Below are 144179 nucleotides of genomic sequence, written 5' to 3'. Positions count from 1 at the left end.
CCTTCTCTTCCCTTCCTAAGTCGATGCCTGGGAGAATTAAAATATTCTGGGTCCGTGTTTTTTTCCCTCTGATCTATTTGCAATCAGATTGAGGAAGGCAGAGAGTCATTATTAAGAATTAGAAGAACCATTTTCAGAGTTGCTGCCTTAACTTTTGTGATTTAAAATTAAAGTAAGGTAACTCCTGAGTCGCTCCATCTCCCTCTATCTCCTAATGAAGCTGACAGTGCCGACTTCACTTTCTGCTAATTTTCCTCGGAATTGAAAGACCTGGGGAAAAAAGACGTGGGGACTCTGTTGTAGCCAGCAGCCACGTGTTTGGGTAGGGGGGAGGTTTAAAAGATAAATAAAGGGGGAGGAGAGTTAAGCAGCCCACACACACCAAAAGCACAGTCTTCTAAAAACATTTGACTTTGTGAGTTGTGCCAGGAGTGAAATCACTCGCCAGGTAGAAGAGCTTTTCACGAATGGTTTGCTTTTTCGCAACAGGGGATATGCAGACGATGTCACATGCAGAGTCACGAGGCTGAATCCCAGAGTCCCCAAGAAGCCATATTTTGCACGGCATCTTCAGGGAGTTAGTGTGGAAGGGGTAAATGGTATCCACCACATCCAAGATGTCAGTGCTACGTTTCCACTTGGAGAATCCCACCCTGAGAATGAAGCCATTGGGGTTTGCAGGAAGAAAGAGATGAGGTAAGGAGATCCCAAGATCCCCAAACAATAAGGCAGCCTTACAGAATAAGAAAAATCAGGATTTCTGCAGCTCTACAAATAATGGAAACTATTTTCTTTGGTGATGCCTGTGGTTTGAACAGATGCTAGAAACCTAAAAATAATAGACATCCTGCTACAAAGAGACTAATTCTTCTTCTTCTTCTTTTTAAGAGACTCATTCTTTAAGGCTGAGCTCAACGGTCTGCTCCTTTGTAAAGGCTCACCCTATGTGACAATGACTTCTGTCTTTGTGTCACCACTGAAGGAGACAGTTAAGTCACCGGCTCAATCTCGTGAAGCTCTCAAACATTCTATCAGTTATTAGTGTATGTGTCTTTTGTTCCTGGAGAGCAGGGTTGTGCCCAGTTGTTTACGTACAACCTGATTCAGTGACTCTCCCAGTGCTTGGGAGATGTGAACGCCCAGATGACTGCTAGATTGACAATGATACCGATGTTCGGAATTATGTATTAGCTCATATTTATTAAGCTCACATGATGCACTAACACCTGTGCTAAAGGATCCACATACTCTAACTTCATGACATCTGCACATATTGCGGAGCTTTGTATATGGACCAGGCTGTCCATATCTTATTTCATTTCTTTTCTTTCTTCCAAAAATAAGTACCTGGGAAGAAGGTGCTCTGAACTTTTGTCTGCAGATGTGAAAACTGAGGCTTAGAGAGATGAAGGCAGGGGCTTGGGTTACGGTAGTTAGAGGTCGTAACATCAGACGCCAGACTTACTGAGGTTCCACTCTAAGCCTCATATGACGGACTAACTGAACTGACTGATCAATCGGTAAGGGACTACACCCGAGGTATCAGATCACTGGCACTCAAATCTCAGGTTTTCCCTACGTGAGTGTGCACCATGAAAAAAACCATTAACCTCTCAAACCTCCGCTTCCTACCTGCAAAGTGAGAGTCGTAACAGGACGTATCTCGGGGGTAAGAGTGGGAAATAGTGAGAAATATGTAAGAACCTGTCCATAGACACTGTTCAGTAATCGTCCCCTACTATCCCTGCATTCACGACCATTATCACCAGCACTCACAATGTTTCTACGTTGCTCCCTCATTCCGTCATTATATTATCGTGTGTGTGTATCACAGCTTTATGGAGGTCTAATTTATACACCATAAAATTCACCCAATCTAAGTGTACGGTTTGATGAGTTTTAGTCTATGGACACAGCTGTGCAGCCACTACCACAGTTCACTGCTAGAAAATTTCCATCAGCCAAAAAAGGTCCCTCGTGCCCGTTGTACCGTCTATCCTGAACCCGCTTCCAGCCCCAGGCAATCACTGACCTCTTTTCTGTCTTTATAGTTTTGCCTTTTCTAGAAATTTCTATATTTTTTTTTCTCTCTCTCAAACTCTGGTCCATCCTTATTAAACACCCAACTTGTCTGTTAAACATGCAAATCCCCAGGCTCCACCGCAGACTCACTCAACAGGCATCGAGTTGGACCAGGCCATCCTTGTAATTAACAAGCTCCACGGGGGGCTTCCTGACATGGGAAAATGGGAGAAGCTCATCTGCAAATTCCAGGCTTGCAAGGTTGCCCCTGGCAGGATGGAGTCGGATCCTGGCTCACGGAGCCCACACAGCTGAGCAGAGCTGGGAGGGGGTGCTCGTTCTCCCTGGGGGGCTCAGCTCGGGTGATGATTTCCATTACTGCTCTTCTGGAACCCGTCCCTCAGAGGAGGCAGCCTGCCATCCCCTTCCTCGGGGGGTGTTCCCACTGGACCCTGAGGACAGACTTTCCTTGGCTCTCATGAATTCTTTCTCCCTGGAGAAAAAACAACCCCATCACACAAAAGGCTGATCTCTCCTTGAGCCATCCCAGGAGACCAGAGCCTCAAGTCAGAGATGCTCCTGCAGGATTTGCAAACCATCATCTTAGATCACCGTCTTCACAGAGCCCACTGAGGAGGCAGTAAGTCTTCGCTGAATAAAGTGACAATTTCAGACTCCAAAGTGGAGCCTAAGGAATCCCAAAGGACAATACTGTGTGTCAGGGAGGCCTCTGTGATCAGGCTCCAATCAGGACTGGGACACTCCCCTCTCCAAGGACTTGGTGATTTCTCTAGCCATCATGTCCCTACACTGTCTGCAGTCTGGAAGGGCACAAGCCGTGGGTCAGGTTTCATCTGGACCAGGGATGCAATTCAAATGCCTCCAGGGGTGAGGCCTGTAAAGGAGAGTTGCCAGAAGGAGAGGGCTGTGGTGGCTGGCAGAGTGCATGAGTCACGGAAAAGAGACGACTGCTGCCCATTCGTCATCCCCCAGGAAGGGTGCAGTCCCAATGTTACTATAACTTCTAATTCCTTAAGATACGCTGCAACTCAGATTTGCATATGCTTACTTTATAATTGACAATTAAATTGTTTTAAAGTATACAGCATACAAAATACCTGCGGGCTGTATCCAGCACTTGGGCCATTCAGCCTACCACATATGAACTTCTGGCTGTTTTTATAAAACCTTTGTAGCTAGGAAATGTGTCCCAATGCAAGGACACACGAGACGGCTTCATAGTGACCTGCTATTAAGGCCCAGCTCTGCCATTACTATTTGCATCAACCAATCACAACCTCTTCATCTACGTCAATATCTTCACCTGAAAGGTGGGGATAGGAATACCTACTTATTGTTGGTTTTTGCGAAAACTAAATGAAGGGATCACCTTCAAGCATCCAAGCAAGGTAAAGCCACAACCCAGTGCTATAAATATCCAAAAATGATTTCCTTCACTAGAGCATCCTGGTGTAGCCAACCTCTTGCCACCCACCCGCAAAGACCTCCTAGAAGCTGTCTGGTAAACAGTTCTCACTAATTCCTCAATATCCAGGAAGGAGCAAGACAGTGGGCAGTCTTAACTTTTCCGTCTTTTGATGTGGAAAACGTAGTAAGAGTGTCTTTGAGGAAACAAATGAAAACAAAAAAAGCAAAAACATGAGTATGAGAATTTATGAGGGAAATAAACTGAAAAATGAGCATAAATCTGATTATATCTCCACATGAGAAAAAGATGCATCTTAGATCATGAAGGAATGAGCATGGGCCATTTCACAAAACCTAGAAGTCCATACAGAGCACTATTTCTGACAAAGAAGGCACTCTCCTTTGGGTGAACATCTTCCCCGCAGCTACAACCTCAGGCTACAGGAAAAAAGCAGACACAACTCTCAATACTCAGCACCCAACCTGTGGCTCAGTGTACAGTCTCCTCCATGGTGGGAAAGGAGTCAAGAAAACAACTGCATGTTTTGAAAGCAACAGACCTGGATAGATCTATCCAAACGAGAGACAGAAGAAAAGTTTTCAAAGTAAATCCAGGAGGAGAGGAATAAGAGAACAGCTAAATAAATAAATGTAAAAAAAAAAAAAGGGGGGGGGGAATGACCTCAACCTGGAAAAATATCTAACAGAACAGGAAAAAAAAAAGGATTTACAGAAATGTTCAAGTATTAGACCAACTTAACTAGAACATATTTACAAAAATAACTCAAAGACAAGATGAAATGACAAAAATATAAATGAGAGATATCACATGTAAGGAAAAAAAATGAAGAACAGTAAGAAACTGATATGATAATATCCTGAAAGATAATATCCTTCAGATCTGATCTAAGAGAAAGGCTTGGTATAAACTGGGTGGATGCAGATAAAAATTCCAAAAGATTCAAGCAGTCAGAAGATATTAGCAGGAGGAAAAAAAAGATTTAAAATAGAATGACTTTCCTTCTAGGAAAGAACTCAACAAATGGAACAGAAAAAAAAACAAAAGTTTTCAAAGATATAATACAAGAAAAATTTTCTGAAATGGTAAAAATAAAACTAAGTCCATACAATTAAGGGAAAGAACATCTTAGAAGAAAATGTGATACCAAATGATCTACAGGAGGCATATTTTATTTACACTGTTAAACATTAAAAAAGTTTAAAAGGACTTTTTCCCCAAGTCTTCAAAAAGTCAGAGAAAATCATCTACAAAGAGTGAAATTCTGGCTGGTGTTAGCTTTCTCCAAAATCAAATTTAATGCTAGAAAACAATTGGATTATTTTGTATACAAATACGATTCAGGAATAACCCCAGCCAAGGAGTTCATTTGTTCTAAAGGTAACACACAGTAAGTATTCATTTAAAAAGCAAACAAACAAACAAACAAAATCCTTAGGGAACAACTAACTAGCTCTCACTACGTCATAGAGCACTGGCATCACCTAGAAACAAAACCAGAACATCAGGCTCCACTGCAAACCGACTGAATCATAATCTTCATTTTTAACAAGTTCCTCACATGGTTCACATGCATTTTAATGTTTGACAGCACTTGCGAGAGGAGTTAAAACAAAGAATGCAGGAATGAAGAAACTGGTCGAAAAACTAGAAACATTGTCTCTATCTCAATACAGTAAGAATAATTGGCCATTGTGAAAATTACAGTTACAGAATAAAATGTAAATGTCATTATCCTTGGCATCGTCAAAATTAGTATGAGTAGAATTAAAAATTTTGGAAGTGGTGGAGAGGTGAGGTCGGGAGAAATCTGTGTGAAGAGCTTCATCTTTTATAGCAGAGAGCCAAATGACATCATCTAAAAAGCAAAAGTCGTTTAAAACATAGTCATGACTCCAATTTCTTAATGCTTTTGTAACATTTTTGTCTTTACATTGGAGGAGACTTTTAGGAAATTATATCTCTTGCAATGAAAAAAAAACATTTATTTCAATCTCAGTATACCATTTAATTCATGTTAGCATACTTTTCCATTTTAGCTCCAAGTACTATGATATGTGATTCTTTTAATAAAAAAAAAGCATGTTAGGTTAATGTGTTTCTCTATTCATAAATTTGTGTTTATGAACAAAAGGATAGTTAGTATGATATTTATTTATTTTTCTTTTTTGTTTGTTTTTTGGGGAGTCTTTTTTGGGGGGTAATTAGGTTTATTTATTTTTTAATGGAGGTACCAGGGATTGAACCCAGGACCTCATGCATGCTAGGCACACTCTACCACTGAGCTATCCCTTCCCTCTCTAGCATGATATTTAGTACCATATTAATGATGGTCCTTTAGGATGATAATATATGGGATGATTTGCAAATTTCTCTCTATATATTTTGTTCAGCATTTTTAAAATGAGTATGCATTTATTTTATAAAAACAACAAAGTTATAAGTAATCTTAAGGGTAAAAGTCCTATTTCTATTACAGGAAGCTGTGTCCTTGTTCAAAATTCTCTTTTCTGAGGCTTCCAGATGATGACACTTTGTCTCTAGTCTCCTAAAATCTCACTGAACTGCAGCACTGAAGAGGCAGGAAGCAGACTGGTCTTCCTCATCGATGTATATCCCTCGTGTTTAATATACAAGATGGCACAGTCTCTCAATTCATATTTGTTAAATGAATGAACAAATCCTATTTGCTTCACAAAGGCTTCCTGATAAACGAGGTCTCCTTTTAAACATCTGACCACGGTTCAGCTGGCTGACTTGAATTTTAAGTAACTGAAGGGCAGAAAAATCTGGTGACCTTTTCTCAGCAAGAATCGGAATGTGGCTAATTGAGCCTAATCCACACCATCTAGGTGCTCAGCAGTTGTAAATCTGATCCTTGGGTTTGTATGAACATGACTTTTTCATGTTTGAATGTGGCTTAATTAAGCAAGATGTCTTACATGAGGATTCAAATCCCCGTGTAGATTAAACGAGTCTATTTAGGATCCACTAAGACTTTGAAAGTTTTTCTCATACTGCAGCACATGGCATTACATCCCCATACCTCCGGGGAATAAGAGAAAAGTTCAGAGAGAGAGAGAGAGAGAGAAAGATGGAGAATCACTGAATATGAGAGCTTTGTGGGACCTCAGAGACCATGAAGAACACCTCTTATTTTACCCATGAGATCGACTCACTGTCAAATTAAAAACAGGCCATGCAGAAGAGAGCGCCAGACTATTTCTTCCCAGTTCTGAAGAAGACCCCATAATGGTATTGTGGGTCGGAGCTGCAGAATCGCCTGCTTTAGGTTCCAGATTTAACCAACAATGTATCACGTGGCAGCATGGGCAAGTTCATCACTCTCTTTTGGGTCATCAGTTTCCACACCATTGAAAATTAAAGAATCACATTAGGCAGGAACTCATCAAATTTTATTACTTAAGGCTTGGAATACTGATTTAACAATAAGAATATAATTCATTTTTCTTGGAAACTGGACAAAGGAAGGCTAAGATATTTGGGTTGGGTCTAGGGCAGGAACCCAGATCCCTGACCACTTGTCCCAGCCATTCCACCAACATCCCCTACAGTGCTGACATTCAGGATGACTTCTAGAGAAAGCCATTTTCCTAAAGTACCTAATTATTCACAGACAGAAAACACACGGTTACCAAAGGGGAAAGGGGGAAGGAGGGATAAATTAGGAGTTTGTGATTAATAGATAGAAATACTATACATAAAATAGATAAACAACGAGGACCTACTCTATAGCACAGGGAGCTATATTCAATGTCTTGCAGTAATCTATAATGGAGAAGAATCAGAAAAAGAACACATAAATGTACATGTCTATGTACGTATATATGTATGTGTATATAGGCATATATGTGTAACTGAATCACTTTGCTGTACACCTGAAACTAACACAACATTGCAAATCATCTCTACATCAATAAAAAAAACTACCTAATTACTATAACAAAAATAACAAGAATCACGGAGCCATGATTGACCGATGCTATTTGTTTGAAAGAACAAGGAATAGACCCTTCACCCACCACAAGTTTTGTTCTAAGGCAGGGAGGAGCCTTCACCAATAAGACGATTCTCTAGCAACTTCTGGGGGAGTGAGGCCTACTTATATTCTTTGGAAAACTGGTCAGGGCTGCTCAGGGAGATGACACCTGGAGACAAGAGCCCTGTATCATGTGTAGCTGGGATGTGCTGGCATTCTCTGATGGAGGAAAGCTGAGATGGAATGAGGGGTGAGTCAGGGACGGTGAGGTTATAACCAGAAGTGTAATAACACAGGGCCTTAGGCCCAGGGTTCCAGAGTGGGACAAAGCTGTTTTATCCGAATGACGCTGGAGCATCCTATTTAATGTCTGTACTCCTAATTTTATATGCCTCTAATACTTAGGCCTTTTCAGCAGCAGCTTTCTTATTAGTTCCCCAAAGGAATTACTTTACCTTTATTTTGCTTTTCTTTATAGTATCTATGGGAGAGCAATTGAAATGGAAAATCATTAAACTAACTAAAATTTTCATACGGTTCTTAGGGTAGAGGTTCTTGTTTTAAAATTTCTGATCCCCTTTGAGTTGGCAAATGGGAAAAAAAAAAGTGGTGAAGAATATGAAATTCTGAGGCAGTCATTTGGATCCTGGACCAGTCACACACTAGCCACACATGACCCTGGATAAATCAAACCATGACTCTCAGATATCCTGTTGCTGAAAATAAGGAAAAAAATTAAACACTAGTTTGGATGATATGTGGACTAGCATAAGAAGTCTATGAAGTAACCATGGTACACAAATAACTCAAATTTGGCAAACACTGGCTTAGTGTCTTTGAATGAATAAACCTAGGTTTGACTATCAGCTAGGTTACTTAGTTCTGGGACCTCAAGCAATTTATATAAGCCCCTCTGACTCCTTTTCCTCTAGATGATGGGTGAATAATAAAATCCACCTGGATTCAGTGTGATAATAACACGTGTAAATCTCCTGGCAGAGAGCATGGCAGTAAGAATGTTCTGCAAATAGGAGCAAGTGTTGTGTTTCTGCTTACTGAATTAATGCCTATCTTCTCCCTCTTGACTTTAAGTACTTTGGAAGCATGGCTATTGTCTGTTTGTTTCTTCCTTAAAATTATTCCAATAGGAAGTACCCAGGACACATTTGTCAAATTAATTAATTAATTAGAAGACTATGCAGGTCCTCCCTAGAACTCACCAGGAATAAATTCTCCTACTGTGGAACTGTCATATCATTTTCCCCTAACGGCTGTGGGATGCCACTGTTAAACTCTCAAGGAAAAGCCAACAGAGAGCCATTTTGAAGTCCTGAGTTACACTTTCCGGGGATGGATTGTGACAAAACATCGTAGCTGGTAACTACAGATGGTGTCTCTTTCACCATAAAGGTGTCTCATCTGTTTTCCTTGCCACTTCTTAGGCTATTTGCCACAATTAAGTACGGCAGCAGAAAGTCCCACAGGCTGGTTTATGTTGTGTTTAAAAAGTTAATTAAATTGCCAAGTTGTTAAGTTGTTAAATTTAAAGTTAAAAAAAAATCTATTAGCAAGTTTCCTCCTGATTAAAGTCAGGAGACCCATGTGTTTGATTTTCAACTTGGTCCTCTCCCGCAATAAACATTAAAAATAAAACAATTCCATTTTATGACCAAGCCCTCCACAATGCCTTTTGTGTGACGCATTGAGTGGGGGGGAAAGGCAGTTAAATTACAATTCATCTACACACAAAACTTTCAAAGAACATGTTTCTCTTGGCAGGGTGGAGTGCAGGGGGGTAGGGGGAGAGAAAGCTAACCATCTGTCCAGAGTTATTGTATGCCATCTCCTAATGTGTAATCTGATCTTGGGAGATAGTAGAAAGCAAGCTGCCCTTTCTATTCTCAGGATGCTAGAATCCCTGACGGGACTTTGGAGCGGAGGGACACTGCCCGTCAGTGGTTTTACGAAGCAGACAGGTCTGGCTTAATTCCTGGCTTTACGCACATGCTGCTAGACCACCCTGGGTTTCCACTTTCTCACTGGCTTGAAGGGGCTATGATAATATATGCGTCATGGGATGGTGGAGAAAATTAATGAAATAATAGCATATAGTAACCATTAAAAAAAAAAAAAAAACGCTCTACCAAGACAGACTATACAGTATAAGGTTTCCCTTGGGCCAAAATTCAAATGTCAACTCAGCCAACAGTGTGAACTTGAACCAGTTACTTACTCAGCTTCTCTAACTTAGGTTTCAGGTCTGTGAAGTGGGTTTGATGATAGTGTGTAAGGCAGAGGGTCAATATGAAGATTAAGCGAGGGTTCAATGAAATAAAACTTATAATATTCTTCAAAAAGTACTCAGCACAAAGTTGGCTGCTTACTAAAGGATAGCTGTTATTATTTACATCACATAGAAAATGCATTCTGATCTACATCTATCTATACTCAGATATAATATTCAACCTTATAACATTATGTAATACAATATGTGTTATATAGATATATGGATATAGAGATCTGTAAGAGCTAATTTAAAGGAAAATTATGAAGACAAATTTGAATCTTAAGAGAGACTTCAATGGAACCAGGGTCAGAATAATCAAAATCGACAAGTTGGAAGAGATCTCAGAAATCATCAATCTGACCCTAACTGCTGAATGAATCTTCCCTGCCATCCACTGACAGGCTGTCATTGGGAATGCGATGTGGAACTCTCCACCTTCTGACAGCCTGTCCTAGTGCTGGACAGCTCCAATTTTTGGCAATCTCATTCTTCTATTGATCTGAAGTCTGTCTCCCTTCCATATCGGGGTTATATGGAAGACATCTGCTCAGTCTTCTACATAATAGCTCTTGAGAGACTTGAAGGCAACAGTCATGAATCCTGAGGCATCTCTTCTCTTGGATAAAAAGCATCCATCTTTAGCGAAGACACACTCAAGACTCACTTCAAATGCCACCACCTCTTGAAAGCATCCCTTGTTCTCTCTGAGAAGAGCGAAGTGTACCCTCTTCAGAGCTCCCACACTCTCTTCACCAGCCCTCCAATGACTCTTTTATCTCCACATACTGCCATTACATGTTTACAGTCATTTTCCTCAGAAACTGATCTGTTATCTGGAGGGTTCATGGCTGGTTCATCTCTAAATGCTGGTGGTGCATGATTACACCTGAAAAATACCATGCCTCAAAAAATTAAAAACAGAATTGCCATATGATCCACTTCAAGGTGTACACCTATAAGAATTGAAAGCTGGGTTTCCAAAGAGATATCTGGACACCCATATTCACAGCAGCATATATAGGTGGGAAGAGACTCGCCTTTTGTCCATTGGCACACAGATGGATAAACAAAATGTGGTATATATGTACAATGAAATGTTACTCAACCTTAAAAGGGAAGGAAATCCCGGCACATGCTATAACATGGATAAACCTTGGTGACATTATGCTAAGGGAAATGGATCAGCCGCACAACAACAAATACTGCATGATTCTACTTCTGTTCCACCACAGCAGTCAAATTCATAGAGACAGAATACAGAATGGAGGTTGCCAAGGGCTTAGAGGAGTGGGAACTGGAGAGTTAGCGTTTCATGGGTGTAGAGCTTCAGTTTTGTAAGATGAAAAGAGTTCTGGAGATGGATGGTGGTGTTAGTTGTATAACAATACAAACATACTAGTATCACTGAACAGTACAACTTAAAATGGTTTTAATGTGATAAATTTTAGGTCATGTATTTTATGATAATTAAAAAATTTTTTAATAAAATAAAATAATTATTGCTGAATGAGTGAATATATTTTAACCGACAGTAACATCCAATAATCTTAGAGATACTTCGGCTGAGCGGCAAAAGAAGCTAATTTGATGAGGGCAAGACTGTTTCTGGTACATCTCAAAACACACCATTTACACAGCTGTTTCTTTTACATGTACCCAAGGCCTGTTTTAATGAGAGCAGAGGTGTCTTAATCTGATCAAGAGATCAGAATAAACCTCACTCTTTCTTTTTGTTCATGCCTTTTAAAAACCAAGAGATACAGAATGGCTCAACAATACCACAGGTTTGGACAGAAATGCAGCCAACTTTACCACCATAGTTACTAGAGAGTACTTTCTGTTGGACACACCTTCCCAGTGAATAGTTAGCCCCATCTGCACACTCTTGTACATTTGGAGAGAATAATTTTCAAAGGATGGTCTAGGTTTCAATCTCAATTGCCAATAATAAGTCAGTACGACCCTAGACAAGTCCTGGCATCTCTCAGTGAGTATCAGTTTCACCACCTGAAGAAAGGGGTCAGGTTTTGATCATCTGTAAGAAGGCATTAAAATTAGAATTTTTAAGAGCTTGGATTTGGTGCCAGGCAGGACTGGCTCTAGTCCAAGTGCCAACACTTGATAAAATCTAGTAAAACTTGGCTACATCAATTAGTTCCTCTGAGCCTTGTTTTTCCCTTCCTTAAAGTGGGGATAGTAATAAAAATTGCCATGGACATGATTTAAAAACCAGTGAAGTTAACAGTCAAAAACTCTTACCATGACATACAGTAAGGACTCAATTTATTTTAGCCTTTGTTTTAATTATTCCTCCTTGCTCTAACCATATCGTTCAGGAGAAGGAGAGCAATTCTGCCAATAGTTTCCTGGAGACTCAACAGGAACCACCCAAGACATGAATAACTGTCTTTGTAGGGCCAGGCTGTTCTGAAAGAGGGCCAGAGGACTGCTTCATTTATGGGACCAACTGGGTGCCACCATGGATCTTAGGACAGACAGACAGACATTCAGGGGCCAGGCTACACATGCCTAAATTACTCAACAGTCCTTCCCAAAGGCATCACAAAACACTCAGCAAACTCCCATTATTCAAACCCAGCACCGTACACCTAAATTCAAATTTCTGCACTTGTTCAAGTTGGCATCATTTTGTCTATAATTTAGAGATAACAGATTTCCCAAATGTAGGAGAACATCTCATTATTCACCTCGTTACAAAGCAAATAGTTACTTGTTGGGCCCAGGTGCACAAGGTGGATTTTCCTCTGTACCTTTATGTTATGATACCAAGGTTTGAGGACATAATTTGCTAATTTAAACACACAACTTATCTAACGTGACCTGAAGCATGGCAGCAAAGCCTCAAGGCCTTCCATTCCTTTGCATCATAGCTTTCCCTAATGTTATCTCACTAAATCTTTAGGGTTGTTTGTAATGTTAATTCCCCAGGGAAAAGTATTCTCCTCCCTAAGCCTTGTTGAGCGGAAACTGCCTTCCATTCATCCTCCACTTCACAAAACCTAGGCACGCAAAAATATCCCAAATGCCACTGAGTTTCCCTGAATCAAACGGTAGGTAACACAATCCTCCACTGTAAAGCGGGAGGCGGAAAATGCCCCATGACTGTCACAGGTGGGTGTCTCACACTCAGCTCTGCTGGCATATCTTCCATGAAGGAAGTGTTCACTCTTCATTTTTGTGAACAGTCAGCTGTGGAAACATGGATGCCTGTAAGTAGATTTCATTATGGAAATGATGCTAAAGAGGGCCACGGGCTCCAAAATCCATTAAACTGTTTTCTATTGCTTTACATATTCTTCTGTGATAAAAATAGCCTGATATTTGAATTTAAGAAGCCTCTGCCTAAAGGGTAACAGATGGATATTAAGAAGATTATAATAAAGAGGGAGATTATCAAAAAAAATGCAGTGGGGGTTGGGGGGAGGATTGTCCTTACACTTAAGGCAAATCAGTTTTGGGAGTGCCGTGTTTTCCAGACAGTGACACTCTGGCAGTAAAACTTCCCAGAACCTTGGTCACACTGAAGGGATTTGCAGCTGTGGATTGTTGGGTTTTATTTCCCAGCAGCCTTTCTCCTACTGCCTAGGGGGTACGCTTGTAACTTCCCTCTCTGAAAATGCAATTTGTGTTCCAAGGTCCACTCATCATAGCTCTCAACACAACAGATCCTCTCCTTTCTCCTTGTGTCTGTTTTCCTCCCCTCAGAAAGCAACGGGACCACCACCACATGCTGCCAGGTGCCTGCGAAACACTTGCATTTTTGCTGACTTCAGCACGCTAAGCTCTGAGCAACAATCAACCTTGATTCAAAATATGCAATCAACTCCTGCTTTTCTATCCTGAATAATCTAGAACTGCTGCTCGGAAGCTCCACCTTCCTAGCTTTTCTTTACTATAACAGCCATGCTGAAATCTATATTTTACTGCATCAATAATTAGCCATGTCTTCACCATGCTGCTTCTGATCGAAACACAAACTATAATTCCTAGTCATAACATTCATCAACCCACGAGGTGTAATTACTATATCACAAGATCCACTGTCCACCTCTATATGTTGAAGACTTTCTCTCTTCCTATATGGAGATGCTGGTTTTTATCTCATTTTCTTCTGGCGAAGGCGATTCCTCAACCAACTCCTTCAAACAGGCTTTCCTCCACTCTTGAATGGGAATTATACCTTGACTAGATGTAAAATACTTTGATCACTGTCCTTTCTTTTCTCAAAGGATATTAAGTGTGGTAGAGAGACATCAGAAACCTGTCTAACTCTCCATCCTGTCTGGAGTCTGTTCTTTTCATCAGAACTGTGTAAAAAAATTATTTTTATCTTTGAGATTTGGACATTTCACTAGGATTGACTATAAGTCTGTAAATCTGTGTGTCCTACTGGGAAGATGGGAATCCTTTTGATCTGACAATTCATGTTTTTCTTTGGTTCAGTGAGTTTTCTTCTTTTATTTCTGTGAGTAGTTTCTCCTCAGTCTGAGTCTTTTTATCCTTTAAGAATTTCTAATGTTAGCACTTTAAGACATTTGGATCTGTCTCCAAATCTCTTAATTTTTTTTATTGGGGCTTCATAGCTAGCTAGCTTGATACGTGCAACTATTATATGAGTGTAAAGTTTGGATCAAAAAACCCAGAATATTCTCAATACTCAAAAGCCATCTTCATCATCTCCCTCCAGCACTAATTCCCATTCTTTCTTCTACCAAAAGCACAATGATAGCCAACATTTTGGTTTCTAACAGCATAGGTTAATCCTGTCTGCTTTTGTGCTTTATGTTAATAAAATAATACAGCATGTACTATGTTGTGCCTGGATTCTTCCAACCACATGGTTGTGTACTATTCCTCTGCATGAATATGCTACAATTTATTTACTAATCTACCGCTGATGAGCATGTAGGTAATTTCTAATTTTACCAAAAATTTTGAAGATACTACTTCATTTTCTTTTGGCCTGTATTGGGGTAGATGATAGGTTTGGTTTCAGTCTATATATTGTTACTCGCACATAACTGCCTTTGCTATGTAGAGATTTAATTTTTTTTTCCTCCGATTATCTGCTGTTTTGATTTTGCACTAGTGTGTCTTGCTATGGATTTATCTTTGTTTATCCTACTCACTGCTCAGATGCTTTCGTCAATAACAATGGATGTTCTCAACATCACCTACTCTTCCTTACAGGTAGCCACTGTTTCCTAATTACTTCATTTACTTCTCAAACATTTCTATGAGGAAGGGATCATTTTACACAACTTACAGGTGCTTAAACTCTGGCTCAAAAGATGAAACGCCTCTGCCCAATTTGGAGAGAACCCTAATTCTAATAACTGCCATATCCTAACCATGATTTCATGCATTCTAGAGAACACAAATTCTTATGGGATACCTAATTCTACATGCTGCATTCTGCTAGTGTAGTATGCCACAAACAGCACTAAAGAACTAAAGATGTAATACCAATACAAACAAAAAAAAAAAAGAAAGAAAGAAAGAAAGAAATCCAAGAGTTTCATAGCAAGATACTTTTAGGAAATATTAGGCTAAATAAAGTTTACTCATCTTGTTTTAACTACAATACTTAAAGCCTTTACTATGTCTCTGCGCTCTAAACACCCTCAAAGGGAAGATGTGAGGAACAAACAGTATTCGGTATTTCCTAAACATAGAGCCCTTTTCAAGGTTACCATCAGTTTATTTTTACCAAACATTTTATCATGAAAATTTGCAAACAAATGGAAAAGTTGAAACAATTGTACAGTGAATACCCATGTACTCAATACTCAGGTTCAACAATTAAGACTTTGATGTCTTTGTTTTATTATCTATCTATCTAATCTACCTACCTATCTAATCAATCCATTCATCCACCCATTTGTCCTTTTTCTGATTCATCTATCCATCCATCTATTTGTCCCTTTATCCATTCACCGATGCATCCATCAATCCATCCATCCATCCATCATCGACTGACTGATCGGTCGATCGATTGATCGATCTATCTATCCGTCCATTCATCCATTTGTCCCTTTATCCATTAATCTATAAATCCATTAATCCATTTATCTATTTACTCTCTTTCCCATTCATCAATCCATCTTATATTTGGAGGAATTTGAAGTAAATTACAACACATCAATACTCTTCAAACAAATACTTCAGCATGTATATCATTAACTAGACTTCAACATATTTTATGACAATTTTTTATTGTAGTAGAAGTTACACAATGCAAAAGGCACACGTTTTAAAGATTTTAAAGACTTGTTAGACTTAAATTTGAAATTTAAATTAAGCTTTCAATTTGAATTTTTCAATATTTTGACAAATACATAGATCTGCATGACCCAAGTTCATCACCCCAGAAAATTTCTGAATTTCCCTTCCCAGTCAAGCCCTACTCCCACCCACTCATCCAGTAGAAACCATTTTTCTCATTTTTTTCACCAAGACCCCAGCAACAATCACCATTTGTGTATTTTCTTACCACACATTAGTTTTTGCCTGTTGGAAAACTAATCTGTTCCTTCACTTGTTTTGCTGTTTTGAGATTCACCCATGTTGTTGCATGCGTCTATAGTTAGCATAAAATCTTTTTTTCTATAGCATCTTGCTGAAGCAGTATGGTACATAATACACGTTAGGGGATGCTGTGCTACAGAATTAAGGGAAGAGCAGAGAACTGATCTGACAAAAACGAGTGGTGTTCTCTCCAGTACAAACAAGCAATAAGACACTTTTAACTTTGGATTTTTAAAAAATATATCTTGCCTCCTTTAAAATGTATAAGATACACAACTTTGATAACTGGGGTGGGGATGACAGAAAGGTTTATGGTTTTAACTTATGACTCTAATTTTTTTTTTACATTTTTTATTGAGTTATATTCATTTTACAATGTTGTGTCAATTTCCAGTGTAGAGCACAATTTTTCAGTCATTCATGGACATACGTATATTCATCGTCAACCCTGATTTATTTTTAATGCAAGTCACTTTAATAACCTTTCTGTAACACCTCCAAATTAGTGTCTTACTTTTCTGGACGTAACACCCAAAAGCTTGCCTACATTTCCAGATTGTATGAGAGTATAACCAGATAATGCAAGAGAAAGTAGTCTACAAACTAAAAGTACTCTATAAATGTTGGATACTATCATTAATGACAATGATTTTTCCCTCTTTGGACTCATAGGAATTTAAAGTTGCAAGAAAATGTAGAGATTGACCAGTTCATCAGTCACTTCAATTTCTAGATGAGGAATTGAGACACACAGGAAAAAAATGACTAACCAGCTAATAGAGACAAACGTGAGATCATAATCCAAGTCTCCACAAATGCCATATTTTTCTACATCCCTGCTTGTCAATTATACACTTGAATATACTTGAATGCAAGTTTGATTTAAACCTGTTAAAAGTGTCACCTAAACTTAACCTGGGTTTTTAATTATGGGGAACTGGGAAAACTTTTATCTGTTATCTATTAGGGTGACCAGCCATCCCAGTTTACCTAGGACTGTCCTGGCTTAAGCACTCAAAGTACTCTGTCTACCCCCAGGAAACACTTCAGACATAGAAAATCATATATCCAGTCACCCCAAATCTCCCCAGGGGTCAGACATCACTATATTTACATCACTATAGAAGACATCACTATATTTACCTTTCAATCACTCTTGAAAGGTGGACCATCACATTTGCAAGGGACAATCAGAAAACCACTTAAATCTGTTCCCTACTTTTCTACTGGAAGCAAATATCACATAAAAAATGCTTCATGAAGATGGTGGAGTAGTAGGACCTCGAGCTCGCCTCTCCTCACAACAACAAAACCACACTGACTGCTAAACAACCGTAGCAAACCTAGCAAAAAAGATCTTCAACTGGAAACATAAAGAGGGAACCACAGCAGGGTGGTAGGAGGGGCATGCTCCGGATATAATTGGGCCCCATAACTCCTGGGGTGGGTGACCCACAAGCTGAAGAACAATTAAGTCACAGAGGTCCTCCCACAGCAGTGAGAGCTCTGAGCCCTACATGAGGCTCCCCAGCCAAGGGTTCCTGCAAAAGGAAGAGGAGACCCCAGATCATTTGGTTTTGAAGGCCAGCAGGGCTTAACTCCAGGAGCCCCACAAGACTGGGGGAAACAGAGACTTCATTCTTTGGGAAGTGTACACGGAATCTTGCACGCACAGGTCCAAGGGCAGAGGCAGTGATTTCATAGGAACCTGGGCCAGACCTGCCTGCTGGTTTTGGAAGGTCTCCTGGGGAGGTAGGGGGTAGCTGTGTCACCTGGGGACATAAAAGCTGGTGGCAGATATTTGGGGAGTGTTCCTGTAGTGAGCTTTCTTGGAGGCTGACATCATGTTTGGGTCATTAGCATCAAGACTGAGCCCCACCCAACAGCTTGTAGGCTTAAGTTCTGGGAAGCCTCAGGCCAAATAACATACTGGGTGGGAATGCAGAGGGAAGTTTATACAAGCTTACCTCAGGAAACAAGAAAAATCTCAAATAAACAAGCTAACCTTACACCTAAAGCAGCTAGAGAAAGAAGAAACAAAACCCAAAATTAGTAGAAGGAAAGAAATTATCAATATTAAAGAGAATTAAATGAAATAAAGGCCAAAAAAACAATAGAAAAGATCAATGAAACTAAAAGCTGGCTCTTTGAAAAGATAAAAATTGATGAAACTTTAGTCAGACCATCAACAAAAAAAGGACAGGGCCCAAATTAATAAAATCAGAAATGAAAAAGGAGAAGTTACAACTGACAACACAGAGATACAAGAAATCATAAGAGGCTACTATAAGCAATTATATGCCAACAAAACAGACAACCTAGAAGAAACAGACAATTGCTTAGAAAGGTACAATTTGCCAAGACCGAATCAGGAAGAAATGAGAAATATGAGTAGATCAATAACCAGCACTGGCGTTGAGTCAGTAATTTAAAAACCCCCAACAAACAAAAGTTCAGGACCAAATGGCCTCACAGGTGAATTCTAAACATTTAGAGAAGAATTAACACCTATCCTTCTGAAACTATTCCAAAAAAACCTGCAGAAGAAGGAACACTTCTGAACTCATTCTATGAGGCCACCATCACCCTGATACCAAAATCAGATAAAGATATAACAAAAAAGGGAAATTACAGGCCAATATCACTTATGAATATAGATGCAAAAATCCTCAACAAAATACTAGCAAATCAACTCCAAAAATGCATTAAAGGGATCATACACCATGATCAAGTGGGATTTATACAAGGAATGCAAGGGTTTTACAATATCTGCAAATCAACCAATATGATACACCGCATTAACAAGCTGAAGAGTAAGAACCATATGATCATCTCAATAGATGCAGAAAAAGCTTTTGATAAAATTCAACATCCATTTATGATAAAAACCCTCCAGAAAGTGGGCATAGACGGAACATACCTCAACATAATGACGGCCATATATGACAAACCCACAGCTAACATCATACTTATTGGGGAAAAGCTGAAAGCATTTCCTCTAAGATCAGAAACAAGACAAGGATGCCCACTCTTGCCACTTTTATTCAACATAGTTTTGGAAGTCCTAGTCATAGGAATCAGAGAAAAATAAATAAATTAAAGGAATCCAAATTGGAAAAGAAGTAGAACTGTCACTATTCACAAATGACATGATACTATACATAAAAAACCCTAAAGAAGTGATCAGAAAACTACTAGGTCTCATTAATGAATTTGGTAAAGTTGCAAGATAGAAAATTAACATACAGAAATCAGTTGCATTTCCATATACTAACAATGAAATAGCAGAAAAAGAAATTAAGTAAATAATCCCATTTATCATTGCACCAAAAAGAATAAAACATTTAGGAATAAACCTATCTAAGGAGGCAAAGGATCTGTATTCCAAAAACTATAAGACACTGATGAAAGAAATTATAGACGACACAAACAGATGGAAAGATAAACCATTTTCTTAGATTGGAAGAATCAATATTGTTAAAATGGCCATACTACCCAAGGCAGTATACAGATTCAATGCAATCCCTACCAAATTACCAAAGACATTTTTCACAGAGCTGGAACAAAAAAATGTTAAAATTTGTATGGAAACACAAAAGACTCTGAATAGCCAAAATAATCTTGAAAAAGAAGAACAGAGCTGGGGGTATCATGCTCCTTGACTTCAGATTATATTACAGAGCTACAGTAATCAAAACAGTATGGTACTGGCACAAAAACAGACACAGAGATCAATGGAACAGGACAGAAATTCCAGAAATAAACCCACGCACTTACGGTCAATCAATCTATGACAAAGGAGGCAAGAATATGCAATGGAGAAAAAAACAGTCTCTTCAATAAGTGGTTCTGGGAAAACTGAACAGCTACCTGTAAAAGACTAAAATTAGAACATCCTCTAACACCATATACAAAAACAAAATTAAAATGGATTAAAGACCTAAATGTAAAACCAGATACTATAAAACTCCTAGAGAAAAACATAGGCAGACACTCTTTGACATGAATCACAGCAATATTTTTTTGAACCAGCTCCTAGAGTAATGGAATTAAAAGCAAAAATAAACAAATGGGACCTAATTAAGCTTAAAAGCTTTTGCACATCTAAGGATGCCATCAGCAAAACGAAAAGACAACCTACAGAATGGAAGAGAATATTTGCAAATGATGCAACTGACAAGGGACTAATTTCCAAAATATACATACAGCTTATACAGCTTAGTATCAAAAAAAAAAAAAAAAGCAACCCAATCAAAAAATGGGCAGAAGACCTAAATAGACATCTCTCCAAAGAAGAAATCCAGATGACCAACAAGCACATGAAAAGATGCTCAACATTGCTAAATTTTAGAGAAATACAAATCAAAACTACAATGAGATATCATCTCACACCACTCAGAATGGCCATCATTAAAAAATTCACAAATGATAAATGCTGGAGAAAAAGGAATCCTCCTACACTGCTGGTGGGAATGTAAATTGGTGCAACCACTATGAAGGGCAGTATGGAGGTTCCTTAAAAAAAACTAAAAACACACTTACCATATGATCCAGCAATCCCACTCCTGGGCATATATCAGGAGAAAAATATAATTCAAAAAGACACCTGCACCCCAATGTTCAGGGCAACACTATTTACAATAGCCAAGACATGGAAACAACCTAAATGCCCATCAACAGATGACTTAGATAAAGAAGATGTGGTATATTTATACAGTGGAACACCACTCAGCCATAAAAAAGAATAAAATAATGCCATTTGCAGCAACATAGGTGGATCTGGAGACTGTCATTCTAAGTAAGCCAGAAAGAGAAAGAAAAATACCATACAATATCGCTTATATGCAGAACCTATAAAAAATACATGAATGAACTTATTTACAAAACAGAAACCTACTCACAGACATAAAGAACAGACTTATGGTTACCAAGGGGTAATGGGGGTGGGAAGGGATAAATTAGGAGTTCAAAATTTGCACCTCTTGGGGAAATGTTAGGTATCTTGATTCTGGCAGTGGTTTCACAGGTATACACATCTATCAAACTCCATCAAATTGTACATCTGAAATATGTGTAGTTTACTGTACAGAAATTATACCACAATAAATTGTTTAAAAAAGAAAAGAAATGCTTCATGTATTGTTTGACGATTAAACTGCCCTTACATAGGGTGGGGGGATATGGTGCAATGGTTACAAGCTGAGACATTAAAGTCCTTGATTTAAATCTTACACCTCCTCCTTACTAACTGTATGACCTTGAGCAAGTCACTTTACCCCTTTCTGCCTCAAATGTCTTGCCTTTAAAACGGTGGAGAGTAACTACCGATCTTGCAAGTTATTATGTGGATAAAATGAGATCATACGTGTGAAGGACTTGGCAGGATGTAGGGCATATTGCTAGTGCCCTGTAAGGAGTAATTCCTTTTATAATTTAATGTGCAAGCCCTACAAGAAAGCTTAAAGACCACGCTGGGAGCAGCTTCCACAGGGACCCTATCCATGAACATGCCTTGTGGTTTGATGCAGTCAGGAAGTTCACTTCAACTGAATAAAAAGCAGAAGAAATAGCTAAACAGCAGGCATTCACCCTAGCTCTAAGGGTTAAACAAAGAGGCAACTGCTTTTACATCGGAATGTTTTTGTCACCCTCTTTTAATGTGAAACCTTTTCATCTGCGCTAAAGCTTCAGAAGTCAGATTTCACCGAACTCACTTTGAGACCTGTGCTAGCAGTGGGACTCTAATTACCTTTCTCAGACACAGGGATGGCTCTTGTCTTTAAAAACAGAAAAAAAGAAAGAACTCTTTTTTTTCTTTACCCTTCGTTCATTCTTCTTTTTTTTTTTTTCCCCAGATTGAAATCTTTTGTTCCTGGCACTTTCCATATGCCATCCTTTAATATTTAATCAGCCCCCACCTCATCAGAAGACTGCTGGCCTCATTAGATAATTAATGGTTGCCGGCATCGCATTTGCTTCAGTTAATACATCTGCAGCCAGCAATTAGCGCCAGAGTTTATTAGTTGCACCGGCTTCATTTTCTGGAGAAGCAATTCAGCTTTGATTGAAGCCGCTGGGATCGGCATATGTGGACAGCTTGCCCCCTGTTCCGTGGGACTCTTTTGTTTACTTTTTTTTTTTTTTTTTTTTTTTTTTGCTATAGTTTTGCAACACGGCGCATACTGGCTCGGCCACCAACAGTTGGTGGGGAAGATTTCCCTTTTATAATTTAGAAGATAATTGGGTAATTCTGTGCAGGAGAGAGCGGCTGCAGAGTGATTCTCCAACTTTGGGTGGGGCGAGGAGCAGAGAGGGAACGGCTGGCTAATTTGTTCTTCTGGAAATGTCTGTTTTTTTAAAAAAAGCCATAGATCCTAGGCTGAGGAATAGTCATTCGGGAGGAATACATGCTAGGAAATGCAATCTAATGTGTTGGGCAGCTGCCCGGAGTGAGATCTTGCTTCTCAGAGCCGGGAAGTTGCAGGGAGAAGGGTCTTCTGCTATCTTTCATCCCTAAACTTGACTTCTACACTTTGGCCTGGTTCCCACCTCAGTTTTTGTTACTGAGTGGAATTGTGTCCTTTTCGGGCATGCTTTCCTGATGACCTTGACCACGGCCGGTTTTTTCCTGGTGATTAAAATCTTGGCATGTTACCAGGGTTATTTCCCTAGTCAAACCCCCTTTCATTCCTGATGCCAGCAAATGGGGGGAGATGATCATTAAAAACAATAATGATGGGATGTCTGCATGAAATGAGGGCAATGTGTGCTAGGTACATCAGAGAAAAGAGGTAAATAAAGAAAAGAAGTAACTCAACCAATTGAGGAAAAAGGAAAGGAAAAGCAGGGAAGGAAAAAAAAAAAAAACCAGAAGCAATAAGGGTTTCCAATTTTTGTCTGTCTTTTTTCCTTTAGGTCCAAATTACTAAATTGAGACATACGCCATAAATGGAAGTCATGATGATGAGGAGGAGGGAGATAACAAACATTTATTGAGCATTTTTCAAGTGCCAGGCATCCTGCTAAATATGTTTCTGAAAAAGCGTTTTCTCACGTAATACTGAGGCCTGTCTTCCACCTTTCCCTCCATTTGAAGGATGAGAAAAGGGACTGCCACTGAATTTAAACACTTTTTCCCAAGACCACACAACTTGCAGCATCTGAACTACTGTTCACTGAGCCTTTAGCCTGCATCAGTCAACCTGCAGGCCTACATTCAGTTCATCCTCACAAGAACAGTGAAAAGCTCGTCGAGGTTAAGTTACTTAGCCAAGATCACGCAGCAGGTTACAGAGGCCGTATAATTCCCAAGCATCTTTCCACTACTACAAAGACTAACACATCTCGGGTCCCAATTAGCATTCAGGGTGAAGGGATGTGCTAAATTCTGGAATGCTCTATCTCAATACTCAAATCCTCAGGATGAGACCATGGAGTTCATATATCTTTCTTCAGGCCCAAATGATAAGACTGATTTTAACATTGATTCATCTGTTAACTGCTTTTTTTGGCTTGTTTTCAGGGTCATTTCAGTTCTCAATCTCAGGTAGAAGCCATAAGAGACAAACTGCATCCCCACTAAAAGTGCACAAGATAGATACCTTCCCTTATGGTGCTGCGTTTCTCAAATTTTAAAGCACACACAAGTAATATGGAGACCTTGTCATCATGCAGATCCTGCTTGAGAAGGGTAAGAGGAACCTGCGATTCTGAATTTCTAACCAGATTCTGGGTAGTATCAATGCTGGCAAAACAGTGGTTCTCATACCAGGAAGTACCTTAGAGTCTCCTAGAATGCTTGTGTTTCTGCATACCAATTTCTAGGGACCATTTCAATGAAACTAGCACGGGGGGGGAGGGGGCGACTCAGAATTCAGTGTATTTTAAAAGCACCCCAAGTGATTCCACCATACATTCAGAACCACTGGCTTAAAAAGAAAAATCTCAGCAAGACAAGTCAGCCGAATGTCACATAACTGACACAAACCAAGAGAGCAGAAGGAGGCAGATAAATGACAGTCCCACTCACAAGACAAGAACAAAGACCTTCTCAGGTGATAAACCACCTGATTCTGCCACTGTTCCTTAGTAAGATACACAATGGTACTGCAGAGAAACATGGCTTACCAGCTGAGCGCCATCACAAGTTTTCCAGGCAAAAATGGACGGGCTGTGAAACATCCATGGTCTCGGCGTTCTCATATGTAAAACGGAACTAACACTTGACTCACCGATGAAAGGGGTCATCAAGAGGACATGACTGCTGGTTGCCCCAGGAACCCGAGCTGGGCAGCTGAAGGCTCCTCACCCTCTCCCCTGTCCGTGGGATATACGCTCTGCCCACCATTCCCACAGTGGGAGCTTTCCAAGGATGCAGCCGAGAGAGGTGGACATGAGAATAAACCAAGTTAAGGCCGCCATATAAACTGTTAAACATTCTGGCGGGCAGGTACCGAGATCCCTTCGTCCTACGGTGACTCAAGACAAGCCTCCTAAGTAAGTTCTCTCGCTCTTGCTTATTAAAACCGCCATCTTCCAATCCGGAGTGGTCCGCCTCTTTCTCTGGTCTCTCCTTGTCCTCCGGGTACCAGGCCAGTTTGCAAACCAACACTTGGCAAGCCACCAGGAGACCACAGAAATGGGTCTTAGGAAAGAGGCACCCACAGGGAGAAGTCCTGGGTCGGCCATCGACCTCTGTGCGAGGAGGGGTGTCCTGTATGTCAGATGCTTGCTGACCGCTGTGCAATGTCGGACGCCACCAGCAAGCGCTTGTTTGTGGAACTGCATGGACGGCGCCACTGTGCACGGACAGACATCGCTGCGCACGGGCGGCGCCGCCCACAGACGGCGGCAAGGCGGACGGACGAACGTCGCTGCGTATGGACGGCGGCACGACGCACCGATGAACGTCATTGCGCACGGACGGAGGCACTGCGCACGCACGGATGGCGCTGTGCCCTGACGGCAGGTGCGGCGTGTGCAGCTGGCTGGCGTCTTCTGTGGATGGGTCGGCCAGCCGCCAACGCCCAGTGGCTGAAGCTCAAGTTTGAAAGTGGGAAGAAGAGCTGGGGTTAGAGAAGAACTGCAATGTCCGCTGCTCTGCTTGCTCCGGGGCTGTCGGAGACCTCAGCGTGCCGGCTTGCGAAGTCACAAGGGCACCAGCTGCCAAGGATTAAGGTCCAGGAGCTTGTGACGAAGACTTATTAGGTTGCTGAGGGGTGGGATCCCCGGGAAAGTGACGGAGGAGGTCATGGAGAGGATGTGACCCCCCCCCCCCAGTTGACCCACGAGCTGGACTCGGGCGTTTCGAGGTGTGTCCTTGAAATGTACACGCCACCCACTGTTCCCACAGTGGGAGCTTTTCAAGGAGGCAGCCTTGAGAGAGTAAGGTGTTGAGACCGTTTGGACAGGATATCTGGCTGTGACCCCAGTTAAGGCCTCTATATAAACTGTTAAGACTCTGGCGGGCAGGTGCTGAGATGTACTTGTCTTGCAGCCTCCCAGGACAAGCCTTGTAGGTAAGTTCCCTATTTTTACATGTAAAAAAATGCTAAGACTTTAAAAAAGAGAGAGCGGTAAGCCTTGTAAATTCCCTTGCTTATTAAACCTGCCACCTACCAATCTGGAGTGGCTGCCTCTTTCTTGGGTCTCTCCTTGTCCTCCTTGTCCTCCAGGTCCGGGGCGAATTTGCAAACCAACACCTGCCTGAGGGTGAAAGGAAGTGACCAATATGTGGATTCTCTGCAAAGGCTTTAGTGAGCTGTCGCAAAGCAAGGCAGAATTGCTAATAACCCTTTACCCTTGGGGCAGCACACACTTTTCCAAGCTGGAGAAGACTCCAAGGCGATTATTGTAATTATAATTCAGTTCTGAATACCTGTACTATGCAGTTTTGTTGAAAACAAAAGCCATGTTCCTCAGATTTTATTTTTCTTAGACACTAGGAGGATAAAAAGAGACCTCAGAATATCTTTGAATGTAGAGTTTACCAGAATGTAAATGGGATGATTTGGGGTGGCCTAGGCATGCTCTTAAAAACACGCTAATATTTCAATACACATGAGAAAAATAGTGGATTTTGGTGGTGATACAAAATGATATTGTGGCATGCACTTATTGAAATGAAGAGTGACACAGCTTTAAAACCTTGTGATGCATTCTCTGCACTATAACAAGTGATGAATACAAGTGAAGTCATAAATTGATGACAGTGGGATGTGAATAGCTGCTTGCAGTAGGAAGAACCTCCTTCTGCTCCAGCATCACAGATGGACCTGACCACGCCCTTTCTTCTTGGTTCCACTTTCCCAACGTTCAACACAAATGCCAATATTTGTCTTCATCAGATTTGCATCTTTGGCAAGATCAGGTGCTTTTACTATTTTAGGACTGGTACAGGGGAGCTGGAGGGACTGCAGTTCAATGATAAGAGGTGACTTTGGAAGGAGCTGCTCCTGGTGCCCCGTTAGTCATCCTCAGCTCTGACAAAGTCACCAAGCCTCTCCTTTTCATCCTTAGGATTAGCATTTATCCTTAGAAAATTAGCAAGTTCAAGTTCAAGAATTTCCCCTAGGCAAACAACCGTGGAAGTGTGTGCACCCTAGCTGCAAGAATGCACATTGTCATTGTTCTCACAGGAACTGTTTTATTGGGTTGAGGTAAGAGCAAATGTGTCATTAGATTGAATCGTGTGAAACTACCACTTTTGCAGGTCAAGAATGCGTGAATATTAACAATCCGGTATCTAACAGTAAGAGAGTTGTTAAGCAAATTTCGGCATATTCTGTGTGATAATACATTCTGCAGCTATCTGCAGTAAAGCTGTGGAGTACTATTTAATGACAGATATTCAAAACATAGTCTTTTTGAACAAAACTAGACAAACACAAGAAATAGGTTGGCAAACTATAAACTGTTACTTGTTTAGAATATGTTCATGCATAGAAAAAAGGGCATAACATGGTTTATCTCAAAGTCTTGTATGTTTTCTGTTTCTCATTTTCTTCATTGGCTGTGATTGCTTCTAGTTTATTTAGTTAAGATGTTTTTAAAAGTTCATTTTAAATTAATGTTTGGCCATTACATTCAATGCTTAGTTAATTCTCTCGCTCCCTCTCTCTTAGTCTGGGTATTAAGTAATACACTTGCTGCTATTATTTTCTTTCACTTTGTGAAGTTTATTATTCATGTTTCTTTTGTTAAATAGACTCAGGTTACTTTCAACACATAACCCCAGGCAGCAGTTTCCAATCCATCAGAGTTGTCATGCAAGGTAATACTGATTTTCCTTCCCTCTTCTAGACCCCATCAGTGAGAGATTTCCCCATCACCCTCAGCCTCACCTCTACACAGGTAGCTCTCTACCTTTCTGACTCCCTCATTCTCCTCTCACTCAGATTTGTATTGCTGCTCATTGAATTTCTCCATCTCAGCCACTCCTGGTGATTCAGGGGCACTAGTATTGTGACCAGCACATCAGAGTTGGCTGGAAATTTCCTGAATTTAAAATGGAAAGTCTTAGGATATCCCTCAGTCCCAGGAAAACTGGGAGGTCTGGTTGTTCTAGCATGAGTTTGAGTTAGGAGAGGTCACTGTAGACAAGAACATTAGTGACTTAGCAAAGCTTAATTAAAAAAAAAATGTTAAAAGTTAATAGAAGAGGGGAGGGTGTAGCGCAAGTGATAGAGTGCATGCTTAGCATACATGAGGTCCTGGGTTCCATCCCCAGTACCTCCTCCAAAAATAAATACACCTAATTACCCCCCCCCAAAATAATAAAAACTAAAAAGTTAATAGGGAATTCAGATAATTGGGCTAAGGCCAAGGAGGGTGGTCTCCAGCTTACAGTCTATGGAAGGTCTTTAAGAAAATTGGGAGAATGTAAGTAACATCCCAGGGCTTCTAGGAATCCAGGTACAAGTGATCATAACAGTTCAGGCTCTGATATCTGCCAGAGAACAGCTACTGATTTAACCAGAGGAACTAGACCATCTAACTCAGAGCAGACAGTGCCTCCAGCCTCTTGGCCAGGTTCTTAGGGACCTTCTAGCAGATCAATTCCAAATGGTCTCAGGCTTGTGAATGTGGTGTGAGGCTGAACTCCTAGCCTCTGGAGTGGACCCTCTGTATTTCTCAATCTTTGCGGGTTGGTTTTAGCTCTCAGCCCATATCAAGCCATTCCGTTCCTCTGTAAATTCAGGGCACCTTATTTTCTAGAGCACTAAGTAAGCACCAAAGTGAATGATGATCATGTCCTAAGTTTATGATACTTCCCTCGTTTTCCATATGCAAAAAAGTGAAAACTCTCTAATTTCTTCATCCGAGAGGCCATTAATAGAAATCTTTAAAAAGACAGTTTCTTAGCACTGGAAATATTAAGCTGTTATTATGGCAAATGAGCTTATTTTTACTCTCAAATGAAAGTATAAATAAGTAATAAGTAAATATCTGCGCTTTCAGTTCTGTAATGAATAAGGACAGAATTGGGAGCTGAAAGACTGTGTGCCCATTAGAGAGACCAGGAAATTAACATTTGTTGACATTTTCCTGTTTTTAGTTTTAATGTAAACTAGAGGCAATTAAGTTATGTTCAACACATTTCCCTTGTAAATATTTTCCGTTTCTCTATACAGTAACCAAGATGTCTTAGAACAGTGCCATATTAGCGGGTCCCAAATGAGGAGGGAAAGAAGCCTTACCTGTCCTCCGTCAGTGTGAAAATAGAAAGCCCCAATCCTTCAATAATTCAGTGTGTCTCTTCTTCTGTTTCTCATTCTATTGTGACCATGCCATTCACCATTCAGGATGCCTTCTGTGTTTTCATTTTCCGTTTGTTTGTTTGTTTTTTAACACAGTTGATCTCTAGGTAAATCTATAAATCCCCACTCAGGAGAACATGAATTATCCGATGCTTGAATGAAATGAAGACAAAAGCAAGCTTGAATATTTAAACTTACAGCAAGTATCTTCCATGATAGATCCTTTCAGACTCCAACTCATTTTTTTCTTTGATATCTACGACTGCTATAAAGTCCCAGTTTATCATATAACATTACAATTTATGGTGTAACCAGCTTGTGTACTGACTATAAACCCTTCATCAATGCCACTGTAAAGGGTTTATAGTCCATAAATAGAAGAACAAGACTGTCTTGCCTCCTTGTTTTGCCCACGACACAGCACTTCAGACATGTCAGCTTGGTTATTTGTTTTACGTGCTGGGTGAGTTACGGGAAAATAAGTGGATACATTGTTTTGCCTCTCTCAAATCCAGAGACAATTCAGGGTCACAGGGGAGATTAACAATGGGAGTGTTGGCTGGAGAGACGTAAGAGGATACATCGGTTCTTACCACATCATTAATCTATAGATGGGAAACTTTTTAAAAAAATCTCAAAATTCAAATAATTAGGAATATGCGCTTTAAAAACCAACTCACCATCTAATAATGCCACATCTTAAATTCATGGGGATATATAATCTGACAGTATTCCCTATTGTTCAGTCACCTGTTTCTTAAGCTCTTTTCTCTGTACCACCCCACTTTTAGGAAAGAGCATTGGATTTTAGTGTTTGGAAGAACTGGGTTCAAATTCTAGCCCCCAGTCCTGATTATCTGTGTGGTCTCAGGCAAGCCTCTAACTTTGATCAATGCTTTCCTCATCTGTGAAGTCGAGGTGATGATAACGCGAGGATAATTTTCATTTCCTTGGTCCTCATTATTCTGCAGGTACTCACACAGATGATGGTGGTGACATGATGATGGTAATGATTGTGGTGATGACTGTGATAAGGATGATAAGATGATGCTGATGGTGATGCTGATGACGGTGATGATGGTAACAATACGGATGTCTTGATGATGACGGGGATTATAATGATGACAGCTAACGATGATCTAGTTTCTTTATGGCCAGGTACAGTTTTAAGTGCATTGTGCATATTATCTCACTTAATCACAACAACCTTGTTTTATATATGAGAACAATGAAGTTCACAGTGGTTAAATAACTTGCTCATAGTCACATAACTTATGTAACAGGGTAGGCTTTGAACCAGCACTCTGATTCTGTGGTCCTCAGTTTTAATCACCCCACTATATCATTTTAATGGATGGTTCAAATGAATGGTGATGATTCGTATTCTGTTTTACTCTTCCACTGTCTGCATAATGAAACTGTCAATCTCTGCACAGTCTTAACATAATTCCATGAGTCCTGAGGAGGAAATTTCTTCTCATCTGAATCTGCCTTGTTGTCTGCAAAACTACAGATCCCAGGACCTCATGCCTAGAGCTGGGGCCCTCCGTGAGGTTGATGTTTTCTCTGACAACTCTTAAGAACCCCAGGGCTTTGGAGGCTGCAAATCCTTACGATGCAAAGCGCAGCTGTTCCCCTCAGAGGACCAAAACCATGATGTGCTCCTAACAGTGATGAAGATGAATCCCTACTTGGTCTCCTAGACCCCAAATCAATTCTGCTTGTGTGTCCCAATCTCCCAGTTCCTTGTGCCAACAGTTTCTTTGGCTTCCTAGGCCAGAAAAACATTCATGGGGCCACATCGAAGACAAAGCCAGCTCCCCATCATGCTGCAGAGTGCCCCATCTTTGCTGTGGTGAGCACCCAACTTGGTTGCTGGTGAGGAATCTACAATTTTGGGGGAGGGGGACTTTTAGTAATATTCCAGAATATTCCAGAACTAACTGGATTAAGATTAAAAACCCTTCCGATAAATGGAAAGGCCCAATGGAAAGTGTCCTCACTTCATGGGAAGCCAAAGGGGAGAGAAGGTCCCAACTTTAATTATGGGCACATTTGAATATCTTCATTCTGAACAAGACACAAAGAAGCTCAGGTGAGCCCTGAGGGATTTTCAGCCAAAAGCTGGCTAATCTCCAGTTAAACAGGGCCATTATCTCTTGCTCCCTGGGAGAAAGTCAAGCAGAACTGATTTGATTAACAGCAGATTAACCTCTCTAACACCGCCATCCTGGGTTTTACACCTGTCACTTGAGTATGACAATTTATATTTATTCAAAAAGCCATGAGACAGTAAATTAAACATTGCCCTAATTAGAAAAGTGTCATATGTTACAGTGGGGAAGCCACCTGATCTAATTTTCCAACCGGCCCTGTACAAAGAACGCGCTGGGGTGGCATTAGCCGAAGCCCTATAAACACTGTCGCCCTGGGAAGGAGAAAACTCTGGACTGCTGATGCTACATGTTGGTTTTTGAGAGAAGAGGCTCAGAATTCAGTGCAAGAAGCATCTGTTGTGACCCTGCGAAGTGGTTGGCAATGGGCAGTGAGCTGGGACTCAGCTGGGAAGCAGAGGGGATCCCTGTCCTTCGTGACTTCAGAATGCAGTAGGAGAGACAGGCTAGAACTCAGTCCATTTGGATTCAGTTTGGACTAAGAGTAAAGCCTCAATGTTGTAAAGATAGATAGAAGCCTTTCCCACCCTTACCCCCCCACCCCGGGTTAAGTCAGTCTCGGGGGACAGGTGACAAAGAGATTATCCTGGGAAGTCATGACATCTAAAGTGGCATCTGAAGATTATAGAACAGTTTTCCAGGCTTAAAGCGGTGAGGAGGAAATAGAACTTGCAAAAATCCTGATATGGAGGCAATCCGTGGTGTGTTTAGGGACTCATTGGTTCACGATAAGTAGCAAAATACGCATTATATGCATAGGAAAATGTGAGCATTGAGGGAGGGAAGAGTCAGGTCGTGAAAAGCTGGGATGTCATATCAAGAAACACACTTTTCAAAAATTGAGTTGCCACCTGCATACCACAAATCTAAGCACATAGCTTGATTAGTTTGCGTGTACGTGCGCGTCCATGGAAACAACACTCCCGTCAGTGTGTGGGACAGTTTCGGCTATTGATTCCCTGCTTGGTGCCAGTCAATAGCCCCCAAAGGTTACTCCTCTGATCTCTGTCACCAAATGCTGTTTGCCTGTCTTTGAACTTTGTAGGCGTGGGGTGATGCAGTGTAGACACCTTCTGTCTGCCTTCTTGTATTCGATACTGTCTCCCTGATAATACTTTCTTGTTGTGTTTGGTTCTGTTTTGATTGCTGTGTCTCATTCCCACGTTTTGAATGCATCACCCTGTATCCAGCCCAGTCTGCTGTTGATGAACATTATGATTATTAATGGTGTCAGATATTATAAACAATGCTATGATAAACATTCTTGCACATGTCTTCCAAAAGTTTTCCTTTCTATTGGGTGTATACCCAGGAGTGACATTGTTGTGTCAGGGGTATGCTATGGTGTGTGTTCAGGCTAATAAGAGCATACTTTGTCCCATTCATTCTACAGCATTTCTAGAATACCTCCTAAGAGCTGGGGGTACAGCAGTCAGGAGTACGGCACCCCACCCTCCTGACATTTGCTTTCTGATATAACCTCAATTGACTACATAAACCCCAAGTCATGGCTGGAGTAAATTGGCCATGCCAAGGCATTCAAGAGTGGAGAATAATGATGGAAATCCTTATAATTTGCCCTATGGGTATGCCTAAACTCTTAAAAGCTAAGGTGTGGAGAACTAGTGGTCTATTACTGAGCAACAGGAGAGAAGGATTTTAGGGGGAAAGAGTCTGATGGAGACATATTGCCCACCACATTGCCTCTCGTCATAATGTGTCACAGCCTTGTTCTGACCCCAGGGGGAGTGTGACACACACAGTCCCCGATGGGAGGGACCCAATGCTCTCGGGACGTGATTCCTGGAAACCAGAAGGGAAACCAGAGCGTACAGGATGGTGTGGGGAGAGCCATCTGACCCTCTGCTGGGTGCATCAGCTTCTCTAAACAGTTTTCCACTTGTTTCCAAGCTGGAATCCTCTTGGGGAGGCGGGACACTGGGCCAAGCCCAGTCCCTTACCCTGGAGGAAGAAGCTGGAAGCTGGCTTGTCCACTGGACCTAGCTTCCTGAGCACACTCAGCCAATCCTGGGATTTGAGCGCTTTGACCAGGTTTGGAAGGCTATTTCTAGAGTGAGGAACTTACCAAAGAAAAAGGAAACAAAGACGAAATCATGTCCTTGCCATTTTGAATAGGAAGACAAAACCAACACAAGTTTATTTACATGATAAACCAAATGAGAACTTCCAAGGAGATCACATAGATCTCCAGGATTAAATAGGAACTTAAGGAAACACTGCAGTCTCTTTGGCACCTCAGTCTGAGCTGTCACCAGCTGGAACCTCCACCCATCAGAAAGACAAGGGGAACCTACATTTATCCTCTGAGGACAGCAGTGAGGCATGGAGAATCTCAAAGGCTTTTTACTCTTTGATCCAATAATTCTACTTTTAGAATACATAGATATGTAGGATATTGACTGTAGTATCATTTATAATAGAAATAAACCAGGGGGAAAGTATGTATTCAAAATAGGTGAATGGTTAAATGAATTATGATATGTTCCTATGGTGGACAATTATAGACCATGAAGATTATTTTAGGAAAAATGCTTAACATACTTAACGATGAAAATTTAACTGACGAAAAAGCAATATACAGAACTGTACATATTGAGCATGATAAATCCATTTCATTCTTCATGTCATCACCAATTGGTGGCTAACAGCCTCTGGGAGCTCTGTGTGGGAAAAGATTCTGAGGTCTGGTGTGCACCCAGCAGAAATGATTAGCAAGTTCTGCGTGGGCAGGAAAGGGGAGGACATCCCACCTGTGCCAGCAATTTCCTGTGCCAGGTTTACTCAGAATAATTTAAACTATGACACACACAATGTATATTCATCCACAGGAGTATGTTAATGCAGGCAAGAGGGGAAAAAAAATAACTGAGCAAAAAAAGTAAAACTCCATTGATCAGCAGGAAAGCATGACCTGTTTACTTATGCGATAAGATGGGGAAGGCTATCTGAGGCTTCTGAGGCATCTTAATGATTCCTTGGATTAAGTCAAGTCATAGAGAGATACCAGTAGATTTCACACCCGCTGGAAGGGGGCAGCCATTCAAAGGCAGGCAGTAGCACGTTTGTTGAGGAGTTGGGCACATGGGAGCCCTTAAACATTGCTGGGAGGAATGCAAAATGACACAGCGACTTTGCAAAATGGTTTGGCCATTTCCTAAAAAGTCAAACATACATTTCTCCGATGACTCAGCAATTCCATGCGTAGGTATTTACTCTAGAGAGAAGGAAGCATGTAGCTAGCAGGTGAATGTTCTTAGCAGCATAATGTGTAATAACCCCAAACTGGAAACGACCTGAATGTCCATCAGGAGGTGCGTTGAGACACAAAATGTGGACCCTCCTTCAATGGATTATTATTCAACCATAAAAATAGATGAAGTACTAATATCGCCACAACATGGAGGGAGCTTAATAACATTTTTTTGAAGTGAAAGAGGCCGGATACAAAAGACCACATACTGTATGCTTCCATTTATCTGAAATTCTTTATAAAAGACATATCTATAGAGATAGAAAGGGAATCAGTGTTTACCTGAGGTTGAGAAACAAATGGAGATTAATTATAAAAGAGCATGAAGGATCTTGTCGCGCTGATGGACATGCTCGGAGACTGGGTTATGGTGATGGCTGCACAATTCAGTGAATTTACTGAGCATCGCTGAACTGCACAATTTAAAAAGCAGTTATTTATGATGTATAAGTTTACCTCAACAGAGTTGTTTATAAAAGTATAAGTGGAAGGAGAGAGAAGGCATGTTCTCTCGCAACAGGATATTACCAGTGACTGTTTCTTGGTGGTAAGATTATGGAAGATTATTTTCTTATTTACATTTCTTATTGTTTCCTTTGTTTTTATTTGAATATGTATTTTTTTTAATAATCAAGGGGAATACTTCAATAAAAATATATTCATAGAAAAAATATGACTGAAGCATTATGCTGTACATCAGAAATCAACACAATGTTGTAAACTGACTGTACTTCAATTAAAAAAAATATAGAAAAAAATAATAATCCGGGGAAAACTACCATCACCTGCACCCAGCTCAAGCCCCTTTCAGAATCGACAGACCTTTACGGTGGAGACCTCCTACCCTCGACTCCATTCCCACAGGGTCATACGATTAGACCAGCATGCCAAGGGATGCACTTTGTGGGCGCGCTAAGCCCAGCCCCCTGGTTGTTGAAGGCCCTATTCTTGGCAAACATACAACTCTCCTCCTCTAATCAGCAGATGAAACATTTTCCTCTTTTGAATGCTGATTTTCCAAGCTTCCAATTTCCTGGGGCCATGGCCTCCAGCTCTTACACGAAGTAAGCAGTCATGCTGTATGCTTGAGAAAAACCATGCTGCTGCTACTGTAAGGTCAAGACTGTGCACCTGTTCGAATCGTCTGGAGCCCCCGGAGAAATAGCCCTGCCAAAGATTTCTCGAACATCTCAAATTTCATGGGTTAGAATTGCTTGCAGTGCCTGGCCCAATATTTTAAAGTGTTTCTGTAGCTGAAGGGCCTTCCTTAGAAGGAGGCCATTTCTTTCTACTTGTGTCGGGAAAATGTAACACAATACACTAGATTCTCACCCTATTAGATTTCCTGGTCACTAAAAAAGAGGTATTATACATCAACGTAGGTCAAACATAGGCCATTATAACGTAGCAAATAACAACAAGTGTGAACACTGAGCTCTTACTGTGAGCCAGGTACTGTGTGAAACGTTTCATATACAGTATTTCATTTAACCCTCACTAAACCACTTCATTATTATCCATAATTCACTATAATTAATAATCTATAATAGGCTCAAGGAGAAGAAATGAGGTCAGTGAGGTGCAGAGCCAAGTTTATGTCTTAGATCTGTCTTATTCCAAAGTCTCTGTTTTTTTAAAATTATTTTATATTGATTTGTAACAGCACGTAAATTTTCTGTGTTCCTTATTATATTTTACCTTCTGTATATGCTACAGCACACTCACCACCAAGTTTAGTTTCCTTCAGTCAACATACTGTTGACCCCCTTTTACTCATCTTGCCCTCCCCCTCTAAGCCCTTGTCCCCTCTGGCAGCCACTTCTTTGTCCTCTGTATCTATGTGTTTGTTTCCACGTGGTTTGGTTTGTCCATTCATTTTGTTCGTTATTTGTTTTTATACTCCACGTATAAGTGAAATCATATGGTATTTGTCTTTCTCCATCTGACTTATTTCACTTAGCAAATCATATATCTGATATAAGTTTTTTTATATGTATATAGAAGCATAATCGGTCTACAGCGTGGTGTTAATTTCTGGTGTATAGCATTGTGTTTCAGTTATATATAAACCTTTTCGTATTATTTTTCATCATAGGTTCTTACAAGATATTGAATATAGTTCCCTGTGCTCTACGCTTAGAACCTTGTTGTTTATCTGTTTTATATAGTTTGTATCTGCAAATCCCGATTTTGTCCCTCCACCTTCGCCCTTCCACCCTGGTAACCATAGTTTGTTTTTTGTCTGTGAGTCTGTTTCTGTTTTGAAAGTAAGTTCATTTGTATCAGTTTTTTAGGTTCCATGTGTAAGTGATATCACATGGTAATTTTTCTTTCTCTTTCTGGCTTACTTTACTTAGTATGACCATCTCCAGGTCCATCTCTGTTGCTGCAATTGGCATTATTTTTTCTTTTTTATGGCTGAGTAGTACTCTACTGTGTATATATGTGTGCGTATGTATGTGTGTGTGTGTGTGTGTGTGTGTGTGTATATATATAATCTCACTTCCTTGATAAAAGGTTAATATCCAAAATATATAAAGAACTCATATAACTCAATAACAACAACAACAACAAAAAACCCCAAACAACCCAGTTTTTTAAAAATAGGCAGAGGAGTGAATAGACATTTTACCAAAGAAGACACACAGACAGACAACATAATGTGAAAAGATAACTAACATCAATAATCATCAGGGAAATGCAAATCAAAACCACAATGAGGTATCACCTAACACCTGTCAGAATGGCTGTTATCAAAAGGACAAGAAATAGCAAATGTTGGTGAGGATGTGGGGAGAAGGGAACTCCGGGACGCCGTTGGTGGGAATGTAAATTGGTGCACCCACTATGGAGAACAGTATGGAGACTCCTAAAAAAATTAGGTATAGGATTATCATATAATCCATCTATTCCACTTCTGTGTATGTATCCGAACAATTACAAAGTCATGAATACAAAAAGATATAGGCACCTCTGTGTTCAAATTCTATGCTTTTGTTTTAACACTGCAGCACCAGTGTAATTTGCAGATACTACCTTAAATTGATTTGGATTAGGTTTCTGTCAGAAGGCAATTTGGAGACTTTTGATACAAATTAATTTCTGTTATTCAATAAGAAGAATTAGTACATTTCCCGCAGATGAATTCATGTTCTCTGACACTATTTAATTGCTACACCTGTTAGATGGTTTTCCTTGATGAAAGACTGTCCTTTGTGGACAGTGTGACCGGAATGGATTGGGGCTTCTTCAGCGAAAGCAGGTCTGAAATGTGTAACGCTGAAATGGGGTTTCAGGACATGGGTGAAAATGAGGGCTCAATTTTGAGTTGTGACTATCCTGAGAACTCGCCCTTGCCTGTCTGTATATCCTGGGAAGGTGGGGGCAGACACCTGCCCTCTCCCACATTTTTTGTCATCTCTCTCCCTCTGCAGTAGCAGACAAATGGACCATGGCTGTGTGTTAGACATTAGAAGGATTTTTTTCTCTTTGAATTTCAGCTTTTCACTCTTGTGTACAGGAAGGATAAATAATGTCGGAACATAATAAAAATGCTTTCAGTCCCCTGAAGCTAGGCAAGCATTTTAATGTAGTGAGTGATGTTGCAAAACCTTCTTTATCAAGAAACATGAAGGAAAAGCTGTTCAAACACTGGCTGCATACACAGACCTGCTATGTCAGAGACACCTCCCCAGAGATGGTCAGGAAAGGGCTTGCTTGGAAGACGGTACCCTCATCCTGTCCCAGAGCTGAGGATTCAAGATGAAGGAGCACAAGGCTTTTCAAGAGCTGGGTCTCCCTCCCTCTTCAGCCTCATCGCTTGCCACTGATTTTACCTCCCAGGCAGGCTGATGGGATTTCTGGTCACCAAACACATGCTGTTGCTTCCTGTTCCTGTGCCTTCGTCCATGTGGTTCTCCTGGTCTGGAGTTCCTTTCTCCACCTCTTCATATTTATTCTCGTGCTTCAAGACTCATTTCTCATGTTCTGTCTGGATAAATCATTTTCTAAGCTCTCAGTCACCAAGTGGTGTCCCCTTTTTTTTCTGTACCCATAACCACCTTGTGCTTTCCTTTGACAAAAGCTTTATATCAATATATATCATGTCAGTGTACCTATATCTGTATCTGTATCTAAACTTTACATTTCCCTCCCTCTCCTTAAGTGGGGACAGAGGCAATCATATAAATAAGAAAAAGTCTGGAGGTTTTACTTAAAATTATACCTTACACTTACCCAAGAGAAGAATCACCTGAACCAAGAGGATGACCAAAAAATTGAAGTTGATTGAGAGTAGAAGGGTGGTTGCCAGGAGCTGGTGGTTGGGGGAAATGGGAAGATACTGGTCAAAGGGTACAACCTCTCAGTTATAAGATGAATAAGTCCTCGGGACGTAATGGACAGCATGGTGATCATAGTTAATAATAACATATTGTAGACTTGAAATTTGCCAAGAGAGTAGTCTCGAGAGTTCTTGCCCCCACCCGCCACAAACACACATGAAATGATAACTTTGTGAAATGACAGACAGGTTAGCTTGATTGTGGCAATCATTTCACTATGTATACAGATATGACATCATCATGTTATATCTCCTAACAGAAATACAGTTTTTATTTGTCAGTTGTACCTCAAAAAGCTGGAAAAAATTTTTTAAAAATTTTAATTGACATTGGTTCCAAACCAAACTGCTGAATTCTGAACCTAGAGCGACATCAGGGGACCATGTTAGAGATCTAGCTGCCAGATGCTTTCACCTATCCTGGTGACAGGAGTAACATGCCCTGAACTCCCCCAGTTGTATAGGGATCTGATCTTTCTGTCCTTTAATGTTTAAATAAAACCATGTCCATCTCCACCATCCAACATAAATTAGTAAAGTCAGTCTTCAATCTTCTCTGAATGTATCAAGGGAGTCAGAGATGGAGTATTATACTTTTTTTTAATTACTCTTGAAAGTTGCTCATCAAAGCCCCATATTTCCCATTAAATATGAAGTCTCACACCTGTAAATCATCCTACCATGGCTGTTTTTGGGAGGTGGAATGGTACAATGGAAAGAGAGTAAGTTTCGAGGTCAACATAGTGAATCCAAAGGCAGGCATTTAGGCAAGGTGTTGGCCCACCAAACCGGAGCTAGAAATTGAGAAACAAAATGTAAAATGGAGATAATGATGGTATAATTGTATGTCCCCTATAATGTGGTTATAAAGATTAAATGAATCAATATATGTGAAATGTTTCGAAGAGTGTTTGGACTTAGCAAGCACTTAGTGCGTATTATCTATTGTTACTATTAGTGCCAAGTGGGGGTTGGGTATGGGAGAACTCAAGGTGCAAAAACCATTACTAGGAAACTGGGGTTAGTGGAGCTATATTTACTATTCTAGTATTTAAAGCTTAGCCCAAAGTGCTATTGATGAAATGACTCCTGTATAATGAGAATAATAAATACTCAAAAGATAATGAGCTCAGAACATTCCTTCAAAAAAAAAAAGCCAATTGTTTACTCAATTATTGTAAATTGCTTGTGTAGTTCCTACGGATTATGAATTAAGTCTGCTTTTTCAAGCATAGTGCTGCATTTGTATGGGTACTTGTATTCTGTGTTACTTTTTTTTCTATTGTTGAAGATAATGATAGGGATATAGTACTTTGTGAGTTAAAAGTGTCCTTCTGGACCAAGTGAAGAAAACGTGTGCAAAACCCTAGCTCAGGACTTGAAACACAATAGGAACTTGATGCCTGTCATTTCTTTTCATGTGCTTCATCTATGAATCTTCCGCACCTTGACTCCCCTTGCAGTACCACCTACTGAATCAGAAACTCTGGGAGACGGCCGACAACCTGTGCTTTCACAAGTCCTCCTGGTGACCCTGGTGCATGCGCCAGTGAAAGCCTGTATTCTGGGAAGGTAATACTGGAAATTATCGAGTACTGAGCCAGAGGAGAAAACACCACTAGAGACAACAGAAATTGGAGTGACTTTTCACATTGGTAAGTCTAATCAATGATTACAGTCATCCACATCCTCAACTGGGTAGAACCAGAAGGATAAAGGAAGGTACCAGCCATGAGATGTTGTAACATGAACATGCTTAGGAAAATGATTCTGTTGTTATCTCAAATTATGAAACCAACACTACTTGCTATTTAAAAAAAAAAAAAAAAGGAAAAATTTAATAGGAAATGAAATTGTCCAAATCCTGCCACCCATGCAAAATAATTTTGAATGTTTTGTTCTGGATTCTATCCCTTCATTCTTAATTCTGTGTGTGTATAGGTGTAGGTGTGTTTACTATACATGATGAGATCAAATTTTATATTATTTCATATTCTGATTTACATGCTTGCAGCTGGGTCATCAATCTCCACATCATTTTAAATCACCTTTGAGGTGGGATTTACATACATAAAATGCACCCATCTTAAGCATACATTTCATGAGTTTTGACAAATACGTACATGCATGTTACCACCACCACAATCAATATCCAGACATTTTCATAATGGCAAAAATTCTAATTGTGACTCTTGTCTATAATTCCCCCAGCCCCACCCTGCCTTATAGGCAACTGCTAATCTACTTTTTTTTCAGTAGAGATTATGTTTGCCTTTTTAGAGTTTCTTATAAACATATTCATTTAGTTTGTAGTCTTCTATATCAGCATAATGTCTTTATATTTCTTTGTCTGTAGCCCATTCCACTTTTATAGCTGTATAGTATTCCATTGCATGGATATACCACAATTTGTTTATCCATTCATCTGTTGATGGACCATTGGGTTGTTTCTAGTTTTAGGATATTATGAGTAAAGGTGCTGTGAATGTTCACATTGAAACAATGAAATATGTTTTCGTTTCTTTTGGGTGACTAAGTGTGAAATTATGTCATACTGTAAGTTTATCTTTAGTTTTATAAGTAACCTCAACAATATTTTCCAAGTGTTATACCATTTAATATTCCCTGGGACTTCCAGTTGCTCCATATCCTTGCTAACAATTGGTTGTGTCAGTTTTATTTATTTCAGCAACTCTCATTGGTATGTAATAGCATCTTATTGTGTTTTAGTTTTTCATTTTCCTGATAACTAGTAAGAATAGTGACCATTTTTCATGTGCTTATTGGTTATTATTAGATCTTCTTTCATGAAGTGTCTGTTTAAAACTTTTGCCTATGTTTTATTGAGTTACTAATTTTATTATTTGCTAGTAAGGCATATTTATCCATCTATATTCATGTATATCTGACAAAGATGTATATATTCAAATATTTTCAATATTTGTCAATATGACAAGTATGTATATTTAAATATATTTCACATTTATTCCCTTAGTTTGTAATTTGCCTTTATATTCCCTTAGAAATATCTATTGAAGAGCAGAAGATTTTAATTTTGGTGAAGTACAATTTATCATTGTTTTTCATTTACAGTTCCTGCTTTCTGTGTCCTAAGAAATCTTGTCTACCTGAAGGCCATAAAAAATAATCCTATCTTTCTTTTAGAAAGTTTATAATGCTAGCTTTAGGTTCAGAGTATGATCCACTTTTAGTTGATTTTTATACAGTGTGGAGTTGGATCTCTTTTCATACGACTGTCCAGTTGTTCCAGTAACATTTATTGGAACTGTTAGCCTTCCCCACACTGAATTACCTCAGAACACTTGTTGAAAATCAATTGATATGCACTATATTTATGGATGCTCTGTTTGGTTCTCTTAACCTATATACTCATCCTTATGCCAATTTTCCATTCTATTTTTATTTGTATTCAGTGCCTTGATTATTGTAGCTTAATAGTAACTCTAAGTAGTGTTAAGTCCTCCAGCTCTGTTCTTCATTTTCTAAATTATGTAAGTTATTCTAGTTTCTTTGAATTTCCACTTAAATTTTATAATCAATTTGTCAGAAACAATCCCACCAGGGCTGGGGTTATGCTATTGTTGAACCTATAGATTCAAATCCCTTTAAATGTGCTGAGACTTGTTTTATGGCCCAGCATTTCTGGGGCAAGTATTGGAAAACCTTAACCTAACTCAGCTTTATTCTTAAGTCATGACCTTTCTGGGTATTCACTGAATTCCCCAGATAATCACCAAGGACTATCCTTTTTTTTCTGATGAAAGCTTGAACATATATGTTCACTACATGATCTCTGTTAATTCTGCTCACAGTTCCCTTGTTCTTTGCCCAGCCTTTGTGATTTCCCTCTGTGCATACATGGCCTTATACTCAGCAAAAACTCAAAGGGCCCCTATGTAGATTTGAAGCCTTCCTTTTCAGCATAACTCCCTTCTTCCTTTTTTTCTTTTTTAAGAAGATGAAAAGATTTTACTACATAATTCCAGCAACTTAATTTGGGGGGAAAAAAAAAAGATCAGTTTTAGAATGGACTTCTACTTCTTATATCTAAATACATTTATTTTTTATCATTTTTATAAAAATCACATTTAAGTAATACAATGTGATGTTTTGATATACATCTACATCATGAAATGATTATTATCACTATTAACAGTCAAACTCATTAACATACCCATAACCTCACATCATTTCCTTTTTGTGTGTGGTGGTGGTGGTGTGGTGTGGTATCTATCCTCTTAGCAGATTTCATGTGTCCAATATAATGTTAGTAACTAAAGTCACCATGTGTACCTTAGATCTCTAGAAGTTACTCATTCTACAGAGATGTGAATCTTGGTACCCTTTGACCAACAGCCTAACTCCCTTCTTTGCAAAACTGTTTCTCGCAGTCTCCAGGCTCATCAGCCTCTACAAATATTTGTTATCTCCGTCTCCTCAAATCATTGAGGCCACTAGAGTCTTTCTGGATTCCTTCTCCCACATGGATATACCATAATCTAGATATTCCTTCTTTGGAGAATGGAGAAAGCTAGGGCTCAACTCATATCTTACCCTTGAGTAGGATCCCAGACCTGTATAATCTGTTGTTTGCCACCTGAATATAGTTGTGATACAGATATAGGTATACAGTGATGTATACGTATCTTTTTTGTGGTTGTCATGTATTTAGTATATGTGTATGTGTGTGTGCCCTCATGGTCAAAAGTAGAAGATAGAGTTCACTTTTATCATGTAAAAAGATGTCTAGGATTGGGTAGTCCAAAACTGAGATAACATATCTTCAGTGTCATCAGGAGAAAGGTTACTTTATATTCTTTTTATGCATCCTTAGAACATGGCTACTATCCTCATGGTCACAGTATGGTTGCTCCAGCTCCAGGCACTGCAGCAACATTCCAGAAGTAAAGTCAGGGATATGGTTCATTAATTTTTTAAAAAGTATTAATCAAAGCTTTTAAGAGTTATAAATTGGAAATATTGAATATGATTTTACTTTATTTTTATACATTTAGGCAGTTTCCAATGTTTAGATAAAATGATCATCTGAGAAATTTGACTTCTGAAAATATCTTTTTACAAATAGAATTCCTACTACATTCCTCCTCCAAATAAGTGATGTTTCCATTGAAAGGATAAAGGCATCCCACCAATCTCATCAAGAAATTTAAATTGTAACTTCTGCAAGGAGACTGTAATATAATTTAAAAAATGTATTATCTTAATGCAAGAAGGTGTTCCCTAGGGTTTTGTTTAAAAAGAGAAGCCAAGGGGTTTTTATTTCTCCCCCTCGCATCTCTTTCTGCAATTTTTCTCTTTTTCCTCTCACAGTCTTCCTTTTTCCTCTCCTTCCCTCTCACCCATCCCTTTTTCTTTAATATTGTAACAGTTGTACATGCCATTTTTAGCAAGTGATATTTTTAAAACGATAGATATTAACATCATTTTAAAATTTTTAAATGTTGTTTACAATTTGATTTTGACTTTGAGTTCCATGAAAATATTAAGGCCCATAAACATGTGAAGCCTGAAATATATTTTAAAATTTCCGTTCTAAATTACAGTCTAAAATTTACATTCTAAAACGTATATTCTAAACATTTTGGTAAATGCTTATATTTTATATAAAAACAAATTCCTAAGAATGCAGCTATTATGACTGCTATGTGATTTTAATTTGGTATTGATCTATGTCATGTCAAAACTCAAAATAGATAACATTACTGATATACCACTTTAGGAGAAAGGCATGTGTGTGGACACAGTTCCTACGTGGTCTTTAAAGGCACGTATGGAAAATTTCCCCTAGGGGTTTAATGATTTTATAAATGGGTTTTTTGAAGTGTGGCTCTCCTAAATGGAAATTTTACCATTATTCTCATACCAAGAGGAAAATGTAAAGTGCTTTTTTTTTTCTTTATGATAGCATTAAATGACCCATAACAAAGGAGAAAAATCCAGGAGATAGAAATTAGTGGAAGGGTGACCAACCAACCCTGTGTGCCTAGGACTGTCCCAGGTTTAGTACTTTTAGTCCCACATTCAGGGATACCCTTTAGTCCTGGCCAAATTGGGCAAATTTATCATGGAATGTCCAAGTCTCAGGAAACCCCTGGGTCTCAGGCAAGCCAAGACAGATGGTCACTCTAATTAGAAAAAAAGAGGGCCCCAAATTAAAGGGACGTCTATAAGCCCTGGATTGGCTTATTGTAGGTTACACCTTGTGCACAGTGTTTTATGGCTTTGATCTCACTTTAGTCATCATACCTGCCTCGTGATGTGGACACGATGATCCTGCCTTCTGGGTGTGTATTCATCCTCTGCGCCACAGTGAAGGCTCAGAGACGAGGCTACTAAACCAATTAGGGTGAATCACTAAGCATCCCCAGGAGTCTGTCTTTTGCTTTTAGGAGAAGGAAGTTCTCTTGTTTGGGGCCCCTAAGGCCTGATCATGTAAGCCTGGGGCTCTATGCATCTGACTTCAACTCTTGCTAGAAGCCCTCTTAATACACAAAAGAGGAAAGTCAAGAGAGAGAGACATGCTGAACTGGGACAAGGGAAAGCACTAGAGAGTATGGAGAGAAGGGGATGAAATTAAAACCCCAGACTCATGGAGTTAGCAGCAGCCTTGGAGTTCCAGCCAGTCTCCCCAAGTGCTGTTATTGCTTCTAGCTAAATTGAGGGGGTTTTTTTTCCCTTCTTAGAGATAATTCCTCACCAATCCACTGTCTTTTTAGGGGGAAGGTGCAGGATTTGCATCCCCAGTCTCTCATTTCTCATAAGTAAAACCTAATGGTTGGGAATTGGAATATCACAAGCTGTGATATTGGGATTTGCAATAAGAAATCTATGTTTGGTTTCTGTCCGGATTCTGGTGATTCTGGCACAGAGCTCCTAAAACCCTTGGAATGTCCCAAGTGGTAAGATTTCATAATAAACCCCACCTGAAAAAATACACCTGAGTTTATGTTAATGAGGTGATATTTAGACAGTATCTAAGGATGGGTGCTGGTTGAGAGGGGAGCCAATCATGTGATTAGAGGGTTATAACTTTTGGTCTCACCCTCTGACCTCCGTCCAGGAAGGCGAGAGGGGCTAGAGGTTGATCCATTGCCAGTGGCCAATGATTCAATCAATCGTGCCTATGTATTGAAGCCTCGGTAAAAAAAATCAAAAGGTCGGAGTTCAGAGGGCTTCCAGGTTGGTGAACACGTGGAGATCTGGGGAGAATGGTGCATCCTGTCTTCATGCTTTGAACAATGCATCTCTTCCATCTGGCTGTTCCTGAGTTCTATCCTTTTGTGATAAACCAGTAATCCAGTAAGTAAAATGTTTCTCTGAGTTCTGTGAGCTGCTCTAGTAAATTAATCAAACCCAAGTTGGGGAGAATTGGAACCTCCCATCCATAGCCAGTGGGTCAGACGCGCGTGTGACAACCGGACTTGCAGTTGGCATCTAAGGTGGGGGATTCTTGGAGGACTGAGCCATTAACCTGTGGAATCAGATGTTACCTCTGGGCAGAGTCAGAATTGTTTAATTGTAGGACCCCCGGCTGGTGTTGGAGAATGGCTTGGCACTATGGGGGACAAAACCCACACATTGCAGCTGGGTGCACAGTCATTACAAGGACACACCCTCAACATGTTAATTCTGCTTAGTCTATGAAAATAATAGTCAGAATGCCTCGGGGGCCAACACTAAGGGAGGCTGCTGTTCCGGTGTTCGGAACTTCACCCCGGCCCTCCTTCCAGCTCGAGCCAAGAGGGAGAGGTGTTCTCGCCATCTTTCTTTCTGTCTGAGTGGAGTTTTGGCAGAAGTGCCTCCAATTTGTTTGTTTTTGAGATTTGCTGTCTTGCCTGAGTAAGCATTAAACAGAAGGAAACCTCTCTCTCAAGGTGAAAAATTACTTTTAAATTTTCCACTTAGGAAACCTCGTCTTGGCGCCTTCGTTGGAGAGTAACATGAAGGCTAACCTCAGGGGCCCTGCAGGAAGCCAAGACAGAAACAGGTTGGGGTTGTCTGCAGACAGACATCTCCCTCGTGTTTCCACCCCCTCTCCAACGTACCCTGTTTTTGCCTTTTTTTTTTTTTTTTTTTTTCCTTGAAGGTCTAAATGCCTTTGAAAGCCTTTGGATAAACAGATACCCACTGCGATGCCAATTTGCACGGTTCTTTCCTATTGATTTAGCTTGTAATTTATTTCTTTATTTCTGACACATTTCACTTACGTTCCCAGGTAAGGGCGAAGTGCTGAAGCTAGAAAACTGTAATTAAATAATCGGGTGGCTAGCAGGCCGAGAGAGGCTGTTGGAAGCTTGCTATTTGTGGGTCATTCGTAAGAAGGCAGAGATGGGAGTGGCAAGGGATGGGAAAGCCATATGCTTGTAGGCGTGGGCAGGCTTTAGTCTTGTAAATAATTATCAAAGCAGGTTTTCATGTTGAATTATGGCAGTTCCTTCAGAGTGCCATGAAATGGTATATTATTACCCCTTGCATGCCCGATTCCGTCGGCTGGGAGCTGGGGAGGGAAAAGGCCCACTGTGTTATCCATAGCACAGTCTTTAATGAGATGATGGGACGTGCAAACTGCACACTGTGCAATATTTTCCTCCTCGACTCAATCTATATTAAGTCGATAGCCCGCTGAAACCCAAGGTTTGGTGCATTTTTCCAATTTAGTTGCTGTCGATGTCTCTGAAAGTGCTGATTCCATCAAACCACCCCTCTCCCACACAGATTTCAATAACATGGGAAAGAGAAATTCCATTAGCTGGTGATGGCACTTTAAACAAACAGCATGGCTTCCCGCGTCATCCACTTTACCTCCGATCAGCTTGTCTTCTCCTCAGGAATTAGAATAATGTGTGAAGCCGCCTTCCCCAGGAATGCTGTGAGAGGGCATTTGTTTTACTCATCAAACAGTGGGTGGAATAATTGATTGTGGTGGCTATTTATGAAGCACAGGAACCATGCTATTAAAAAAAGAAAACCAGGGAGGGGGGTATAGCTCAGTGGTGGAGTGTGTGCTTAGCATGCACAAGGTCCGGGGTTCAATCCCCAGCACCTCCATTAAAAATTTCTTTAAATAAATAAATAAACCTAAATACCTATTACCTACCGCCCCCCTCCCCCCAAAAAAACCCAAGTAAGATTAAAAAAACAAAAAACAAAAAACAAAATACTGCAGATGAATGGATTGCTTCAGATTCTCCAAGTCAGGGGTGGGCAAACTTTCCCTGCAAAAGGCCTGATAGTAAATATTTCATGTTTTGCGGGTCTGCAGCATATCTGTTCTGTACTCTTTGTTGCTTTTGCTGTTTTACAATCCTTTAAACATGAGGGAGAAAAGCATTCTTAGCTCAAGGGCTATACCAAAAAGGGCTGTAGTTTGTTTGTCCCTGCTCCGAACAATGTCTGGTTTGAACTTGAGCCTCATGATGAATTTTCAGGGTGGTGTACAAAGCATTTGCGTGTTGTTGAGGAGTCTCAGGGTTTAGAGATGGTCAGCTCTCGGTTTCATCTTCGCTGTGACCGCTCCTAGTTGGGTCGTCGTAGACTGGTCCTTGACTTCTCTAAGCTGCATTCTTCTCATCTGAAAAAAGTGAAAAGCGCCTGCCTTAGATGACAGTTAGTTCTGAGGGCCATAACCCTGTTTTTTATTTTCGGTTCAAAACTGTGATCCTAATGCTTACAGGAGTGGCTAGCTCATAGTAAACCTGTGGTAAATGCTCTATGAATGACAGGGTTAATATTAATAAAACATTTATGTGAGAACCTTAACACACACACATGCACTACTTACGAGTTTGGGAAATACGGCCAATGATAGCAGTGAAAGGAGCAGAGGCGTCTGTGCTGGTCAGGGTTCCCCGGAGAAATAGAACCAACAGGATAGAGAAGAATATAAAGAAAGAGATTTATTCGGAGGGACGGGCTCATATAATTGTGGAGGCTGAGAAGTCCTCCAGTCTGCCACCTGCAAGCTGGAGGCCCAGGAGAGCCAGTGGTTTAGTTCCAGTCCAAACCCACAGGCCTGAGACCCAGGGGATGCTGATGGTTTAAGTCCCGGTCCAAGTCTGATGTCCTGAGATCCAAGAGAACCGATGTCTCAGGGCAGGGATGGAGGTCCGCACTCAAGGAGAGAGCGCACTGACCCTTACTCTGCCTTTTTGTTCAATCCCCGCCTTCAATGGATTGGCGAGGGCCCACCCACCTTGCTGAGGGCGATCTTCTTTACTCAGTCTACCAGTTTAAGTGCTGATCTCTTCCAGGAGCACCCTCACAGACACACCTAGAAATAACGTTTCACCAGCTAGCTGAGCATCTCTCAGACCAGTCAGGTTGACACATCACAACATTGTTCATCTCAGAGCAAAAATAGTCTATATTTGCTTCAAGAATACATAGGAAAGAAGTCATAAGAATATAACGACGGGTGAATCCTGAGGCAGATTAAATGGTCACCCCAAAGGCATTTTAATGTTGCCATTCTTGTCGGCCCAACCTGGGTTTGCAGAATGCCCTGAGCAGGGAGGAATTCCTTCATTCCTACAAAAAGATGCAGAATAGCTGGAAGTCAGAGAAGAGGAGGAAGCTGGCTGGAAGGGTCAAGGATAGGCCAAGGAAAGGGAGGAGGAACATAAACATGATGTATGATCAACATGCAGAACAGAAATAGTGAAAGGACTGTGGTTTCCGTAGTCGTTTTAGGAAGCAATATGCTTATTGCAGAGATGCTGACAATGCTTTGTATGTATCTGAAAGCACCATTTGGAAAGGCTATGTGATTTTATGACACGCACCGATGCCTTAGTAACAGTAAATCTTTTTCTTTGGGTGTGGTAGAAGGAACATGGGATTTAGAGCTCATACAATGTAAATTCAAATTTTTATCCTCTAGTTATGTGGTAAAGCAAATACGATAAAACATTCATTTTAGAATCTAGGTGGTATGCACATGAAATTCACTGTACAATTTTTTCAACTTTTTCATAAGTTTAAAATTTTTACAGTTGAATGTTAAAACATTGTAGGAATCAGTCCTTATTCTCTACTTTTAGCCATGTGTTTTGCTCTCTCTAAACCTTAATTTTGTCAACCACAAAATGAAAATCATGACATCTCTGTCACAGGGTCACTGTGAGGTGGTAGCACTCCACAGTCAAGTCCTTGTAAAGGGAAAATAACTATGCAAATGCTATTTATAAAATCTGTGCTCAGGAAAACCTGGTATTAATTCTACATTATAACAAGCAATGCACACAGGTTGCAATCATTTAAACAGTACCAGAGAGTTTATAGTAAAGACACTCTCCTGTTCCCTCCTGATTCCCATCATTTCCCTTCCTAGTGTGACCACATTCTTCACCAATGGTAGTAACACGGCAAATAGTCATCTCTCGCATCTGTAGTGATGTCTCTTTTCATTTCTAATATTATCTGTTTGTGGCATCTTTTCTTTCCCTTTCTTTTTGATCAGTTTTGAAAGACTTATGTCAGCTTTATCTGCCTTTCTAAAAGAATCAACTTTGGCGTCTCTGATTTTCTCTATGGTAATTCTTTTGTTTTCTGTTTCTCTATTTTCTGCTTTCAACTTTATTGTCTCTTCTTTTTCTAACTCCTTTGGGTTCACTCTGTTGGTTCTTTTCCAAACTTCTTAAGTTAGATGCCAAGCTCATTTATTATTTATATATATAATATATACAAATGAAACACATAGTATATAGTCATGTTATACATTTTTATATTAATAGTAAATACATACTAATATAAGTGTGTAACATACAAATATATAAAATGAATACCATATATAAATATTATAATCATATATATCACATGTATTTAAAATACATATTTGTATGTCTCTGTGTATGTATATGTAACATAGGTATATATGCTTATATATATATAAACATTCAAGGCTATATATTTCCCTCTGGATATCACTTTAGCTTCATCTTTCATCCTTTGATATCTGGTATTTTAATTATAATTCAGTTCCAAATATTTTGAAAATATCCAGTATGCTTCTGTGAACCATGTGTGATTTAGAAGTAATTAAAAATTTTTTCATCTATGTTTATTTTAATTAACTTTGGTAAAACTTTCCTAATTTAATGACATTATAGTCCAAAAAATGTGGTTTATATGATACCAATTATTTGCAGCCTGATGATGCTTGCTTTATGGCCAGTGCATAGCTACTTTTGTTGTAAATATTTCATGTGCCCGGAAAGAGGACTTTCTCTCCAGGTACTTTGTATACATCCATTAGGTCAAAAACCTCAATTAGGAATGTGAGACTCATGGTACTTACTGTCTTAGACTTTCATCTTAGCATAAGACAAAGCCACATTTAACACCTTGTTTTGTATGCAGTGGCTCTTAACAGAGAAATGGGTGAAAAACAGATGTTCAACAAACATTTACTATGATCCTTCTTCATGTGTATTTTGATGCATTGATTACTTCTGGCCTTCTCTATTAGAAGGTGAGTGTTTTGAGGTCAGGAGTGCCTGTACCACTGCGTCATCATAGACATCCAACAGTCAATGTTGGCGGAGATAAAGGATGGTGACAGACGCTTTCATTTTTTTTTTTTTCCTGAAAAGGAAAAAATATTGATTTATGAAAAAAGAGAGAGGTCGAAACTTCAGTTGACTTTATAGCTAGGAAGACAGGTTGTATTAGAATGGTCCTAAAATCCCCTTCTACTGAATTTCTTTACATAAAGAGATCAATGATGCATTCTCGGATTTGAGTTCTGAGAGAACTGCCAGGTGGTGTGGGGGTGAGGTGGGAGCCACTAGGAAGATCGCATACCCTCTGGGTGTGCCTCTCAGTTATACCAAGACGTTTTCTGGTGGCCGAGCATGGAGACATTTCAGTCTTCAAAAAATTAGCATAAAGCATTTTACTGCCTATTGATACTTAAACATCTTAAACTAATGATCAATAAATCTGATTACACAAGATTAGGGGTCTCCCAATGCTGAAAATACCATTGTTCTCTGTCCGTCTAGCTGTTGTCACAGTGGAGGATTAGTCCAGCCATTAACCCTTATCCTTCCATAATTCAAAGCTGTCTTAATGGGGATGACAAAGGGCAGAAGGAAACTTGTGCGTCCTGCAAGTATCTGCACCTCAGGGAGCTGAAATGAATACAGAATTTGGGGTGAGATCACCCTGAATCTGTCATGTTTCCTTATCTGAATTTTTAAAAATAATAATGATAATAGCTAAAGAATATGTATACATATAGCTTTACACATATCAAAGTGTTTAATCTTAATAGCTTCATGTGATTGGTATTGTCATTAACTCTAGTTGGTAAATGAAAAAAAAAATTGAATTTAAATATCATATGATTTGCCATTGAATGTAGTAGCTAATAGACTGTAGCAGTTGTCACTACGGTTTTAGTAATTCTGATGCAACTTCCTGGCTGAAGAAGTATCTGTCAGCTCTTGAATGGAGGGGGGATTACTCTGTCTACAGCACTCAGGTACCTTCTGCGGCTGAGGATGCTGTCAGTAGCATGGCTGGTGTGTTTCTTCTCCCTGTGAAACATCCAGTTTTACTCCATTTGGGAAACAACCCATTTTGTGATTGAGCTGCTGCTCTTCTTCATTTTATTTGCTGTCCTGAATCGTATGCTGGGAACTTGTATGTCTCCTCTCTCCATACAAAACAACGTACCCACAGACTCGTAGACTGGAAGGGCACTTGGGGATCATCAGACATAGTGGTCTTAAGTCGTGGCTGCCACGTACGTTACTCAGTGTAAATGCAGAGTCTGCCTGTTGTTGGAGAACATAAGGATCACTCTAGGGGAGAACCATGGGTCTATTCCAAAATCCCACTTTTAAATATGTATTCATGGATGTCTAGAGAAGGGGGAGTTCTTTTCTCAAGGTCATTTAGTTCCCTCTGGCTAATACCAGAATCAGGACTGACACCAGAGAAAAGTTGAATATATATGCTTAAAGTACGCATTCTCCCTTCAGCATTCCATTTCAATAGTGCATCCCAATGAAAAACAAATTTTAAGATGTCTAAAGATAAAAGCCACAGTAAAAGTAGTTGCTGCTAACTTTGCCTCTGAATTTATCTCTGTGATAAACGTGCAGGTCAGGGGGAAGGGAAGGAGAAAGTTTGGTCTATACAAGAGATTTTCCTAAAAGAGCCTTGAGATGACTATTGGGTGAGAAAAAGGAGTTAGAGAAAGCAAGATTCAAGAAGGAAAAGCAGGTAGCTCAGGTCAGTATAGGGACTGAGATCATTTTCATGCTTTGTGACAAGCCAGGAGGTGGATGAGTGCCCTGGTCAAGTAACAGCAACAGCAAAGTCACAGAACAAAGCTCTGTGGCTCAGGGAAGTGCTTTTCTGTGTTGACTTCTCATTGTGCAAAGCTAGACACAAACATGGCAAATAGAACAGTGCCTATTGAGTCAGAAGGAGGAAGCATGGAGGTTAGTCCAGCACCTACACTCTGCCAAGCATAGTGATGAGAGACAGGAAGGATGTGGGTGGGGGAACTCACCCCTCTGCTATTCCTCCATTCACATTGGGCGCATGTTTATTAAATGACAAGTAATTTGATAACAAGGAAGTTTAGTTGCCAAGACATTTAACGGGTACTGAAATGTCATATTGATTTGAACCTTGCTCTAAATGGCACATTATGTTGTTAGAGGAGAAAATTAAAAATCAAAACATGGGCAAGATATTTAATTAAGAACAATCTTTTGCATAAAAATGCTGCAATGAGTGTATGGCAGGCCATGTAATGTTTTTTCACTCACCCGCAAGAGCCTACTGCCAAGATACAGCCATACTTACTGGAAGCTTCTTGCCTAGTTTAAGGTTACAAGTCCAATTGTTTTCATGTCAGCGGGGGTGAGGAGTTCCAGGTACAATTCAAATCCGTGATAGAAGTTACTAGAAGTTCACAGAACAATGAACAAAAGGGACTCTGGAGTCAGAAAGAGCTGGCTTAATTTCTTACTCTAAAATCCAGGTAAATTCTTAACTTTCCCCATCTGTAAGATGGGGCCGATATTAGCTTCCTTGCAGAATTGCTTGAGTGAATGTCATTTTAAACTCTTGTCGATCACTGGTGACTATTAGTATTGTGGATAGTAGTAGTAATAATACAATATGGTGAAAAACAGCATTTGCTCTCAAGAGCCTCCTACTGCTTATTTTGTAGTCTATTTTGTGGTACAATTTAGCAGATAGGAATTTACACGTATCAAATTCCCCTTCCATGTGGGACCTTCTTAATCTCCTGTCTCGGCCCCTCCTTAGGGAGAGTCATCTGTGTTGGCAGAGAGAGGTGTTCCTCATTCTTCTCTCCTTGGAGTCTACCCTCAGGTAGACACCTGCTGTGCATGGTGGCCTTGGAGGCCACGCTGGGTGTTTCTTTCAACAAACCCATTTGGGCTGTGAAGTAGCCAGACCCCTAGAAAAGACTAAGGTCAAGCTTGAAGTTGAGATTGCTCCTGGTGTAGCTGGAAACACCACTGAGTGACAGGCTTGGACTCGGGGGTGCCATCTTGAGTGGAGAGAGGGGCCTTTATTTTGACTTCTCCCAGGGAGTGCACTTTTGCTCTATTTATATAGCAGATCTGTGTGTCTGAGAATAAATATACTTGGTGAGAGGCTGAATGAAACTGCCAAATCTCTAAATTTCCTGTGGTCCTAAGATTCTCTGGTTTCTGACCACTGAAAAATCCTGGAGAGGAGGTCCAGGACATTTGTGAGTGATGTTGCAGAACCTTCACAAAACCTTGTATTTGCGTCGATCTCTAGAAGATGTAATGAAGCCCCCACCCCCGGCCCATCATCCATCACTTGCATCGACTTCCTTGTCTTCTGTATACTTTCAGTAATAGTGCTAGCAATTGGCTTTATTTTGTGGACTCTTCCTAATGAGGAAGCCAAGCCTATAAACTGTGTCGCATAGAGACAAGAAATGCCACGAGGAGAGGAGGCTGAGTTATAGGGGTTCCCTCCCTGGCTACGTGAGTCACCTTTCTCTCCCACAATCCAGATTCTTTAAATCTCAGCAAAAGGGCAAATGACTACATAGACATGGCAGGGGAATTTGGAGATCCTGGAAAACAGTTGAAGCTGGAGCTATAAAATCTATGAATGTCAGAATACCCTTGCCTTTACCACAAAGATACATGTAACTGGATTCATCCCCTACAACATGCTCTCTCTCCAACAAGGCTCTGAAAGCCTCAGGCTATAAAAATTAACCATGAATAATAACAACAACAAGAAACGCCTGTGCCCTGAACTATTCATTATAGCATTATTTGCAGTGTCAAAAGACTGGCAGCAAACAGTCCCTAAGTTCCTCGATGAGAAACCGATTGAATTATCCATGTATATCTACACAGTGGAGTTCTACACGGCCGTAAAGAGGAATGAGAAATGCTTCATTATGTTGCCATGTAATTACCTCTAGAATATATCGTTAATGAAATTAAGACAAGGTGGAGGTAAGTGTTTGTGGCATGCTCAGGATAAGCAAATGGTTGTGAAGGGGAGTTCCATTTAGTTATATTCTAGTGAACAGATGAGGCGTAACAATTAAACTACCACGATTTTTAAAAAATTAATCAATTAGTGGATCTAGTCAAGAATCATAAATTGGTTTATCATCACAAAAAATTGGAACCAGACATCAAGTGCATAATGTAAGTATACAGTGCCATCTATGAAGTGTTCTTGACCAAAAAAAAAGTCACTGAACCCAATATGATCAAACCTCTAAATCCAAAACTTATAGGACACATGGGAGACAGAGGAACAGGTTAAAATACCCTAGAGAGATGGGGTAATCAGTCAAATCCAGACTGCAGGAAATTGTGTGTAACAAATTATCTAGTTCACTAAAAACAAAGATAGAGCGGATGGAGGGGAACCCTTCAGTTTAAAAGGGATGTTTGATGATATTAGGAATTTGTGTTAAATTTTTAGATGTGAACATGGTATGTGGTTATTTATTTAAAGGAGGTTATATTTTGGGGATTATATTAAAATATTTGTAGATGAAATGATCTGATACTTGGCATTTGCAGCAAAATAATCTACAGAATGAGGATTGGATAAGGGTTGAGAAAAACAAGACTGGCTGTGTTTTGATGACTATCAAGTTTCAGTGATAAGTCAATCAATTTTATTATACTATTTTCCTTGTGCATATATTTGCAAATTTCCATAATACACATTTTAGAAACACACTCCTATTCTTGGTCCCAAAGACCAAACACAGATCTGAGAGAGGAATACTATGGGTAGGGATTAGACGTATAGAGAGATCTATAAGTTACATCTCTCTCTATTATTATTCATAATTAATTCTATTTATTTTGTGTCTAAAATGTGCCATCAGTCTTTAAGCACTTCACCTATTTTTAACTGATCTAATCATCCCAGCAATCCTGGGAGGTAGGTACTATTGTTCCCACTTTAGAGATGAGGTCACTGAGGCATAGGAGTTAAGTAAGCTGTTCCAGGTCACACTGCTAGTAATGACTGAGTCAGGCATCCAGTGGCAGCAGCCTTGTTCCAGAATGCACACTGTCAACCACTAGTTGAAATGCTTAGATATGTGTCACAGAAATGAGAGTAGTAATTTTAGGAGCCAGAAAGGCTAACGTCTATTCTGAGCACTTATCTGTGGCGTGGGCTGTACTAAATATTTTATGTCGACTATCTTTAATTCAAGGCAATTCTATAGGAAAGTCTTATTCTTTTCACTTTGCAATGGAGGAAAACAAAACTCAAAGAGATAAGTAGCTCCCTCATCCGTGATCATTCAGATAGACCCTGGCAGAGGTAGGGTATTATATAAGTTAGCGGGTGCAGAGTCACAAAGCACCCAACACTTAAGGGCTTAACATAAGAGCCATGTTCGTTTGGCTCCTGACTGCAGGTGGCCAAGTTAGGCTGGGCTCAGTTGGGTGGTTCTTCTAGCCTTGGCTGGCATCCCTTATGGGTGTTATCAGCTGTATGTTGGCTGGTGGCTCTGATTGTGAGAGTTGGCCAGCTGTTGAGAGGAGCATTTCAGTTTTACCCCGAAGAGTCTTGTCTTCTAATGGGCTGACTTGGACTTGTTCTTATAGTGAGGCATGGGTCCAAGAGCAAGATATCACTTCTACCAAATTCTATGGCTCAAGACCCATCACAAGGCCAGCCCAGATTCAAGGAGTAGAAAAAATAGACTCTGAATCTTGACAGGAGGATCTGGTGAGTTGCATTGGGAATGGAGTAGATTAAGTGAAGGAGAGAAGATCGGGGCCATTTTTGCAATTAATCCACCACCAGCATAAACCCAGCTCTGAGTAACTTGAAAGAATCACATACCTTTCCCTCATTGGGGGTTCTACTGCCAGTTTGGATTCCTTATTACCAGCCTGGTCTGAACTTTTCTAAGTCAGAATTCTCTATCTGGCTCAATTCTGAGCACTAAGCCAGTGCATGCTTGGAGCAAGATACCAAAGGTTTGCTGCTGTGACTTGCCAGAGGATGGGATTACACCCTGGGAGGGCAGAAGACTGGATGCCATGGGAAAGAAGAGCATTAACAAAAAGCCCCAGTTACCAGGTAATGAGAGATTCTCGACCAGTAACAACAGCAATGCAGCCGTAATAGAATTTCAATGAGATAAATTCCACTTTCTGCCCAAGTTTAGCCACTCAGGGAAGAAACAATTATCTTGTGAAAATGGAGCACTCTCCCTATATTATCCCTTCATTAAAATATTCAAATGAAGGTAACAACACCGTTATAAGCTCATTTATAAAGAAAAATAACATTAATGCATTTAACGCTAATGCATTTACCTCACAGCGCTTCCCAGAGATGGTAAAATGTGAAGTTTATAAAATGTTCAGTGATGTTGAACTTGGATTGCAACCTAATGCTTGAATTGCTACATTTAACATTAAAAGCATGTTATTAATCTTCAATTTAGGTAGAATAATTTTCACTCACTGTGCAGGAAGGAAAAACCCAGTTATGATGGGATTTCATTCAGATCAAATTTGCTTTAATTGCAATTCTATTAAATTAGAAATAGACATTTTATCCTGATACGATTCTTTGATGTCTTTAGTTTTAATGCTAATAAAAGCATTATCACCACAGGTGTGAGCTGCATTATGTACAATAATTAGGGCTTAAATTAAAGATGTGTCAAGCTACCCAAAAGTAATTTGGAAAACGAATGCAAAAGAAATAAACCAGGTGAAACTTTGGGGGCAGTTTAGTTCCCCACACTTTTGCCAACATCAGTTTCTCATTATTATTATTATTATTTTTTTTTTTTTACTTAAGAATAACAATGATACTGTTAAGAAAAATGCCTTCAAGACATGGTTAAACAAAGTGCTGTAGAGCAATTGAGCGGAGCATTTTGCAGACAAAGAAAGGCATTGAAGAAGAATGTTTAATCAAATGACGAAACACAAGCAATGCCTGTTAAGTAAAGGAGAAGTCATAAATTAGTGTGTGTAGTACACTGTATTTATAAAATATGCATAGAAAAGTCTGGGAGGAAATACAACCCCATGTTAATTAGTTATTAGTCATCTTTAAGTGGGGGATTCTTTTTTATACTGTTTTGATTCTGTTCTATAATCCTTTTTTTTATAATTAACAAATATTTTGTATTAGGGGAAATCATAAGAACGAAATTTATTCAGTGTGACTGAGCTTGTCATAATTAAAGATTGCATCATGTATCTTTGTCAGATCTAAACACTGAGATGATTTCAGGCAGATAACACCCTCTGCGGGGGTGAATGAATGAATGAATGCATATATGAATACATGAGGGGTTGGAATTCATTATGTAGCTAACAGGAAGGTGGCCAGAAATTACAGCTTTGACTTTTGTTTTTCCTGTGAAGACCTCTCTCTAGAATCTCAATCTCTTTGTTTTACAGAAATATATTAAAGGAGGGATGGTCAGCTATGACCCAATTATTCTCTTCTCCAAAATGGATGAAATTTGGGGACAGAATCAGAAGATGTGAACTTAGCCTCGATGCCTCAGATAAGAGATGGCTACGTCGTTCTGTTCGCACAGAAGTAAATTAACCTAGTTACGGAGATATAGCATTAGACTGCTGGATTTCTTTTTTGCTAACCTTTGTTAAATATTTTATTTGTGTTTGTACCCACTGTGTGTCAGGGAACAGACCATATGCTGTTGGGAAGGCAGAGACAAATGGAGAAGTTTCCTGCCCTCAGGGTGACATGGAGCAGAGAATAGGGACCAATCCAAGCGCCACCAGTCACTGACTGAGTAGCAAATGACTTGCCATCCCCCAGCTCCAATATCCTCATCTCTAAAATGAGAAAAATAATAACATGCCACTGGGTTTTCTAACACTTAGACCAGATACTATAAAAATAAGCTGACACATAGTAAGCACTCAGAAAGAAGGTACCCATCCTCATGACAGAAAAAGATTTATAATGAAATACCACAAAAGGCAAAGTCAATATACTAACGTGCATTGCATCTGATTTAGGTTGCGTTTAACTGATTTTCACATCCACCTGGTTCTGTCTTCTTAGGACAAAGGGGGCCTTCTGTGTTTTTAGGAATGTAATTATCTCAAGAGCGGTTGCAATGACTTGGGATGAGGTTTGGGTGCTATTATGAGGATATGTTGCTGGGCACTCATATTTCTCATCACTGCCATGCTCATTACCCCTTCTCCTCTCTGAATCTTCAAGAGAATTCTCTCATGATTGGAGAAGGGTGTATTTGTTATCTAGTGCTGTTCAACAAGTTATTCCAAAATGTAGATGCTCAAAACAACACATGTTTATTATCTCCTAGTTTCTGTGGGTCAAGAATCAGGGCTTAGCTGAGCTGAGCCCTTGATTGAAGTCTTGCAAACTGCAACTCAGAGTGTTGGCCAAGGCCTGGGAGTCTCATCTCAAGGGCAAAGATTCACTTCCAAGTCCACTCCCATGCCGCAGGTGGCAGGATTCAGATCCCTGTGGCTGTTGGTTGTAGGTCACCTCAATTTCTTGCCACATGGGCTCTCCAGAAAGCAGCTCACAACATGATTTTTGGATTTATCAGAGTGAGGGAGAGAGACAGACACCAAGGGAGGACTCTGTCATTGAATCTTGGAAGTGATATTCCATCACTTTGTCATATTGTACTCAGTAGAAGCCAGAATTTAGGTGCAGCCCACACTCAGGAGGTCAGAGATGGGAGAGAGAGGTTTATGCAAGGACGTGGATCCTAGGAGGTAGGTACCACTGGAGGGGTCATCTTAGATAGCTGTCATCCACAATGAGGATGAAAGGATCACTCAGGTAATATTTGAGGTTGCACCTTACCTGTCCTAATTTCAGGACCACAGGAAAGGCTGGATTGGATCTTGAGGTCTAAATGGTGACTCCTGTGTTCTTCCCAGTGATTTGGAGTCTGGAGGCCAATATGCTCTGATAAACTGCAGAACAAGAGGACAGAAAGCTAGCTAGGTCATAGACGGTGACCTTAACAAGTCAGCCCACCAGCTGCGTGTCCGAGAAAGTGTGGAAAATATGAAGAGCTGATCTCTGCTCAGCATTCTCAGTGTGCACAGAAGGCTGGGACACGCGTGCGTGCACGCACACACACACACACACACACACACACACACACACACACACACACACACAATGTGCCAGCCTTTATTCTGTGTGCTTTACAACAACTCTGTGAAGTCATTACTATTATTATCACCATCCCAATCCTACCAATAAGGAAAGTGAACCCCAGGGACAATAAGTCTCGTGGCCCAAGCACATTCAGCTAATACAGTAGCTAGGCTGGGATGCCAGATGAAACCCCCTTCTGATGGCTATGGCATAACGTTTCTCTAAAGCCCAGTAACTCTACCCAGTGTCCACTGAAAGTTCTAGGCTGTGGTTCATAAACATTAGCAGAGAAGCAAAAAGTGACTGGGCAGAGACAGATGCAACCAGGAGAGGGAAGATACTGTCTGTTCCTCCCAGCTGCCACCACTCCCTGCAGTCCTTAAAATATTTAAGGAGCACATAACATTGCCTTTTCTCACCTCATAACACCTCGCACAGTGCCTTGCACACAGAAAGCTCATTATGTGACAATTCAGTGGTTTTGCTTTTTTCACCCATGTTGGCCAGAGGCTGGGGCATCGTGGGTCTCAGCAGGGCAGCCCTGATAAGCATCAGCTCTGGCACCTGACACACCTGAGTTCAAATTCTGGAATCCCTACTTAGTTTGTGTGGCTTGACTTTCCTTATCAGATCCCAAGTTTCCCATCATTAGGATGAAATGCTAGTGTCTCCTGGTGGGCTTGTCACGATGTTCCCATCATAATGTGTGCCAAGAGCCGATTAATACCAGAGCCAGGGGCTCTGTGAGAGGTAGCTGGTTTGATTCTTATCAGCCGTCATCTGGGTTTTAAATGGACTTGGCTTCTACTTTACAATCCGACTCTCCCCGTGTGATTTTCAAAAATGTCAATGTTCCCCACTTTAAAAGGTAGAACCTTTGTGTCCTGCACTGAAATGGCATAATGTTTCAATCTATTATTTAAAGTAGGTTGACAATAGCTACGTAAAATCCCCCACCCTACATCTCAGTAGCTTTGTAAATATTTTTTTTTCTCTTTCCTGTAAATCAGAAGTGAATCGGGGGCCTACCTGGGCATCTCTCCTCCAGGCAGCCGCATGGGGACCCAGGATCTTCCTGCACTGTGGCTGCATCACCCCAGGGCTCTTGGCTTCCACCCACATGGGTGGGATTAATAGGGCTCAGCGGATCATCCTGGAGGCTCTAGGATCCAGGCTTCAAAGCAACTTACACCCTCTCTGCTCGTATTCCTTTGGCCAAAACTAGACACATGGTTTTACGTAGATGCAAAACGGCTGAGGAGCACAGTTTGGGGTGTGTCTCTGGCCTCCTCCATTACAGGAAACTGGGTGGACAGAAGATGCAAAGGACTCCAAGTGAACATTACCTTAATCTTATGACATGCACAGCCACGTTTACCATTTTTTGGTTCTTATTATATGGTCTTACAACTATCATTTTAAGGGCTGCATAAATAGTCTAGGCCATGTTCTAATTTTCTTAATCATTCTCCTATCGTTGGGCAAACAATTAGGATCATGCTAATCCTCTTCCCTGGAACGTTACAACTTCATCCTTTGAACACAGATAATGGCGAAACGCCTGCTTCCGTCACAGGTGCACTGCTGCGCAGTTACAAGCCAAATACCAAAATCAGCCCGTGTAACTCTCATGCCTCCTTAAGCAAAGGAATATTCACATTCCCAGAGGCTGGCCTGACAGTTCCTACCCTGGGTTCATTGCCTCTGAATTAGAAGGGGAGAGTTAGATATGTGCCTGAGTCAAATTAGACTTGACTTGGATTATATTTTCTTCCATAGCTGCAAACCATCTCTATTATAATGTTCAGTGGCCAGTGTCAGGGAAGAACAGCCATGGTTTCGAATGATCGCATGGCTCAAAATCAGAGCGTGGTAATGCTTCCCAGCAAAACTCACCCCTTTCAGCGGTGTCGCACACACCGTAACTGCAGTCTTCGATGGCGTGGGATTGCAGAGAGCGTGCAAATAAAATGCAGATTTGCTTCCATTTCATTCCATTCCAACAGCCGTTATTCATAACAGCTTAATGTGCAGCCACTGCATTTCCCAAATGCAATGTGTGGAGGGTTTTGTGCAGTTAAAATTGGTTTTATAGGCAAGGGAAATGCCACCAGCTCTGCAAAATTGTTGCTACCCTTTCACTATCCTGGATTTAGCTCTCTAGGATGAGTATTCAGATCCTGGAATAGTTGTCGCCTCCGTTATGCAAAATCCACACTACCAGAGTCAGGATTATGCTCGGCAATTCACACACACAAACGTGCGCGCACACACACACACGAAGAGCAGCTTATATAACCCCATAAATTAAATATGAAGCCTCTTTGTGCTTTCAGAAAAATCAGAGAGAATCAAAGGCTTGGACAAATTCTTACTCTGCTTGGAGACTTTGTTGCCCTTGTAAGCCTCTGCATCTTGAGTCCTGATGTTACTCACATCCCTTTTCTATGCTGTGCAGGTTTCTGCATGCGAAGGGTTAATCACACGTGGCTTTTAACTCCACTTTAGGGCACTTTACGAAAGACCTGTCTACCGAAATCTAAGCATCATGGCGAGTATTGGGAAAGGAGGAATTGGAGGCTTTTTTTTTTTTTTTTTTTTTTTTTAAACCCAGCATAGCTCTTTGAAGGCAGTTCATTGTATGACTGCTCCGGTTTCCAGTGGTGAGACAACAGGCGTCCAACAGGGAGACAAGTGGAGTCATTGCCGAGTGGTATTGGAGACCCATTGGTCAGAACATACCTTCATATATAAAGAATCTGTATCTATATGCTGTCTTTCATATATAAAGATTATGTTCTGACCCACTGAGTTTAGCACTGATTTTCCAGGATTGTACCTGGATTTGGGTGATCCATTTTACTCATCTTCACTTTTCAGACCGATGGCCCCTGTTTACCTTCCCTCAGTTTGGCAGTTTAATTTTCAGACTTTGGGTTATGCCTGTGTATTCCTGACATTTGCCTCCATCATTCAGAAACCATTTTGGTATTCAACAATCCTTTGAACTAAAGTTTCCTGATGAAAGCACCACCTCAGATTGTTTCATGAGCAGGGAGCATGTCCAAGGACCCCAACACAGTGACATGGCATGTGGTCCTTTCTAGAGTCCACATTGGGGAATGTCAGTGGGATGGAGATGGACAAGGCACAGCATCCCCACAGTTGCCACACAGCTGGTTTTGCTGAAAGCAGCTCAGACCATAGCATAGTGGCAGCTCCCCCATCATTCTCGGAGTGGGACATTAAAGTGAGACGTGCATAATCAAGTAATTTTGATTCATTTTTGGGGAAGCGATGCCATTTAGCGAAATCCAGTAAATTGTCCCTTTCAGCACTAATAACATGTTCTGAGCTTTCCCCGCTAGACGTGGTGTAATGGTAATATAATAGGATTGCTATGGCAATTAAGTGATTGCATATTTTTGGGCAATGGAGGGCATCCACCGGGGCACAAACCATTAGTAAAATGGAAATGTTGTCACAGGATTGGTTGGGATCTGGCTCAGGAATTGGGGACACACACCACCATCCATTTTATTTTCCAAGAAATTTGGAGGTGGGTTTATAATATCACTGGGCTCCACTGTTCACACTGGGGTTGTACTGGGAAGAGTCCAATAGAGTCTTTACTTAGCAAGTGACCATCATCACCATTAAAGCCTTTAACAAATCTTTATCTGCACAGATGCTGGACAAAGTAGATTATTGGATTTGCTTTCTGCTGGCTGAAGGGCAGTTTGAAGGAGGACATTCCATACCTTGTAAACACCAGTGATTCCTTTGTTTACAGAAAAGTGTATGATTTCCGTTTCGGAAAGTTTCTAGGGATCTCCTTATCCATGCCCCCCACTCCCCACCCCTCCCCCCCCACGTACATACCAATTACCATGTAAGAGTAATAGATAAGAAGACATTATCCCCATTTCACAGACGAGGATGCTGATTTCTGATGACCAGTCCCTGTTCAGCTTAAGTCCATAGCACTGTGCATTGCTGAAGAAGGGACACCTGAGGTTGGAAACTCTGGACTGTTAGGTCCCCCTCCCCAAACCAAGCGACCTGCTGTCAGTGAATTTGTTCTTTCTTTTTCATGTTTTCAGTTGGCATTACAAGGATTGGTTAAGGTGGTTGTTAGTACATGGGTGATTGCTATACATTGTTCTGTGCTCTTTGTTATGTCTAAAACTTTGCGTAACGACAGATGACCAATAATAGAATTAATTGATTGCCAAAAGTGGAGATAACAACCTTGGAGAATCTTCTAGTCATATTGAATGTAGAACGTGAATAGTATATATTATGGAATTTAGTAAGTGCTCATTTCTGTGTTCCCATTTTTGTTGTTGTTGCTCGTATTATAACCTTTGGAGGAGTGGTAGTGAGACAGTGACTATAAGGTCTTCACCTCCTGCCTTTTACTCCTGGACCCATCGGAAAGACTAGAGCCTCGTAGGTAGGATTAAAGACCCCATTTGCTTTTGCTTGGTGGGGTCTTTGTACAGGCTGTGCCTCCTACACAGAACCCTTCTCTCCACTGTCATCCATCTCCCCAAAGCACCCCTGTTCTTCCTCCAAGACTCTCCAGCAAGTTCACAATCTGTCATAAACACAATCTATCACAGAGCTATTAACAGCGCAGGCACCATGATGCACAGAATCTCTACTCCACACGCCAGACCAAGTTGGGTCTCCTTTTAATGTTCTCGGCATGCCTTATACCTTTCTGTTTTTATTGTGGTAAAATACACATATCATAAAATTGACCATTCTAACCATTTTGAAGTGAACAATTCAGTGGCATTTAGTACATTCATAATGTTGTACAACCATCACCACCATCTAGTTCCAGAATTTTATGACCCCGAAAGGAAACCATATGCCCATTAAACAGCCACTCCCCATTCCTCCCTCCTCCATTCCCTGATAACTACTAATATGCTTTCTCTGTCTACAAGTTTGCCTAGTCTGCATATTTCCATACAGATGGAATTGTATAATATAATTGTATGTATGGCTCCTTGCACTTAGAATACTGTTCACAGGATTCTTCTGTGTTATAACATGGATTGGTACTTCTTTCCTTTCAAAGGACACCACCAAGAGAGTAAGAAGACAGTCCATAGAACTGTAGAAAATATTTGCAAATCATATGACCGATAAGGATCTAGTATCCAGAATATATAAAGAACTCTTACAACTCAACAACAAAAAGACAAGCACATGAAGAGATGCTCAATGTTATGAGTCATCAAGGAAATGCAGATCACACCTTTCTTTAAAAACCCCATCACACTTTGTACTTACTGATGTCATTCTTTGATTAAGATCTGTGTCCTCCACTGGACTGAAGTTTCCAAAAGAACTGGAACCATATCTTTGTTAATTGTTGTCATCCTAGCACAGAGTTTGGCATGAAAGGATTGGACAAGGAGAAACCAAAAAGCTTTAGGAGGTCCAAAAAAGAATAATGTCAACTTTTGCAAATTATGGAAATACTACATGGAGTTGGTGGATGTCACATTCATGTTCAAGGGAAGCAGCAGTTTTCCTCTGACCTCCTCTCCTAGATCTCCAGACTCTGAGACGTCATGATTTGGCGATTTCTGTCGTTGCTGATGGTGGTTTTGAGCTACCCTGTGCTTACTGACTGCCTACTACAAGTGAGGCATTGCGCTATCTGCCAAAGATGTGACTATGAGTTCATAAAATTTAAGTTTTACGTGGAGCTTTAGGCACAGATCTCACTCTCCCAGTTTGCGTAGGAAGGAACTAGGCTCAGAAAACCCCTTAAATTAATGATTCAAGGACCTCTGACTAGGACCAAGAACTTGTGTGTCCAGTCCATCCTTCATTTCTCGACAGCCTGTGCATTCCCTGCATGAAACGCAGGGCTCAGAGAATGGGAGATGTCAAAAGTCACTTAATGAAGAGTTGATGGTTATGAAGGAAGGAGGAAGGGAAGGGAAGAAATAAAGGAAAGAATGATTAAAGTTTGGACACTCATTGTTTCTTCAGATGGATAGAATGGTACCAATAGCTAATATTTATTGAGTCCTTGCTGTCTGCCAAGCATTGTGAGGAGCACTTCACTATCATTGTCTCACTGACTCTATACATCTCCTATAGGATGTAAGCACTATTTAAGTATTATCATTCCTGTTTTGAGGAAGAGGAAATGTAGGCACAGGGACTTGATTAACTGGCTCAGGGCCAGCCAGATGGCAGTGAATGGAACCAGGATTTGAACTCAGGGATTCCACATCCAGTGACCATGTCCCTACCATTGGCTATAGGTGCCTCCAAAGTAGAGTACAGCCCAGGGTTCCTGCCCCTGCATTCAGAGGCCTTAGACTTTGTAACACTTTGTAGAAACAAATGTTTTCTGTTCCTGCTGTCCTTGCTACAAATTTCCAGCAGCACACCAGGAAGGCAGAGGCTGCCCTGCTCCCCTCAGTCGGCTCATCGGGAAGAATTTCCTACCATCCTGATGAGTGAGAAGCAAAACGACGTGCCCGTCCATCATGAATTGCTCTGAAGGCTCCAACAGTGGACAGAGATAAGAGCCAGTAGCTGGGGAGTGTCCAAGGGGCCGCCATCCTGGAAGAGTGGACAATTTCTTGGGCTGCAGAGACCTTCGAATGAGATGCTGCCAGGAGAGCAGGAAGAACACAGGGGAAGAGAGCTGTGTCCCAAGCCCTGCTCTGTGCCTGGATCAGAGATGGTCACAGCTGAGCAGCACCACACACCAGTGCCGACCTCAAGGACCCTTGTCACTGTCCTCGCCATGTGCACGATCTTCCTTCAGATCTTTGCGTCACTGGTCCCACTTATCCCCCAGATCTTGTTTGAAATACCACATCTTCCTAGAGTTCTTCCCAAGACCTCTGATCAACAGTAATGACCCCTCTCCATAACTCAGTAGCGCATTAACCTGTGTCATGTTTTTCATAGCACTGACCATCATCTGAAAATATCTCCTTTATTCTCTTGTCACTTTGCTCAGTGGTTCATTCCTCTCTGTGTATCATCTGTAATTACTTTTCATGGTCATTGCTGGCACCTAGAACAATACTTGATATATGTTGAGAAAAGGAAGGAAGAAAGGAATGAAGGAAGGAAGAGAAGAAGGAAGGAAAGAAGGAAGAAAGGAAAAGGAAGGAAGAAGAGGAACTTGAGTGATAATCAACTTTACATTGTTTGGCGGAAGCCATTGAGGCACAGAGAGGTTAACTGGCATGCCCAAAGTCACACAGCAAGTGAATAGGAGAGTCAAGGTTTAAACTCATATCTATCTGACTCAACAGCTTCTACTTTTTCCTGTGATCTCTCACTGCCTTAATGGTTATCATTCTCACAGGGATGAAGGTTTCCTGAAATATTATTCCTACGTTCTGCATTGAAAGTGAGCCCACCATTTCTCTGGCTTCTTCCCTCCTCTGGATATTTTCTTATATCAACTTGAGCATTGTTGCCGCTGGCTTTTTCTACAAGCGTTTGACGCTAACAGAAGAGAAATGTTTCTTGTTCCAGTCCATCCCCTATCCCTCACCCAAAGCAGTCTTTGGAAAAAAGAATGGATACCTAAGGTTCTCACTCTGCACACCGCCACTGCTTCCCATATTTGTTTAACAACAGCATGTTGTTATTTTTAGGATGAACACCCAAGGAGGGAAGCCATAGGTGTTTGAAGAAAGTTACCATCTAGACAATCTCTCTCCCTTAGATGAGTTTTTGCTTTATTCTAGACACTCAAAACCCTCAAGTAAGTATTCAATGTATTCAAAACATTCAAGTAAGAAAAGCAGCGCATCTTTGATCATTTGAAAATACTCACTAAAAAGAAAAAAAAACTTAATTGAAGAAGAATCGTGAAGTCCTCTTGATCGCTATGAAAACATAGCCAATTATCAAGACAATTTCCAGATAACCCCAAAGCTTGTATAAATGTCTTTTAGCGCTGGGAGAGTAAAACTAAATATTTACTACATGCCAAACAAAATTAAGATTTATCTGGCACCAAAGGAAAAAAGAGAAAGCTACTTCTGCAAGCTGAAATCCCACCGCTACAAAGAGAAGCAGGGCCTTTTGAAAGGAAAACGTTTTAACCGTGTTTACAAGGGTCATTTCCATGTTTTTGAAACTCTGCTGTTAAATAATGCATGTTTCTCAAGTGAAAAAATAAAGCAGCTAAGTACTGTCTTCTCGAAGAAAGTCTAGGTGAAAGAGAAGACTGAACCCACTGGGGCAGTGGTGCCTTCCTTCCCGAGAGAGGATGGAGAGGAGCAGGGTGTTGGGCCGTGGGGGCTTATACAAGATCTGTAGGCTTTTTTTGGTCTCTTCAGGCAGTTGGGCTGCAGGGAGGCAGGGATAGGGCTGCAGAGCAGGTAGCGTGCTGGCTTGGGAGCGAGACACACTGTGGCCCCCACTCCCAGCTCACTCACTTTCTTCCAGGCACATTCTTTAACTCTAGCTGCCGCCTGACTAGGGATAGTTGCTTAGCTCTCAGAGCATCAGGGGAAGAACAACTTAAATAGCTTGTGTAAAGCATGGTGCCTTGTGTGTAGTACCCACTCGAGAAGGATGAACTATTGCATTAGTAGTAGTAGGGGCAGCAGGGTAAGACTAGCCAAGACAGCAGTGATCGCCAGATACCCCACGTGCCCCTCTGTGTGTCCCAGTGACCACTGCAGGCGGGTCTGGGCCATGTGACCCACTCTGGCGAACGGGTGACATGCTGAAGTTACGTGAGTCACTTCCAGTAAGAGGGCGCAGGTTTCTAAAGTGCCCTCCCCTCCTGGTGTGGAATCCAGGAAGCTGTGCTGAGATAGTGGCTTCACCAGATGGTAGCGTCTCCATGAGTTTGGTTTCTGAGGGACTATGTAGAGAGTAGTCCTCCCCCTGCCCGCCACCACTGACTACGAGGGACAGAGAGCGTGAGTGGGACATACATCTTTGTTGTTGGGCCACTGGGATTCTGGGTTAATTTGTCACCACAGCAGTTAACCTGGTGCCTAACATGATTGATTATTATTTTTCTTATCATTTCTTGATCAAAGCAGGAGGGGGCCAAAAACCCTTGGGGAAGTCGGGGGGGAGAATTCTTAAAGCTGGCTTGCATAGAGACACATTTTTATTAACAATATCTTCTGTCTATATATATTCTATGTAATATATCTTCTGTCTATATATATTCTATGTAATATATCTATAAAATATCTATATCATCTGTAGATAAATGTTTTTACCCAACTCTTAATTCTTGCTGGTGTATGGGTTTTACCAATCCTTGTGAGCGACCTTAAACAATTTCTGAAATTAGGAAGGAAGGTATGTATTTCCTCCCAATGCATTCTTGGAACTGCTGCTTTTTTGGATTTCTAAAATGCCACCTTGCCCCTGCCAGACACCCACTGTTCCCATTTCTATGAAGATAAAACACAGTCTCTTCACCTAACAATCAAGGCTGTCTGAGGCCGGCCCCTGCATTCTCATTCCTTTCTAAACACTCCGCTACAGTCATTCAGGCAACTGCTGACATCACTTGCCCATCTCTGCAAGATTCAGGAACTCTGAATGTCAACATCTCTGCTTTTATCATATCCGCATCCTGAAATGTTCCTCTGGCCTCCTTTCCAACTCTTTAAAAAATAATAGCACAACATTAAAAAACAAACAGACCTACCTAGTGTTTCTTTTCCTTGAAGGAAGAAACCTAAATGAGAAAGGGAGACTTAACTCTTTTTTTTTTAATTGTCCCAAGGATTACAAGGACTTTGCCTTTTTTTTTTAATAGCAGCTTTATTGAGATAGAATTGATCTATTTAAAGTATAACTGTAAATGTTTTTGATCTAGTTACACAGTTGTGCAAATATCAACACCACAGTCAACCTTAGAACATTTTCCTCACCGCCACCTTGCCCTAAAAACATTCACACCTATTAGCAGTCATTCCCTCCCCCGCCCCAAACCCCTAAAAATGGCTACTTTCTGTCTGTATAGATTTGCCTATTCTGGACATTTCATATAAATGGAGTCACAGTATGTGATCTTCCGTGAATGGCCTCTATCATTTAGACTAATGTGTTCAAGGATCACCTATATTGTAATGTGTCAAGACTTAATTCTTTTTGAAGACTGACTAATATTTCACTGCACAGATAAATAAACTGCAGTTTGTCCATTCATCAGATGATGGGCATATGGGTTTGTTTTCACTTTTTTATTATTTTGATTCATGCTAATATGTACACTTGTATAATTTTTTCATAGATGTACATTTTCATTTCTCTTGGGTATAAACCTAGATATGGAACTGCTGGGTTGTATGCTGAGTATGTTTTTGGTGTGTTTTTGGCTGTCGTTGTTGTTAAATTAAAGTGCAATTTATTCTCACTTCCTATGACCCATGTGCGGAGGAGAGGGAAGCACCCCTGGTGCAGACCTCACCACGCTGTCCTTGGTGATGGCAGTTGAGAGAGGAGATACTTTTATCCCAGCAGCCAGAGGGCACTCAGGAGTTCCAGGCTAGAAATGGCAAATGCACTGGAGATGTGTTCTGTTGCCACCTTCTTCTGATGCTCCTTGTGCCTTCACAGGGCCTGCATAGAGCAAGTAGGCACGCATTCTTGATAGTGGGAGAGGTGTGTCCTGCTGCTTGGGAGGCCAGTGTTCACATTTGGGGTCCAGATGGAACAAACCCCTCCCTCTGCACCCGGATAATAAGGATGATCATGAAGATACTTGGCATCATCACCATCACTTGCATAAACACCTTCTACGTAACCAGCCTGTTCAGTATGAACCCACTCAACCTTCAAAATGAACTCAGTAGACGGATATTAATTTTCCTTTTTATGTTTGAGGAGGCTCAGCAATTTAGAAGAGCATGCTGAGAGTCACCCAACTGGTATGTGAACAGAAGTCTCCTGGTTTTCGAGCCTAAGGCTTAACCACCTTACTGTGTTCTACAGCAGCCTGGGTGGAAACTCCAAATATAGCTGTGAACTGAATTAGTGTCCCATGTACGTCCCAGAGTTAGGTGAGTCCCCAGATCTGTCCCTGTTACTGAATGAAGCATGATCCTAAATATGGCTCATTTGTTAAGTCTGGGAAGGTGACAATAGTTACCGCTACGAAAATTGTTTATACATATGTTAAAGTACCTCAGTTATTTTTCAATTTATCAAATGGATGTGACCAAAATCACAAATCGCTGCTTTGCAATTGAAGATTGGAAACATGAAATAACAGAAAAAGACATTTTAAACCAAGTTTATTTTTTTCGGACTCTCTGTAACATCATTCAGATTGTGAAAATTTGATGCGTTCATTGTAGAAGATCATGTCGAAAAGAATGTAGGGAATTTGGAAAAACCAAGGAAGTAAAACCAAAAAAAGGCATCCTTAACCCTACTATCCAGAAACAACCACAGTTCCCATCTCTGTTTGTTTTAAATTCATTGAAAGTGAAATTGGGACCACAGGATAGGCATTAAAGGCCCCGATGCTGGAATCAGACAGCCCTGAACTTGATTTCCAGCTGCTGGCTGTCTGAACTTGGACCAGTTACTTAACCCCCTGAAAATTCAGGGAAGTCGCACCTACCTCTCTGGTTGAGAATTAAATGCCATGATGCATATACAGCGTTTAACGGAGTGTCTGGCACATGGCAAGGGTATGGTCTTTGGTAGCAATTATGTTTAATGACAGTGCTGTATTTTTATTTTACTGTGACCCTCTCCCCTAGATGATTCAATATATATAGATTTTTAAACGTGACTTTATTTTGGTTGCTAGTCTCCCTTATTGATATACCATGACTTATTTAGCCAGTTCCCTAATTAGGTCATGGGTACTTTTGATCTCCCATGAATTAAATCATGCTGCAACTCCGTCTTATTTTAAGACAGCTTTCGGTCGATGCCAGTGTCCTCTGACTCCCATCTTTGGCCACGTCTGGGATATCCCCATTCAGTGGATTCCAGCCCTCTGGGGAAAGACAAGCTGCTTAAGCCCCAAACACAAACCTTCCAATCAAAACAAAAGCAGCCTTTTTATTTTTTCCCCCTAAGCAGAAGCCACGGTGTTTGCTCACTCCGTAGCCCTGCTTTAGCATGGGGGTAATTTGTAGCTTGAATGATTGAGACAAACACTTGGCATGAGACGGAGAGAAGTAGCATGAGTCTGTAATTGGAATATTTTGTCTCATTTATTCTTGATAATGTGCCATATTCCACTCCATCAGCCAGAGGTGATCGCTCACAGAATGCCTTCCACCTGGAATCGGTGCTTATGGAAACCAGATGTGGTGCATTGTTAGACACTATTTTCAAGCGAGGGGGAGCCGTCTCCCTCCACCCACCCTCCTCCCTTTCTCATTCTCTCTCCATTTTTCCTACATTTTTTGTCCTCCCTGGGGTTCTAGTTACATTTATTTGGAGTCTAGGGATGCTGGCCCATTTTTACCAAGTCTCTGGGTTGTCTGTTCTGAATCCACTGCAGGTAGTGATGGGAAGTGGGTGGGCTGGGGTGGGGGCAGGGAAGGATGACACATCTACATGAGTTCAGGCGGCAGCTTCTGGTGAGGCGAGAGCAGGCACTAATCCGCCGTGTGGTCAGAAAGTTCAAATCAAGGAAAACGCTTCTCTTTTGTTGTTTTACAGAACAACATGTATGTTTAAGAAACTATGCTTTCCTCGGTCTCTGCGGGTTACAAAAGGCAGAAAAGGGACTGCATGTGTGACTTCTCCAGGCAGCTTTGTCAAAATGCAATCTGGCAACTTAGATATTTATAGGAACCGACCTAGGGGCTCGTGAAACACTCAGTCCTGTTCCCAGCTCCAAATACCCTGAAACGGAATTTTCAGGGGAGGGGTCTGGGCTCCTGATGATCCTGATGGGGCCAAATTGGGAAACACTGACAGGGAATGGTACAGCTTAACTTTTAAGTGAATCGCTTGGGGCACCTTGAGTAACTGCAGATTGCGATCCTGTAAGTCTGGATGGGGGAAGGGGAGGGGGCTGAGACTGCTTTTTCCTGTACTGGTCCATGGACCGCAGGATGCACAGCACAGTTTAACACCCGCTGCCTGTTTTTGTATTGCCCGTGACCCAAGAACAATTTAAAAATAGAGAAAAGAATAGTATTTCATTACACATGAATATTTTATGAAATTCAGATATCAATGTCCCTGAACAAAGCTTTACTGGAACACAGCCACACCCATTCTTTTTTTTTTTTTCAATACTTTATTACATTGACTCTTTTTCAGTAGCCACGCCCATTCACACAGATTGACTATGGCAGCAGAGTTGAGCTGTGAGCCAGATCCCATGGTCCAAAAAGCCTAAAATGTTTACTCTCTGGCCCTTTACAGAAAATGTTTGCCAGTCCTTGGTCTAGATCTGGAAGCAAAAAGGCAGAGGTGTCTTTAAGGAAATGCATTACTCAGTACAGCTGGGATGTGGGCGATAAGACGGGCAGTCCAGGATGTTGAGTTTGAATATCAATAATGATTCAGAAAATGAATATTACAGTAAAACAGGAGGTGAACTCTGACAAAAAAAAATCCTCCAAATGTTTCTTCTTCCCACCCTTCACCTCCTGACCTCAATTTCTGACTTCGATGACATACATTTGCATAATGGTTTTCTTTTGTTCTTTTTCTTGCCCACTAATTGAATAAGGATGGCTAAAAAAACACCTTCAGGCTCTGACTGAGTTCCAGATGCCTGTAAATAATGGTCTAGGTGAATCAAAGGGAAGCGTGTTTTGTTTGTGTTTGATTTTGCTTTTTCTATGAAGTTCATGGACGTTAAGGGAATCGATGATAGAATTTCTGTAGGTGAGTCTTCACAGAATGGAGTCAAAATTGAACTTAACCTGCTTTTCCTGGAGAGACTTTCTCCATCTCTCTTCACTCTGTGGGTTAAGGATCCTGTTAGTTGGGGCATAGAATGGGTGGAGGAGACTCAGAAAGTTTTGCAAACTTGTATATTCTATGATCTTTACACAAAACTTCTCATTGAAAGGGCATGGAGTAGGGTTTTCTGCCACCAAATTGATTCCTTCATTGTGTTGCCCCAGGATCCTTGTAGCAGAGTTTGGAGACACATTGAGGTGGAGAGCTTTTGTTTTACCTGAAAGCATGAATGTTCACAATGCAGTGAATACAATGATCTGGATCCCCCGGCCAGTTGTAGCTCTTGCCTTCCGGGCCCATCAAAGTATGCTTGGAAAGTATTTGGGCATTTTAAAATTTGACTACTTCTACAGCAAGGGTGTTCTTCCTATCCAAGAAGCTCTGTCATTTCTTCAGCCCACAGCATTATATTTGCTTATTTCTGCACATGTGTGATTTCATGCCAGAGCTCAGAACTCCTGAAAGCTCAGGCAGACACTCTGTTCCTTTCTCCAAGACTGGGATGTCGTCCCTGGCTCTTTCCCCATGTTCCACTAGGGGAAGGTTGAAAACAATCAGGGGAGGAAATATCAGAAGCAAATTCTTCCCAAGTTTTCCCCTTTATAATTATGACAGTGAGCCTGTTTGTGTCTTGTCTCTGAAGTTGGACAAGATGCTCACCAAAGCCTCTTTGTCTCGTCTTCCCAAGGCTCCTCTTTGCTTTGCCAGACTTGAGCTGTGTTTGCCTCTTCCTGCAAAGAGTTTGCAGCCCATGTTCCTTGTGCTGTTGAACCGAAGTTCGTGTACCTGACGCACAGTGAGGCCAAACAAGCCAAAACATGAGGGTTTGGAGCAGAGAGAGGTTTATTGCAAGGCTGAGCAAGGAGAAGGGACAGTTCATGCTCAAAAGACCCAAATTCCCTGAAGGTTTTCAGGAAACAGTTCTTCAAGGCAAAATACTGGATGAGGGCTGCAGAGTGTGTGACTTTCTTCTGATTGGTTTGTGGTGAGATAACAGGGCGGTGCCCCAGAAATCCTGTGCTCAGCCTGAAGTTACCGTCCTCTACCTGGAAGGGGTCCTTGGTTCCTGTAGAAGAACTAAAAGATACATTGTTGCATACATCCCTTGAGGAGGAACTAGGGCTTTGCTTTATCACCAAACTATTGCTTATTGACTGCTTTTCCATTGTTTCTGCATTTGCCTACCTCCCTAATCACTACCTGTTTGAATCTGCCCTTTGGGACTCAGGGAAGGTCTAGGAGGCTGCAGCCTTTTTCCTACAAACAAGAAACAGGGGACACGGAAAGGCCCTGGTACCCAGAAGTGTCCGGCAGGGTCCTGCTCTGTTTCCCGTGCTTAGGCTAGGTGAGGGGCTCCAGCTAGGAGGGAAATCAGAGGCAAGAGACCACTTATCCGGGAACACAGTCTTTCAAAAAGAAGTGACATACCTTAACAAGGGCAGAATCTTTGCACTTCTGGATGATGGTCCCTGACACCACGAACGGCAAAATTTTGCTGAAAAGTCTATTGCCTGTCTCTTTTTCTCTCACCATCTCAGTGTCTCTCTGTGCTAGGAACAAAGAAAACTTTTAAAGGAGAGAGAGAGAGAGAAAGATCAAAAGGGTTCTTAATTTTTTCTATGTGTCTACGGAGCCCAGAACTCTGATAGCGGTAAGGTGAGGGTGGGGGCGGGGACGGCTGGAATGGGAATCAGTGCCTGGGAGCAGCTGACATCAGATGAGATGGTAGTTCTTTTAGGAGGAAAAAAAAAAGCTGTCACCTCTAATTACATTCCATGGCTCTTGCTGAATACTACCCCAGAAATGGAATGCTTTGATGTGAAGAAATAACAACTTCACCTTTCCCATTTACACCAGTGCAGTAACTAGGGAAGGGGGTTGTCAAATTGGAACTTGAATCATTTCACCAGTCCTCTTAAGAAGTTATGTAAAGGCATGTTCTTCATCTGTTGGCCGTGGCTGGGGAGGGGGAAATTCCCCCCCTCCGCTTCTTGAGCTCTTTTGGCTGTTCTAACAATTAAACTGACACAAAACAGGTAACGGGAGAAAACAAAAATAATTTGTGAGCATGGAGGTCTCATAAAAGGGGACCCAAGAAGTGGTAAAAGCAGGTAGCTTTTGTACTTTTTTAGACAAAGAAGCAGTAAGCTTGTGAGACAGTGACAAGACAAAGAAATTTAGGCTTGCGTGCCTAGTTAATAAGGGAGTGAGAACTCTTTGTCAGTCCTGAGCTCCCCGTCTTCGGTGACACACATGTCCGTCCACCTCCAGATGCAGAGAGGGCACCTTTCACATGGGAGATTTATTTCCTGCCTCAGGGGGAAAGAGGAGGGTCAGAGTATCCTTCTTACATTGGCTGCTTCCCAAGTGACTTTCGAATCATCAGTACACCTTCGGGGCATATTTAGGGGTGGCCTGCCCTGAACCCCAACACCATCTTTTCCATCATTTTCATAACTAAAACAGAAAACAGTGAGCAACTGAAGAGGCCTGTATTAGTTTCTTATCTTTGTTATAACAAAATAGTACAAACTTAGTGGCTTAAAAAAAAAATCGGTGATTATCTCTGAATCAGGAAAAGTTATCCTAAATTTTATTTTCCTCTTTGCTGTCTTCTGTGTTTTCCACACAATAAGCAGTATTCCTTTAGTCAGTCAGGAAGGATGAAATTAAATGAATAATGTAAAGGGGCGTGGCAAAACCTGTTTAAATAAAAGCAACTTAAACGTGTGTGACACCTTCATCTGCCATCTGCATGAGATCCACCTGCGGGCTGAACAGCATTACACCCACATCATGGATTTGAGAGGTAGCTTGTGTAGGGGAGCAAAATTTGCCACCCCAAAATGTATCTCTTTGGCATGAGGATTAATTTAGGCTGATTATTTTTAAAGTGCAAAAGACTCAGGAAGAGCATGCAACCTTCCCCACACCTGCCTAAAACAATGTAGATGAGGACCTGTTCCAGGAAAGGAGCATCACCAGAGGTAACTGTATGTGAAGCAGCTGTGTGAACAGACAGGGACCCAGCAGAGTCTGTGAAAATTCCTCTTGGTGTCCCATTGTCTCTGCCTGGCCCAGCAAACGTTTATTTACCAAATATTTGCTTTCTTTTCTGTCTCCATGTGAATTGTCTTTCTCCCCTTTGACGTCTCAAGCCACGACCCACAACAGCCTCTTTTTTCGTTAGTTGAAGATGGTGTTTAAGGTGAGAATTTCCACCATTTTGGTGAGTTATTCAGTTTTGAGTCTCCCCCATGTATACATGTTATTAAACTTTTGCTTGATTTTCTTCTGTGAATCTGCCTCATGTCAATTTAATTCTTAGATCAACCCAAAGAACCAGAAGGGTAGAGGATAGTTTCTTCCTCCCTGACACCTGACTTGCCCAAGGCCACAGGTCATGAAGGTACATATGTCAGCCACCTGGTAGACATCAGGTCGACACTAGGCATAGGGGATAGAGAGGGGCTTTAGTGGTCAAACCAAGTATAGTCATTGGCCTCCAGAAGCTTTTAAGGCAGATGTAACACAAGTATGGGTTACATATAACTGTAATTGCCCTAAGGGGAAAATGCCAGGAAATGAGACTGAAGATTCAAAGGAAACTTTGTGATATTTAGCCTTGGACTCATCCTGTATAAGTAAGAATTAATAAGAGGGAGACAAGTGGAAAGAGGGAGCGAGTTCACTGGCGAAGGTTGTAAGTAGGACCATTTTCTAACTCCCAGTTCAGTCGTGTTTGTTGCACTGTTCAGCCCACCTTTCTCTGCGCTCCTGGTTAGCTGATTCCTAAATAAATAACCTCCCAAGGGGCCATAGCCAATATCATCTCGAAGATTTTGGGTTTGTTTTGTTTTCCACACTAAAGAGCCTATAAATCAATTTTCCTGCAGGTGGTTCCTGAAAATATATGAGTAGGGAAAATCAAAATAAATTCTTTTTTGCTTTATTATTAAAAACAAAAACAAAACAAACGAACAATAACAACAGCAAAACCCCAATATGCTCGAAATGTGCCCCAAGGAGTCTCTCGTTTCATTTTCTCAGAACCAGTCTCCCCATGTCGATAAGCCTCCAGACCCCCCGAGCGGATGGCCTAAAGCTCTACCCACTCCCGAGTTCATAGATTTGCTTATGCCCAGTTCCCACAGACCACACTCACCTGCTGGTTATTGGCTTCTTTTTTAAACAAAATTTTATCTCTATTTTTTATTTTTGAAAATGAATGTCCTCAGCCATAAAAAAAAGAATGAAATAATGCCACTTGTAGCAACATGGATGGACCTAGCGATGATCATATGAAGTGAAGTAAGTCAGACAGAGAAAGACAAATATCATATGGTATCACTTATATGTGGAATCTAAGAAATTGATACAAATGAACTTATTTACAAAACAGAAACAGATTCACAGACATAGAAAGCAAACCAAAGGGGAAAGGGCAGGGAAGGGATAAATTAGGAGTTCGGTATTAACGGATACACACTGTTATATATAAAATAAACAAGGACTGACTGTAAGTACAGGGAACTGTATTCAATATCTTGTAATAACCTATAATGGAAAAGAATCTGAAAAAGATTATATCTATCTATGTATGTATGTATAACTGAATCACTTTGCTGTACACCTGAAACTAACACAACACTGTAAATCAACTAAACTTCAATAAAAAATAAAAAAAGAAGAAATGAATGTCAGGGAGGGTGGCCTGAAAGCCGGCTCAGTGCTGCCTTTGGAGGTCCACACCCAGAGGACTGTATCATGATTAAAATGCGTTCTCTTTGGGAAGAAGGCAGCTGAGGTCTGAACCCTTCAGCTTGAAGGGCTTCTGTGGAAATGTGTCAGGAAAAGAGAGGCTGAAAAGTTCACACGGCCATGCGATTCGAAACATTCTGTTCTCGAGTCACAGTTCAAATCCTGTTGTCTCAAGTTGATTCAATTCAACAGACTGAGACTTCTCCAGCAGTCTGGGCCATCCGACCCCATTATTTTTCCCCAGCAAAGTGGGCACACCGGGTTTGGAAACTTTTGAACTGTGTCCTCAACACTCAAAATCCAATTTCCTAGGCTTCTTCTCTGAAAAAAGAAAAGAAAAAAACCAAGCAAACAGAAGTGAAGGGCTGCATGCGGTGAGACAGAGGACATGTTTTCCTTTCTTTCCATTTTGTTCTTCCCTTTAATGAAGCAAATGACTTTTTGTGAAGATGCAGAGTTTGCTCTTGGTGCAGCTCCTGATGAGTTGCAAGGAATGTGGTTACTGATTTAGCTGGAGGGACCAGCAGTTACAGAATTGTGTCTCCCTCTGGTTTAGCTTCGTGTCCTGCTTTCCGCAGTATGCAATGCTGATTCTACTTCTTCCTCTTAATTTCTTTGACTTGTTTGGACCACTTTCATTAGTAATGTACAGGATGCAAGGCACGAGGTAGAGGGATGGGGGATGCAGACATGCCAGACTGTGCAGTCTTGCTTGCTTGACTTTGTATCCTCTCTTGGTTTCCATCACGCCATGTTCTCTTGGTTCATCTTCTTTAATTATCCAGCTGGACCTCTCAACTCTCTTCTGATGCCTTCACTGATTCCTCTCTACCTGCATCTTGCATGTTGTTGTAGGTTCTATCCGGGGTAATCTCATAAACTCCCATGTACTCAAATTCATACAAGTCAACCCATGTAGACTGTTGGGTCCCAGGGCAGGCAACCCCAAAATGTGCCTCAATGACATATCGGTTATTTTGAATTAAAGTTACATAAAATCCAGTGCAAGGGGTACACTTTGACCCTCCTGTCTCCCTGAAAGTACTTGCACCTGGAGGTAGAAAGACATCCTAATCACCAAAGACAAGGAATTTGGAGCCAAGAAGCCTACATAAACACGCCTTACTTCTTTAATTGACAGCTCCAAGCTCAAAGTCTATTTAGGTTTTTCACTAGTTAAGCACCCCAAACCTAAATCTCTTTGTGCCATCAATTCCTCATAAATTTATTGTTTCTTTGTCTAAAAAGTATAAAAGCTGCATGCTTTGGCCACTTCTTAGGTCCCATTTCTATGAGACCTCTGTGTATACAAGTTAAAATGTGTTTGTTTGTCTCCTGTTAGTCTATCTTGTGTCAATTTTATTATTAGTCCAGCCATGAGAACTCAAGAGGGAGAGAGGGGGAAAGTTCCCCTCCCTGACACACGCAACTTTTAGCTGGATGTTTCTACCTGGGTTTGCCATGGACATCATGAATTCAACCCATACTCCACTGAAGTCCCCACCCTTTCACCTCCTCAGTAAAGAGTAAACAGACAGCAACATTTGGTGCTGTGGTATAAAGACTATACGCAATGTCTTACCACCTTCCCTGCTAGTGGACTTGAAAGATACTTTGGGGCGTGAATCCCCAGACGTCTGGTGGGACTTCACATTGTTTCTTCTCTGAATGCGGTTAACTGATTCAGGTCATCCCTGCTAATTTCCATCTCACCTGTGGACTCTGGACCAGTTGTAGACTTACTTACCCTCTGGTGGACAAACAGTACACAACTCGGCATCTTCCAGAGTAAAATGCTGAAAGTCTGACTCATGGCAGACCTTTCTGAAGGTGCTTTTTGTGCTGGATGCCAGAAAATGTGATGTCCATGATATGGCTTGTTTTTGAGCACCTGGATTGAAATGTTCTCCTTTAAGACATAGTATCAATCTCTCCTAGGAGGTGTCTTGACTTCTTTTTCTATGATGCTTTGGAATCTATAGGAAAACATACCCATAACAGTTATCCCACTTCATTTTCACATAAGGAGATGGTCTTAGGTCTACGGAACTGGTAAGTGGTAGAGGGGGGATTCATACACGCTGGTCTGAACCCCAGATCTTTGTTACCACACTGTAACTCCTTCTCCTAATGATTCTTTCCTGTAAGTATTTTTAAAATTTGCTTATATCTCTCTTCCTTCCTGCCATAGCTTTATTCTAAGACCTCTATTTCTTACTTAGGTTATAGGAGTAACATTTTTGTTCTCACTTCTCTAATCTTGCTCATCTTTGTCCAATCTCTCTTCCTGTTATCTTCCTAAAATCAAGACTGATCATGCTGTTTCCCTTTGGCTGTATTGCTTTACCAAACCTAGGCAACTATCTTTTTTTTGCCTTCCAGTATTGAGGTAAAACTCATGTAATATAAAATCAATCACTTTGGTGTACAATCCAGTTGTCTTTAGCACACTTATAGTGTTGTACAACTATCACCTCTGTCTCAGTCCGAAACAATCTTGTTACCCCAAAAGGAAACTCCATACCCATTAGGCTGTTTCTCTTCTGTTCCTTCTGCCCTCAGCCCCTGGCATCACTAGTCTGCTTTCTGTCTCAATGGATTTACCTGTTCTGGATATTTCATATAGTGGGATCACATGGTATGTGACCTTTTGTGTCTGGTTTCTTTAGTATTTTCAAAGTTCATCCATGTTGCAACATGGATCAATGCTTTATTCATTTTTATGGCCAAATAATATCCCATTGTAGGTATATACCCCCACTTGGCTTATTCAGTCATCACTGATGGGCATTTGGGTTGTTTCTGCCTTTTGGTGACTGGGAACAGTACAGGCATGAACATTCACTACAGGTTTTTGTTTGAATACCTATTTTCAATCTTTTGAGCATTAACCTAGGGATGAAATTCCTGGCTCATATGGTAATTCTCTGTTTCACCTATTGAGTAATTGCTAAAATGTTTTTCACAGCAGCTGTATCATTCTGCGTTCCCACCAGTGACAGACAAGGGTTCCCATTTTCCCCACACCCTCATCAATGCTTATTATTTTCCACTTTTGTTTGTTTGTTCTGCTTCTTAAATTTTAATTATATTAGTTTTCTGGGGTTGCCAGATCAAAGGATCACACACATAGTGACTTATGACTTTGGGTAGATCCCTTTCTTCTTACAGACCTACATTTCTTCTTGGGCTAATGGGGGACTGTGGATAGAATCATCCCTAAGGCCTTTTTTGGGGATTCACGGTGTATGCTTCTAAGGCCACAAAGTTGTCCTATCTCTGAGGTGACACAGGTGCACGCCCACATGCACACACACACTGCTTATGGTACGTTTTCCACTCTGAAATGAGATTATCTGCTGCAGGATTTCCCATCCAGAGTGCTGGGATAGTGATTCCCTTGGGGCAGAGGGATGGGACCTGTGGGGCACTATATAGCCCTCAGGACAGCCACCTCTGGCTAAAAGCAACTTCATCCATTTAGCTCAGTGTACTGCATATACATAGATCATTTTTCTCACGTGCCATATGCAGGAAGTCCGGGAAGACTTGCAATACAAGGAAGTATGGTCAAATCGAAATATAATCCTTCTGGACTCAAACAACACACTAGTTGTGCATATTATCTTCCCTCTCTCCTTTAAGTGATGGTTTGAGCCTTCTCTTTGTTTAGGCTATCTGCAAATCCTTTAGAATTCTGGTAGACCAAACTTCCCTTGGAAGATGTATCCGTAAGTTCTGGTCAGGAGACAGAACTCACACTACTTAACAGGGAAGCCTTAATATAAAGAATTATTAACTAAGTATTGAGCTGAAAAAGCAAAAAAGAACACTGAGCTCAAAAAGATCACAGGTGGGAGGCAGCTACCACCCCTCGGGCTGGGGGAACAAAGGGAAGAAGTTGGAATTATTAAAATTTAAAGGCTTGGAGAATGAGTCCTGCCAAGCTGGGACACACACCTCTGTCTGAGGGTCCTGCTTGGCTGGGGCTGAAGTCTCTGAGCTCAGAAGATGAGGGATCACTTTTATCTGAGGAGGGGGCATTGGCCAACCGGAGCTTGTGTCTCGGGTATAGTGAGTTGGTTCTCTGAGTCTTAAAGAAACTGAAAAGTGGAATCAATCACTGTTCCTGGAACATACTGTGGCAGCCAGAATACAGGATCCAGGCTGGGATGATGCAGATAGAAACAGAAAGCAAAGAGGAAGCCAACAATAACCTAACAGGCAGGAGCAAGTTCCTTCTCCCTCCTCCAGCTTTGCAGTCTCCCTGGGGACCCTCATTTTCACAGCCTATGCAGGATCCACTTGGCAAAGCAAAAATGTGGTTTGCCCAGCCTCAGCACTACAGCACAGAGTATAAAAAAAAGTAGGTTTCAAGATAAGAGGTGGTACCGTCTGTACGGGTACCGAAGCCCTCTCAATACCTACCCCTTGCTGAAATCAATGAGTCTCCTCTTTAGTTAAGTTACTCATATCATGCTGTTCATTAATAATCTTTCTAGTTCTCTCTTTCCCTTTAGACAGTGAGCTACTTGGGAACAAAGGTTGTGTTCTATTTATCTCTGTGTCCTCAAATTTTCCAGTATCCGCATCATAATAGATGTTCACTTAATGTTTGTTGCATGATGCATGGGTGAATGGATGGACAGAGCAAGGAAGGCAGCAGGGGAGCCCCAGAGAATGGCCCTTAGCAGAACCTGAAAGGCATTATTGGAATGAAGCCAAGATGAAAGATGGCATGTGAGACCTAGGGCAGCACTATCTGCTGTCTTGGATTCACCCTTGTTCTTTCCAGTTAGGTGTTCATAACTTGCAGAAAAAGAAACTTGCTTCCACAGCAAGCAATCAGCCAAGCAGAGAAGGCAGAGATGCACAAAGAAATCCACGGTGGGTGGGAGGATAGTCAGATACCCTGTAGGTCCAAGGTGTTGAGGCAATGATTAGCAACAGTGAAGCACATTCTCAGAACCATGGACAGAGGTATTCAAATAGAGGGCAAAAGTGGCACCTCTTAGCCTGGAATACAAAACCACAAATCTCTTTGTAGCCAGAGTCCTGCCGGTTCCTCCAACTCCATTGCTTAAAAGTCAGATACCGTCCAGCTCAGTCTGTGAGTCACTCCCTATGGCCTTCCTCTGCCTGAAACTCCAGCCTCTATCCACTGGATTAATTCTTAATCACCTGGAGAAATTCAAACCAGTTGTCTCTTCTTCCAGTAATTTTGCCTCCCAAGCTGCTCCTTGTCTTATACATCTGTGGCTCCCTGTTCTTTTTCCCCAAAGATAACCGACTGCAGAAATTCATCCCGGTTCTGGATCCTGGATGCAAAGTCTGACATCATCCCTTGCCAGTGGGGCATATCTCTTAACCCTGCCTCAGTTTTGTCATTTGTAAAATAGCTCCAATGGTGGTCCCTCCTTAACAGTGCCTTTGTGACCATTACAACATGCAAGCCACTTTCATTGCTTAGCACATCGGCTAGCATATGGAATGTGGTTAGACGCACTGGTGGTGAGTGTTAGTATCACACTGTATTGTAAGTGTCTCTTTAAGTGAAATCTCTCTTACTAAGGCTTGGCAGGGATTTGGAGTTGTTCAGTGTTGTCTTCCGAGGACCTGGTACATAGTAGGTGTTCAGCGAACACCAAAATGAACTAGAAGGAATGAATAAAGTAGAATTTTGACCAAGTAGTTTGCCCAAGGCATGGCAGGTTTCCTTGGTGAAACTGCCTGTCTAATAAGGAATTCACAGACAGTTCTCATGGTTGCTGAAAATGTTCCTACATTGCAGAAGCACATCTTCCTGTAAGAAAACATAGTTACAGTAAACATTGTTAAGACTTTCATGAGAAACTGCCTCCAGGTGGACACAGCAAGCATCAGAGCCCCTATAGGACCATAAATGCAGATTATATGAAGCCAGGCTCTTTTGTTTGACAGGGACAGAAGCTCAACTTGGGGGGAAAAAACTTAGAAGAAAAGGCGATTTATGAAAGGTACTAGGGGATGATTGAATAGCTGCAGGGAAATAGCTGGGCCTGGGGAATCAGCTGGAAGCAGGGGCTTTTACTTTCTCTGCCTCTTATTTTCATTTGTCAATCTCTGGATTTCTACTATTTTGTTTTACTTTTTGTTGACATGTGTGTAGACTGTCTCCCCTTCTAGAACATAAGTGATTCCCAGTGCAAAGACTTTGTATCAGTTTCCTGTTGCTAGTGTATCAAGTGACCACAAACTTAGTGGCTTAAAACTTAGTGGCTTCTGATTCATTTTTGGTGTTCACATTGAACACCTACTATGTACCAGGTTCTTACGGTTCTGGAGCTCAAGCCTAAAATGAGTCAATAGTGGGGACAGGGCTACCCTGAAGATACTGGTAGGAGTGAGTGCCTTCTGAAGATTCTAAGGGTCAATCCATTTCCCTGCTTTTTCCAGCTTGTAGAAGCTATGCACATTCCTTGGCTTGTGGTTCTTCCACCGTCTTCAAAACCAGCAGCTTTGAAGTCAGCATCTTCAGATCTCTCTCTCTGACTCTGAATCTCCCGTCTCTTCCTTACAAGAACTTCTGTGATTACACTGGGTTTATTTAGATAATCCAGGAAGTATTTCCATCACAAGATTTTAATATAATCAATGTCTGGAAAGTCTTTTTTTTTTTTTTTGTCATAAAAAGAGTCATTCACAGGATCCTGGGGATTTGGGTATGGATTTATCTTCTTTGGGGCACTGGAAAGGGAAAGGGAGGCATCATTTAGCTTATTGCAGGTATTTTCTCCAGAGTCATCATATGTCTGGTATATAATATATGAAAAACATCACTGATTGAATGAAGTAATGAAAGGGTGGGCGTACCTCTCTGTATATCACTTTTAATCTTTCCCTTCAAACAGGCTTCCCCTCTAGGCAGGAAAGCACGCCTGTCGATGGTTCCTGAATGTCGTGAACCCCGCTCCACCACGACTCCTGGAACGATGCTTAATTCCTTTTTCAGTTCCCTTTGAAAACTCTTGGAGGATAATTCCGATCAGCCCTAGTTGGCTCAAGCCTGTGCACGAGCCCACTGTGCAGGAAAGGGCAGGCTGTTCGTGGTGATTCTCTAACCCGGTTAGAGTAAGAATAGACGTAGCCCCATAAATACGGGGTTATTCTTCCTTAGCATATAAAGGGTTATTTTTAAGACAGGCAGTTGGTCCATATCCACAAATCAAATGATGTAGGAACTCGTGAGAGGGTTGTACCTCCCTGGGCCTTGTTTTTATTTCTGTTCCAATTAATATGTTCTGACTTTCAGATCAAGTTCCAAATGTTTTCCTTTTTATTTTCGCTAAGATTAACTTAACGTGTCATGGAGGCTACCAACTAAATAAAGTTTGGATGTGACCCAATGAATTAATTGCTTTAAAAAAATCTGAAAGTTACTTGTTTTTAAAAATGTGTGCCCCCTCTTCCCTGCAGGAATTTATCTCCTAACGATTGATTGCTGTTGCCTAAAAATAAATCACTGCACAGGAACGCCAGCTACCTTATGGTTCTGGTGGGTTTTTCATCCTATCAAAACAGTGCCCCCTCTTAGCACAAGTAATATATACACCAGCATAGTTTTGGATACAATAAATCCTCGAGGTCTAATATAAAAGAGAATAAAAACGTAATTTATAATAAAATAATTTGGATTTCAATATGTCAATTATATGGTGCAGTTTACACTGTAAAATAACCAACTCCCTCATAAAATTCCAAAATCCCGGTAGGAGGCAGTACCATCCCAGGTTCACGACCACCGCTCTTGGTAAACAGGTATTGCAGACTTGATGTGTGACTCACCTGGCGCCCTCGCCCATGCCAGTGAACTTGTATCAGTTATGACCTTACTCCTACCTGAAGCCACTCTGTTCTGTTACTTACAGAGCCATTGATTGGCTCTCTCCTCTACTTGAATTTAAGCTCCATGATATTGGTAATCTTCTCTGTCTTGCTCAGTGCCCAGCATATTGTAGAAGCTCAAATGTATCTGCTGAGACAATGAACACATCGATGTTCCTTTTGGCACACCAAAGCGTTTCTGGGTTGGAAAGATCTTTCCTGATGATCTGATTTGATGACACCAAGAACAAACGATGGTGGAATTGACTTGCCCGTGGTTACAGAGTGGGTAGACCCAGGTCTCCCAATCCACACCCCTGCATCCAGGCACCATGCATATATGGCTTAAGTTTATCCTTAAAGACCAAACAAAGGCATTTCATGACACTAATACTTCTTCTCTTTATCCTAATAAATCAGGCCATGGGAATTTAAATGCGATCATTTCTAACGAAGATAAGACACATTTACTATATCCTAGCTGGCATGTGGTAGCTTCCTTTTTTTTTTTTTTTTTTCCTTTTTATATCCATCTCCCATGTCTGTCCTATATAACCCCCAAATGGTCCCCTCTTGGATGCCAAGGGAGCACTTCCGTCTTTAGTAATTAACCAACCCAGGCAAATCCTTTCTATTTTTTTTTTTTCTGATCAACCTTCCAGAAAGACAACTTTCTTGGTGAGAAAAAAGCCAGAGTACGCTTTACAGATGGCATGAAAAAGGAAATAGTGGCAGAGAGTACAAATTGCTGAAAATAGCATGTGCCAAAGGCTACTCTGCGATATTAGTTTATGAATTTTGCCAGCTCAGGAGTACTTCAGCCGCAGCAAACCACTTGGAGGCTTTCCTTGTTTATTCCATTCAGAGAGATATTGCATCTTAGCATACAAAGCACTACCTAACAGCAGTTGGGTCTGCTTAGATTTTGAAGTAAGCTGAGAGAGCAGTTTGTATTTGCTTTTGATTTCTCTGTGGGAGAGGAATGCAGTGATTACTTCCAGCAACTTTGAAAGTCATATTCTCAAAACCAGGGAAATACAAGGGAGAAGGCAACCCAGGTGCATTTAAGAAAGACCAAGCGCAAGAGAGAGTCAGTGATTTGTTTCTGGAAACCAGTGACCCATTTACAGTTTACTTCAAGCCCAGAAATAAAGCCTGTAAACTCACCCCCAAACCAAGGTGGATGTGAGTTAGTAGAGGAAATATTCCAGGGGTAGCTTATGCTTGGGCTCTGGTTTCACCTCGATCTGATTGTATTCCTCAAGTCTTGCAGAGATCGGGGCTTCTTTCTTGACTCAAAAGGAAAACTTCCTATCCTGGAAAATACCACCGCGCCCCATATGCTTTTCCATATGGTGAGTGAATCCAAGTTTTTAGAATAATGGATTGTTTCCTAACACCTAATGGTTGCTCTGGATCTGAACAACTGGAAAAATTTAAGCTTGGTGACAGCCCACTGAAATTGCATCCCATAAGCTGAAAGAAACTCTGAATCATTATTTATCATAGGTGGAAGGGACATTAACCATCAGGCGGCCCAAACTCCTCTTTTTACCTATGGGGACCAACATCCACAGAGGAGAGGGACTTTCCCAAAGATCTGAAGCAAGCTGATGGCAAATCTCGTGTTGGAAATTGGAATAGAGGTTTAGTTATTCACTTTTAGCATGTATCGGCAGCCTTCTCGTGAATAAAATTACTTGACCTCTTTGTGAATCAGTTTTCTCACCTGTAAAATGTAGGTAATTTTGATGATGCCAAGCACTGGGCTGTTGAGGGGGACTGAAAACTGTAAAAGCTTCTCAGGGTCATCTTTTGCTCATAGCAGCTTTTATCTTTATAGTTGTCGTTTTCATCATCATCACCATCATCATGATCGTATTCATCCCTAGTTCCACGTATGGGTCTTAACCTGGCTGCAGGCATCTCAGTTCCAACATGTGTAACAGAGAGGAGTCCTAATAGGGAAACAGACTGAAAACGACAACTGTAACCTGTCTACACTACATCACAATGTAGCCAGAATTTTTATTTAGGCATCATGGATGGAGGACTTATGTTTAATCCTTCAATAACCAAACAGAGGCTTTTTTCATGTTTAAAAAAATTGCGGGAGAAATACCTTTTTATCTCATTGACCCAGATGGTTTTGTCTCTTCTCTTACCTTTTGTAATTATTAGGAGAAACTTCGATGGAAAACTACCCTCTTGGCTGTCTGGGACTAACTTGTGAAATTAAAACATTCATTTTACTCAAATTGCCGGTAGTGCAGCTGAGAAGACCAGTTCCGTTGGGCTTTCTCTAAACCACAGCGAAGTGATGAAGAGATAATTTGAGGTCAGATCTTCAGCCGGCTAGACTCCCGGACAACCCAACCAGCGTGCGGTTTATTGTCCTGTGTTCAGCTTCCCGACTGAAAAGTTAGAACTAGAAGCTTTGTCAGACTCAGACCAGAGAATCAGAATAAAAAGATGCCTGCTAACTGCTCTCATTACAGCGGCAAGCTTGTTAGCAAATGTGTGTGAAGTTTCTGTATGTGGACAACATGAAGGCAACCAGCCCAAATAGAGGGTCCCATAAACTCTGGTGAGTTAGAAGCTTGACCTACCTTGTTTATACAAATAGAAAGACATCCTTAGTATCTAGATGTGGCATGTGTAATTTTTTTTTAAAGATCAGTTCCTTTCCCCTCCCCTCAATTATTTGATTAGTGAGATAACACCGTATGTACTGATACTGGTGCATGAGGATGACAACTCTCTGCCGCCAATTATGTTTGTAGATTAAAATTTTTTTTCTTTTTTTCTTAAACCATTTTTAAAATTGGAGTATAGTTAATTTACAATGTTGTGTTAGTTTCAAGCTGTGCAGCAAAGTGATTCAGTTATACATATGTATTATTTCAGATTCTTTTCAATTATAGGTTATTATAAGATATTAAATATAGTTCCCTATGCTATGCCACAGGTCCTTGTTGTTTATCTATTTTATGTATAGTAGTTTGTATCTGCTAATCCCAGACCCCTAATTTATCCCTCCCCCTACTCTTTCTGCTTTGGTAATCATAAGTTTGTTTTCTGTGTCTATGAGTCTATTTCTGTTTTGTAAATAAATTCATTCATTATCATTTGTGTCATTTTTTTAGATTCCACAAGTAAGTACATCATATTATATTTTGTCTTTGCCTGACTTATTTCACGTAGTGTGATAGTTTCTAGGTCTATCCATGTTGCTACAAATGGCATTATTTCATTCCTTTTTATGGCTGCATAGTATTCCATTGTATATAGATACCACATCTCTTTAACTAGTCATCTGTTGGTGGACATTTAGGTTGTATCTTTAATATGTTGTGAGTGAACTGAGGGAATAAGCCCACACTGCTCACCTACATGCAGCCAGACACCAGGTACATGTACTTGTATCTAATCCTTGTGATCCAGTGGCTGCTAGGAACTTTTGTATTGCACATGAGGAGACAGAGACGCAGAGAGGTAATGTCATGTTCCCATGGTTCCTCAGCTGGAAAGTAGCAAATGCACAATTTGATCTGAGGGCAAAGTCTGAATTTCTCCCTTTACACACACTCCCACCCCAATTGTGTTGTTGTAATGACTGAAATTCACCTCAGTAGACAGAAGAACTTCGGGGCAGAGTCTCAGGAAATAGTGAGTGCTGCGTCATTGGCTCTCAGCTGGCAGAGGGTGAATTAAGAGGAGGCTTTCAAGCATTGGAATTGTCAGGGGGCGCTGAACAGGATGACTATTTTTGTTGAAGTATAGCTGATTTACAGTATTAGTTTCAGGTGTACGGCATAGTGATTCAGTATTTTTACAAATTATACTCCATTAAATGTCATTCCAAGGATGACTTTTAATGTCTTTGCCATCAATGACACATCATTTGCTTACTCATTCATTCATACTGTAATTCAGTTTCCTCTTGATAAACATGCACAATATTTAAAAATGCTCTCAGTCATTAGGACCAGAAGAAACTGTGCTTCTCCTCAACACCTGTTTTGGTTTTATCCCATGAATGATATAAATCATGGACTGATTACATATAAGCATGCACATGTGTGTATGTGTGTGCACGTGTGTATTGATATTTCCATATTCACTAGTGGGTTTAGAGCAGAAATTACAGTCCACCCCTAAAAGTGATTCAGCCACACAGTTGGAGATATATTTTATTAATCAGTCAATATTATTTCTCTGCTCTGCATTTGATCTCGAGTTCTTCAACTTTTCCCTCTTATGTTTCTGTGTTTATTTAGAGGCTGTATCAAATGCCTTTTTGGGGAAAATGATGCCAATGTATGTGCCTTTGTGTGGCTCTGTGTATTTGTGTATTCACAAAAATACCTGCCTGCTCTTCTTTGTGATTCAATCTTGAGCCTTTGAACTTCAGCCAGTGCAAAGGAATAGAAATATTGCTGGCGCTCACTTCAATTAGAGCCAGCCAAAACAAGTGGGCATAGTGAGTGTCTGATTTCCCCATCTCTGACTCCAAGAGCAGCCCAGCCCAGGATTCCAGCCCAACCTCACCCTGTGCGGAACAAGGGCTATTTCTCTCTTGCAAGCTCTAGGGTCTTAAATCTGACTTCCTTGGAACGGGAGGACAGGTTTCGCCTGCCAAGGGTAACTGAGGCCCTTGCATCTGTCATGTTGATCCATCCAGGACCCTTGCCAGATCTAGTATGCTGATCAATTACACTGACCTGATAATACTAACATTAGTGTGAGGATGCCTGGAGCCAAAGGCTGGAAACCAAATCTACAGCAAGGAGCTGCTCAGGCCAGCCAAAATGAACCACGACTTATTCTATTAGAGAGACTACTCCGCTTGCTCCAATAATGAGAACTCTATTGAGATTGGTTAATTCAATTCTGCCCATCTTATCAGATTTATTTTTAATGAAACTGAACAATAGTTTCATTTGTTATGTTATTAGTTTTCCCAGTAGAAGGAACGAGATGTTAACACCGAAAGCGAAGCAGACAAGCTTTGCCAATGTCTTTGGCTTATCAGTGATGTGAGCCCGTCTGGATGTGACGCAGTGAAAGCTTCTGTCCTCTTCTGGGTCTACTTTCTTGCTCATGGGACTTAGAGCTGTGAGGTTATCTTCCCTCTCATGTAACCTCTCTGTGCCTCTTCTACCCCTGCCATTCCCTTGTTAGTAAACCTGCCAGGGCTCCTGAAGGCCATGTTTCCAACAGTTGCTAGGGGAGTCACATTGGCAGAGCGGCTGAACTTCTGTAAACCGTAATTTATTATTTTTTTTATTTGCAAAGTGGTGATAACGTAAATCACTCCAGAGCATTTTCATAAGAATCAAATGCAGTCGTGTCTTACGAATGTATAATATCTGGCATGTAGTAGATGCTCAGTAAATATCAGGTGTCCTCTTCTTTCTTTGTGTGTCCATCTACCTCATACATAATTCACTTCCTCAGGGGCAGACACTACGCTTGGTTTGCCTGTTCCCTGTGTGCCTATCTTGCCTTGCTCTAAGCACTGAATAAATACTTGCTGGGTTGAGCTAATTGCTGGGTCTCCAAATGTGAAGTCCCTCCCATCACCCCACCTTATTGTTTTTTTCTTTCCTCTAAAACATCTCTTATCCTTTCAAGGCTCAGTGCAAATACTCCTTCCTTCAAACACCCTTCACCTGTTCAGACTCTGTACATGGAACCCACAAGCCCAAGGCACTTTCTGCAGCATTTTTGTAATGTCTACGCTGATGAAAAGCCAAACAAAATGTGAATCTACCATACTGAGCTCACACTTCAATTGTAACATATGAGAGTTGTCTTAAGTTGGGTTCCCGTCTCTTCCTGGGCAAGTGATTAAGTGAAGGAACTCAGAGGAACTTACAAGAGTGAGGGAAGAATAGGGCAAGGCAAAAACTTAGGCAAAGATGGGGTTTCTGAAGAAGTCTAGCCACAGCCTGATCCCCGATCCCACGAGGATCTCTGGAGTGTTGACTGTACCGGTGAGTTTTCCCACCGCCAGGAAAGGGGACGGGGCCAGTAGACACACATGTCACTCAGGCACTGGGTGAGCGTCACGCTGGTGGGAAAGTGGGCACAATCCCCTGGGCATCCTCCTGCCAGTCAAGGTCATTTTTCAGTTAAGGGCACAGGTATGAGTGCTGAGCAGCCAAAACCTGCAGAAGCTGGGGCATGGGGACTGTGACCCAGTAAGAGGAAATGTGAGCAGGGCCTCCGATAAATATGCCACTGGGAGCCAAGGAAGACAGTGGGTCTGGAATATATGTATATATAAGAGGGTTTTGGTCCAGCCACTCAGAACTTCCCAGAAACAATGGCAGCCTCAGTCCTGGAGCCAAGGGATGCTTGGAAACAGTGTGGTGACATTCAAGAGTTGAGTCATTTATTATTTCTTAGAGAAACAAGAAAATAGGGAGGATTTTGGCATTGCAGCTCTGATACCTTGTCCCCACCCCCATTTTCATTGTGAACATGTTTAATTGGAGTGTTGTGTAATTAATTGCATGTCTATTGCAATATGGTGTTTACTTACAAAGCACTGTGGGCCATGTCAGCGATTAGCCGTTTTCTCTGACGCCTGTCATAGTGCTAATTACAAGCAGACGTGGTACACTTTGTCTGACAAAGACACAGGAGCGTGGCACAAAGGTGTCTCCCGCGTCTCCGCGGGTTCCCTTCGTCTGGATGGAAGCTCTGGTTGGCTTCTGCCAAGCTGATGCAGCAGCTCGAGAGAGGATTTGCCAGGAATCAGACAAAGACGGTGTACGTGTCTAACCACGGTCCAATTGTATTGTCATCTCAGGGGCGCCACCCCCAGAATGTGTTTCTGGCCCTGGAGATTCTAAGGAGTCAGACAACCTGTGACCAATAAATCACGGGGCTGGAAATCCTCTGCTTCCTCGCAGGCCCTGCCAAACCATTCTGCAGTGAAATGTTCTAATTGTACTCTGATTTTAATGTTAATACCCATTTCCATAATTTCTCTGGATCTTTACGGGGCTGTTTAATACTTGCCAATGAAGCAAATGAACTAGAAGGAACACCCACAGATGGCTCATGTTTCCCATTAAGCCGGAGCACGAAGATCTGCTTTGTTTCACGTCTGGTTGGGGCAGCCGAGCTGTTCACAAAGAAGGCGGCCTGAAAGCTTGCCCAGCTCTCTCAATGGCAGCATTGAAACCAAGGCATCCCAAGGGAGGGTTGACATGGGGAACAGAGTGGAACAAATGGGACTCAGCTCCTGCCTCCAGGGCTCCCCCGTGATGCCCCGGGATGGCTCTTAACGTCGTATGTGGGTGGTGTTCCACTCACCACACGTTACGTTGCTGTTGCCCATCTGGAATGTCCTACACATATTTCTTCAACCTCCAAGGCCCAGACACTCTTTGCTGAGGCCCCTGTGCTCCTACACAGGCAAGAGCTGAGTGGAATTATGGATGTATCTTCCTAGCACTGCCACGAGGCCGGTCCTCATTGAGTACTTGGCAGGGAAGCGCAGACTGGGGGATTGTGCCCAGCGGGTGCCCCTCGCTTGTCTCATCACAGCAATGTGGGCTTGCCTCAGTAGGACCACGCGGCACGCCACATCGGCACGGTCTGCATGCCTTCTCCCGCGGTGGGTATAGAAGTCCTACATTGGTTCTCTTTCATGGCCTCATGATGTTCGTTTCCCTCTGATTCTACTAAACACTTTTTCCTAGTAAAAAATATCCGGGTTGGCAGCAGCCTAATTTTATCTAGATTCAGTTAAAAGGAAGGCTGAGGGTCTTGTGTAACAGGGGGACCATGATAGGAAACAGGGTAAGATGGGGTCAGTGTTCTCTCCTCCTTTTTCATCATTCACCTCTCTGTGTATGAGCACTTGACCTCTCAAATAAGCTTTCTCCTTGGGCTGGAACCATGGCTGCTAGACCTCTGGGCTGTCAGCTTTGTCATTTTCAGATAAATAAGGGAAGGACCCTCTTTCCAAGGCCCAGCTCCCAAAACCCTAGGAGAGGACTGTGAGTCGCACACTGGGGTCACATGACCGCCTCTGGACCCGTCGCTGGGGTTGAGAGCATGGAGCATTCTGATTGGCCCGTTTGTGTCAGGTGTCTGCACTTGGGTGGGGAGGAGGGGGCCTGCTGCTCCATTTGACCCCATGACAGAGCCTTTCCTCCAAGAAGAGGGGGGGCAGCACAGAGGAAATCACTGAGGCTCATTTGTGAGCTGAGCAGTCCTCCCCATCATAGTCTCTACTACATATGTCGAGCACGATTTATTATGTTATTTGTTTAACACCTGTCTCTACCATCAGACTGAAAGCTAGTTATTCACCATAGACAACCCTGCTTGTGCAAAATGAACACCTAGTAGGTGAACGTATGGCTTAATCTCAGTCGCGTCCTGAGGAGCTATTCATCTTAGGGCTTTGGGAATAAGAAGATGAAATTCCCAGGAATCCTCAGGAATTTCCCATAAGTCGTTTTGTTTATATGGGAAGTAAACACACTGTTATTTATATGCTTTTTAAAACAATAATATATGGCCATCGTGATAAAAAGAGAATAATTCTTTTCTCTGATTGGGTTATAGGAGATGGTTTAGAGGTTTTCTTATTATTATTTCATAATAATGCATGTTAGAAACTGATAGATTGTGACAAGGCTAGATATTTCAATAATATTTAAGAATTATTTCTACCTGATATAGGCATTTGATCACAGAAATCATCACCAAAAATAAATTTCAAAAAAAAAATCACTTTAAAAATGGAAAGGCAATTCCAAAGATGTTTAATGTTTTTAAATTATCATGCTGAAATTGAAATTCTAAAATGTAAGATATTAAGTGCCTCATGCAATATCTTGATCTTTCTTTTGTGGCAAAAAATTGTCCAGATGTGGAAAAACATCTTTGCTTTTGCATTGTCCTTGGTTGAATTGAGGAAGAGACCAAAACATCTTGGGTTGATTTTAACACCAAAAGTTGAGTGTTAGGGACCCTTGTTACTTCATATATGTACTCTTTCCCTTTTGAAAGCTGAATCTATCCATCTGTCTATCCATATATTTCTGTCTTTCCATCTATCTCTACGTATTTATCCAAGTAGATTTTTACAGACCTCTGTAGCCTACAGTGAATAGTCAAACTCTGAAATACACAAATGAACATTATTGGATAGTATTTGAATAATGTAATGTTTGTATCTCCAGCAAGATTAACAACACTACACAAAATTCCATGTTGAAATTGACTATTAACAACTTATTTTGCTTCCAAAATCTGCCATTTCTTGGAACACCACTCACGGTATTTGCATATACTATGCATATAAACTATTTAGGGTTTATTTTACTTTCCAAAATGACTTAACCATGAGCAGCAGAAAGGGCCATGAACACACCCTTAAAACTGGCAACAACAGCCAGCAAGACTGACTGATTTGTCCATAACCCCTTCTCTCCTAGACACTGCTGTCCCAGTTCCAGTCTTTGACTCTACATGGTAGTGTTTCCCACTCTTGCTTTCTACCGAAGTCAGTGGATCCTTCAGTAATGTCTCTATGCCAGGAAGACACTCCACATGGAAACCCTGAGCCATTCCTGGCATGGGACTGACAGCAATGGACCGTAGCACATCCTTGAAACTAACTATGTTAGCGTCCATATGGCTCATGCCTCCTATGTGATAAGCACCCAATGCTTACGGTTTGTGACTGTCCAAGTTTGCAAATAGGGAAATTGAGGCTCACAGGAAGCTTGCCCAGCGTCATAGAGCCAGAGTGACAGAACTGGGTTCAATCTGGCTCTGCGTTATTAACCAGCTGTCATCCCTTCAAGCATCAGTATTTATATTTTCCACAATATCTATGTCTTTATTTGTCTGCAGTGCCTGAATGCTTACTTCTTTGGACAATGCTATCACTGCTATTATTATACATATATTTTAAAGTGTTTATGGAATGTTTAAAATGCAATGTCAAATATTTTATACATTCACATTATAAAATGTAATCCTTCCAATAACACATGATGCTAGAGCTTTTATTATCTCCATTTAACTAAAGAGGAAACTGAGGCTCTGAGATGCCTTCCCAAAGTCTCTTGATGAGGGACCAAGCTGATAAATATAATGCAGTTCTGTCTTGCTTATGTTCTTGGATAAATGCTGGAGAAGGTGTGGAGAAAAGGGAACCCTCCTGTTGGTGGGAATGCATTTTTGTGCAGCCATTATGGAAAACAGTATGGAGATTCCTCAAAAAACTAAAATTAGACTTACCATATGATCCAGCAATCCCGCTTCTGGTTATATATCTGGAGGGAACTCTAATTCAAAAAGATACATGCACCCCAATGTTCATAGCAACACTATATACAGTAGCCAAGACATGGGTGCAACCTGAGTGTCCATTGTAAAGAAGTTGTGGTATATTTATACAATGGAATACTACTCAGCCATAAAAAGGATAAAAGAATGCCATTTATAGCAACATGGATGGACCTGGAGATTATCATTTTAAGTAAGCCAGAAAGAGAAAGAAAAATACCATATGAGACATTTATAGGTGGAATCTAAAAAGAAAAAAAAAACCACTATGAACTCATCTACAAAACAGAAACAGACTCGCAGACATAGTAAACAATCTTATGGTTACCAGGGGAAGGGGTGTGGAAAGGGATTAATCTGGGAGATTGAGATATACAAATGTTAGCCACTGTATATAAAAATAGATTCAAAAAAGTTTCTGCTGTATAGCACAGGGAACTATGTTCAATATCTTGTAATAACCTTTAATGAAAAAGAATATGAAAATGAATATATGTATGTATATGCATGACTGGGAGATTGTGCTGTACACCAGAAATGGACACATTGTAACTGACTGTACTTCAATAAAAAAAAATCTTATGTTCTTAAACATAGCAACACACCACTTCCCATAATCAGGAAGTGATACCAGCTCTATCCTGAAGTAGCTGGAATGACTCTTGTAAAGTTCCAGGCGTGCGATTTGGGGGTAGGGGCAGTGGCCTGTGGGAGTGAATGCAGGGCATGGACAAGTGGTCCTGGGACGCTAGAGCTGGGGGTTCTTTAGGAGACATCTACGTTAAGGAACAGATGGGGAGGCTGAGACACTGAGGTCCTCAGAAGCCAACGATGTTGTAGCTTTATGTACTCCCCACAGCCGCCCTCATTTACGGATGAGAAAACTAGGTATAGGGAGGTTAACTAGCTTGTCCAAAGTCATTCAATGAGGACGTGACAAAGGATGCAAGGAAGTCGTGTTCCTGCCCTGTCCAGCCTCATCTCTGGGGGTCTCTTGCACTCCGTGTGCCTTGAGTGAGGGGTGCAGCTTTCCTGCTAAGGATGATTTTGACAATCCAGCTGCCTGATCAACTTGTTTTTAGGAGGAAGGGGTAGGAGGGGAAGATTAGTGACCTTTGTTCTTGCTCTTACATGTCATGAGTATTTCCCCTGGATGGTCTGGGCGGTTGGTGTGCAAGAAGATTTCATTTAGGATTTTTTTTTCTTTGAGAGACTGGGAGAGCAGGTTACAGATTCATTTTTACAATCCCAGGTTCAAACTAAAACCTAAAGCAGATGTTCACCCTAGTACCGGACACCTAAAGTGCTTTTAGACCCAGAGATGCAAGTGTGTCATTGTGCTGTTATTTGCAGAAGTGTTTGGCTCAGCTGTAAAGGGATCATTCAGTTCTGTTTAAAATCATATAGCCAGGAACTAAAAAAGCACTTGGCTCTGGGAGAGAGGACTTTTAGTCATTTACACCCTTCCATTGTTATAAGGCTGTGTGTGTGTGTGTGTGTGTGTGTGTGTGTGTGTGTGTGTGCTGTGTATACATCACATTCCTTTTGGCAAGTAATGCATTTAATTAATCTACGTGGAGTTTTAGTACAACATAGTTGATTAGCATAGTAGACACAGTGCCTTTTTAATATAACAAATCTACTGAGAAATATCCTTAGTTAATGAGCTGCGTCATTTTGGGAAAGTTTGTCTTATAAGTAATGTATGAAAATAGCACTGTATTTTTTATGGTGTATACTCAGAGCCAAATAAGTCATCCCGGGTATGAATAGAGTTCTAAATCTTCTACAATCTGTACCCCCTAGTCTAATGTGGGGTTTTTTCTTCAACTTTTATGGGTTGATTTTGCATCTATGATTGCTTGGCAAAGGGATAGAGCCAGAACGTGCTCATAAACTTTCAGTAAAGGTTTGTTATAGGTCATCTGAAGACAGGAGGAATGTTTACAATAGACAAAGTATGTGAATTGTCTTTGACTCCTTTGTAAACGTGGGGCATAACGTGTTTACATATCATATTCTAGCAGGAGTACCCACTGATGGGCTCAACATCTAGGCCTAGTCCCGAGACTAATGCAGACTGACTCTGCTAGCTTCAAAAGGGAAATCCTTTTCCCGCCTTATCCTATCACAGAACTGACATTCTGACCCTCTGACTCAAGTCTTCCCTGACTTGTAATGTGGTTAGATCTTGATAAACACATAGTTCAGTTGAAAATATCGAGTCAAAAATGCATTTAAAAAGCCTAACCTACTGAACATTGTAGCTGACCTAACCTAGCCTACCTTAATTGTGCTCAGAACACCTCCATTAGCCTCCAGTTGGGCAGAATCATCTAACACGAAGCCCTGCTTTATAAGAAAGGGTTGAATATCTCATGTAACGTATTGAATGCTCTACTGAAAGTGCAGAGCAGAGTACAGCGTGGGGACGGCGGCGTGCTTGTCAGGGTATTAGTTGTTGACCCTTGAGATGACGTGGCTGGCTGGGAGCTTTGGCTCATTGCCACCGCCCAACATCCTAAGAAATCAGACTGCATATTACTAGCTGGAGAAAAGCTCAAAAATAAAAATTTGAAGTATGATATCTACTGAGTACACATTGCTTTAGCACCACGGTAAAGTCGAAAAATCCTAGATTGAACCATTATAATTTGGAGAATATCTACTTTATCATCCTAAGCAACAACCACATTGTTCAGACCTTCAGCTAGAAGAAGAGACTAGTTATGTGAACCAGTGCTCAGAAATTCCATTCTGATTCTTCTGAGGGTGGACGATCTGCAGGTCACTGAAATGCCTCTTAAATATATACCAAGGTCTTTTTTGGAAGTATAAGTTATACACAGTGAGAGGCACAATTTGTGATCATACACATCAGCCACATTTGACAAACTCATATACCTGTGTAGCCCGTATGCTTGTAAAGATAGAAAATAGGCTCATCCTTCCAGAAAGGTCTCGTATTGGCTTAATTTTCCATTTCTCTCATAACGGATGACGCTCAACCCTTTTTCTTGAGTCGAGTGCACATTGATATACCTTCTTTTGTGGAGTGTTTATATGATGAAATCGATTGCCCATTTAAAAATATTGGGTTGTAGATCTTCTTTTTCTTTCTAGTATATTTAGCATGGGTGTCTTTTGTCAGGTATATTTATTACAAATGTTTTCTCCCGGTCTAAATTTTGGGTATGTTATTTTTAGTGTTCTTGGATAAATGAACATTTAAATTTTTGATCAAGTCCTTTTATTTTTTCTTTTATACTTAGTAGCTCTGGGTTCTAGGAAATCATTGCTTACTGCATGGTCATGAAGATATTCCCCTTATGTTTTCTTCTAGAATATTGTTTCAGCTTTCAGGTTAGGTCTGTGATCTAGGTCAACCAATATGAGTAGGGGATTGAAGACTTTTGTTTTGTTTAATATCAATTGTTGTTGAACAGATTTTCCTGCTGAATTTCTTTGTCACCTGCATCAAAAACCATTTGTTCATTTATGTATTCTTAGACTTTCTGTTCTAGTCTATTGATCTATTTGTCTGTCCTCTTACTATCACTGTAGGGTAGGTCTTGAATCCAACTGCAGTATATCCTCTAACTTTATATTTTCTATAACTTGTTCTTATTCAAAATTAGGTAATCTTTACTTAGTCTTTTACATTTTAATATACACTTAGAATCGTCATGTCAATTTCTACAAATAAGTCTTTAGGGATATTGAAAAGTATTACACTGAATCTGTAAATAAATTTGGAAAGAATTGACATCTTAGTATTATTGAGTTTTCCAATACATGAAGATTGCATAGTTTCCATATTTAAAGTCTTTTACAATCTTTCTCAGCAATATCTTACAGTTTGCAATGCATGACTTTTGTTAAGTTTATAAGTGTTTTATATTTTGCATGATTTTGTAAATGATATTTTTTCCAATTGTCCTTTGCTAGTTTTCAGAGATACAATTGACTTTTGTATGTTAATTTTATCTTTTTATAACTTGCTAAATTGACTTATTTATTCTAGAATTTATTTTTTTTGTAGATTCCTTTGGGTTTTTTTACATGCGAAATTCTATCATCTATGAATAGAGTTTTACTTCTTTCTTTCAAATTTTATAACTTTTATTTTATTTTATTTTCTTGCCTTATTATACTTGTTAGGACCTCTAATGTAATACTGAATAGAAGTAATGAAAGCAGACATCCTCCTTTTTTTTGCTTAATCTTCTGAGGGAAGCATTGAATTTTCCCTGGAATATCAATGTTAGCTGTAGATTTTTCTTGTGAAATGTTTATTATGATTCATCAAGTCACACAGGCTACCCAGATTGTCATTACAAATGTCAACATACTTCACTGAGAAATGCAGGGACCCCAGAAGGCAGTTGCACATCATCAGTCGACATTAGACATCCTCCTGGCCTCTCAGGGAGGCGCATGCAAAGTCACCAGGGGTGATTGCTCTGTGTGTACATTTCCAGAAAACTTTCTGATATCTTTTTGTTGAATCAACCGATCTGTGAAGCCAGCCAGAACATTTGTCAAATGAACAATGTAATCTTGGCTTCTTGGACTCATGGATCAGCTTCAGGTGGCTGAGATGGGATATTATTTTCCCGAATAGTTCCAAGAGGGCTGTAATTCTGGGTGTGTGTTTTTTTTTTTTTTTTCCCCAAGGGCTAGTGATCTTTTTATTTTTCTTTTTTCTCCTGCTAGAAATAGCACTCATCAGGGGCATCCTATCATGACTAATTAAGGTCAGCAGTATCACCCTGTCCAAACAGATGATCCAAGCTATGATTAAGGAATCAAAGATCAAAGAATAAACAGCCCCTTGAACCACCAACTCTGGGGGCCTTCTTGAGTCTGTTCCTGAACCGTATACATCCCGGTGATCTTGTTTTCTCTCCTAATCCATTTGGTCAACAGTGGAAGTTTTCAACTTAACCAGGAGGAGGACTGTAACTGAGCATGTCCCGTACTCCTTGCCTTTGAACCTTGAATCCTTTCTCCTTCCTCTTTTTTTTTGTCGCCTCTCCTCTTCCTGAACTTGACTGACACATCTCAAGGCTTGCAAGCTCCTTAAAGCACGATTGGGGCAGTTATCGGGGTGGGATTACTCACGATCCTGAGCAAGAGGAGTCATAAACTAGAACAATCTCCATCCTTTCCCACCACAAGTTTTACAGAAGTTAAAAATGAAAACAGTTAACGTGTCCAACCTCTGCCTGAAGCCATGTACCCCTCCCTCATCCTCACCCTAGAGATTTCCAACCCTGATTTGACTAAGAAGAGTTACTAGGTGCAGAGGGTTCCTGAAGCACATCAGCTGAATCAAGTCTGTCACTCTATTTGAGTCGCTTAAAATATTTTCTTTTCAATAGTTCAAAGTTGAGAATTTAAACCATGTGGAAGCATTTACCGTGTAGGTAAAAGAAATGGGCACTTGGGTGAAAGTAAGACTTGGAATATTTGATGAACTAAATTATTTGGGACAGCTGAATCCCGGGACTCATGAGAGGGGAGGAAAGGGGTTCAATAGTGTCAGATCAGTAAGAGGTGTGAGTTCCATATTGGACTTTGGATTGTCAGTGCTTCATTAAAAAATACTGAATGAATGCATATTTATAAGACAAGGACTGGAGAGTGTCATCTGGCATAATTTACCACAATGTTCATTTGGAAGAAAACTTAGCCACAGAGAGCTTTGCTTATTTAATTCATTCACTTGCATATTTCTTTATTCTGATTCTTAGTAGGTAAATTAGATTTGAGAAAATGGTTTTGGGGCAAGAAATTAGAAGCTGAACACAATATACAGTTTGAGTTTGATTTATAGAATAGGGCAATTATTTGACTGTAGGAGTTTTGGAAATTATTAGGTTGAATTTTAGTTCAATCATATCTACATTGTGTGAGAAATCTCTCAGTCTCACTCTCTATACACACACACACGCACACACACACATTCTGGTTTATATTTATCCATCAGCAAACTAATGATATCTTTGGGCAAATCCAGAGTAGTTTGGAAAATTTGTGCTTCTCTTTCTTAGCTTTGACTTGGGTCACTATCAGAGTCTCATCAAAATGGGTTCTGAGAAGTAGATTCTTTTATCATGTGAGTTATCCAGAGATTTTTTTCTCTCTCCTGATAATGATAACGGCTAAAGCATACAGTTGGTGGCAAACACAACATAGATTTCCCTAGGCAGAGGTTTCATTTACTTCCCTTAACAACCATATGAGGTAGGTTTCATTACTCTGCCCATTTTTCAGGTAAGGAAACTGAGTCTCAGAGAGGCAAGTGTGATGAGATTACATAAAAGATTTTTAACCTCATTAGTGAGCTGAGAATTAAACGGTCAGTTCCATTCTATTGACGTGTCAGCCAAGAGGTTCAGAAAAACGTATGACCTTGGGGTTTAGGAAGGAGAGCGTCTCAATGTAAGACCTGAAATTGGTACATGGGGACACACAGCTCTTCAACTGACACGTGTGTTTCTCTGTCCACACGCCCACAGACCCCCACAGACCCACCCACAGCACATCTCAAAAACGCTCATCCTCAAGCAGAGACATGGATATTTGATTGCCCCCAGGCTTCCAAAGAAGTCTTATTTTTTTTTAAGCAACCATATGTACATTTTCTTTTTCTTTTTCCCTGTTACACTGGGAAATTTGTCAGTAGAAAAACATTGTCCCAGTGGAGAGCCATGCCAGGAAGCCCGACAAATGAACATATCTGATGAGTTCAATCACTCAGAACTCTTGAACTTGCCCTTTCCCCCTCTGAAGGCAGGAATGTCACGACTATCTCCTTCCTGTAGGAGTCCAGCCCCCCAAAACCCACCAGATGTATCAGGGTGTAGAAAGTACCTGGAACAAAAGTAATCATAAAGAGAATAACAACAGTAGGCTTTGTTGTAGCCCAGGTGCGTGTGAAGCATTAGGACTTTACTTTTTGCATCATTTACTTCTTGCCGTAGCCTAAGGTAGTTTTACCCCATTTTATCATATGAAGAAAAACTTTGGTTCCTGAATGGCATGTGGCATCCCCTGGGTCACCCAGGGATATGGTGGGAGACCTAGGGTTTGATTGCAGATCAGCAAGTGCCAGGAACCCTGATAAGATTACAAATCCAGTTACCATCCGTCAGATATTATGAAAACAATCAGTACCGGTAAAAAAAAAAATAAGTAAAAGGTTCACATTAGGGCATTTGCACAGCATTTAAATACTCGCTTAAGGAGTCTTCCTTTTCACCTGCCTGTGGTCATTCTGGCTTATACACGGTGAAGGGACAGTGGAGGCTGGTGGTTTGCCAGGGTGGGGTCACCACTTCTGTAAACAAATAAACACGTGACTGTAAGTGTCGCCTTCCCTGTGTTGGGAAAGGAACGTTTTCTTTCTACCCTTCTAGGCTCTGGGGCTGGTCTAACAATAAAAATGACATAGGGCAGATTAACAAGAGAAGGACAAATTTAATCCCAGATGTACGGAAGCCACAGAGACATGAGGCTTCTGGGCAGTCAGGCGATGGAGGCTCATATGCCACTCTGAGCTCAGGAACGAGATAGGGGCCTGGGGCCACAGCGGGGAGGAGGGCGGTTCGCAGGACAACAAGAAGGGTAGATGTCTTGTCATCGGATGTTTGCCCTGCCGTGCAGACAAATCTTTCAGATTTAAAAAAAAAAAAAGTTCTCTTTTTGGGCCAGGCCTCCAATCTAAATTCTTTCAGGCAGTTAAGGGAGAGGCAAAATTTTTCCTGAGTCTGTTGAGTTTTGACTGTCTCCAGCTCAAAATAATCCAGGCGCCAAAGTGGCACATTTTGGGGTGACCTGTTCTGTCCCCCTTCACCTACAGTGGAAGCAAGAAGCGGTCTTGAAGAAGAAGGTGGCACTTGAGTATAAGGAAGACTTGATTTGTCTGATGTGGCTTCTTGGTCCAGGCTCTCCTGCCGGCTCTTCCTGTGGCACCTGGGTCTGCTTCTGTTACAGCGTATGGAGATGCCCAGTGGAGCCTCACTGAGGACAGTCTTTCAGTGGGCTGTGATGCCACTTGGGCAGGACTTCTTGGGACTTACTCCCTATATGGAAGGGCACCCTGGCAGCCTATTTTGAAAACGGGGCTAATGAGCATGTGTCCCCAGATTTAAAGTGCCGCCTGGTCTCACTTCTACAGGAGCAAGGCATCTCAGGGAGAACACGTGTGAGGCAGGTCTGCAGCCTGCATCCTTCAGTGGCTGTATCATTTTTATCTTAAGTCATTTGATTTTCACCACAGCTTGACAGGTTCCATTATTCCCCCCCCCCCCTTTTTCACATGGTGGGACTTTGTTCTGTGAATAGTAGCTGGCTTCCTCATGGTCCCCCAGGGAGGTGGTGGGAGAGCCAGGATTTAATGGCTGATGTCTCAGACTCCAAAATATCTACCTTGAACCCAAATGGATGCTTGTTGGATCTCAGTTGAACTTGGCACTGTGTTGTCCTAGCAGATCTGAATACAAATCTGTGCCAGGAGAATATGTTATTATTTATGCACAAATTTGAATTTCAACTACAGTGAACAGTTTTATTCTAAGATGCCATACTTAACCACTTTGTGAAATTTCTAGAGGGCAGTATATTTGTGCGTGAGTGAAGGAGGCAAATTGGATTCTAGAGAGAGCCCACCCGTGGGATATTCTGGAAGCATGCATCGTTCTTGTAAAGACTTCTGTGCCTTGGATTAGGTCCAGACTAAGGACATGTGTTCCATGCCACACTGTAGAAATTCGAAAAGATGAAATAAATCAAAGATGTAGACCAAAGATGGGAACCTTCACAGCCAACCTGCTATGTTGTTAATGGGTGTTCATCAACAGATGTGGTTTTGCATGATGGCTCGATCCTTTTAACTTTCAGGAACTGGAGTGACAGGATAAAAGGCATCTCTAGCAGAGATGTGGGGAAATATATCTAAGTTATGGTGGATGGGGATGAGGGGGTTGGAAGAGAGAAAGAGGGGTGGGCGAGAGAGAGAGAGAGAGAGAGAGAGAGAAGTATATTAAATCAACCAATGGTTTGTATGATTTATTGCATGCTTCTTTGTAAGAACACTCGGGTTTTCATTTTCTCCCTAATTTTCACAACAACTCCATGAAATAGTTAATATTCTCATTTTCTGGTAAGGAAACTGAAATTCAGAGATAAAGTTACATATAGATGGTTCCTGAACTTATTTCAGAGACCAGTCCCAAGGGACTCCACATTCCATGAGTATGTGTGTTTACAGGTTTATTGATGTATAATTGACGTAAAATGCACTATACACAAAGTGTACGATTTGATGAGTTCAGACATATGTATACACCACTGAAACCATCACCCAAATCAAGGTAGAGAACTTATAACACCCCCAAGGGTTTCCTGGTCCTTCTGTAGCCCCTCCCCATTTCAGCCCCTCCCCTCCCCTGGCCCTAGGTCATCACTGATGTGCTCTCTGTCCTTATGGTCAATCCCATCTCCTAGTGGGTCTTCCTGCATCCAGCTGTATTTTATTTTTCCCATTTATTTTGTGTGGAAGACAAGTAAACAATATCCAAGAATTCAGCTGAATACACTCCTGGCCCTCTGAGCAGCCCCTGGGTACGAGGCTGCCCTTGAGTGGCACCTGGACACCACTTCCACTCCAAACGTCCCTGCGTGGCGCTTTCGCCTGTTGGTGGTTTCTAAATCCCCAGGAGTAAACAGACCAGGCTCACAGGGCAGGGAGGAGAGTGATGTGAAGTCTTGGAGAGCAGCCCCTCCCGAGGTAGAGAGCACAGCTGTTTGGAGGATGTGTTCCTGGAACTCACATGATGTACAGTGCACAGTTCCACATGAATAATTTACCTCTATGCTCGCAAAAGGATTAAAAAAAAAGAGGAAGAACATACATATGGCATGTCCCTCTTTCCCCGTCGTACCATCTTCTTTTATTTCAAAGTATGATTTCTCCAGAAGTGAAGCGGTCTTGGATGTAGTGAATTTAAACAGTTTGGCATGGGATTAGGCCCTGATTTAAAGTTTTATTTTTAATATTAAAAAGATGAGTGTTACTTTTATATCCCAGTGAAGCAATGAGTAAACAAATAAAAAATTCATTAGAGACAGGCTGCTATCTCTGAGATGAAAGTTTGATGTTAGAACTCGGCTTTCAAAAGCCTAAAACCCAGTCAGTGGGTCATTAGCTCAGCAGGCAGCCAAACTAGAAAAGAGCAATTTCGGGATGGGCAATGTCTGTGGTCTTCATTTCTTCAAGGTTTCAAAAATTAGCTTAGCACTTTCCCAGATGGGCAGATACTTACTCTTAACGGCTCCGGTCATGGTTATGTTGAGAAAATTAAATTTCAACTATGCTTTGGAGTCTTACATGTGGTGTTTCTTCTCCAATTTTACTAGCACCGGCGTGGAAGAGAAAAGTTTGGAGAGGAAATGAAGTATTCTAGTATTACTCAGTTCATTTCTGGGATGAAGTTTTCATTTTAATGATGCCATCCAGCCCCAAGGCTGAAATTCTAGGTCATGGACTACAGCATGCGTACACTTATAATTTTCATCTGCACAGGGACATTTTCCTTTTATTTTTTATTTTTTTGGCAATGCCGCGCTTCTGTCCCCTGATGGGGCATGCCTTGTCTTATATGATAAGAATGGAAATCTCTATGAGGATGCTAATCCAAACCTGGCCAATCAGACCACCCCCTCCCTTCCAGCTACCGTGATTGGTCCAAGGGGGACCAATCAGAAAGCTTCCCTGGCTTTTGCTACATCTTGACCACATGGTTCCTGTGAGAAAGAAGCCATTACTTTAGCTGGTTTTTCTAAACTGAAGCAAAAGAGGCTCAGAGCTGCCAGATGACAAGTACCCCACCAAATGGAGGGAGCCAGTTTGAAGAACAAAGAGATATATGAGGGCTAAACATAATGTGAAACAGAGCCACAGGATGGAGAAAGAGAGAGCTCTGACAGTAAGGGAGCAGGGCTTAAGGACACCTGGAGAGCTGTTGTCCTGGCTTAAGGCGTCTTCAGCTGACTGTTTCCAGGAGGGAATGTGGGCTCTGTGCTGCTGCTGATTCCAGCTTCCCAAGGGGGAGAATCTTGTGGAATCTCCCAATTCTCAAACTTTGAATGTTAACTCGTGCCTTATAAAAACCTGCACAGACTCAGCGGTGGAGTCTCAGAGAACAGATTTAGTCCCCGAAGCCTCCAGGAGGTGACTTCCAGCCTGCACCTGGGACTCGGTCACAGCACCCTGGAATGTGCTGCAGGACAGACAGAGAATATTTGCTTCCTCCATGGACCTACGTCAAGGAATCTGGAGGTTGGGGCTGGGGTACAAGAAAAATGGTTGTAGCCTCTTGGAAGGTCTAAGGGATGAACTGTGACCTCTTATCCAAGGGTAAGAGTGCTGCTGCCAGCTGCCCCGACTGATTACCTCTCCCCCTTTCCAATCCCAACACAGGTTCTTATGCACTTAGGTGGAGACAGTGTTCTGTTAGGAGAGAAACCAAGTTGGTGGCAGGGGACTCAGAGAATTACTGGCATTTTGAACTTATCAAATATTCATGTAAGTCCTCTGAGCCAAGGTTGGTTTGGAATTTCGCCCATCTTCTGCAGTACAAGAGATGCCCGTGGTCCACCTTAATTTATCTAGCCCTGTGCCTATGGGGCAAAGGATGGATCTTGTTACCTATAACAGCTTGTGGGTGGTTTGTTTGTTTGTTTGACATTGAGTATTTTTCTTTATTTTGAAGCCTCCAAACCAGGAAGTAACAGAAGTTTCTTAATGATACAATGTATTGAGGTTAACAAAGGGGCAAGGAGAGAAGAGGGGTGAATATTTATTACAGATCTTCTATGTTTAGAGTGGTTTATGTGCACTTTCTTACAACTACCCTGCAAGGTAATTCTATTTTTCTCTATTTTACTAGCAAGAAAATGGGGGCTGGCTTCATGTGGTTGAATGCCTTGGCCCAGAACCGAGGGTTGGCACTGAGAGCCACAGGTGGGGCAGCGTGGCTCCATGCTGTGTTGCCTGTGTATCTGGGGGGATACACATTTGTGGATTTGCAAATCCAAAGCAGAGACTCAGGGGCTGTTTCCTGGTTGGAGTCCACACAGACTCCAAAGTGCCATGAAAGTTTCCAGGAACAGTTTCAATAGGTTAGCATCCTTCCTGGTTTTCCAAATTCAGCCTCACTTGGAACTCCCTCCTATCATTAAAAAAATCAAATGTCTCATTTTTTAACATGAAGTTTGATTTTTGTCACCAAGTGGGAGATGAGTGACTCTTCCAGAACCAAACCTCTCTGTGCTACACAATCTCAGAGCCCTATGAGACATTTCACTCACATGAAAACCGAGCCTCAGAGAGGCTGATTAAGTTGCCTAAGGTTGCACAGCTGGGAAAAAGATAGATGATAGCAGAGGCAGGGTTGAAACTCGGGTTCATCTGGAGAAAAATTTTAAAAGAGGCAAAAGACCTCTAATTACTGAATTCTGCTGTCCATGTTTCCATTCTGGCTACTGCGTGTCTAAGTCTTCATTGGCAACTGGAAATCACAGTTATCTATTATCTATATCAGGTTGCGTGATTCATCCTTTTTGTTTTGTTGTTTTTAATTGATGGAAAAATTGATAACAGAAAGGAGGACTTTATGTTTTTCTTCTACCATGCAGAAACAATTTAAACAATTTTGAATGTCCATTTCAGAATCTTGCAACTGATCATGAAAGTTTGGTGGTTTTTTTAAAAATTATTTTTGCCTCGCTTTCTCACAAAGCATAAGTATGTACTCTCTCTCTGTCTCTGTCTCCCTCTGTCTCTTTCTCTCCACCCTACCTCGGTCTTTAGAGGGAGAGGGGAAGAACAGGGCTTGGGGAAAAAAAAAGAAAAGAAAAGAGTCCAAAGAACAATGCATCATTTAGTCACGCAGTTTAGGAAAATATAAAAAGGAAAAAGCAGCAGCAAGCCAGTCCCGCTGACAGCCCTGTCCAGCTGAGCCGCAGTTCCGCGGGTGCTGAAATCCTGCTTACAGTAATGAATTTCACTGCTGCTCGCCGGCCCAGGAGTGTTTGGGGAAGATAAAAGTCGAGCTCTATGCTGTGCTTCTGACCTGTTTTTCAGTTCCAGACAACTTCCTGGTGTGGCTGCAGAACGTTTGCCTTTCTAGATGTAAGCGTGAGGGTTTCTTGTGCTGGCTTACAAATTGCTATCTGCTATTTTTTTTTTTTTTTTTTTTGCCCCCTTTAACTCTTCTTGTAAAGTTTGCTGGAATCTGCATGCTGAAAAACTGTCAATTTGCCTGCCTCCCAACCATCACCTGCCTCCAGTACCACCATTACCCCACTTCTTGGATCTCTGCTGTTCTCTTTCCTACCGGCGGCCCTGGTGTTTCTCCCTTTTTAAGAGTCTAGGGAATTCTCTTGCTCTCACTGGCTTTTTGACTCATACAGGCAATGTGCCATCTGCCTGCTTCAGTCCAGAGAGCTGGGATGTTTCAAAGTCACAGGCACGTGCTCGGGTTCCTGAGGATAATCACATGAGAGTGGTCTGCACTCTCAGAGGCGAACTCTTTGGACCCTCCTGATTTCCCACCTTCCAAGCAAGTGCTGGCTAGGCAGCGGAGGAGGCCAGAGTGCAGGGTGCAGTAAAGGAACGGACACCGGGTTTGCTCTTAGTTCCAAGGCACCTAAGCTTTGTGACGGGGACACATTACTTACCTGGGCTGCCGCGAGGATTCAGAGTATACATATAGTATTGTTTAGCTTGGAGCAGCAGGAGCTTTGGAGTCGGACAGCCAATGCCCCAGCTTGGCTGCCTCACTCAGCACTGAAAACCATGGGCATCGCCCAGCTTGCTTGAGCTGCTGCTCGCCTGTGAGTGGAGTGGTGGTGATAGTACCTACCTTGCCAGTTTGTGAGGATTAAATGAGATAGTAATAATAATAGTAATAGTATTAAGTTCCACTTGATGACCACTTACTCTGTCAGTATCTATGTGCTCTACGAGAATTAGCATCTGTATCTATGGTCCACCAGTGGATATATCATAGTTATGCGAATACATAAGAATGAACATATTGTATATTAAAAAGCTTTTGGTCTCCATGTGTGATGACAAAGGTTTATTTTAGATGTATACAGCTGCACAGATCCGTATGTACAATCATGTTGCACAGTATGCATCATGCAGATGAGGAATATATATTATTTGAGTCTATGAAATATACAGATTATACAGATATAGAAATGATTTATTAATAAAAAGAAAAAAATGCCACATGGCAGGCTGAGTGCTTCGCACATCTGGATGCATCTCCTTCTCACAAGAACCCTTTGAGGAGGGTGATGTTTATTATCTGCATTTTGTGGGTGAGGTAACTGAAGCACAGAGAGGTTAAGAGACTTTCTGAGTGCCATATATATCTGTATGTATCTTCTCATACTTAGACAGTTATGTGTTTATAGTACATAGCATAAATACAGATGTTTTGCAGAGTGCCTGACGGGGTATTTTAACAGTGGTAGCCAGTCTCATTATTATTATTTGTTTTAGTCTCCATGCAGGCGTCAGTGTTTGTTCCCTTTAGGAAGCAGCGCCATTAGTTTGAAAAGAATCCTTGGTGCTTTCATCACAATATCACCTTGCTGCCCAGAAAAGAATTTCTCCTTGAGAGTTGGTGAATTCCCTTTTCCAGGTCAGATATCCGTGAGGAAGGCAGCCCGCATGTTCCAGGCCACAGAGTCAGAGACACACCTCTGGCCCCCCCACCCCAACCTTCCAGGAGGGCAATTAGCACACAGCATATACAGTAAGATGAGGGTCTCCTAGGAAGCGCTTCCAAAGTGCCCAGGGGCCATCTGCTCCTGGTCAACCCCAAATCTATATCCCTTGGGACTGCAGAAAGAACAATGAGAAACCCTGGCCTTTGGTCCACTTTCAGGCATTGGGCTGAATCCTGAGCAATTAATTGTGCAATGCAAATTTCATATCCTTCAGAAAAGTCCTCACCTTGTGAATTTACATACAAGTCTCCCAAACACAGACTATATGTAATGCCTACTGTATAATTTATAGTATGTAACATGTATGTTTGCACACACATGTATTCTCCAGCAGTCAATTAAAAACAAAAAGAACCACGAAAAAAAAAGCCTTTTCCATTTTCCAACAAAAATGACTGTTTTATCTCTTCCCTCACGAGACTATTCTTTTCAGTCCTAACTCTTGACTTTAATGGTGGGAAAATAATCCCAGGTTGTCAAGAGAAAGGTTGGGCACACGCATGGATCTGTGCACACGCAGGTCCGTGCCTGTGTATCTGTGCACACGTGCCCTGATAAGGGTCAGATCTGCAGGGAGGAGCCACCATGAACACAGCCTGGAAGTTCATTGAGAGGCGGGACATCCCATACAAACAATGGTTCTCAACGCTAGGAGTCCTGAAAACTGATGGGGCCCAGGAATCTGCTTTTTCAATAAGCTCCTCCGTGTTTCTGCGAGAGGACGTCTCTGGATCGGATACTGGAGAGGGGACACTGCACCAGCAGGAAAGGGCTTTTGCTTGTGTGTGCATGAGCACGTGAGCATGTGCGTGAGTGCGTGGGGCCCTCTTGGCAGGAAAAAAGGCCACTTCCCAGGAAGGAGCAACAGCCTTCGGGGACCAGCCTAGATAATCGAGGTTGTCAGGGTACTGAGTAGGAAAATGGGACCGAGATAGTGGTCTAAACTAATCAAATTGGATTCGGAGTGCATTCTTTTCTTTATTTTTTTTTTAAACATGGAGAAGATCTTACTTTTTAATTAAAATTGTCTTAAGAAAAAAAAAATTACAGATGAGATGAGGCTGACTACCTCCCAGGCACTGTCCACAAAAAAATAAAACCCAGCCTATATTTATACACAGAACAGGTGCATCACATCTGGGCTTCCCTCGGGCTTGTTACCTCACCTCTGCCCACCCTCCAGGTGGAAGCGGGGGCTGGGGTGGGAGTCAACCATTTGCATGAATTGTTTGAGTCTTTTAAGAAACCCTTTCACTGCTGCTATGCATTTTGATTTTCTTTACACATCATGTGAAATGTATGTGCTTACCTACATTTCAGAGAAGAACCTGGCTTTGGAGATTCTGATGTAAATGACTCCTTTTATTATCTCTGCTTATCCCCGCCCAATTTGGACAGGGCAGAGACATCCATAAACCAGCCTTTTAGGAGCTAGAGATCTCCCTCCTCACCATGTGCCAGGATAAAACTGGGGACTTCTTTTATTAAATTAACATAGACTCGTATTTTGTAAGGGAAGTACCGGAAGCCCATGTTCACCATTGCCAGCACCACAACCATCACCAAGAATGAAAGAGAATCTTTGGAAGAAGACACAAGCTTCCTGGCCAGCAGTTGCTAAACATGACTTCAGGCAGATCGTGTGACCTATCAAACCTTACTGTCTTCACTTATCAAATTAGGGCAATACTGTCCTCAAGGATCCGTGGACATAGAGTATCAGAAGTTGACTGTAACTTGCACAGTCCCATAGCTGAGGAGTTTCCGGAGAAGGGACCACTGAATATACCTGAGGTGGTATAATTCATACTACGTAGACAGCTGCGCTGTAGAAAGAAAATTGGAGAACAAAAGTCAGCTTTGGGCACTTAAAGTCTTCTTGTTTCAAATGCTGAGAGTTCTCACTGGGCCAGGACAGTAGGGGTGCTCGTTCTGGAATGTCAGACTTGCCACTCGCTGGACGTGTGGTCTTAGATAAACGAACCTCTCTGTGTCCCAGTATCCTCACCTGGAAATAATGAGCTTCCAGTTTGTGAAGCACTGCTCTCAGCCTGTGCCAGAGCTTGCTTTATTGATTTCACATGATATTAAGGGGCAGGTGGTATTACCATCCTGAATTATGGATGAGGTACACAGGCACAGAGGCACACAGGCAGCCAGCAAGGTACCAAAACAGGAAGCGAACTCAGAACCTCTGCTTCCGGACTCTACATTTTTTTTTTAATTTAAATTTTATTTATTATTTTTTTAATGGAGGTACTGGAGATCGAACACGGAACCTCATGCATGCTAAGCAGGAACTCTACCACTGAGCTATACCCCCCTGTTAGACCCCACATTTTAAAAACCTTCATATGTGTTACCAACCTGATAGCAGCATTAAGACAATTAAATGAAATAGGATTAAGATATTGGTAAGAGAACTAAATGGGGTAGATAATTCAACCCTGGTGGGAGTATTAAATAATTCAGTGAAATAAGGAACACAGGATTCTTGGCCCTTAGTAACCACTCTGTAATTATCAACACTAGCACGTGTCAGTATCATTTTTTCATCTTCTTCCTACAAGGCTTCCTCCTAAAAGTTGTACTAATAGCCTAAGTAGACGTTTCATTTGAAATGTATAGTTGTGTTTTGTTGAGTTTTGTTTTAAACCGAAGACTGACATTTCCGTGTCGAGGAATAGCTAAGCTTAATTCCATTTTTTGCCTTAAACATCTGTGGTTGGTTCCACTGACTTCTTTGGAAAGATATATGAGGAAAGGGAGCCCTCAGAACCAGCCAGCCAGGGCACCTGCACAGGCACCTGGGTCTACCTGTGGTGACAAGGACAATCTGCTGCTCACCTGGGCAGCGCCCCTCATCTCCTCCCCCCACCCCCCGTGGGCACCAGGGCAGCCCCATGTGGAGCCGACAAATCCCAGGAAACACACCGAAGCAAAAGGACTCAGGACACCAACTCACATGTACCTTTTCAGACTAAGCTTTTATTTTTTGATATTACAAACCAGTTTTCTTTATTCACAAACCACTGTAAGTGATATAAACACTAATTTCTAAAGACAGATATACACATTTTCTGGGTTTGCAGATTGCGTGATGTGTGTGTTAAGAAGTCACTATATGCCACACATGATATTAATCTTTTTTTTCCATAATTCATAATAGCAATAGTTATTTAGATAAATGAAAACATTCCAAATAAATACTGTTTTAAAAAAATCCAAAATGTTTGTTTACATCTCTGACATACATTTTAAAATGACTTATTGGCCTCTTGGAGGAGTGCCTGACAAAAGATTCTGCAACATCAGTTGGCACCCACTTTGCTCTAAATGATTTTATTAAAACTACATACAATCATGGGGGAAAGTACAGCTCATCGATGAAAATCAAAACTGCAAATTAATTTTACTTTAACCAACACAGTAAGAAGTCTATGTTTGTGATTCCAAATACAATGCAAATTCTGGATTTTTGACATCGGAGGGAAATGGGAGAAATCTCTTTCTTCTCCCAACCCCTCTGCTCCTTCCGCCTTTCTCCCCTTCCGGGTAGGATGCCTGCAGCATTTTAATACATTGTTTCCCTTAAAAACATCAACCAGGCACCCGTCGTAGTCATAACACTGTCTTCCAGGTAGGGGGATGAGAATGTCTTAGTGATGCTATAAAAACACCCCCTTGCCCCTCCCCTCCCCCACCCAAATAAGTCTGGTGAAAAGAATATTTGCTCTGCTTTTGGCGCAGTTTCCCCCGTTTCTCTCTCTCTCTTTTTTTTTTTTTTTGCGTTTTTTTTTTTTTTTCAAGATCACGGTGATCTGTCTTAGATAGCGAAGCTACAGAAACTTTGTTTTCAAATCTTGTGAAAGTTTATTGATGGTTTAACATCCAACCGGTCTTATTGCATGCACATAGGGTGACAAGAGGAAGCTGGATCACAAACACTTTTTTTTTTTTTTTAAGTTTTGTCTGGTTTTGTTTGAAAGCAGAGTTGTTACAGCGGATTGGCAGGTTCACAGCGGTGAGTTGATAGCTTTACTAAAGTGCACACCATACGGCCTGCACGATACACATGGAGATTTGAACTCTGGCAGCAAAACTACTGGGGACAGCTTGCTGCAGGATTTTTTTTTTGTTTTTAATTTCAATACAAAAACAGGAAGATCCGTGACAGATACCCCAACTGAGATTAACTTGTAAACAGGACAACATGGAAAGACTTCCAACAGAAGAAGTACAAACTGCAATTTTTCGGCTGTCATTTCTGACCCTGCTTCAGAGGTGTGGGATGGGGGGGGGGACTTTGTTCTTTGGGGATGTCGAAGGTGGACCTACTTTTTTGCTTCCTTCTGACAAGTGTCCTAGGCCTTGGAGACAAAAAACAAACAAACAAACAAACAAAAAAACCCTCAAGATACTGATTTGAGAGAATCCTTGGGGACCAGGAAGGATGGGAGGGCAGGCTCTCACCAACTGAAAAATTGCAGGTTGCTTACACAACGACATGTTTCAAAAAGTACCAAGCTGATGAAAATACCGTGATGACCTCTACCCAATGACTGCAATACTTGTAAAAGGCGTCTAGAAATCCGAATATGATTATCACGTGATTCCATAAAAATGATACGTCTGTCTCTAACGGTTGTTCTACTCGGCTAAAACTAAAAGCTTCATTAAGACTGTTTCTAGAACTGAACAACTCCACTGCACAGATGTAAATTGTATACATTTGTCTTTTTTAACTGGTACAAAGAATTTTAAGTTTTTATTACTTTCTCTTTTTTTTTTTGGAAAAAAAGAAAAAAATAGAAACAGTGCTTTTTATCACCTTTTTATTAATGTTATTTTTTTTCCCTCCCATAATATAAAAGTCAGCAATGATATCAATAATTTATTATACTGGAAGAAATATAAAAAGAATGCTCGTTGATAGCCTAACTAGCAATTTTTGCCTAGATAACTAGCGGCTGGTTAAGAAGCTGAATACTGTCGGGTGGAATGGTTTAAAGGGTGGGTTTGCACAGCTTCATTCAGCTCAGATGCAAAGTGCCTCTAGCATCACCCCCTTAACAAGGTAACCTTTGGCTTGAACCGACAATGAGTAACTTAGAATCACTGACATATATCTATGTAGATATATCTATATAGGGAAATATATCTACATATATATATATATGGTCGTTGGTGCAGTGGGTCGTTTAGATTCATCAGTTACTATTTTTTTTTTCTTTCAGCCAAAACCCAGCCCCAATCCCCTAGGTCCCTCCCACCCTTCCCCTTTCATAAAATAAAATAATGCAGATGCAGAAAAAACATGACTACTGTAGTCACTTACACTCTTCCCAACAGCTGATAACCCCAGTAGCTTTAATATTCAGCATATAGAATTCATTTACATGATATAGCACTCTGGATATGGCCCTAACACCAGTTTCGATTCATAGCTAGCATCTCTCTAGATCAACCACAAGAACTCCTACAGCCAGCAACCGAACTACGGAACCTTCAGAAATGAAAGACCCACAATATTAAAATACACAGAACAAAATATCTGAGGTATAAGATAAAAAATGTAATTTTTTTCCTCTTTTTATTTTTATTTTTTATCATTTTTTTTTTTTAGATGCTAAAATGATGCACTACTGCATGTATTGCAATACCCAGGCCTCGGAAAGCTTCCTTTCTCCCCACATTGGAAGGTTTTTATGGTTTTGTCATTTAGTATGGAGCAAAACGGTTGTATCCCCCTCGGTATATACTAGCCTGCAATGAAGAAAGAACGAGACCCACATCATCAGCATGGCTCCTAGTCTTGGCATCAGTCAAGGGTGCAAAAGCATTCTGAAACAAAGCAATTTAAGGGGTGTGTTTTTTACATTTTCCTTTTGCAACACGTGGATCATCAAAAAAGACTAATGTGAAAAATAGACACTCAGAAACAACCAAAACGGAGGCACCCCCTACCCATCCCAGGTCACTCTTGGAGAACTGAAGGTAGGGCCAATCCTGACCGCCCCCAATAGCTCCTTATAAAGAAAAATCCCTGTAAAACCAAATTCTGTCAGCCAGCCCTGTGAGCTAAAAGGACTCTGATGCAAACTGGACAACTACAGGATTGGCACTGTCTCATTTTATTGGCTTGTTCGACTTGTTAATAAGACTATGTTCCGTCGGGAGAAGCTCAGTCTACACTCAAGAGGTTGAATGCAGATGACTTTTCAAATGTAGTTGTTCAACTCTCCTTTCCAACACCTTCCTCAAGTGGACCGGGTGTTGAAGCAGAGTGGTTGAATGCAAAATCAGGAGGAGAATTTAAATCAGCTTCTTACTTGACTTGCCTCAGTAATTTGTATGGAAGTTGCTCTTGAGAGGGGAGTTGTGCAGATGAATTGCTTGATGTAATTGAGCTTGTGCAAAAAAATAATGCGTTTCCAAATCGTGGCGGAACTTCTATGGCCAAGCGCCAGTGAATTGTCTGGCCATGGCTTTAGATGGCTCTGAGGTGGCACTTAACTATTTCCATTGTCTAAAAGTTTGGCGATTCAAAGGAATGCCTATGGGGATCTATTTTTAGGATAAGGACTGGTAATTCTTGACCCCAAGCAGAAAACTGCATGCCAGAAGCTTTGTAATGATTGCATACGCTCTCACGTGATGGGCACGTCTTAACTGTACTCAGGAGTTTTAGTGCATAGAAGTTTGAACAGGTACAGGCAAATTCACCCCACCCTCACCTCCCCTTTTTGCCCTCCCCCCAGCCCTCCCAAAACAAAAACCCAGATCCCCCCCAAAACAAAAGACAACCCCGAAACTGATTCCTTCTAATTCCTATGTGCTAGGCACACACACAAAGTGTGCCCCTCTGTCTACTTTCTCTCCTGGGCGACTATGACTTTAAACATGAATTGTAATAGGGGAGGAGAGGCAGTCAGATTCTCAGCTGCCTGACAGCAGAGGCCTGGAAGTGTGCAGCTTAGCTCCTCTGAAGTCTGTGCTGGGGCTGGAACCTTGGGGCTATGTGAATGAGCGGCAAGGGAGGGAAAAAAAAAAAGAAAAAAAAAAGTTCTGCATTGACACTGCATTCTGTTAGTGATGGATTTAATTATCAAAATGACTAATTATTCCATTAAGGTAAGTGCTCTGCTAGGTGAGACTTGCAAAGTTAGAAATATAATAACTTACATGCACTACATTGCCAAGAAATTAAGACATTTATCAAGTTTACTGGGAGGATTAATGTGGCATTTTAGCTGCTGTTAGCACAAGAGACAAATTCAATTAAGGGAAAGTGAGAGGACGTCAGCCGTCAACCCCGTACTAAGGTCCCAGCTGGGGGAAGGGAAGGGAGGTAGGAAGAAGTGAGGAAGAGGAGGAAGTGGTACTCACCATGGCACCAACGCCGTAGGTGGGGGCTGGAGCAAGTGTGTGGTGGTAGGGGTCGGTAGCATAAACTCGTCCGTAACTACGAGGGAAACAGAGGTGGAGATTAATCCATCACAGGCAACTTCAAAGTAAATAATAACAACCACAAAATACAAAATACCAAGACAGTGCAGAGGGGCCCTATTCCTCTTTAGAAATAAGAAACATACTCCAGTCTGCCACGTAACATGAGAAAAGTCCGTCTGTACACAAGACAGTCCTTTGTCCATTTAACATTGCTGATGACATAGGTATGTAGTGTGTGTGTGTGTGTGTGTGTGTGTGTCCTCTCTCTCATACAGCCCTTTCTACCCTGCTCACGTAGCTACTTCGAAGACAGAGGCAGGCAGAAGAAACAGCTTGGAAGAATGGTTTTAAGAAACCCAGGACCCACAAGAGACAGGTTATAATCAAGAGAGTGTCCCTCTTTTCCTAGTGTAGATGTCACCACACAAGCGAGACAGGGTGGGTCAAACAGGGTGGAGTGATCCGGTCTGTACATTTAGGGTCCAACATCTGAGAAAGGGAAAGCAAATGTTTTGAAATAGAAGCATCTTTGAAGGGTTTGTGGGACCTCCCCCTCCAGTCAAGAATTAGAGTTTGATTTGGTTTTGATCCCAGATTTATCACCCCAGAATGTCTATCTCATCAATCTACAGCCACGTTCTGGGAAGGGACACATTTCAGACTATTTCTTGATGACATTCCCTCATCTGTGTGTTTTCCTTTTTGTTTCCCCCTCACTCTCTCTCTACCATCTGCTCCCTCCACTTCCAGGACCTCCAGCACAGGCTTTAGAATACCAATGTAGAAGGGATGGAAACCTAAGGCATTGGATGCCTACTGAGTATCTGGAACTGAACAATGCAACAGATCAGAAATTAGGTTTCAGAGAGGTTGAGTCACTTGCCCAAGATCACAGAGCTAGACAGAGTCAGAGTTGATCCTTGAATCTCTCAGGGAAACTCTCATGCCCTTTCCATGGTTCCATGCACCATTCCTTGAATGGCCTGCCACGTACCTTCTTGGGAATAGTTTGAACATCGCTGTTTTGGTAATGAGCAAAGCTGAGATGCAGGTTAGGTTAGGTTAGGGTCTCTGGAAGCCGTCTGAAATGGAGATTCTTCTGCATCTGATTTGTTGAGGGGTGCTTTCAAGAGGAGAGAGGGGCAAGCAAGGATGTGGTCTGAGCTGGAGTCTAGCTTCTATCTGATCCCGAGATCAACCAACACCCCAGAGTTGATCCCGTCTGGAGGCAAGTGGCTTGGTTGGTTAACATTAGTGTAAGTTAAGCATTAGCTGGGGGCTTCCTCGCGGGGTAGAGATTAATCTCTGAGTTGAAGGGACCCTTTGGCAGAGGGTAAGTCTCTGAAGAAGGAGGCAGCTGTGTGCCATTTGCAACCAATAGTCTAGAGCAACTGGGGGATGGGTGGACCAGCCACTCCATGGGGTATGTGTAAATTATCAACCTTCTTTGACTTTTAAACTTCCCTTTAAAGAATGAAGGAACAAGGCAGGAAGAAGTCGTTTGTAGTCTCAACCTTGGGGCCTAATTTGCACGGACTTTATTCCTCTCCATCTCTATCTTTTCCCTGCTTGCCTTACCATCTTCTTTCTCGTCATCAGTGGGTAAGAATGTATGGGATGGATCTCATACCAGTGGAGCTTGGGAAGGTGGAAAAGGCTAGGTGAAGGTCCTTCTAACTCCCAGTCTAAGGTAGACCCCAGACAGAAAACAGATATGATCACCCCAAGTCCTCACTGGCCAGGTCTTACTCCCAAGCCCCCCCCTTGCCTGTTTCAAAGGGCACCGCACTCCCATCATCCACAGGAGGCTTCCTGCTTCGAGAAGCCGTGTTCTCCTGATCCTCACAAGCAGTGACACGAATGGATGTTTCTTTTCTGAGATGAGTCTCTTGGTGAAACTCACAAATCGTCAACCTGACCCTCTTGCTTTTCATTCCTTCGGAACACCCTTCATGCCCTTGACTCATCAAAAATGACCTTTAATCAAAAAACTTTTAGGCGGGGAAGGAAGGTTATAGCTCAGTGGTAGAGTAACATGCTTAGCATGCACGAGGTCCTGGGTTCAATCCCCAGTACCTCCATCAAAATAAGTAAGTAAATAAATAAATATACAAATAAACCTAATTACCTCCCCCCTAAAGAAAAAACAGAAACAAATAAAAACATTTTTTAAAAACCTACAAAAATATAAGGGGAAAAAAACCCTAAAAAAATTCTCCCTCTCTCTGGGAGGGAAAAATAGATATAAGTCCAAGACAGGGTGTATTAAGGCAAGAAGAATGATGACGTTTTTGAAAAAAATTTTAGTCATGGAGGTCACTCATGAAACTTGGGTTTCTACCGACATACATAGAAGTAGATACTAATGGGGGAAAGAACATGATGTATGACTTTGGCATTGATTTTCATTTCATGAGAAAATCAGCTCTGTCATGGGTCTAGAGACAAAAAGCAAAAAGCTGTTCATAGGATTGTTTTTAAGGTACTTCCCCCTGGCAAAGCTGGTTGTAGGGAGCAGGGCACAACCTGCGACGGCAAACGGAAAATGCTTGGCCGTTGACTAAAGCGAGCCCACAGCGTGGTGTTCCTTCAAAACAAGTGTGCAGATGTGAATTCAGAACAGTGATTGTTAGTTTTCAATCTAGGGACGGGTTTTTCTGTGGCAGAAATGCCGTCTTTGGGGGAGACAACATAGCGGCCGTCTGAATGCATTGTGTGAAAATGCAGCCCCCCCACCTTTTCCTTCTGAGTCGTTTAATGGTGAATTCATGTTTGTCTCTAATACTGGGCAGAGCTTCAACCTTTGTGTAAAACCCAAGGTAACAATTTGGCAGCGTTCTCTTCCGAGGCAGGAGGAAAATACAGCAGCCCCGAACGATTCCTCGTAAATGAAAAGCCCCCTTTCCTCCTCAGGGTGACCTCTACCTTCAGAATCTGATGGTTTTATTATGATTAATAAATTTCATTTCCACAGAGGAAAAGGGACCATGTCAGCTCCGACCGAAAGCAAGGAGGCTTCTTTTCAAATGCTAATTTCGAAACACACCCTTGTGTGACACTATGGTTTCCACCCAAGGTTAGGAGGGAAGACGTGGACTTGAGCGCTGTTCCTGCAGCAGACGTGCCAGGCACGTCAGCGACCGCACATCCTCAGAGCCGGCCGAGCACAGCCCCAAAGGAAGAAGGGCAGTTCCCAGGGACCTCGACGAGAAGGATGCGCAGGTGTCTTGTGACCGCCGCACTCTGACTGCCCTGCACCCCTGGTGACCCTCCACGCTGCCCACCCCTGGCCACAGCGGACACTAGTGCAGTCAGGTCAGGATGCTGTTCACGGCCCCACATCCCATCCGTCAGAAATTACAGATGAGATCTTAAACGTGTCCACTTCACTCCATTCACGCTCTCACCACCCTGACGGAAGCTGCCAGTGTGTCATCAGAACCAAACTGAAAGCAGCCTGAAGTCTTGTCCCTTAGGTCCTCCTCAGGCTTTTTTGCACTGCCAGCTATTTATATCTGTATCTGTCTGTCTATCTAGCTATCTATCCATCTATCTAGTTAGATGTAAATCTATATGAATCTCATCATATCATCCCCTTGCTTAAAACCCTTCAATGGTTTTTCCATTGATCCTAGAATAAAATTCAAATTTACAAGTCGCCCCTGCCCGCCTCTCAGTCTTATCTTACGCCTCTCTGCCCTTAGCTCACTGTGCTCTGGCACACTGGCCTCATCAGTGCTCCTTGGACACATGCAGATCCAGTTCCTCCTCAGGGCTTCCGGTCCTCGCTCATCTTCCACATGAACTGCTTCCTTTCATCCTTTATCCGATCAAATGTCAGCTCCCGGGACTCACCTCTGTCCCCCACTGCTCGTCCTTAAGCACACTTTCCAACCCCTTTCCCATCCTTCACATCATGGAGCAAATCTGAATTCCTTTTGTTTACTTACCTCCAGGAGGGGTGGTTTACCTGTCCCCCTTCCTGAAGTCAGCCCCATGGGGGTTGGGGCTGAGTCTGTTTTGTGCACCTGTTTCTCCCCAGTGTCGAGGATGACACTGGCCACTGGGCCAGTGAATAAGGGACCAAGCCGATGCCACTCATTGAATGAAGGCAGAGAGAGGGAGGGGTAGAGAGAGAAGAGAGGTCTGGCAAGACCCTGTAGCCAGCATGACAATTCTGTCCGGAGCTAAGATTCTCTCAGCTGTGTTTTCTGAAGATTCTTAGGTCAGCTGCTCCCAGATTCAGTCAAAACCCCTCAAGACACTCAGAAACACAGTTTCTTAAGACTTGAAATACAAGGTGTAACATTTCACATCACCCTCTGAAAGTTCACAAAACACTAGCCAAGTCGCCTTAAAGTTCATCAAAGGGAAAACACCAACAAAGGAAGAAAAGATAACTGCTTTTGCTGGGTAGTTCAGCACCGCCTGCTGCCATCATGAGCCCCGCTCTGTGGCCGGCCTTGGCAACAAGTTCCAACCAGGAGGCCCGCCTGCTCTGGGCAGGGCGAAGGCTTGGGGCCAGAAGATCCAGGTTTGGGTTCTGCCTTGGCAACGTCCTTGCTCAGTGATGCAGGCAAACCACTCTCTCTGAGCCTCATTTCCCTTGTTCATAAAATGGTTTTGTTCTGTCTGAGCCCTGCCTAATTCACAGATAAAGTGCAAGGAAAGAAACCAGATCCATTTGAAAGCAGTTTGCAGACAGTGGAGATGATGACACAGGGGTTCTTATAGAAAATTTCACAAGCCAGTCTCTCACGCCTGCCCAGACTGTGGGTCTGCAGAGGCACAAAGAAAGATCCTATTCTAACAGGATCACGTGTAGCTCTGGCAATCAACTCACAGATGCTTTTGGAGTCAAGATCTGTCTCCGGTACAAGTTACAGATGTAGTTTAAATTGCTGTGTTTGAACTTAAGGTGATGTTGGCATCAAATGAGTAAGTAAGCTGCCTGTTGAATGGGAAATATGAACCCTTGTTTGTTAAAGTGCTTGGTCAACTCTACTGAGAGATGTAAATACGACTTACCATTAACATCTTCTAAATCTCGCTACAGCAAGCTGGATTCTAATGAAAGACAATAGGGCCATGTTGGTGCCCCACCCCAGGGTTTTAACAGTCAAGTGATTTTCTCATAGGGACGCAGGTAGGTCACTCTGTAGATCTGAACTGAGTCTTCATGCCCCTGGGACTTTTCACTCTTACTTTAGCATCACCTCCCCATGCCTTCTGTCCCAGAGACGGCTGGGGAAATCCCAGCGGGGCAGAAAGATGAATAAAATATGCTCGGCCATCAGATGGAGTTCACAGGGTGGTGCAGGTCTCCTGGACAGCCCAAATGCAGCCTGAAGGTGCAAAGGCATGTGTCCCCACCACACAGAGCATGCAGTAGAGTATGCCTTCAAAACAGGATACCTCACGAGGGATCAGAATGCATGCCCCCAGTTTCTGCAATGCCATGAGGGGCTACAGTGCCCTCCTAATTATATCTAAGATAGTTTGGAAGGTATTTGGGAATTTAATCCATGCAAGTCACATACTTGCCGCACAAACAGGGTCCTGCACCATGGCCCCGTGGTTCCAGCAGCCTGCAGTTTGGAGAGCAGTGGTATAGGTCCCCATCCCTCTCCTGTGGTCTCAGACGTCAGTTGCTCAGTAGGTCTTAATGAATACTCGCTGCGGAATAGTCCTCTGTGACCATGGTAGCCATCTCCTAGTCTAAACTAGGCAAGTGCTCATACAGTTGTAGACCATGGAGGTGACCAGGCTTTATTCTAAAAGCTTCCCAAGATATATAAGTCAGAGGGGTAGAAACAGTCCCATAACTCAAAACCTCCAAGAAAAGACAGGGTAGAAATGGAAGAAGTTCTCTAAGATGAACAAGGAGCCATCCCAACCCAACCTGACCTTTCTGAATTCTGAATTCTGCTGCTGCTCACTTCCTGAGCTTGGATTTGAAATGATCATCTTCACAAATCACTCTCTCTCAATCTCATGACTCTTTTCCTCAGAAGTAGGAGGGAAAGCATCTTTGGGGCTCCCTGGCTTCTCACTGGGAAGCCACGGAGTTTGTTGTTACGCACGGATGCCTGAACTGTGTGGACAGAAGTAACCACGTACACCCTGAGGAGTCCATGAGAACCAGATCATGCCACCCACGGCAAGTCAGATGGCATCATCCTTTCCATGCCCTTTCAGTGCAATTCAGAACCTCTTCCTATTCTGAATCCCAGCAGAGCAGGTTTGAGGTAAGAACCTTGATTCCACATTCATCAGATCAGAGTAGCAGCCACGGTCTGAGAGTCAAGAAGACACAGTAAGTCCTGCTTTTGGCAACACAGCTCCTCCCCTCTGGACTGTCTCCTTCAACGAAAGACCAGGGGCCACACTCTCTTTAATGCCAAAGCCAAGGCCACCCTCCTTTAGAAAGTCCATTTCACCTTCTATGCGACCTGATGACAGCTCTACCAAATTCACTAAGAATTTCCCATCATGCTTTGAAATCAACATGACACCGCAGCTACAGTTTCATCCCTAGGGGAACCACAATGACAGTTTCCCGTTTGCATCCTTCCTGAGATCTTCGATATGCCTGAAGACAAGCAGGGTTGAACAGTAGCTAAGGATTCCTCGGGGTCAGAATTCCTAGCATCAAATTCTGCTTCTCCACTCTCCCTGCTAAGTAACCTCAGAATGCGGATCTCCTCGCCGAGCCGGTTTCTCCATCCATGAGCGGACATAACAACGGTGCACACTGACTGTACAAGGCTATGGGGGGGCTGAGATGAGGGCTGTGGGTTATCGGTTAGTTAGAAACAGAACAAGTGTCAGTTATGGTTGCTACTGAGATTACTGACAGGATTGACGCTCTTGCTGTCTCTCCACTCCACGTGGGGTCCCTATAGTAAAGCCCGTGGAATACATGCAACAGAGCTACCCCCGAACTGAGTCGTCCTGCTGAACCCCTGTGTCCTGGCGCCACCCCCACCCCATGTAACTCAGATCAAAATTCTAAGAGGTTCTCCAACAGGATGAGAAGGAGATAGATTCTGGGGTCCTGTAACCCAGGGATGTCCCTCTACAGCATACACACACACGCACACACAGACACACACACACTCGGAGACAAAATTGAAATGTGAAGTCAAGACACACTGCCAACATCCAGGTTATCTGCCGCAATAATTTAATTCCAGGTGAGTGTCTCGCCTCTAAGAGGCCAGTTCTTGGAGCACACTGCATTCCTTCAATTCCTTCAATTCTATTCATTTGAGAAAAATGAATGAAAACGTGGCTCTCACATGGTACTGTCTGAGAGGAATGTAATGAGAGCCAGAGATGTGAACCACACAGGATATCATAAGTTTTATAGCAGCCACATTCAAAAACAAAAAAGGGGGGAAACAAAACAGGTGCCATTCATTTTTATATTTTAATTTAATCTAATATATTAAAACATTAAAATTTCAATGTGACATCGACATAGAGATTACCAGTGAAACATTTCACGTGATGTTTGCACTAGGTTTTTGAAATCTAGTGTGTGTTGTACACTTAGAGCTCATCTCCATGAGGACCAACCACATGCCAAGGGCGCAACAGCCATGTGGTCATCAGCCACCGTGCTGCAGAGCACGAGTCTAGAAAAACCTATTGAATGTTCTTCCCACGGGAAGAGGAAAGATGCCTGAAGGAGCAGCCCGATGTTTCCTGGAGTGTGATCTGAGCACTCTTCTATCGGAATGACCTGGGGGAGCTCGTAAGAACGTAGATTGACAGGCTCCTCTCCAGACCTAGGAATTAGAATCTCCAGGGCAGGGAGAGGGGAGGCTGACGCTGAATCTGCATTTGTAATAAGTTCCGCAGGTGACCGTCACCCACGCTGACATGTGATAACTGCTGTTCTATATTTTTAAAAAATTCTGCCCTGATTAGAAGTCCCTTCCTCAGGCTAATTCAGATCTCTCTAGACATCTTTAATTTTCTTAAGGAAACTGATAAAGACATTCATTTGTATAGGGTATTATTATTGCATGTAACAAGCTTTGAACTATGCCTAGTATACAGTAAGCACTCAATAAATGCGATGATTATTACATTCCTTTGTCTGTATGTGCCCTTAGCACCTCGTACTTCCCTTATTATCATACCCATCACATTTGACTGGAAACAGACCAATTAACTACAAATCAATTTGCTGCACGACAACTTTGCTGAATAATCAAATCACCAAAATGTGAGGGAGGCAATTAGGTGAAATTCGCTGAAGGATCAATTAGAGGAATGGCCAATTTGGAAATTTCTTCTAAATGTTATCTGAAGTCTCAGTGCAGCTGCATGAATGTGCAAGTGTGTGTGTGTGTGTGTTCAGGTTGTGGGGAGGAATAGAAAGATGGATGGCGGTAGTGACACCCTCCACAGTGCCCCTGAATTTGCCAAATGTTGCTTCTAATAATTACTTGAAGCATGTAGCAACCACAGGGACTGGCTTCCACAGCATATACAGATGTTTATTTGGTTCAAGCTCATTCGCAGACCCATGTGTCTTATCCAGTGCTCATAAGGAGCCGGGAGTGTGTCCCCAGGTTGGCTCCCCATTGCCACCATGATGGTACGTGGCGTGGTGGAGGGGGTGAGACTTGCTGCTGGATGGAGACCACCTGCACCCGACAGACACACGAGCACGGGCATACACTCCCTTGTATGTCCTTGGCAGGGGGCAGCTGGGAGCCTGGACTCTGGAGCCAAAACAACTAGTTCAAAGTGGTAATTTTCAGGGCATGGGTGATCCTGTTAATTGATTTTTAGCCACTGATTTTCAGCAAAGGAAAGACTTTTGGAGGACTTCCCTAGGACACACTTGGCCTGTGTGACACTGTCTCCTTGGAGATGCAGAATTCTCCCTTTGCCGCTCTGTCCTACACCCAGGCCCGGGCCCACCACACCCAGTGCTCAGCATACACGAGCTGCAGGAAGGAAAGAAAATCTCCCACGGGAACATCTGTTTAGAGAACCATCTAGTTCCCTCGGGTTCCCTCACAGGTTTAACGAGTCTGCCCCTCAACTCACAAATGCTAGTTTTCTAGGAGCAAGACAGCACAGCTGAAGAAAGCGGAAGAATTCCACCTGGGGGTGAAGGTCAAAGTTCCAAGGTCAAGGTGAAAGGAGCACTTGGGGGCAGTGTGGTCCAGTGGAAAAGAGCTCTGGCATGAGATAGACCCCAGTGTGACCACAGGCAAGTTGCCAAACCTCTCTGGGCCTGAGCGTTTTTTCTTTTTTAATTTGCAAACCAAGGATGAGAGTAACATCAGCCTTGCTGAGCTACTGTCATAAATGAGATGTGCATGTATCTATGCAGACACACACACCTGTGTATGCACACGTATGTACACATGCATGTGTGTATATGTATACACTGTATACAATTTATTGTACTTGCAAGTACACAGAATTTACTCAGTAAATGACAGGTAGCTATGACTATGCCCTGGAGAATCCAGCAAAGCCCATATGAGAGACAGTGACCAGAGGGATGAAGGACTTTCCTGCTTTCCTTTCAGACTGTGGAAATAACCAATACACCCTTGGAGCAAGAGGGAGGGCATGGATATTTAACACAAACTGGCCCCTGTGAGTTCCTAATCTGCCAGCACATCCTGTTTGTTCCCTTGTCAAGATACAGCCCAAGAGAACCACTTCTCCGGTCTTCTACAGGGGACTCCCAGCCGTCATGGCTGCTCTTGCCATGCTGCAATCCACCTCACCATTAAGAAAAAAAGTGAGATCACAGCTGATCCTCCAGTGCCTTCCTATCACACTTAAAATCTCAAATGGTTTCTGTGGCCCCCAAGTCCTAATTTGTTTGGACCCCTGGCTATCTTCCGGATACGTTCTCTCCAATTATCACTTGTTCTCACACGCTCTGGCCAGAACGCTGCAAGCATGCCTCCACCACAGGGCATTTGCACTTGCTGCTTCTGCAGCCTGAAATGCTTTCAATTCTTGGCTCACACCCTGGCTTAATTCAGGTCCCAGCTCAAGTGTCATCCTCTCAGAGAGGCCGCTTCTGATCAGTGAATATAAAGTGATACTGCATCTTACTTTCTATCCCTGCCTTTCTTTTTTGATTCATTATAGTGATTTGATGACTTTACATGCAGGTATGTTACATGTTCATTCATGCACATGTTTGAGGTCTGGTCTGCCCTAGGATGGGGGCTCTTTGAAGGAAGGGCTTCTTTTGATTTATTTAATGCTATGTCCTGAAAGCATAGAACAGTGATGACTCAAAACGCATTAATTAACTGACTTCTCAGCTGCTTTGTCAAAATAAGTAACGTGCTTTTCAACCTCCATTCTTGTACGAGACCCACATTCTACCACAACTGCAGTCCCTAGCCAGTCCTGGGAAAAAGTCCAATGATCAGAGCAGCAGGCAGACCTCGGGTTGAAGAGAAGGGAAAGTCAGCTTGCCCTTTCTGCCCGTCTCTTGCAGAATCCAACTCATGACAGGTTCCTGGTGTTACAGAACAAGAAACCGTTGGAGGGTTCAAGGTGGATGTGACAGCCGTGGAAACACGAGTCTTTCAGCAACAACCCAAACAAAGTAAGAGCGAAACAACCAACAACCACTGCTGGAACCGCTGACAGTGAATATCCATTTCCTTCTAGATACAGTCTCGCAAACCACACACGCTCCTGAAACATGTTTCATCTATGTGACCAGCAAGGCAGAATCGGAACTTTGGCATCCTCTACCAAAGACCCAACTGAAAATCATCGCTCTTCCTTTGGGAACTGAAAGAAGAATTCTTCAGTGTTCCCACTGCTCCTATTTGATGACTTTCACCTCCCCACCTCTGCCCCGAGCCACAGACAAAAGTGTCTGGCCATTTCTGCTTCCCACCCTGGGCAGCTGGGTAAAGATAACCCTTCTTTATAAGAACTGCAGCTATCAAAGCCATCAAGCCCGCAACACTGTGATGTAAAGCACCTTGTCAATCTCTTTTTTTAATGTCAATAGAGATAAGTTGCTTTTTTTTTTTTTTTTTTTGTCAAATACTGAAATCCAGTAGACACCAGTATTCAAGAGACCCACCCCGGGGGTTGTTGTTCTGCATATGGAGGGGAGCACTCTAGAGAGTTGTGCTGTTTAGACTGTGGGTGCCCTGGGTTTTTTCCAACTTGTGGGAGATAAGGAAGACTTCATTGAAACCACGAGTCACCACTTTTGTTGACTGCCTGGTTCTGATTTTTCATTTTCATTCTGTGAGGAGGGTGGGCTGGCTGGGAGATAATTCACATTTGATTGATATGGGTGTCTCCTTTTTCATGCCTGATTCAAAATTCAGAGTTCAAATTGAACCTTATGAAGCATACAACACATTATTAATATGGCCATCAAAGCAACAGGGATATCTCTCTCAATTTGAAATTTGATCAATAGCAATTCATTAAGAATTTACTGAGCAGCCATCCTAAATGAGATAAGGTAGGTGAAAACACTTTCTTGACTCAGGCAAACTTTTATTATCTGCAGCCTCTTTTTGAAATACAGTGTGTGGACCACCTGCTTACAACGCAGGGTTTTGTTAAGTCACGGGACAAAATCAATATCTCCCTCTTAGGTTGTGACTTCTCGGTGTTTGATCTGAGATGTCAGAATAGAACCTCAGACACATGGGAACATGCATACACTCCGACAGGGGAGACAGACGCTCTGAGAGACCAGCAGACCCACAAATGATGTTCATTAACATTTTCCGCCAGTGTCCCCCCACCACGCCACCCCAAGCCGATTTCTCCTTTAGTTGCATGCTCCGTTCTCTATAAGTTCTGCAGATGTGAAATGACTCCTGTATCCCAAGAACATTCCCCCACCACCCCCAGCCATGCAACTCTCCATCTCCTACTTTGCAGCATTAGTGCAGTGTTAACAGTTGTCACCACCTCTCAGAAGGAGAAACAGAGATACTGGAGGCAAAGGGTTGAGGAGGGAAAGTAGCAGGGCCATTACCAAAGGGGTTTCGTAGAAACGGAGTAAGCTGTCACTTTAAAAAAGGAGCATGCATACCTCAGGAACTCCCAGGGGGAACACTGTAAACTATTAAAAATGTTGAGACCAACTGTCAACGAAACAGAACAGAAAGGGCTGGGGACACGCTCCTGGTTCTCCCTGCTTCCCTGAGCTCTCTCTCTCCAAAGACTGTGAGCAGGGGGTGAAGCGTTAGCAAACAAGCCTTTGTTCACTGCGCCCTTGGTAACACGTGACTGGTAACAGGTGACTGTCGATTTCATGTGTGTTTTCGAAGGTCATGGCGCGCTCAGTTACATGGGGATGAGCGGTAATGCCCTCCCTGGTTGGCTAAAAGCAACCCATTGGTAAGATCTCCTAGTCATTGTTTTGGTCATAGTTTAGGCTTAAAAGCAAAAAACAAAATCTGATGTTAGTTAAGACACTCACCTATCTTGACATTTAATCAAGTAACTCCATGCTAATGAAAGTCCAAACATAGCTGTTCTGAGCCACATCAAAGCAAAAAGACAGGCATTATTTGAATGGCTACGTCATGCAACGGTGCCAATTTCCACCTGCCAAGGCCTTGATTTCAGAACCAGGAGGCTCTGTCTCTCTCGTGTCCTGCTACTTGTAACAGGTTTTAAAAGAAAGGAAACAGAGGATCTTTAACTAATGGAATGAAGATCCCTTTCTTAGAAGACAGAGATAATTATATTCCCCAATGCCTCCAGCTTTATAGATTCAATCTTTTAGGGCCTATGATATAAATCTATCATTGCATAGAGATCCCAAATAATCACATATAAATCTGTGTGAACCCATACAGAACACGTCCAAAAACATAGAAGTCCCGTGTCTGTGTCCCTAAAATCTCCCCTGTTCAGTATTTTAACATAAGAGCACTGATTATATTGTAAGATTTTACTGTGGCTTCATTCAACATAGTCTTACTTTACTGGGTCATGTATTATTAAAACTGGAAATAAAATACCAACGTTAGCAAAATGCCTACTGTCTTTTCAGACAGCAGAGCCTAAAGGCTCTAGCTATACTCCAAAGATATACAGACTGTTTTTTTTTAACTAAACTTTCTAGCGTGACCAACTGCAGCATGTGAAAGGAAAAAAAAAAAAAGGATACTGAGACTTGGATGGATGCATCAAGAAGTAGCAATGTTTGTTACCTGCAGAGGTGTTACAAGATATTTCATCTGCTGCAACGAAGACGAACTGATTTCTGGAAGAGAAGATAAAATTCACAATACTGCTCGCTCAGGGGGGAAGGCGCTCTCTGCCAACTGGGTCGATGTATTCAGATGAGGGGAGGGAAGGGTGCTGTGTTTGAATGGATGTTGCAAGGAAATGTGTTGCTATATCTTGGACTTGGAGAATTTAGGAAGATCATGAAACAGGCATGCAGGGTACCTTTCAACAAAATCATGGTGATGTCAGAATGTGGACCACAGACAAGCTGTTGCACTGGGATATTAATACTTTGTGTTACTAAAATGTCATCATGCCGGGGTATGTGTCCAAGGCGAAGGCATTTCTACGCTCAGCTCATATTTCTACGCTGGATTCCTATGCTCAAAGGAGACATTAGAAAAGTATTTTTTTTTAGACTATTAGAAAAAAAAGAGTATACTTCAATTAGCTAGGAAAAAAATCATAAAATTCCAGACTTCATTATTATAGTATAATATTCAAAAAAATTTTTAAAGGAAAGAAAAAGAAAAGCTGTCGTTTCAGAAGAGAATGTTAAATGGTGCCGTGTTATGGATAATAATTTCCTCACCAAATGAGGCTTGCTACATAAAGAAGGTAAGAGAACTCATCAATTGAAATAAACCCTGTCTTGCCAAATTATTTTTAATGGTGCGGTATTAAAAAGAAAATAAAAGTGGAAAGTGCTGTTTCACTTTGATTTAGTAAATCCAGAAAGATGATAAAACTCTCTTAAGATGTTTCCAGCTGCGGCATTTCCTCAGTGTAATGTGGCCTAATTCAGAGGGACTGTCTGTTTCTCTAGAAATAAGAATGTCTGTGTCAGGCCGATTACAAAAGTGTCCCAGTGAGATTGGCTAGGTTCTTAAATGCCTCACAAGGAGGAGTACTGAGGCTTCTAATTCTCATTTGTTAGATTTTATGGAGCATTTGAATCATTGGGAACCAAGATAAATGCATTTTTGGGTTTTCGTTTGATTGGTCTTAGTTCCAATGTTTCAAAAAGTATCTAGTTATTGAGCATTCCTTAAAACATCTTAAGAAAGTTTTACTGTTGCAAGAGGTACACTCTGGAATATAAATAGAGCTACCATGTGAAAACTCACTCGAATTTAACATTCAGCTGAAAATTCTATCATTGTGCACCAGTGAAATCTAAACAAAATTATACATGGTCTGAGGATAGTATTTTTTTATGTTTCTTTTCCACATAAGACTTAACTAAGTTCGTTTATCACCTCTCTTAAAACAATGAAAGTCAGTGTTGTTGAATTTTTGCTATCTTTCTGCTCTGACACAAACTTTTCGGGCCCCAGCGATACCTGGCATTGAATTTCCAAGGTTTGAGGAGCAAAACAATTAATATCCCTGAAAATGAAGATGTTTGGGTTGAGTATTTGTTTCGACTTGCTCCCCCTTTGACTTACTCAAGGGGCGTAAGGCACAGGCAGCTCATATTACGCGTATGGCATTCTTGGGTGGCCCAAACCAGCACTTAGATAGGACCTCGGTTTATAGCATGCTCAAAAGAGGGACTTTCCATAACTAGGAATGGTGATCTGGTTTATCCAAAGGGGCAAGCTCTTTGGAATAGCCATTCGCTTATCTAAGAGGGGGGCCTCATTAGTGGGGTCGCTCTATCCTCTCCATGCTCCCTAATCTTAAAGACACTGTGGACCTGCATCTCTCCTCTGCAGTCTCCCTAAGGAGCTGTCCAGCCTGCTAGACTCAGGGAAAGGCATGGGAGGCGACCAATGCAGATTAAGAAGTGACAATTGAATGAAGAGGGAAAACTTGTAAAAATGCAGCCTATGAGTATGGTTATAAAGGAATTAGACCCATGTCATTAATGGTACCAGATATTTAGAAAAATAAGATGATTGTCCTTTACAGCACTCTTTTTTTTTTTGACATGATACACTTAACTCCTAAAAAAAAAAAAAAAAATTTGCTACCGTTTCTCCATTTCCTCCTCTTCCCTCCCTTCCTTCCTTCCTAGCTTCCTTCCTTCCTTCCTTTTTTTCTTTGTTTGTCTCTTTCTTTCTTTCTTTGTCTCTTTCTTTCTCTCTTTCTCTCTTTCTTTCCTTTTTGATAATCTATATATATATATATATATTGGGCTTTTTCTTCAGTATCTTTTTGATTCCTGAGCAAATTTCTAAACAGAGGGGATTTCTCTCATTGATGACTCACTGTCTTCAGAAGAGCTGGATCAGATAAACTCTGACTATCAAATCAAATCTACGTTAAAGCATAAAGAGTTATCACCAATAGTGGTATTTTAAAGAATATGCTAAGTACTCTGCAGCAATGCCAAAAAAGAATTTAGAAACATATTTGTAAAAAATAGTAGCCATGTGGATGTATCAATTCTGCACTTAAAAGAAAAAACCAACACAAGGAATCCCACTACACCCCGGGGGGGGGGGGTCACCCTAACGTCTCAGAAAAGTGCCTTTCTGTGGATCTCATTAACTCCGGAAGTCAACCTATGTGGTCACCCCTCCCCCTAAAATGCCATCTCATCGATTGATAAGTATAATTAATAGGAAATGCCTGGAAAATAACAGTCTGGTAAGGGATACCCCACATGTCAGGCCAGCAGAGGGATCTGGGTGGGTTTCATCGTCGTGTGTCTCTGTCTCCTCGGTGATGACATTTTTATATACAGTTCTGTCTCTCCCCACTTGAACTTGAGGATAACTGATCCATCTTAGACTGCCCATAAATGATATGATCCTCTGGGTGAAGTCATTTACCCCAAATGACCAGAGAGAGATTAACGATGTAGCTGAGAAGCCTGGTATCCCCAAACAAGGTCTGGGAAACTTAGTTCTCAGAGCAACACAGATCTGCTCTGGACAGTAGGGTCACCTCTTAAGAGGGGAAAGGAGGCTGAACCGGAGCCTGTCCCCTTTTGCTAATCCTAATCTGATCTTCACCCTCAACGCAGACCCGAGGATTTAAACCTCAAAAGCAGTTGCACCTGGTTTTCAAACAAACTGATTTGCTTGGTGGTTGTAGACGATCAAGTCTGGCTAGTTCTCAGCCTTGGCTGCACATGGTAAACACCTGGCAAGCTTCTCAAGTTCCCAGTGACCAGTTACAATGGGAAGCTCTGTGCTTGGGTCTCAAGCATCTGTAGTTTCTAAAGACCTCCACGTGACTCTAATATGCAGCTAAAGCTGAGAAGCGCTGGCTTGTCTAGTTGAATGGTTCTCACCATGGCGGCTCCTCGATTCACAGGGAGAGATTAAAAGGGAGCTAATGCCAGGCCCTCCTCCTGGGGGGTCCTGGCTTCACTGGTTGGGGACTGCGTCTGGAAAGAGGTTGTGCAGGGAATGCTTGGCAAGTGAACCTTATATCAACCGCAGGGGAGAAGCACTGGGTCTGGTACAGATGTGAGTGGAAAGGGGGTTGAGTCACAGAATCTCTTGCAGATTTTGCTTCTTTTGCAACTTCCATTTTGCCACTCACTGTGCTAGCCTCTAAGACAACCAAGGATGCAACCCCAGGAACACCTCACGTGGCCCAGGAATGGTTACTTCTGGCTGCTGGAGGCCTTCTGAGAGAATGGACCTGAAACCTCGTTTCTGAAGGAGAAACTGGTGAACAGTAGCCGTATTATTGTGCTCTCTGGTTTTACTTCCTTCCCTGTTCCTCTTACTTTACCACCTCCCATGGGTTTACTCAAGATCGTCTTGGCTAGTTCTTTCCATTTTTTCCTTGTGAGTCTGCATCTAATTCTCTTCCATTTTTTTTCATCTAGACTTCCCTTTTTTTTAATTTTTTTTTAATTTTTTACCCCTCCTTCTACTCCAGAATTTCTCACACTTCCCTGAAGACAAAAATTACCTAGAATGCTTGGTAAAAATAGATTCCAGGCCTTGGATCCTGACCACCTGCATGGGAATTTCCAGGAGAGATGTCAGAACACCTGTAGACCCAGCCTGACTGGGGACCAGCTCACACCTCCAGGGAGGAAATTGTGGTTCCAGGTAATTCTTACCATGGAGAAATTTGGAAAATCTTGCTGAGAGATCGCCTGCAAGCTCATGTGCATTTTCCTTTCAGAGCCCACCTTCCCCGGGAAGACTGTTTAATAGAGGGAGGCTTTGTGGGAGACGAGAGGATTTCTCATCTCAGAAAAATAAGGAAATAGTAAATTACCGAGCACAAGGGTGAAGGCAGTGGTCCTCTCTGGACTCCCTGGAATGTTGACACTCAAGAGCCACGACCTCATGTTGATGGAGCCCCTGTCCATGACGGACAGTTGCCAAGTGCTATACATACGTAATCATTCATTTAATTTTCCTTACATCCCCTCTTACTATCCCCGTCTTCATAGATGAGGATACAGAGGCGTAGAAACGTTATGCAGCATGAGCAAGCAGTTCAGGGATGGAGAAGAAATCTGGACATAGCTGGGTTGGCTCTAGACCTCAACTCTTACTCACGGTCTAAGATTCTGTCCAGGGGAGCTCACAAAGAGCGTAGAGGCAGCTGATGGGTGCGGGGTCTCTACGGAGGAACTTCCAAACACGGTTCTGAGTCTTCAGTTCCTCCAAGACAAAATGATGGAGTCTTTGGACTCCCCTCTGAATAGGACGTAATTGAGGCTTGAGCAGGATAATTATATTCTGCTGTAACAACAACTTGGGGTGGGGGGTGGCATGGCATGGGCTACGGTCTTTCTTTTTATTCTGTCACCAGACTCCACGATGGTTTCCGAGGGTTTCCACAGACCCACCACCTAGGCTCTGGATCTGACTCAGCTGGTGGCATGTTTAAAGGAGGCCTGTGGACTCGCCGTGTCATCCTTACTATCCCGCTATTCATCTTAGGCTGCACCTCATCTCTTTGCAATTTTCTTTTCTTCTGAAAAATCACCCACGGCTGAATTCTAAGAGTCAAATTAAAAGAATTGCCAGCCAGGATGGCTGGAGGGGATGTGAGAAACTCGGTATCCAGAACCGTCTGGCATGGGTGGGGGTGGGGGGAAAGGCCAGGCAGGGAGTGTGCTCCCAGCAAATAAGACTGGTTTTTAAGTTTTCCTGTTAAAGATTCTGGTCATTCATCACTCTTTGGCCTCTTAATGCTTTTTTGTCACGATTGTTACCTAAACCTCTGGGCTGGATACCATTCATAGTGTTTCTGCTTGTATCCAGTGCTATGAATACTGAATCTAACACACAGACACACACACACACACACACACACACTGAGATGTGATTAAAACTCTCCAAGGCTATCTACTAAAAAAACCCTACAGCCGGAGAAGTGGGTCTTCTGGTCTGGCAGATGGCAGCCCCGAGATGCACAAAGACGATAGTGGGACCGAGTCAAATTAATCCTATCTGTAGGCTCTGGGCAATCTGTTGGTTATAAAGCAGAGCTTCTTAAACCTGAGGGCCCATTACAATCAGCTAAGATTTAAAAAAAAAATATATATATATATATAAAATACCAACAGCGAGGTCCATTCCCCAGTCATTTAAGTCAGAATCTTTGAGAGTGGCTCCCAGGCACAGGGAGACCCGAAAAGCCACTCAGGTGATTTTACTGTATCAGCCAGCACTGAGACCTCACGCCTCACTGCAGGAATACTTCTCAGCACATATGTGCCCTGCCTTTGCAGAAAACAAGAGCTGCTGCGTCTTTTAGTTTTTTAATTAAATTGCAGTGGTGTTGATCTCCGTAATTTATAATTATTGATAATGATAATAAATATTTAATATGTTCGTTATGGTTATTAATTTCTAGCACTCTGCTTACTAGGTGCTCCCCTTTGGACCTGTAAAATTAGGTGGAAATGCACAATAATCAGATATTCTGGTTGCTCATCTTAAAATGTTGCTGGAAGGGCCATGTGGAATCCAGCCATGAGGGCTTTCTGAAGAATTACATATGACATGCAGAAATACGGTGCTCCTATTAAAGTCTTATTTGGTGCCTTTACTAAATAGTTTACTGGTATTGTTCATTCACTCCTCAGATGGTTAATGAGGGCTTGCTACATGCCAGGCACCCAGCTAAGCTTGAGGGGTTCAGCGCTGTGCGCCTGGCCTTTAAGTCACTGAGGAACAGCTATACTGGGCTTGGCTCTCTGGAAGCTCATAATCTAATTTATATTTCAATTTTATCACCTTGAAAAGGAGACTTATTTGCTTGTGATCTGTATTTTACCATCCTTCCCCTGACTCAGTTCTAAAACTCTAATCAAGAATTGTACAAATCCCATTCAGATTCATACTTTTTCCTGCCCTATTATTTATATATATATATATATTTAGTATTATATGTGTTTCAAGAGGCTATGGCAAATTGTAGAATAAGATGGGTTATAAGCAAACCAGCCAGTGAATAGATTGTCTACAGACTCCTCTGAAAGGCTCTATCCAGATTTTTGTATTTTAAAAGGGGAATACATTAACACCCATTCAAAACTATTTCACCGAGCCACTGTTCCTACGGCTAACACTGCATACATAACGAAGTTTAAATGCAAACGGGGTTAAGGACTGTGAATCTGTCCCCAGTTTGAAAAGTCCACCAAGAACCTCTGGGTTTTGGAGATTCAAATGCCCAGGCGGCTCCACTTCCTGGAGACCTTGAGCACAGAAATGTTAGTTTCTCCAACATTTAATAGTCTCCTCAGTTCCCACTGTGCCTCTTTTCTAGGCTAAAGTGAAAGAGAAGTAACTGAATCTGGAAGCCAGGCTCAGTCAGGCACAAGCTGCGTTCCAACAGAAAAACCATTTCACCTTTCTGGGCCTCAGTTTTCTCACCTGGAAAATGGGAACGAAAGTAGCACACACTCCTCTTAGGTTTGTGTGTGTGTGCAGATCAATGAGAACATGAGTGTGAAAGCACTTCATTTGGGGGAAAGTGCCACTTCTTTTTCTGGGCATGTGGACTCATGAAGAATACAGTCTTCTCTTCCCCCACAAAGAGGCTGGGTGTTTGTGTTGTTAAGCCCTGGGCTCCCATGGTTTTAGGGCAAGAGGGTGAAATTTAAGAGCCTTTTGAGGTCATAGGTCATTTTAAAGATGGGCTGGGCCCTACAGGAAGGCCAAATCCCACCTCAGCTTTGGTCGGTTGGGTCAGGACAGCAAAGTTGAGGACAGAAGGAGCTTCTCAGGGGACTGAGTATCTATCCCAGGGTGGAAATGTGTCTGGCAGGGTCTCTGAGCAGCATGTGTGTTTCCTAAGGGAACAGCTCAGTGGTTGAGCATGCACTTAACATGCACAAGGTCCTGGGTTCAACCCCAGTACCTCCACTAAAAAAACCCACTCATGTTGGGGAGAGGAATCCTGAGCTGCTGGGGGCTCAGGTGGGGCATAGGGTGTCCAGGCTGAGGCTCTGGAGGGTGAAGAGGCCACACTGAGAAGGTCTGGGTCCACCTAGGAGTTATGTGCAAAATAAAGTCAGCTGATGGTGGAAAGTTCCAGAACCTTACTAACCCCCAGGGGGTTCCAGTGCCCCACTACCACGACAGCATTGGACTTCTCACCAGTCACAATGGGAAAAATGCAACATAGGCAGATTAGGTTTGAGTTCATCTCTTTGTGGAGCAACTGATTTTACAGAAATCTACAGCAGTGTCACTTTGAGGGCTGGGTTTACACTGGGAGAGCTGGCGGTTTTTCCTACGGAGCTGACACATCCCTGACAGCCTGAGCTCCTCCATGGACAGAAATGAAAAAAAAAATCCAGGAGAAGGATGAACAGAAGGACAGGCTGTTTGATCTCATGGTCCTCAGTTCCTTCTTGCTTCAAAATTTTGTCACTCAATCTCTTTCCCCCCCAGTTTTGAGATATGATTGACAAATAAAAATCTTATATAATTAGATTGTACAATTTGCTTTTTTAAAGGTGCACAAAGTGATGATTTAATATACATATACATTGTGAAATCATCACAACAATCAAGCTAATTAACACATCCATCACTTCACAGAGTCACCTTTCTTGGTCTGTGGTGAGGACACTCAAGATCTACTCTCTTAACAAATGGCAGGTGTATCTAGTTTCAGATTTCTAGAATACAAGTCGATTTCAAAACAAACAAAACAAAAAACTTGTAGAGTTGAAAAAATTATTCTAACTCAGAAAAACTACTTCCCCAGGAAGTTACTCATTTTTGAGTCAAGAACAAAACAAAATATGCCCATAGTTTAGTGATGCTGCTGCTGCTGCTGCTGCTGCTAATAATAATAATAATAATAATAATAATAATAATAACAACAACAACATTCTGGGTGCTGTTTAGTGTCAGGTGCTCTTTGAGGAGCCAGCACTCATGTCCACAGTGAATTTTCACTACAACCCAGTGAGGCGGGCATCACTCATTAGCCCCACTTTAAAGATGAGAAAATGGAGGCTCAAATAAGCCATCAGCTTGCTGGTATCGCCTCGTGTTGTAAGTAACTGGCCTGAGATTCAGGCTCTAAGTCTGCAGGTGAATGAGCAAAGGTCTGCTAATGTCTGCACCAATCAGAGTAGGTTCAATGAGTATGAAAGACCTTGTTTCACGTGTTGAGCAGGCCAATGACAAGTTGAGCAAAAGCACAGGTTCTCAGAATGTTAGTGTTACGGTGGGTCCTAGAGTTGGCCTCGTCCAAAAATGACTTGCACTTTTAAAGGGATTCAATGTCATTTGCTGGCTTTGGCCTATATATTCAGTGCTTTCAAATAATCACATACACTCTAAAATATCTGTCTATCAGCAATTAAGTTATTGATAATGCCAGGCTTTTTTTTTTTTAACCACCTCTTTTGGTTTATAAAGCAATGTTCACTTTCATCTCTATCTGATTCTCATTGGTATTAATACTGCCCATTTAGCAGATGACCAAAACTGAGGCTCAGTAAAGGTAAGATAAATCAGATGTGACTTTCCCAGGGTACATTTTACAATGGTGTGAGTCTACGGTATTATGCAACCAATGAGAAGATATTAGCATGGAATCACTTTCATTATTCTTGGATCTTTAGGGTAAAGAAAATGATTATTCCGGGACCCTAGGCTAGTTTGGGGAGGGAGTCACAATAGAATGGATTGTGGAGGGTGCCCAACCATTGACAGCTCTTAACTTTCTCCTTGAGGAAGAGAGAAAGGAGACAGAGATGGTTCCAAACCAACACTTTACAAAGACAAACGCTCTTACACGTGCAAGACTTGTGGAGGGAGAGCCCCGCATCACCATTATTTGCTGCCCACTGGCATAGAATTGAAGCTCGCTCTCTAGAATGGTGCTCCTCCCACTTCTTACAAATCACCCTGGGATCTTGAAAATGCAGAATCTGATTCACATGGGACTCGAGATGCTGCATTGCTCACAAGTTCCTGGTGAGGCCAATTTGGTTGTACTGGGAGCTACACTTTGCAGAGCAAGGCTCTAAGGACCCTCCCAAGGAACCACTGAAATTTCAAGTAATCTTGACTTTTTCAGAGCAGAATGAGGTAATCACTTCTTTCCCTGTTGTTGGTTTTAAGTTCGAGACAGAGACGTTGATGAGAACAGTAGAAAGAAAGCAGAGAAATGACCAATTCTGAGAAATCTGCAGAGCTGATATTTTCCAGGACACATTTTAAAATGCCCCCACCCCCAGCACCTGGGCTCATATTCTGTGCACTAGAAGTAGTCCGCAAACCCTCTAACAACGTAGAAACGATGAAGGAAAAAAAAAAGTCCCTCATCTCTTAATGCAGTCTGAAACTTCACATTAAAAATTGGACCGTGAAAGGCGGCAGGGACTAAGAGGATGCTTGGAGCATCCAGAGATCCTAGTTTTCCTTTTAAAGAAATCCCATGGCTGCAAAAACAGCAGGAACCACTGATCCAGGTTATCAGATGTGTGATGTATTTCTGTCATCCCGGGCCAAAGCGTTTCCATCTAAGTGATTAAGATAATTAAGGGAAGGGTGTGTTTGGCTTAGATTCTGTCTCATGTCCCCCCACAATCTATTGATCTGTCCATACATTCACACATCATAATGCAGCAAGAACAAGCCTGGTAACAGTGACAAAATCGCCGAGTTTGTTTCTCCTTACGGAGATTCCCTCACGCTCTCATCTTCCAAACTACCATCCCCCTAAAAGCGCATAGTGGTCCCTACTCTAAATGTTTTGTATGTTAATTAAAGATGAAATGCACTATGGTTTGGAGGAGAAGCTAATTGCCGAGGACTCCATCCCTGTGTTTCAGAGCAGGGAGAAAAAAGGAGAAAGCCATTTATTTCTGTCCAGTGACTGTTCACATGCATGTATGACACACCAAATAAGAAAATAAGACAGAGGCCACGTTTAGATCGAAATCAGTTCTCCTGGCCAAGAATTCAAAGTTCTCTTCATCGGCACAAGAGTCAGAACTCGCTTTGCTAACTTTAAAAAGAATCCTCGAAATGTTAAGTGAAAAGTTCGCTCTTACCCCAAAAGAGAGATTTTTCCAGTGTATCTGGTGGTGACCAAAAAATAAAAGGCCAAGCGGAGAGGGCTTAATTTTTGTCGCGTTCATGAATGCTTCGTGGGCCCAGAGTCTACCGGGTGTGTATTCCCTTCTAAGTAGACTGGAATACTGTCTTCCACGAGCAAGGTTCTTTATTTGCAACAGAAGTGGCTCACCCAGAGGCTTCTGTGTACAGGCGCTCATCGGAGACTTCTGACCTGCCTCTAGAAAGCAGAAACCTGCTTTCTCACCTGCCTCTAAACCCTTCACAGCTGAGGGATCCTGATGGCGCTACTTGAAAGATAGGTTTTATTTGCTTTTCGGTGGCCTATCAAGTCAATGATCTGCAACCTGGGAAGGATGTAATTAGGCCATGACATGACCAAAGGAGTTGTTACATCCTGTCTTGTCACTGGCGCACGTGTCTGCCCACATGGCTGTGACAGCTATGGTCTACTGGGTTTGGAATTTCTGTTAATGTCTCCCCAACTCCTTCTTGGTCCAGTCTGTTGACTATTATGGGCTTGCTCTTTTTTTTTTTTTTCCTTTTTACTGCTTCAATTAAATTACATATTCATCCACCAGTGCATAACAGTTGTTAAGAAGCTGTTATGGATTATGGACCAAAGGCAATTAGTTCTTGAAACAAAAAATTAAGCATTTTTTTTTCTTTTAACGTGTGTGCGTGCAAATTAAAAATAAGAGAAACTCAGGAAATACACCTGTCAGTAACAGTCATGTTACTTTTCAGCACTGAGAGCTGTGTGCCCATAAACACAAGTTCCAA

General features: G+C 41.8%; 1 protein-coding gene and 3 long non-coding RNA genes across 6 annotated transcripts in view; 1 reads left to right on the top strand and 3 right to left on the bottom strand.

Moving 5' to 3' along the window:
• Positions 1 to 24554: 24554 nt before the first annotated feature.
• Positions 24555 to 38945, bottom strand: LOC116657417. The gene is made up of 3 exons (XR_004312497.1): positions 38852 to 38945; positions 38283 to 38286; positions 24555 to 24568 (listed from the first exon to the last, which is right to left on the bottom strand). It is a non-coding gene; the product is annotated as an uncharacterized LOC116657417 (long non-coding RNA).
• On the top strand, positions 25391 to 89990 carry LOC116657418. The gene is made up of 3 exons (XR_004312498.1): positions 25391 to 25823; positions 40314 to 40505; positions 89287 to 89990. It is a non-coding gene; the product is annotated as an uncharacterized LOC116657418 (long non-coding RNA).
• LOC116657419 lies at positions 85661 to 95481 on the bottom strand. The gene is made up of 3 exons (XR_004312499.1): positions 95470 to 95481; positions 87401 to 87406; positions 85661 to 85804 (listed from the first exon to the last, which is right to left on the bottom strand). It is a non-coding gene; the product is annotated as an uncharacterized LOC116657419 (long non-coding RNA).
• Positions 95482 to 115213: 19732 nt separating this feature from the next.
• Positions 115214 to 144179, bottom strand: part of RBFOX1 (RNA binding fox-1 homolog 1) — a 1962586-nt gene continuing 1933620 nt past the window's right edge. For 2 of the 3 annotated variants that reach the window (XM_032460724.1, XM_032460725.1), the window contains 3 exons: positions 132900 to 132952; positions 119635 to 119710; positions 118104 to 119262 (listed from right to left, as the gene is read on the bottom strand). In XM_032460724.1, coding sequence (XP_032316615.1) covers positions 119115 to 119262; positions 119635 to 119710; positions 132900 to 132952 — 277 coding nt within the window. In that variant the 3' untranslated portion in view covers positions 118104 to 119114. The other variant, XM_032460726.1, reaches the window with a different exon arrangement.

The sequence above is a fragment of the Camelus ferus genome, chromosome 18 (assembly GCF_009834535.1).
Source record: "Camelus ferus isolate YT-003-E chromosome 18, BCGSAC_Cfer_1.0, whole genome shotgun sequence".
Lineage (NCBI taxonomy): Eukaryota > Metazoa > Chordata > Mammalia > Artiodactyla > Camelidae > Camelus > Camelus ferus.
Note: the sequence above shows the minus strand (reverse complement) of the source record. Positions and strands in the feature narration are given on the sequence as shown.